Source organism: Meles meles, chromosome X (genome assembly GCF_922984935.1).
Source record: "Meles meles chromosome X, mMelMel3.1 paternal haplotype, whole genome shotgun sequence".
Taxonomy (NCBI): domain Eukaryota; kingdom Metazoa; phylum Chordata; class Mammalia; order Carnivora; family Mustelidae; genus Meles; species Meles meles.
The window spans coordinates 131,324,524-131,433,540 of NC_060087.1; the positions used below are offsets into that span (position 1 = coordinate 131,324,524).

Consider the following 109,017-nt stretch of genomic DNA (forward strand, 5'->3'; position numbering starts at 1 on the left):
CACCTCTCAGGGATCCCTCCTGTCTCCCCTCCACAGCCCCTGCCTGCCTGCCTGTCTCAGGGACAAGTAATCCCCAGGTCAGTGCCCTGCTCTCAGTCCATGAGAGGACGAGTGGGGTAGGGCGCTGGGGCAGGGGCCTGCCTGGGGCCTGTCACCTCTGACCAGCCCCTGGCTGCAGGAGGGGGCACTCCGCCAGCCTGGCGCAGCGTCTCCCCCAGCCCCCCGCGCCTGTGCCACGAGCTCTCCGCGAAGCTCTCTCTGGCATGCCCTCGGGCCTTGGTGGCTTCTCAGTTCCTCCTGAAGTTCCCCAGCAGCTGCTCTGGCTAGCAGGGGCAAGCCGTGTGCCCGGTCTCCCTTAAGGTCTGGTCTGGATCTGGACACACACCTGTTGCGTCTTGGAGCCAGGAGAGAACCACTGGGGAGCGGAGAGGACTTCCCCAAGATCTTTACCCCGGGTTCAACGGCAGGAAACATGGAGCGCAGGGAGCAGAGAGGGCGAGGAAAGTGGCCTCAGGGCTCGGCTGGGGGGAGAGGGGCCTCCTAGGCCCCGCGGGCAGAGAAGGTAGACCCTTCCATGGGCTTCGGGTCTTCGCCCCTCTTGTCACCATCGTCAGCCTTCAGGGGTCGGCTTCCCATTTTACAGAGACAGAAGCTGAGGCCCGAATCGCTGGGCAGAGTATGCACAAGGGCGCACAGCCCTAGAGGGCAAGGCACCTGGGTTTCCTGCGCAGATGGGGGAGGTCCCATCCCACCTGCGAGGCGAGGCCCCGGCGCAGGGGAGATGGGCACGACAAAGGAGGCTGGGTGTGATGCGACTTTTTACCATTGGCTCATCGCTCTCCTGCGAAAGATCTGTTCTAGCTTCCTGCCCAGAACTCCTGCTTTCTACCATTTGTGTCGATCTGGACAGCAGGAGAAAAGTTGTTTGTAGGCTTCTGGGTTAATAAGGGCAGTGCGGTTACAGGGAAGAAAATGAGAATGTTCTAGTGCTTAGGGGATGGGGCTAAGGGGGGGACATGGGGTGTCAGCATTCGGCAACCTGTGCCATATGGTCCAGCCCCCCCCCCCCGCCCCCAGGCTCTCTGGCCAGGAAGGGGAGGCCTTAGTCGGGGCTGTACTTGTGCCTGGTCAGTGTGAAGCCGTTTTGGCCTTTAGCCTTGCAGGCCATCAGAGAAGACGGACAAACAGGAAAACAGAGCCAGCTGGGCCCGGAGCCTGGCCAGAGGAGACGTGCAGGCCGCTGCCTTGGGCTGGGCTATGCGGACCTCGGCTGAGGAGGGCCAGGATTTGTGGCAAGAGCAGGAGAGACAGGAAAGAGGGCTCCTGGGACAGGGCAGAAAGGCTGGGCTGGAGGGGCTGGGGTGCTGGGCGCTGAGGAGAGGAAGGAGCAAGAGCCCAGCCCCTGGAGGGGAAGCCCCAGCCTCAGAGGGACGCGAGCGGGTCAAGTACGCCTTTGTGGGCATGTGGCTGTTGCGTGCATGCGTGTGTGTGAGAGAGAGACACAGAGACACAGAGACAGAGAGACAGAGACCTGAAGCTTCCCCCTCCCCCTAAGACAGGTGGCTGCAGGTGGGGTTGGAGGAAGAGGGTGGGGAGGAAGCCGGCTCACTTGGGGCACAGAAGCCCCGACTTGAACCCACCCCACCCCCTCCCTTCCTGTCCTTCATCTCCGGAGGCCCTAATTGAGGACAGGCGGGTACCTCGTGGGCCCAGGAGGAGCCCACGCTCCTGAGCTGTCACCCGTCTTCACCGGGGCCCAAGAGAGACAGAGAGAACCTGGCGGGAGGAAGGAGTCAAGCTGTGCCTTGAAAAAGCGGGGTGCCCTTCAGTCAGCCCCGCCCATCTCTGGCCTCGGTTTCCCCACTGATAAAATGGAGCTGCCGAGCTAACTGACCTCCCAGTCCTGCTGGACCTGATCTTCCGAAGGAGGTGGGCCCTGTGGGCGCAGGCGCAGGTCGGGGTCGGGGGGAGGGCTAGAGCCCACTTGATGGTCACAGCCAGACCAAGCTGGGGACCCACCTAGGAAGGCTCAGGCCCTTAGGAGTGGGGGGAAAGGAATCCTGGGGACAGACCTGGGAGGGCCGGGACAGGAAGGGCAGCCCAGGAGGCCAGGGGCCTACTTCCCGGTGCCACAGGCAGGAGGCCAGGAGAGGCACGTGGGGGAGGGGAGGGAGAGGAAGTCCCCTCCTGGGCAGGTCACTCCCAGGGGCCGGGCCGGGGCGGGGCAGGAGATGGAGAGCAGATCTGAGCTCCTGGGCCACCTTCGCGCCGGCCACTGCCCAGCTGCCCGGAGCCCAGAGAGCCCAGCCAGGTAAGGGGCTTCGAGGGGTCCCAGGGACAAGCTGGCCTCTCCCGCCCAGCCCCTGCCCTCCTACGGCTGCCTCTCCCGGACTCCCTCAGGGTGTGTGGCGGGGAGGGGTGTCTGTATGGCTGTCTCAGATCCTGTGGGGCTGCCAGGGTGGGTCCTAGGAGGCGGGTCCTGGGATGGATGCGTTCCCCCCCTCTGCAGGTTCCTTTCTACCTCAGCCGGCTCGGTACGGGGAGGGGCACAGTGGGCCCGGGGGTCTGTGGCTGACTCAGTGTGGCCAGACGTCACCAACCTGGATCTGACTAGCGCTGTACCCCCACGTCCCCACTGCTGGAACACGCGCACACACACGCACACAGGTACCCTGTCACCTGACCCTTCTCTGGGCCCCTGTCTAGAGACAGGACGCAGCTGACCCCTCTGACGGGAGGCTGAGCTCTGACCATGTTTCCTCCAGGCGATCGAGACACCTGCCCTGGCCCCAGCATGCCCACGGCGTCCACCGCCTCTGGTAATGGGCCCGCACCCATCCCCCACCCGCCCCTCCATCCGCATGAGCCAGGCAGGTTGAGCAGGGTTGGATGAAGCAGAGAAGCCCCTACTTTCTGGGACCCCCTCCCCACTCCTCTCCAGGCTGTCGGTGTGTGGGCAGGGGAGGGCACGGCCCTACGTGCTCCCTGGGGGCTGGGGCTGCCCTTCCCTCCCTACCGCATGAGGCGGGAATGGCATCTGCTGGGAGTCGGGAAGTGGGAGGCCGGAGGGAAGCAGAAGGCCCAGGCTGATGGCCGCTCGAGCCCCTGGCTCTGCCTGGCCAGCCGGCATGTCCAGCACACCCCCTAACTCGGCCCTCTTCCTCCACCCCTTGCCCAGCTATGCCCTGGACCCTGTCTGCCCCCGTTCCACCTGGCAACGGCAGCGAGGGGCTGCTGGACACGCGGAACCTGCTGCTCGCCCAGGCGGAGCTTGCCCTGCTCTCCACGGTCTTCGTGGCTGTGGCCCTGAGCAACGGCTTGGTGCTGGGGGTCCTAGCGCGCCGGGGCCGGCGCGGTCGCTGGGCACCCATGCATGTCTTCATCGGCCACTTGTGCCTGGCCGACCTGGCCGTGGCTCTGTTCCAAGTACTGCCCCAGCTGGTATGGGACGCCACGGACCGCTTCCGTGGGCCCGACGTCCTGTGCCGGGCCGTCAAGTACCTGCAGATGGTGGGCATGTACGCCTCCTCCTACATGCTCCTGGCCATGACGCTGGACCGCCACCGTGCCATCTGCCGCCCCATGCTGGCCTACCGCCACGGAGGTGGAACTCACTGGAACCGGCCGGTGCTGGTGGCCTGGGCCTTCTCGCTCATTCTCAGCCTGCCGCAGCTGTTCATCTTTGCCCAGCGTGACGTGGGGAATGGCAGCGGGGTCCATGACTGCTGGGCCCACTTTGTGGAGCCCTGGGGCCTCCGAGCCTATGTCACCTGGATCGCTCTGATGGTGTTCGTGGCCCCGGCCCTGGGCATCGCCGCCTGCCAGGTGCTCATCTTCCGGGAGATCCATGCGAGCCTGCTGCCGGGGCCAGCAGAGAGGGCCGGGGGTTGCCGGGGAGGGCACAGGACAGCCAGTCCCAGCGAGGGGGCCCGGGTGTCCGCGGCCATGGCCAAGACCGTGCGGATGACGCTGGTGATTGTGATCGTGTACGTGCTGTGCTGGGCGCCTTTCTTCCTCGTGCAGCTGTGGGCGGCGTGGGACCCGCAGGCGCCCGTGGAAGGTGGGTGTGGCCACGGCTAGGACTGTGGGGGACGGCTCAGGCCTGGCCGCAGAGGCACCCACGCCCCCACGGACACTGCGGGCCTTGGGCTCGGGAGCACCCGCCGGCTCACGCGGATCGCTCTTCCCCAGCGAGCAGGCGGGGTCGCCGCACCTCCGCCCCGGCACGCTCAGTCCCAGCCCGGACTCTCCCACCCCCCCACAGAGGCCCCCTTCGTGCTGCTGATGTTGCTGGCCAGCCTGAACAGCTGCACCAACCCCTGGATCTACGCCTTCTTCAGCAGCAGCGTCTCCTCGGAGCTGCGGAGCCTGCTCTGCGGGGCCCGCAGTCGGGCCCCACCCAGCCCGGGGCCCCAGGAGGAGTCCTGCGCCACGGCCAGCTCCTTCCTGGCCAAGGACACTTCCTCCTGAGAAGTCAGGGGGCGCCTTCCTTCTAGAGGCTCTGTGGAACCCCGCTGCCCACCTGGGGCTGGCCCTGGGTACGCGGGCCACAGCAGCGGGGGGGGGGGGGGGGGGTGTCCAGCCCAGCAGGGGGCCGCCCCTGAGATGGAGGTCCCAGCCCCCCCCCCCGCAGGAAGGAAAGGGGGCGGGGCCGGAGGACCTTCCTCTCCCCCCACCGCTCCCTCAGCCCTCCCCTCTCACTTCTCCCTAATAAAGTTCCAGCTCTTTTCGCACCGGTGACTCTCCTCGGATCAGGGAAATGTTGGCTGTGGGGCAGCACGGAAAGACATTTTCAGGCTCCCCCGCTGCACACCGGACCTGGCGTGCGGGTCACCCCGCGATACCATGCCCTGGCCAGGACAAGTCTGTGCTGAGAGGCCCCCGGTGGAAGCTGCTGCAGCTGCCCAAGCTGCCGCCTTTGCTGAGCGCTGCCACCCCTCACCCCCCCCCCCCCGCCCCCCTGCCCCCCGCCGGCGCCGAGACAGAGAACCGGCCGCATGGGGAGTCAGCGCACAGGCCTTTATGAACAGCAGCCGCCGCCCGCCAGCCCCCACCGGCACCGCACTCTCGGTGAGGCAGACGCAGGCCGGGGCGCCCACCGCCCCGCTCGGGGACAAGCCCTCACCGAAAAGGCACGGAGGGGCCCGCCCCCAGCCTCCTCCCTCCTTGGCCTCCTCAGGGGCCCAAGCCCGGGGTGGAGCAGGCGGGGCGGCCTCCGGGCAGCTGCACCCTCCTCTGCCGGAGCCCAGAAGAAGCTGGCAGCACCTCAGTGCTTAAGGGGCGAGTCCGGGCTCTGGGGACAGGATGCCGAGGGGGATGCCAGGACCCCGGAGCCCCGGGAGATGCCTTTGTTTCTGCCGAGGCGGCCACAGGCTGGAGGCTTCAGGCTGCAGGGCCCGGGGCCAGGGGAGCAGGTGGACGCCGGCCCGAGGCCTTGGCGGGCGGAGGTCTTTCCCAAGAGTTCCTTAAACACGGAGTCCATGGTCTGGGCCACGGCCTGAAGGGGAGAAGAGAGAGGGAGGGCGTCTGCTGAGGGCCTCCCCCAACCTAGCCAGCTCCTTCTCCCACCCCCCATCAGGGGCTCGGCCCCCCAATCCAGGAGTGGTGGCGCCTTCCTCCCTCTGCCGCCCAAGCGTCCACCCTCTCCCTTGGCCCCAAAGCTGCCTCCCCTCCCTCCCAGTCTGGTTTCCGTCTTGCCACTCTTGCTGTGACTGTCACAGGCTCCTCTGGGGACAGCAATAGATCCCCCCTTCTTACACCTACTCTGGCCACGGCTGCGATCACAGCCCCGCCTTGGCCCCAAGGACCGCCAGCGTGCTGGAGCCTCTCAGGTCAGTGTCCCCCTGCAACCCACCCTGCCCTGCCTGCCGCCTGCCTCCCTTCTCCCTCCTCCCCCTCCCCCTCCTACCGCCAGACTCCTGCTTCCCTGGCATGAGAGTCCATGTGGCCTAGGTCACCCCTGGTCCCCCGACTCCTAGGCCTGGCCACTGGGCCACAGCCAGCACGCCGCGTGCTCTTGGGCTATTTCATCCAGTTCCCACTATCCCGAGGGCTTCCGCTCACTGGGAGCCCGAAAGCACACGTCCCAGGCTGCCCCCCGGCTGGGGCCATATCCAGCACCCATTCTCTCCCCGGCCAGCTACCCGCTCCATCTGTCCATATCCTCAACCTGTCCCTTTTGTCCTCCTAGGCCACGACTGCTCACCTACCCTGGCTCCAGATGCCATGCCTGCCTGGGACTCCCGCTTGCCACTTCCTGCTCAAGAACTGAGCGAGAAGTCCAACTGCATGAGCCCCCGTGTCCCCTCCACGCTGCTTCTGTGATCATCCTTCCCTCTGGGCTCACACCCCTGCCCGCCTGTCCCTCCCCGGGCTGGGCCCAGCCAGCTGGTCTGAGGCCAGGAAGGGCAGACTTGAACCTCGGGAAGAAAGGCTTTGGTTCCTAAGGAGGAGATAGAGACTCCCCCCAGAAAGGTACCCCCCGACCCCCACTGTCTGTCCCCCCCACCCCCCACTCTCACCTTGTCTACCTCCACGCATCGCTCCGGACAGGTAGGGACCAAACAGTGCCGTCTGTGCCCAGAGGGACCCCCGGGGGCGCCCAGTGGGGCCTCGGGCGGGGTGCATGGCTCCGGCCTGCAGGGTACAGACAGGGCGTGGCCAAGGGAGGAGGAACAGCGAGGCTGGCCCAGCGGGTCCATTCTGTCCCTTGGTGTCCCTCACGGACAACTGTCCCCCAGCTGAGACCCTCTCCACGTGGCCAAAGCCAGACCCCAGCCCCTTCTGACTCGGCCCCACACCTTTGCCAGGCACAGGCTTGGCTCCCCAGCAGCAGTGCTCAGGCCGAGGTGGGTGAGTGGGGCCGCCAAAATGCGCCTTCCCGAGGAACCATCCTTCCCTCGCTCACCGATGCGCGAACTCCATGGCCAGGAGGACCTCTGGACTGCTCACCGGCTCCCCTGCAGCCTGCAGCCCCTGGGCCACCGCGTGCTTCTCTGCACTAGGGTCAGAGAGACGGCCCGCAGAAAGTGCTCATTCCCGGGGCAGGCTCTGGGGACCGGCGGGCTCTCCGGGCTGGCCCGAAGTGGTCTGGGCTGCCCCAGGCCTAGGGAAGCTGGGACTCACTCACCCCCCGGGCAGCATGATGTATTTGTGCGGGATGAGTCCCCGGGCGCCCGCACACTCGCCCCGCCACCAGTCGCCCGAGGCCCGCTCGTGCAGCCGCAGCACGTCCCCGCGCTGAAAGCTTAGCTCCTGGGCTGTGCGGCCCGTGTAAGCAAAGCAGGCCACGGCCTCCACGACCCCCTCCAGGTCTGCGGAGAAAAGGGGGTTGGAGCTGGGAGGCGGAGGGCACGACCAGGGCAGTCAGGGATGGGCACCTCCTCCTCCCCCCTCCTCACCGTCCTCCTGGGCCGCGGTCCCGGCTTCCAGCTCCGGCTCATTCTCCCCAGCTAGGCCCTCCAGCTGGGCATCCCTGAGGTCAGAGCGAGGCATCTGCATGGATGAGGGGGCTCCCCTCTGCGGCACCACCCCCCAGGCTCCGCGCACGGAGAGCATACCCCAGACAGCTGGAGGAGGGCGGGGCCATGCACTTCTCGTAGATGGGGCCCGGCAGTGCGGCGAGGGGCGGGAAAACCCGCGACGGCTGCACGATGAGGGTCTGCACCAGCTGGTTCACGCGGCCCTGCAAGGCTACTGGGTCCTGCCCGGCGGGCACGGGCAGCAGCGTCGGCCCGAAGCACACGGCCAGGTTGTAGGGGTCCATCATGTTCTCGTCGCTGTACTGCGCCAGGCTGGGGGCACACGCGGGTCACAGGCAGCGAGCGCCCCGCCGGCTGTGCTCCGTGCCCCCCACGGCCCTCCTTGTCCCCCAGAGCACACTCACTGGTTGAGGAAGGTGAAGAGGTAGCGCAGGACGACCAGCACCGGCGCGGGCAGCTGGGTCAGGAGGCGGCCCACGTGCTCCGCCCGCTCGGCCACGGCCTCCAGCTCTGCCGCCCAGGCCGCCCCCGGGGGAGAGAAGCGCGGGAGTGAGGCCCTGGCCACAGGGCAGTGCCCCCCGCCCCGCCCCCCGCCAGGACGCCTCATGCCTGGGCCTCACCTGCTGAGGCCAGCAGCTCTCCGAACAGGTCCGGAGGGAAGAGCGGGGGGTTCAGGCTCCGGAAGTAGAGTTTCAGGACCCCCGCCACCGCGTCCAGGTCGTGGGGTGTGCAGCCTTCCACCAGTGGGTCCTCCCCTGGGGTGATGCAGGGCGCAGGAGGCCGATGGCACCAGCTCCGGCTGTCACCCCTCCGCCCGCCCCTACCCCGTCCGGCCGGTCCCCTACCTCTCTCGAAAGCGTCACGGATCTCTGAGACCCGGGGCTGGGCACCTGACACCCGGAAGATGCCCTCGTGCTGCAGCCCTGGGGGAGGAGGAGAGCCGGTGGGTGCCGGCCAGGTCCCCTCCCCAGCACCTGGGGGGTCGGGTGCTGGGCGGGCAGCAGGGAGGCCCGGGTCTTGCTTACCATTCAGGTTGATGAAGCGGACACAGCTCTCCACCACCAGGGGCACGGGCTGGCCTGAGCTCTGGGGACAGAGAGGGGGCTCACTTCACGGTCCCTCCTTGTCACTGGCTCCCTTGTGTCTTCTCTGAATAAGCCACGACGGTTCCTGGCAATGCGGCCTGCCGTGCGGTGTGTGAGACTCGCCCCACCAACCTCGAGTCCACTGACACTACCTAACCCTTCAGTGAGCGCCCGCGGCGGAGCACGTCGGAGCACGTCGCACGGACGCCCCCCTGCTTCCTCTTTTCAGGCCCTTCTCGCTTCGCCGCCTAGGACCCCCAGGGGCACGCCAGCCAGAGCGGGCTTTCTGGGCTTCCTCCTCACGCGCTCCTGCCTGAGCCTTTCTGTCCAGGCCTGGGTTGTTTTTTTAAATTTGGTTTTAAATGTTTTATTTACTTGTTGGTGAAAGAGAGAGGGAGGGAGAGAGAGCGCGTGCACGCACGAGCGGGAGGCCGGGAGAGGGAGAAGCAGGCTGCTCGCCAAGGGCCCCGATCCCGGGACCCCGAGACCGTGACCCAGTCTCAGCACTTCATCCACGGAGCCCCACGGGCGCCCCTCGGGAGACGCCTGGTGCTAAGTGAAGGATGTTCCCTGCACTCGGGGCAGGCCTGACAGAGGTCTGTGTGGGAGGGGTCAGTCGACCAGTTGTCGACAATGGAGGCCACTGGGGTCTTGGACAGCCGGGCTAGAGGGAAGCCAAAAGGCAGGGCGGGGCCTGCACTTGGCTGGAGCGTGAGCCGGAGCCATTACCTGGATAAACTTCTCCATGTCCCCCCCGAAGAGCTTCTGGTTATACTGGGAGCTGGGGCGGGGGCGGCGGCTCTTCTGCTGTTTTCTCTGCGTGTACTGGGCCCTGTACGGATGGCAGCTGGCTCTGAGGACAGGGGTACGGAGAACAGGATGCCCCGCCCCCGCCGGAGCCCAGCCGAGCAGGGCCCTGGAGCCCACGAGTCGGTCTGGAACCCACTGGGCCGCAGAACGATGAGCAGCCGAGCTGGGCCCCAAGGAGAGGGTACGTGGGGACATGGCAGCTTGGTCCCTGCAGAAGCCACCCCTGAGAACACAGGGCCCGTGCGCAGCGGGAACTCACCAAGACACGTCCTGCTCGTCCTTGTCACCTGGGGGTAGAAAACAGTGGTGCGCTTTGCAGGTCCCAAAGAAAGGCTGGCAGAGAGGAATGGGGGCTGGGTGGGGGCAGGTAGGAGAGCTGAGGGCGGGAGCCGCTCAGGGCCCAGGGGGCGGGGAGGAAGCAGCTCAGGGCCAGAAGGGGGGCCCACCTCGCTGAATGGCCTCCTGTAGCTTCTCATGCTTGGCCTGCAGCTTGGCGAGGACGCTTCGCCCGCTCAGGTACTCCTGCAGTTTCTGGGGAGCCCGAAGAAGAGTCCGAAGTTGGAATCCCAGCTCTGGGCCCTCCCTGCGCCCCGCCCCTGCCCCCCCCCAGCTGCCCCCTCCCTACCGAGATGTAGAAGGTCTCAGTCTCCTGCTGCTGGCCCCGCCTGCGGCCGGCCTGCCGTGCCCCCGCATCCGAGCTGGTGGACTTGAGGGACTCGGTGGAGGGGCTGGCTTGGAGAGAGTCGAGCGCGTCCCCGTCTTCCGCTGCCGCCGCCTCCAGCAGGACCTGCAGTGTGGCCTTCAGAGTCTTGCTCACCTGGGGCACAAGTGAGGGACAGAATCCAAGTCAGAAGGAAGGGGGAGCGGAGGCCATGGCCACCTGGCTCCGTGTCTCCAGGTCCCAGTCCCCACCCTGAGCCGAGGCATTCCTACCTCCTCCGTCTCGATGGTCTGTCGGTCCAGGCGGCTCTGGATATTCTGGGCTCTGGGCAGAATCTCGTCCCGCAGCTCCATCTCCAGCCGGATCTCAGCTACCTGTGCAGGGCGGTGTGCGGGGCAGCACTGAGGGCTGAGCCTGGGGCCACGAAGCTCAGGCGTGGCGGTGGGCTGGGCAGTGGGCACCGAGGCCTCTGGGCCTGAGGACAGCATGTGCGTTTCCGCTGCTGCAGCAGCTGCTGTCCAGGACCCCTGGTCCTTGACACGTAACATACCCAGTTCTCCCCGAGAGGAACGGGCTCGTCCACGCCCGCGCGCACCAGCGTACAGACACTCACGGCAGCGCTACTCCTAACGGCCCCAAGACAGAAGCCAGCCCAATGCCTATCAGATGAGGGGGTGCGGGGGGATGGGGGAGAGGGTGGGGAGTGACTGCTTCCGGGGTCCAGGGTTTCTTTTGGGGGTGACCGTGTTTGGCAATGAGAGAGTGGTGATGGTTGCGTAACCAGGCAAAGATTCTAAACCCGTGGAATTCTATGCTTTAAATGGGCGGATTGTATGGTACGTGATTCACACCTCAATAAAGCAGCTGATCATTTTTTAAAAATGTGGTCAGGAGGGCTGGGGTGTGAGACAGAAGAGGGAGAGCCTAGCTAGAAAAACGCCTCATTTTGATCAGACAGAAATAGGTTCCCTGTAGCAAAATGTGAGCCTTCGAGCCGCTTGCCCTGTGGGCAGAGTGAGGGGTGGGGGGAGACTGGCTTTAGGAAGTGAGGAAGAGGAATGCCTGTCCTTCAAACATTAACCACTTTGACCCTGACACTGACATCAAGTTCAAGCGGAGAGCTAAGACTTTGCTGATCACGCCCCGCTCTGTCCTCCGCAAGCCCCACCGGAAAGGGGCGCAGGAAGGCCTAGGTCGCGGGGATGCCGGAGGGTGGGGTGCAGCGAGGCCGGCAGTGCAGATGCCATAGAAGTGAAACATTTGCACACTTGTGTTCACAGCAGCCGAAAGCAGGAAGCAGCCCAAGTGCCCACCAAGGGATGAATGGAGAAGCAAATGCACTCTGTCCGTACAAGGCCATGATTTTCAGCCTTAGAATGGAAGAAGAGCCTGTCACAGGCTGCGACATCAGGAGCCTTGAGGACACGAGGCCGAGCACCATTAACAAATTATAAGAGACAAATACAGTATGAGTCCACTTGCAAGAGTGAGCTAGACTCAGAGACAGAGAGTAGGATGGGGGACCCTGGGGGGCTGTGCGGAGGGGGAGCACGTGTCTCCCGCGGACAGAGTTTCAGTTTGGGAAGATGTGACATGTGCTTAACGTCACGGAACATCACACTTAAAAATGGTTAAAATGGGGACATCCGACTGGCTCAGTCAGTAGAGCGTGCAACTCTTCGTCTCGGGGTCTGAGTTCAAGCCCCACACTGGCTACAAAATTTTTAAAAAATCCTTACATGAAATGGCAAATCTCATGTATGTTTGACCAGAATTGTAAAAAAAAGAAAAGTCTCTCCAAGATCTAGGAGACATTAACATTAGAAGACCCTCCCCCCAGACCCATACGGTTAGCAGAAAAGCAGAGATTCGGCTCTGGAAAGGATAATCAGAGGGATTCTGGACCTAGGGACACTAGTCACAGCTAAAGAAGGGGACAAAACTTCCTACCGATGAGAAAGGAGCAAGCAGCCGCTGCCATCTGGAGCCACCCAGATGGACATAAGGAGTGTCACAGAGCATCAGCATCAGACAAGGTCACTCTGTGACCACAAGGGCTGGCGACAAAAACAAGAACACCTTATATTCACATCTGAGCAGAGACAAAAACAAGAATTTTGTCCAAGCCACGAAAAATGCAAACCTCCCTCTGTTCAGGCTAATAGGAATGTCTGCTGCTTTAGCCTCCCTTCACCCCCCACCCCCTGCCTTCTAGATAAGATTCCTGAAGACATCCAATCAGAGTTGCCCCGGCTTCACGACAGTATCTAGGCCAGAGCCAAGTCCCTCCCCCAAATCCCACTAGTCCTTCCTAGCACCCTCTTACCAGGATGCCCCAAGCTCCCCACCATGTGGGTCTCCCTCAAAGCAATGCTCTGAGTCCCTGATGGAAAGACCCCCCACCCTGTTGACGAGCTCTGCTCATGCACATCCACTATCTCATCTAATCTACCTGTTAGCCCCTCCTCTTAAATATGACCTCATGAGGGGCGCCTGGGTGGCTCAGTCATTAAGCATCTGCTTTTGGCTCAGGTCATGATCCCAGGGTCCTGGGATTGAGGCCCACTTCAGGCTCCCTGCTTGGCAGGAAGCCTGCTTCTCCCTCTCCTGCTCCCCCTGCTTGTGTTCCCTCTCTCTCTGTCAAATAAATAAATAAAATCTTACTAAAAAACATGACCTCATGACCGAGAATTGCCAGCCATTTGAGGGAAGTTCTAAAATGAAAGAGAAAGATGAAAGTGAGCTCTTTTCTAACTGCAAGAAAGCAGAGAAAATGCAGAGAGCCGAGAAAAAATCAAGAAAACAAAAATGAACATTTCAGAATGATTTCAGAAAATATGATGTCCACAAAACAAGGAGAAGGGGTTATTTTAAATAGGAATTTGGAAAACAGAATAGAACTCTTTGAAACAAAAACTACGAAAGCAAATTAACAAAAAAATTTCAACAAGGGATTGAAAGAGATGGTTGAAGAAAACTCTAAGACAGCAGAACTAAAAGACATAGAGGTGGAAAAAGAGGAAAGAGAAAGGATAAGAAAATTAGAGACTCAACCCACAAGGTCCAACATCCAATTACAGGAATTCCTGAAAGTGAGAGAAAAGAAAATTGGGGGGGGGGGGGGAGGAAACGATCAAAGGAATAATATAAGCCCCAAACGTAAGGCCACAGTACTCTAAACCCACAGTGCCCACTGATGGTCCAGTCCCGTGCAGGAAAAAGGATCCTTAAGGATCAGACTGCGTCGTCGGTGGGAAGTCCAGCGATGCCTTTCACAGTCAAAGAGAAACTGATTGTCAACTCCAGATTCTATATCCAGCTAAACCAGCAACCAATTTCAAGGGTAGAATACGGGCATTTTCAGACAAGCGAAGTCCCAGACTGCCTGGGAGGGGAGGGGGAGGGGGGAAAGGACCCGGTGGCAGGGCAGCGTGCGAGGCCCGACGGCTGTGGAAGGAAGTTCAATGAGAACACAGCGAGGCAAGCACCAGAAACTGCAGCTAGAAGATGAGCGGGAAGCGGCTGTTCCTGGGGAATTGGGAACAGAAAGGGTGAGTCAGAGAGAACTGCCATGGGCCATTGTAAGCCTTGAGCAACATTTGACTTTTTCAACTACGACTCAGATCAGAATACAGATTAAAAAGCCAAAAGCTCGCGTGCCTGGGTGGCTCAGTGGGTTAAGTCTCTGCCTTCAGCTCAGGTCATGGTCCCAGGGTGCTGGGATCAAGCCCCGCATCGGGCTCTCTGCTCAGCGGGGAGCCTGCTTCCTCCTGTCTCTCTGCCTGCCTCTCTGTCTGCTTGTGACCTCTCTCTGTGTCAAATAAGTAAATAGAATTTTTTAAAAAAAAGCTAATAGCTCCGTGTAATCCCTGTCATTCGCCCATTTGGACAAACTGGGGAAAACAGCAGCTCAGGGACAAGTGAAGACGCTACACCGCACGGCTCGTGTGGTTTATTCGCCTTCAGCTTGGCGTTATGAAGTGTCCAAAACATGCAGAGCATCTGGGCAAAGACTACGCGGACAGCTAGATGCCCACAGACTACCTGGAGTCCAGCCGGCGATATTTTTGCTGTGTGTGCCGTGGTGGGGAGGCGTGCGTTTCTTGGCTGAGGCTTCAAACGCACGCAGCAAAACTTCCAGAGAGCTCGTTTGCCTTGTGGCCATTGAATGAGGGTCTGAGAAATAAGCCGTGTCCGGCAGTTCCGACTCCTTAGCAAAGTGGGGTTCGTTTGCCTCAAGCACTTTACAGTGAAGACCAGAGAACACAAAGCCCTTCGCATCCCTGCCTGGGGGACGGTGACCCTCACCTCGTCTCCCTCGTGGGGGTGGTAGTCAAAACGCTGTGGGGGACAGAAGGCGACCGCATGCACCTCCAGCACCTTGGCCTTGTCCCCTGAAGGGTCTAGGGCCTCCACGGCCTCTTCCAGGCTGCCCAGGCCCTGCATGTGGGAGACTTGGGCGCGGCTCTCGGCCGCCACATAACTCCGGAGCAGCTGCGCCAGGGCTACGTGGAAGCCTGTGTCGCAGCACTGGGGAGGAAGCAAGACCGCGGCTCGGGCGGGTCCGCCGGGCTTGGGCCCCCGTCCCCCCGCCCCCTACCCCCCCAGTACTCACATCCATGAGGTCCACGACGTCATGTAGGTAGTAGTTGCTGACAGCAGCGTTGACACTCGCCAGGCTGAGCAGGTACTCGTTGCGCGCCTTGGTGCACTTGAGTCTGTGCTCCAAGAACTTGGCCTGCCGCTGCTCAAGACCACGCAGGTGCGGCAGGGTCACCGACTCGGCCGGCCGGCCGGCCCCCACCTCAAGCCTTCCGCGGAATCTCCACCTCCATCCCCCGCCACGCGGATATCTGCACCGGGATGTCCCCCAGGCCCCCCAAGGCACGTGGCCCAGAAATCTCCACGTCCTCCGTTGCCCCTCTCTGCCCCACCCTGCCACGCAGAAACCCTCCCATCTCGGGCCGGCAACCCCCGTTGTGCCTCAGCTCCTCTGGGCTCGGCGCCTCCCCGGCCTCTCAGGGACCACGTCAAGCTCTCCGTGCGCACTGCCCGGTCACCCATCCTATGTGTCTTCTCACCTCTGCGAGACCTGGCAGCACTAGGTGAGGCGGGGTGGCTGCGGCGAAGGCTTCCCGCCTTGGCAGCCCCAAATCTCCCTTCACTGCAGCCGGGTGGGGCGGAGGCGGGAGCTCAGGAAGGACGGGTCTCCCGCCCCCACCCCAACCGCATCTACCAGTCCCGAGTACGGAGCCCTTGAAGACAGCAGAGCGGCCTAGGCCCGGCCTTACCAGACGGCTGTGACTCTCCTCTCCCCGGCCCTGCGTTCTCCCTCCGCACACCACCTCCCAGCAGGCCCCAGCCAGGGCCAGGGATTCCAGGGACAAAGCCTTGAACCAGAGCCTTCGAAGACAGACAGGGGCCCTCCAGGCCCACCTTTTCCACCAGCCGCCCTCCCTTCTTGAGGGAGCTCTTGCGGAGGGGCCCTGCGTCGGTGGCCGCGGCGGGGGCGCCAGTGTTGCTCCGGCCCGCCCGCTTTTCCTCCTGCCGCTCAGCTTCCCGGAGCTTCGCCTCGGCGTTCATGCTCTCCGTGTGGTACACCTGGTACGTCTTCTTGGCCTGCAGGGAGGGCCGGGGCCGGGCTGCCCTGCTGAAGGCCACGGCCACAGCCAGCCCTCTCCCCCCTCCTCCTCCTGGCCCGTGGGGGATTCAGGTCCGATAGCTACCCGATGCCACCCTGTGCCCAGGAACGGGACAAGGGGCCGTGCCTGCAGTCCCCCAAAGCCAGGACCCTGCTGGGCCCCCGACCCTCTGCCTTGAGCCCCGCCTGGAGGCCCCCGGGGCCACCGTCGGGCCTGGGCTCACCGTCTGCAGCTCCGACACCACCTCCAGCAGCTCCTCCTGCAGCTGCTGCTCCAGATCCTTGCTCTGAGGGTGCAGGGGCCGAGCGTGAGGGTCCTCGGAGCTCCGCCGGACACCCCACCCCGCCCCGGGCCGCTCCTGCCCCCCGCCGAGCCTGGGGCCACCCGCACCCTCCGGGCCCAGGGCAAAGGCCTCACCTTTTTGACCAGGCGCCCCACGTCCTCGGCGATGTGACTCAGGCGCTGGGCCAGGGGCCCGGCCAGCGCCTCGCCCAGGGCGGCGCTCTCCCGGCTCTGCTGCCGCGTCTGCTGCAGCAACACGGCCCAGCAGTGCAAGGGCGACAAGAGCGACGGCTCCTTCCTGGGGCAGAGGGGCGCTCAGACCGGGCGCGGGGCGTCGGGCTCGGCCGCGGCCCCTCCTGCCCCGCGTGGACCTACCGGAAGCTCTGCTGCTCCCGGCTGCTGCCCCCAAGGCGGCCACCGCGTCCGGAGAAGCGCTCGGCCAGCTTGTCCAAGCCCCGGGAGTACTCCAGCTCCACCTCGGCGCGCCGCCGCACGAACTCGGCCAGCTCCTGCAGCAGCTCCCGCCGCAGCTCGCCCTGCAGCTCCAGGCAGCGCAGCTGCTCGCCCAGCTGCCAGCGCATCTCTGCCGGGGGGACCGCGGCTCAGGCCGGGGCATGGGGGGGATGGGGACGACGCCCCAAGACCCCGGGGTGGGGGGGAGGAGGCTGGGCCCCCGGGGAAAGGGACCTCTGGGCCAAGGCTAAGGGGAAGCGGCCAGGCCCACACGGCTGAAGATCGGGAAGGCTGCTCTGGGGAGAGAGGGAGCCTGGGCGCCCCAGGAAGGGCAGGGGTCCTTCGGGATGGTGGGAACACAGAGTGGCCCAGCCCCACCTCGTCCTGGCCCTAGCCAGGTGCCTTTCAGTTGGGCTTCCCATCGCTCCCTGGTGCTTGGAAAGCCCCTGAGTTGTTTGCCCAGATACTTCCTGCCTTCCGGGTGCCCAGGACCCCAGGAGGAGTAGCCTCTGCTGAAACACCGAGACACACGGGTCTGCGTAGGGGCGAGGCTGCCGCGGCATTCTGCGGAAGCTGCAGTGAACTTGTGGCCTTAGTGGCCAGGAACCCTGCCCTTGGCCCCCCCAGGGGGAAAGGGCGGCCCTACCGGAAGGGCCAGTGGCCAGAGCAAGCCGGCTGGAGCTGACAAGGGAAGGGGCTGAGGCAGCTGGCCTGTTTTCCGCCCCCTGGTTCCCACTCGCCATCACCCACCCACAGGGCACCCGCACCCACACCTCCCGGCAGGGAGCCACACCCCGGGCCCTCACGCCGCTGGCTTTTGACACCTTATCGCTGACTTGATTTGGCAACACTGCTTTCCCCACGAAAGCAAAGAACCGCCTGGATGACAAGCTTAAGCAACCTGCTACAAACGTTTTTGCCACCCCCCCCCCCAACGCAGGGTGCCCAGGTGGGCACCAGGGAGCCCCGCTGATAACACTGGGCTTCTGGCCGGCGGGTGGCCCGCTTTCCCTTCTCCACCAACACACCCAGGGAGGGACAGCAGTGGATGTCTCCCGGCCGTAGACTGTCTACGCCGGGCACGTGCGAGATCAGGACATATAGAGGCAAAGACGGTTGACCAAGTGCTTGCCCTCATGATGCTGGGATGGGAATGGGGGTACGGATCGCAAGGGGACAGGGTTATCTGGGTGGCTCAGTCAGGTAAGCGTCGGACTTCAACAGCTCGGGTCCCGATCTCAGGGAATCTGTGCTCAGCGGGGAACCTGCTTGTCCCTCGCCCTCTGCTCCTCGCCCCACTCACGCTCTCTCTAGCTCCCAAATAAATAAACAATACTAAAAAAGAAAACGAATCACAAGCGGGCAGGTATAGACTAGAACATCCAAGAGCAAGGGGCTGGGGAGGCGAACAGCAAGGTGATGTCCGAGCTGGAGGTGGGGCAGGAGGGGCTCTCCTCGGAGCCAGTGGTCTGGAGGTGAAGGAAGCCACCATTTGGGAAGAGTGTTTGGGCCAAGAAAACGGTGACGGCTGTTGGAGCCAGCGTGGCGGCAGGGGAAAAAGCGGAGACACGTGAGAGGCCCGTGGTGAGGGAAGGCCGTTGGGCTGGCCCCAAGGGAGAGAGAAGCCACAGCACCCAAGCCAGGTGGGGAGGTCAGACAGAGGTCAGGCGACAGACAGACAGTGCCTGGCCCAGTGGGCACCTTCTGAACCAGTCCAGGCAGAAGATAGTGAGGGCTCAGACCAGGGAGCGGGCCTGGGAGGCGGTGAAGAGGGGCAGAACCCAGGGTCCACTGGAAGAACCCCACTGTGAACAGCTCCGTGATGGGACCGTTGGCACTTCTGTCCTGCCGGTGACTTCCGGGGGGCTGTGGGCATGGGGCAGCCCCCAGGGGCGGTGCGTGCCCAGCGTCCTCATCACTTCCTCCGATCTCCCTCTGGAGAATGTGCCCTTCCTATTCTCGGCCCCTGGATCCCTCTCCCAGATGCGGTGCAAGCAAGGTCCTGCAGCCCCGCGCCCCCTCCCCCCCAGCACGGGCCCTGCGATGGGCCCGGCGCCCCGGTCATTGCGCCCGTTGCTGGAATTACTAAACAGGAGCGCTCTCCTTCCAGCGCAGGGTCAAGCTGGGCAAAACGAAGCCAGAGGTGGGGGGTGCTTCCTGACACTGAGACCAGCGGGGAGCGGGGTAGAGCCGGGTGAGACAGAGTCTCCTTGTACCATCTGAGGCCGGGCTCGGAGGCCGGCGCTCGGCTCCACGGGCCAGGAGGAGGGGGCTGCACGGCGCTCGCAATCTGGATGTTCTTCGGCCAATCAGGGTAACATTTTGGGCCTAAAAGCACATCTCATTTCATCCTAAGAAACAGAGATGTCCCAGCTCGCTTCACCCTCCTCTGCTCTTTGCTCTGCCCTCGCTGCCAGCTTTCCCCGGAGCCCAGCCGCAACTGAACACAGCTGAGCAGGACAGCCGTGCGTCGACGGGAGCCCGGACCTGCCCCGCGCCGTGGCTGGGGTCTAGAAGATCTCTGACTGGGGCTTGGCCCCCAGCCTCCGGGCTGTCACTTCCCAGCTCCCAGATCTCAGCTCGAACATGCTCATTGCCAAGCCTTCCCTGACCTCCCCACAAACCAGGTCTGGCCCTCCTCCCGCCCCCTTTCTGGACCGCTGTGCTTTTCCCTTTACAGCGGTTGCCTCATATTCGAACGTGATTGTGGTATGGGTTGTTCGCCGTGTGTCTCCCCCACAGGACCTGCGGGGCCCCCAAGGGCAGCGGCAGGTTTTCTTGCCCGGCACCATGTTCCCGGGGCCTGGGACAGAAGACACGCATGTGAAACATCTGTCCAAAGGAAGGACGGGGTCCACAAACGCTGGTGTCGCCGAGCCGGGGCCTGGGCCCCACCAACACTTCCTGCGAGCAAGGCCTACGGTCTCACTTCTGCTGATAAATAAAGCGAAAGAGAAGATGGCCACCGAAACCACGATTACGCTGACCTTTCAGAATTTAGGGTGTCAAGACAGCGATCTGGGGTTTGTTTCGTGTGGCGACAAGTTCTGCGGGGGGAGGAAGTAGAAGGTTAAAGCCCTGGAGACCCCGAGCAGGCAAGGAAGAGGCTGTAAGGACAGCATGAGTTAACGGGTCTGTATTTGCTGACTGAACAGCTTCAGAAGTCCTTCAGCTTCCTGACATTCGGGGGAAGCAGGATGGGGGTCATTATCTCCACCTGAGAAATGAGGAAGGCACGGCTTGTCTCACCCTGCATAAAGTCACTTCAAGCTGGTTTGGCCATCAGGCCACCTTTCCCAGACGGGAGGTGCGGGGGGAAGGACTCAGGCATACTTTTTGGTGTAAATTGTTTACTTTGGATAATTATGGTAGAACCTGCATCTCAGGGCGCCGATCAGTTGGTTAAGGGTCTGCCTTTGGCTCAGGTCATGGTCTCGGGGTCGTAGGATTGAGCCCCGCATCTGGCTCCCTGCTTGGTGACCTGCTTCTCCCTCTCCCAGTCCCCCTGCTTGTGTTCCCTCTCTTGTCCCTCCCTCTCTCTCTCTCTGCCAAATAAATAAATAAATAAAATCTTAAAAAAAAAAAAAGAACCTGCATCTCTGGGTGGGAAGGAACTTCAAGGATCATTTCCTTCTCCCTCCCAAGGGTTTTTATTGCCGTGTGACTGTGTGCAAGGCACTTCTCCCCAAGTTTCAGTTTCCTTCACCGGTAAAACGGGTCAATTAAGAGTGATATATGGGGTCACACATCTGAAGACTCGGGGAAACATCATGGTCCCAGCTGCTGGCACTTGGGCCGCCCTGGGTGAGACAGGCAGAAGGGGTCCACTAAGAATCTGAAAGCTGATTTGCACGTGATTTGCACAAGTGTTTTTCAGAACCCAAGGAGGTTCGACCCTCAGAAGGCATCCAAGCTGGCCCTGCCAAAGCTCTACGGCTGAAACCCACCAGGCTGGCGTGACCCAGAGACAGCGGCCCCAGCTCGGAGCCCAAGAGAGGGCCCAGGAACTGCTTCCAGGCACCTTAGGCACGCACACTCCCCTACCTGGACCTCCTCGGCAAAACAAAGGTGCTCCATTTCATTCTGGCTAGAATGCCAGTTTCTGGGGGGTCCCCAGGGCCCCCTTCCCTCACTCGGGCTCTTGGGGTAGGTGCAGGGAGAACCAAGGAGGGCTGAGCAACCAAAGGAGGGGAGGGAGGACGCAAGGGGAAACAGTCCGCAGCTGAGACCGGAGGGGCTCGGAGAAGCGGGCAAAAGGCTCGGGGGTCGGGGGTCGGCTCGGGCTCCCTCCCTCAAGCCCCTCCGGAGGCCGCTGGGAGTGGGGTGGAGGAGGGGAGGAGCAGCGGGGCGGTGGGCCAGCGGCGGGCCTTTTCCGGCTCCCTCACGACCTCGGGGGCGGGTGGGGGGTGGGGAGCTCGGCAGGCACCCGGGGCCGGGAGCGCCCAACGCCCTCTCACCTTTCACTTGCGCCTCGTACTCGGCCTGCAGCCCCCGCTCCCGGCGCAGCTTCCCGTGCGCGGCCATGGCTTCCGGGCGGCCGCGCCGTCGAGCCCCACTGCTCCCACGCGGCCGCGAGCGGGCCGGGCGCGGGGACCTGGGGTTCTGCAGCCCGCACCCCCGCCGGCCCCGCCCCGCCCCGCCCCGCCCCCAGCGCGGCTGGGGGGGGGAGGGGCGGGCCCCAGCCTGGCACGGCCCGCGAGGGCTTTCCGGAGGGGGTCCCCCCGGGGGCCGGACCCCGCCGCCCCCTCGTGCTGGGCGCTCGGCACACACCCGGGCTGCCTGTGCCCAGCGCTCAGCGGCCAAGCTGCCAGGGCCCCTGTGAGAGCCTCGAGGTGGCCCTCAAGCTGGCACCCTCCGGCTGCGTTGTCCCACCACCAGCACCCCCCCGCATAAGGTTGTCGGGTCTCCACTGCCAAACAGCATGGCAGTGACACAACAGCTGCTCCGGGCCCTGGACCCCTGGGTCGTAGGCTTCCCCCTAGACCCCCAGGACATCACACAACCCACACATCCCCAGTCACAGCCCGGAGAGATAAGCACAAGGAGACTGGAGAGCCCGGTGGGAAGTTCCCGGGGAAGGGCAGGTTGGGGGTGCTGAAGGAAAGTCAGCACCAGAGATCAGAACCTCTGCCGTTGCCCCCTCAGGCCCCCTCCTTGCAGGGAGAGCAGGGTTTGGCTGAGGCTCCCCTTCTGCTCAACCCCATAGGGAGGAACCAGCCTCATTTCCCCATAGGTAGCACCACTTCCTGCCACTTCCTGCCACTTCCTGCTGCCGGAAGAGACTCTTCTGCCTTCTCTCCACTGCCGCTTGCCCCTGCCCTTAGGCTTGGGGCTGGGGGTTCAGCCTTCCTCTTCCCCTCAGTGTAAGGTCTTAACAAGCCTGGGGACAAATCTTGGGGCCTCCCTTATCCAGGAGTGCTGGATCTCCCTCCACCAGCCTCTACCAACCCGGAGCCAAAAGGCAATGGATTTTCTCCGTTGAGCTGGGAAGGCAAGCTGCACGCCGCCACTGACGGACCAGGACAGACGGCCGTCCGAGGTCGGGTGGGTGGGAAATCCCTGGGGTATAGATGATGGGAGAAGGGTGAGGCCGTTAGGCTCCAGAATTGTGCCCAGGGAGCCGAGGAAGGCCTGTAGGCAGTAGTGCGAGGGGTCCAGGCAGGCATGTGTGTGCATGGATGTCAAAGTCAGGCTCAGTGCAAACGTGGGCACATGTGATCTCCACCTGCAGCTGCGGGGTGGGGCGGGGTGGGGTGGAGGAGGCTGCGCAGTTCTCTTGCCCAGAAGGGGAGAACGTACCTCCTCAGTTCCCTGCTCACCCACCCCTACTCCTGCCCAGGACCAAGGCCCTTCTCTAAGACACCACGTGCCCACAGGGCGTGGGAGCTGGCCAGACACCAGCAGGCCCAGGACCTGGGCTTCCAAGGCCACTGCCGGAGTCCTCCAGCAAGGCGGGCAAGCCTTCTGCCCCTTCCCGAAGCACACGCGGGCACTCCTGACCCCAAACCCCATGTGTCAGGAACCCGTGCACTGCACCAGCCAACGCAACACACCTTGCCCTACCCTTCACCTGAGCACTCCTGGCCTCAGCCCCTACTTTCAAATGCTCTTCTCTATCCTTCTCTGGCTCCAGAAACACTCACGTGATGCCCCATTAGGCCACTGCTTTAAAACTTGGCATCATAAGCCCTGGCTTTTAAGATGCTTGTTTGGCCTTTGAGGCCCTAGTGCTTGCTCTATCCTCAGCTCCATTACTCCCCTTCAAAGAATCCAAAAGCCCATTATCCCGCAGAAGATGAGGACCAGATGTGTGCGACCTTGTTCAAGGTGTTAAGGAGTGGAGTATACAGGGGGCCGGGGAGGGGTGACCTCAGGGCTGATAGGGGTCAGGCGCTGTGCGGAGGATGGACTAGAGGGAGATGAGATCAATGTTACCGCTGTCTATGTCAGAGCGAGAGGAGATGAGAGCATGAATTGGGCAGTGAAGGTCCCATATGAAGATGCTGTGAGGCCCTTATTTTCCTCCAAGTCAGGTTTCCAGAAGAAACTTAAGAATGGGGACTGTGCGGGGAGGGGGGGGGGGGATCTGAGTGGCTCAGTGGGTTAAGCCTCTGCCTTCCGCTCACTTCATGATGGGGGGGGGGTCCTGGGATCCAGCCCCTGCTTCGGGCTCCCTGCTCAGCAAGAAGCCTGCTTCTCCTTCTCCCTCTGCCCCTCCTCCTGCTTGTGCTCTCTCGCTCTCTCAAATAAATAAAACCTTAAAAAAAAAGAAAAGAAAAAAGAATGGGGGCTTCCGGGGTCAAGGTTGTGCACCCAGTCGGTGTACAGGTTCATCCCTTGGGGAGACGTGCCCGGAGCCCACTCCCAGCCACAGAGCAACAAGGTTAGGGCGGGCCTGCTTCCCCACCGTCAGCTTTCCCGCCCCAGCTCCGCTCTGCAAGCTCTGCACAGAGGCGGCCCCTCCCAGAGGCGGGTGCCGCAGCGACCGGGGAAGTGCTGGGCCCCAAGGGACGCTCGAGCCTGCGGCTTCCCCTCTCCCCTCCCCGCCGCGGCCCCCGCCTCCGCCCAGGAAACCCAACCGCCTGGAAGAGGCCCAGCGTCAACGGGCCGCAAGGGACCTTGGGCACAGAGGGCAGAGGGCGAGCCGGGACCCTGGGGGCCGGCCGAGGGCGGAAGGAGGGCGCGGCACACGGCGCCGTGGGAGCCTCCGCGGGCTCCCTCCGCCCAGTGCTGGGGCGCGGCTGAGGCAGCGCGCATGCGCGCCCCTCCCGGGAAAGCCCGCCCCGCCGCCGCCAGACCAGTCAGAGCCTGGGAAAGAAGGCGGCTGCGGCTGACGAAGAGGGGGAAGGCCTGACGCCGGGCGTAGGGGGCGGGGCAAGGCGCCACCTCCCGCCCCCAGAGCGCGCCGGCGAGTGGGCGGGCTGGCGCAGGCGCAGCTTTGCAGCCTCGCCCTCTGCTGTCTGGGCTTCCCCGGCTGCCTGGTGGTCACGTGGCCGGCGCCGGCCCCAGAGAAAACGGACCCCTGGGCCCGGAGTTCGCGAATTACTCAGCCTAGCAGGGGAGCCCTGCACCGTTTGCCGCGGCAGGCGCATAAAGTACAGTGACGGCTCTGCAGTGCTGAGCTCCGCTGGGAGGTGGGCAACCCAGGCAGAGCCTCCCCAGGAACTAACAGCAGCAAGTGATCGTGCTGCAGCCAGAGGGCGGGGCAGGAACAAAGGCACGGGAGCGAATCTTAGGGCTGGCGTAGAACCATGGGAAACGGAGGGCTTACAGAAATACACCCGGAAATACAGAGCGCAAACTGCTGCTTGCCAGAGGGGGGCAGGATGGGCGACAGGCAACATGGTTGAGGAGGAAGGGGAGATACAGGCTCGCGGTTATGGAATGAGCAGGTCAGCACAGGGAAGATGGTCAGTGGTATTGTTAATAGCACTGTATGGTGACAGATGGCAGCTACGCTTGTGCTGAGCGCTGCATAACCCATAGAGATGTTGATCACCATTTTGTGTACCTGAAATTATTGTGAATTTTTGTCAACTATGCTCCAATAAAAAAAAAGAGGGCTTATATTCTGCATGAAATGACATTATGCATCTGTCAAAAAACGGAATCCACAACACAGAGGGAAATGTAAACCCTGGACTATAGTTAATAATGTATCTATAGGGGCGCCTGGGTGGCTAAAGCCTCTGCCTTCAGCTCAGGTCATGATCCCAGGATCCTGGGATGGAGCTCCGCATTGGGCTCTCTGCTTAGCTGCGAGCCTGCTTCCTCCTCTCTCTCTCTGCCTGCCTCTCTGCCTACTTGTGATCTCTGTCAAATAAATAAATCTTTAAAAAAAAATAATAATGTATCTGTATTTGGGCACCTGGGCGTTCAGTTGTTTTTTTTTTTTTTTTAAATTAATTTATTTATTTATTTGACAGAGAGAGATCACAAGTAGACAGAGAGGCAGGCAGAGAGAGAGAGAGGGAAGCAGGCTCGCTGCTGAGCAGAGAGACCGATGCTGGACTCGATCCCAGGACCCTGAGATCATGACCTGAGCCGAAGGCAGCGGCTTAACCCACTGAGCCACCCAGGCGCCCCTGGGCGTTCAGTTGTTAAGGGCATCTCCTTTTGGCTCAGGTCATGATCCCAGGGTCCTGGGATGGAACCCCACATAGGGCTCCCTGCTCAACAGGAAGCCTGCTTCTCCCTCCCCCACTCCCCCTGCTTGTGTTCCCTCTCACTGTCTCTGTCAAATAAATAAATAAATAAAATCTTTAAAATACTGTATCCTTATTGGCTCAACAATTTTAACAAACGCAACATTTCACACAAAACGTTAATAGGCGAAAACTGTGACTGCAGAGGGAGGTACACGGAAACCACTATCTGCCCAGTTCTGTAAACCTAAAACTGTCCAAAAAATACAGTCTATTTCCAAATGAAGGCTGAGGTTAGGGAGCAGATTCCATGGTTATTACAGTGGCTGAACACACAAGATTTCCTGGCCTCTCGCATGGCGGGGGAGGGAGGAGTCAAGGACAATCAGTTGCCACAGTTGCCAGGGCCTGAGCATTGGGGTAGCTGGCTGGGCCATTACCACACAGGACACAACAGATAAGCCCCGAGCACAGCCGGCTCTTACGCCATCAGTAGCTCGGCAAGGCAGCCACAGAGCAGGGCTCAGAAGGGGGATCATTTGCTCCCTGGCTGGGACTGGCTTCCAGAACTCCAGAATCTCCCTCCTCTGGGCCCAAAGGTGCCGAAAGCCATCAGACTCGGGAGCCCCACCTCTAAATCCTGACAAAGCTCTTGCCTTCTGTGTGGGCTTGGCAGGACATGTGGTGCCAAAAGGCTTGAGGCCTACATCCGTGGGGACACACAGGGTCTGGAGAGAGGCGGCCGCCCACCAGCCCCACCAATGCCCACACTCGCACACACAAACTCCCCAAGGCCGCTGGGTGAAGTTTATTGTGAAACCTCGAGGGGCGGCGAGGACAGGTCGGGCAGGTCAGGGTGGGGAGAGGAGCAAGTGCAGGCTCTAGGAGGCCGAGTCAGAGGCCTCTGAGCTGTCCTTGACGTCGGTGCTCTCTGTGGTCTCGCTGACCTCGCTGAGATCCTTGCTGTCCCCACCGCTATCCTCAGCAGCCAGGCCCTTCTCCTCACGACAGGCCTCTCCCGAGCTTGGAAGTGAGTTGCCCCGGCTTTCCACCTTGTTCTCGATGGAGCCCAGCACCACATGCCTGCCCTTCTCCTTCAGCTCCAGGTGCCGCCTCAGCTGCCACCAGGAGCCCAGGGAGACGCAGGAGGAAGGAGACGGGGCCTAAGTCTCCAGACTATGTGGGTCCCTGCCTGCCACCCGAGCTGGGGATGAGGGAAGCCTGCACCTGTCACTTGCTGGGGGCCACGGGCCAGGGTCGGGCCCTGACTTTGTCCTCCGCCCAGCTGTGTCTCACCCCTGAACCCTGGGGGCCCTAGTTCTCAGCACGTGCCAGGGCCTCGTCCCTCCCCTTGGCCATCACGCCTCTGGCCACAGAAGGCCTCCTACTGCCTCAGGCACTCCCAGAGGGACACTCTGCCGGCCTGGCCCCCAGGGACGCTCACCTCGTCCGCCATCTGGGTGAGGTCCCGCTTCATCGCATATGCGTCTTCCCCATCCGCGTAGTACTTGGGCTCCACTTCGCTGATCCTGGAAGTGCGAAGTGCAGAAAAGAACGACCCAAGTCAGAGGGCAAATTCTCCTCAGGCTTCTGACCTCCTCCGCTAGCAGAGCAGCGTATCTGTTTTCCCTGAAGGACCCTTCTGGAGACGGCAAGCCCCGTTTCCCTGTGCGCTCTCCAGGAGTCAAGCAGTAAGTAGCCCCCAGTGTTTTTATGCCTCTGGGGGCTGCCCCTGTCCTGTGTCCCTAACCTGATTTGCAAGGATCTGTTTCTGTGGGCCGTTATATCGGGCTGAAGCCCTGAACTGAGACATCTCCTCTCTCCACGCCTCTCCATGCCCTGTTGCCTATCCCTGACGGAGCATAGGCAGGCTGACTTGTGTGTCCAGCAATGGGAAATGAGGAGGACGGGTGCTGGGCCTCTGTTCCTGATAGTCACTGCCAGGCCCTGTGACCCCCGCTCTGAGCAGCTTAGGCACCTGCACGGGCAGGGGGTATATGTACAGACCCGATACCCTTGCCACTGGCTGGAAGGGGTGCTGGACTGCATGGCCTAGGAGGGCCCGGCAGCCCTGAGACCCCAGAATTGTTGGCCACTGGAAACATGTACGTCCAGATCAAAGATCCCTCCCCGAGGGCCCTGTTCATCTCCCACTGAACTGAGGCTAAAGCTGTCTCTGTGGGCCCTCCATCCCCACACCTCACCGTCAAGCAGCTTTCACCACCATGTACTGGTCACGCCACTTCCCTGCCAGGCTTTCCCTGTCCTGTGCCAGGCACGCAGAGACTCTCACGTCCCCAAGTGGGCTTGCCCTCATCCACCAGGACAGCCCAGAACTCGAGATCCCTCCATGGTTCTTGCCAAAGGCCCTACCGGCCTGGACATGCTATGGTCTCTGCAGCATGACATTCTCCTTTCTCCTGGGCCTCCTGCATGCTTCCAGGTGCCAGATGCCCTCGAACCCTGCTTCTGCTCATGTCCCGGGCCCTCACCTCTCCCAAGAAGCCTGTGTGCCCTTCACCCAGCCTAGCCAGTGTCAAGCGACGCAGCAAGAGCCACACCAAACGCGTCCTGAGCGGACTGCAGCGGCAGCGGCCGTCGCCACAGACACCGGAGGAGACCTCCTGGGAACACGGGGAGTCCACGGCCCAGTCCCCGTCTCAGCCGACTGCAGGTCTTCCCTCCAGCCACCCACACCCCCCCCCCCGAAGGCAGGTCTGATGCCTGGACGAGCCAGACCTGGTCCTGAGCTACTTACTGAAAGTTGAGAGTGTTGGAATAGAGGTGCAAGGCGGCCCGGTTACTGCAGGGGAACAAGGCACTGCTGAGCTGCACAGACTTGGCCAGACAGGGACAGCGCGCCCAGGTCCAGCCCCTCCTCCCAGCACCCCCCGCCCCACTAATACCACTTCCCAGATCTTCTCCAAAAGCCAGGACACCCCAGGACCCCCATCAGCATAGAATCTTCTCCCCCACCCTCCCCCCTGCCTCAGACCTCCTCCCCACCCTCCCTCAGCCCTCACCCTCCTCCCCTCCCCTGCCCTTCCCTCCGCCCTGGCTTCCACCTCTTTCTGACGTGCAGGGATACGTATTTGGCATTGAAGTTCTCGATCATGGCTCGCGAGGCCTGGTCCATCAGCTTCTGAGCCAGGCCGAGGCGCCGGTGGGAACGCTTCACAGCCTGGCGGGAGGAAGGTGGGACCTTGAGGGCCGCCCCAACCAAGCCCACCTCCACCCCTGCCAGGACCTGGGTGGGTCCTACGCACCAGCGAGGTGATATGTCCATGGGGAACATCATCCGGATCCTCCTCCCTAAAGCGAGGAGAAAGGAGAGGCTGGAGAGGAGCCTGGTGCCGAAGCGGTCACCAGCCCACGTCCACGGTGCAGGCAAAGAGCAGGAGCACAGAACTCCTCTGGCGGCTCCGAAGTTCCCCCAGACCTGCGGTGGGGCAGAGCTGGGCTCTCAAAACCCCATGCCGCAGACAAAACACAAGCGCACTGTCAAAGGAGCCCGATGGAAATGCTGAGTGTGCTGTGAGGAACCGAGCCATCGGGGAAGACCTTTCAGCGCCGTGACTTAAGTGAAAGGAGCCCATGTGAAGAGGCCCCACACCATACGATTCCAAAGACATGACATTCTAGAAAAGGCAGAACTACAGAGACAGTAAGTAAGTGTGGCAGTGGTTGGCGTGGGGAAGGGGGGAGGAGAAAGGGAACAACAGGGAAGACTTTCAGGCCGCTGAAACTACGGATTCTAGACCAGCAGATACACGTTACTGCACGTGTGTCCAAACCCACAGAAGGTACACGATGAAGTGGGAACCCTATTGTAAACCGTGAACTTTAATAATGTGGTCATACTGCTTCGTCAACTGTCACTAATGTACTCCAAGGTGTCAGTGATAGAAAAAACTTGGGGTCAAAGGGCAGGTGGTGTATGGGAAGTCAATACTTTCCAGTAATTTTGGAAACCCAACATGGAACTAAAAACCAGGAGATTAATTCATTAAAACAAGAAAAACCACTACAGGGCAGCATCTAGGAGACACACGTGGTGTTGGTGCCCCGCCCCACCCCCAATCCACTGCCGACTCTGGTGACTCACATTTTGGCCAGGACGTACCCCACTATCTTCCCGTTCTCATCCTCAGCGATGTAAGAGAGCTGGGTGACAGGGAGAAGAAAAAAGTTAGAGAATAACTTCCTGTCCGAGGTGGAGGAACCCTTGGCAGGCACTTGGTCCCACTGCCGGCCTGTCACTGTGCTCATGACAGACACCGACTCAGTGGCGAGTTCAGTGACAGCTCCTGACCTCTAGGTCCAGTGGCTTGGTTTCCTTCCACACACCCCACTGCTGCTCCTCCCACTTGGATGTCCCTTGGCCTGGTTTTGTCCCCCACCCCGAAACTCCGCTGCTGCGCACCTGGGGCCAGGAGAGGCCGTGGTAGAAGTAGTATTTCATCTGGTAGTTCTCGGGCAGGCACAGGAGATTGCAGTGCTGCATGTTCATGAGGTCCTCCGGCTGCGGGAGGGCAGGCGGTAGAACGCGGTCAGGCCAGGGGCTGTGGTGCCTAAGCAGGCCTCAGCCACGTTAGAACCCTGCTCTCTGTCTGTCTGTCCCCCGACCCCCACCCCCGCGGGGCTGGGCGGGCGCTGGGACTATCTGTCTTTGCACACGCCTGGCGCACAGCCGCCGCAGAAATCATCCGTCCCAGGAATGGATCTGAGCGCCAGGCTGTTTCGGGACATCAGGCAACTGAGCCCCGACATTCCTGTTCAGGCGGGTCCAGCCCCACGGGGACGGTGGCCTTCACCTGTCCATGCCCCGAGGCCGCAGGCGCGTGGAGCCACCCGCCCGGGGCTCGGCCGGGCCCCTCGGGAGCATGCGCACGCGGCCAGCGGGCCGCGCACCCACGCGGCGCGGACAGCCTCCCGCCCCGGCCCCTCACCCTCGCATTGCGGATGTTCATAACGGCGGCGGGGCACGCGGTTCCCAGCGAGTCGTAAACGCGCAGTCAGCTGCCGCCGCGCTCCAAAGCGAAGCCGGGGCGGCCGGGCCGGGGCTGGGGCTGGGGCTGGGGCTGGGGCCGTGGCTGGAGCTGGGTCTCGGGGATCGCGGGGGCGGTGGCGGAAGGGGCGGCGCGCGCCTGGCCCGGCCGCCAGCCGGAAGTGCGCGCCGCCGAACCCGCCCTCGCGGCTGCGGGGCCAATGCTTGTGGTGGGGGCCAGTGCGGGGGTGGGGCCTGTCCGGGAGGCGGGACAGGGTGCGGGGCGAACCAATGGCCGGGCGAGCCCCGGCGCGGGGCGGGCCCGTCAGGGGGCTCTTGGGGCGGCCCAGCGCGCGGGGCAGGCCCGGGTTCGGTCCGCTCCCGCGGGTCCACTCGTGCCGGTTCCGCGCCACCCTCCTTCCGCGATCCCACACACGCACGCACACAGGTAGTGCAGCACGCTCGGTTTTATTTCGCGCCTTAGCGGGTGGGGGGCACGGCGGGAGGGGAGCCAGAACCGGGACCCGGGGCCGGGGCCACGGGGAGGCGGCTCAGCAGGGCGCCCAGCATCTCCTCGCACATGGCGAGGCACCTCGGCACATGGAAGCAGCCTGCGGGGAGAGGCAGGACAGCAGGTTCAGAGGCCTAGGGGCAGCCGACTGCCCCATAGCCCCTGCGGCCCCCGCCCTGTCTGTCCCCCACTCACCTTTGAAAGGACCCCCTTTGATGGTGAGAGCGACCTTCCCCTCTTGGTTCAAGTAGCCAAACCATTCCCCGTACTCAGGATCCCGAAACTGGAGTAACGAGACAGGGACAGGGCCTCCAGGAGTCTCCCAAGTGCCACAAGGCCAAGTAAAGGGGCGCTCACCGCTACCGCGGGGTCACAGCCAAGGCTAGCCCCAGGTAACGTGAACCGCGTCCAGGACAAAGATGAAGACGGGGGGGGGGGGGGGGGGGGGGGCGGGGCGGAGGGGGCTTTTTCTCTTTCTGCCTGGGGATGGGAGTGCGCAGCCAGACCACCCGCTGGGGAGGGGCCACAGGCTGAGACTTGAAACACTACAGAGAGGGACTAAGCAGCACCCTGTTCGGGGACGACGAGAAAAATTTACAGCTTGATAGATGCACAGATGTAGTTACCCGGATGCATACATTGTTATATCTCAGTGACCGGAACACTTGGATAGGCTTTACTGTGTATAAATTGTACTTTAAGAAAATTGATTTAAAAAAAAAACAAAAAACAAAGCAAAACTGCGGTGCCTGGGTGGCTCAGTAGGTTAAGCCTCTGCCTTCAGCTCGGGTCATGATCTCAGGGTCCTGGGATGGAGTCCTGCATGGGGCTCTCTGGCAGGGAGCCTGCTTCCTCCTCTCTCTCTGCCTGCCTCTCTGCCTACTTGTGATCTCTGTCTGTCAAATAAATAAATAAATCTTAAAAAAACTGATTTTAGGGGCGCCTGGGTAGCTCAGTCATTAAGCATCTGCCTTCAGCTCAGGTCATGATCCCAGGGTCCTGGGATGGAGTCCCGCATCGGGCTCTCTGCTCAGTGGGGAGTCTGCTTCCCCCTCTCCCACTTCCCCCCCGCTTCTGTTCTCTCACTTTCTGTCAAATAAATTAATAAAAATCTTAAAAAAATAAAGTCTTTAAAAAAAGGAAAAGGAAATTGATTTAAAGGAACAAGGAGAATTCTGATAGAGTTGGGGACCTTCATGTAACTTTGTAGTTGCTTCCTGGAGGGGGCTTCTGCTACAGATTCTCTCTCCCTTCCTCTCCCTCTGCCCCTCCCCCCTGGTTGTGCACGGGCGCGTGCACACGAATTCTAAAATCTTTTTTTTTTAATTTCCCTTTCTCACCATAGTGATAGTACCTCCTCAGTATTATACTCCTTTAAGGAGAATCTTTTGATGCGGGACTCCATCATAGGACCCCGATATCATGACCTGAGCCGAAGGCAGAGGCTTAACCCACTGAGCCACCCAGGCGCCCCTGGAGAATCTTTTTTTTTAAGATTTTATGTATTCATTTGACAGAGAGTGACAGAGGGAACACACGCAGGGGGAGAGGGAGAATCAGGCTTCCCGCTGAGCAGGAAGCCTGATTTGGGGCTCGATCCCAGGACCCTGAGATCATGACCTGAGCCAAAGGCAGACGCTTAATCGACTGAGCCACCCAGGTGCCCCTAAAATCTTTCTTAAAAAATAAAATGTATTCTTGGGGCGCCTGGGTGGCTCAGTCGATTAAGCGTCTGCCTTCGACTTGGGTCATGATCTCAGGGGTCCTGTTCAGCCGGGAGTCTGCTTCTCCCTCTGCCCTTCCCCTCACTCCTGCTCTCTCTCACACCCGTGCTCTCTCAAATAAATTATCTTTAAAAAAAAATCTTTGGGGTGCCTGGGTGGCTCAGTGGGTTAAGCCTCTGCCTTCGGCTCAGGTCATATCTCAGGGTTCTGGGATCGAGCCCCGCATTGGGCTCTCCAGTCAGTGGGGAGCATGCTTCCCCCTCTCTCTCTGCAGGTCTCCTGATTTCCTGTTTTGTTTTGTTTTGTTTTGTTTTTTTAAGATTTTATTTATTTATTTGAGAGAGAGCATGAGTGAGGAGAAGGTCAGAGGGAGAAGCAGACTCCCCATGGAGCTAGGAGCCCGATGCAGGACTTGATCCGGGAACTCCAGGATCATGACCTGAGCTGAAGGCAGTCGTCCAACCAACTGAGCCACCCAGGCGTCCCTGATTTCCTGTGTTTAACACGCAGAAATGAACACTGGATCCCAGTTAGAGGTTAGTGCCAAGAAAGGTATAATTTTCTCCCAAGTTCCAAAGGGCACAGACCCCAGGAGACCACGTGCAGAACCTCCCGTGCCGGGATGGACCAGTGGAGTGGGTCACCGCTTTAGAAACACGCAGGGAATCCTCAGGCATCACCAGGCGCCCCCGAGCGGCACCTAGCACAGCACTCTGTTCCTAGTGCTCGGCCCTCTGGTGGACCCCTGGCTGCCTTCTGACCTCACAGCTCATTCTTGGCCCGCCCAAAGCCCCAGGACCCAGTAATGCCTAAATCCCACGAGGTACCTCCTCTGTGCAGAGCAACCCCTTCTGCGTTTGCTCCCTCCCGCTTGCCCCCTGCCAGGCCCCTGACCCACCCTGCCTCTTCCCACAGCCTAAGAAAGCCTGAGAGGGACAGCTGCCGACTCTTCCCTCGCCCCCACGCAGAACCCAAGAGCACTAGGGACCCGGAAGCCGCACTCACCTGGCGGAAGGTGTACTCAGCCACCTGGTAGAAGAGATGCAGCAAGGCCGGGTCCCCGCTGTCACTGTAGCCCATGAGGAAGGCGATCATGGCTTCACTGTGTGGCCACCAGAGCTTCATGGCCCACTCCAACTGGGAGCAGAGCAGCAACAGTTGTCTGCGAGCCCTGGGACGCACCCCGTGCCGCCCCTCTCAGCCCACCCTTCTGATCGCGGCCCAGACGCCACCGGGCCCCAGCACTTGGGGCTTCATCACGGGCTGGATGTCCCTGAGGGTCTGAATGGCCCCTCGGCACGGGGCCAGCTTCCTGACCGGGATGCACCCCCTAACAACCCCTTCCCAAGGGCCAGGGTGGGGTGGCCTCCCTTTCTAACCCTGGAACCGAAACCCTGTCTGCCTTGTCAGCCTGTCTAAGGCCCGCTGGACACCAGCTCGTGCTGCTGGCAGGGTCGGTCACCCTCTGCAGATCTCAGTGGGGTCAAAACCCAAGCAGAGGCGGCGGGCGTAAGGGTGCAAACCTGCTCCCGCTACCGACACCTGAGAGTCGCCCAGAGCGCCTTTCAAAGATGAAGGGCACGTGTATCTCGGAACTGGCATCGTCCGCACTCGCTGACGGGAGGGTGAGGGCCACTGGCAGAGAGGAGTTTCCCACCAGGGTCACACTGGGCGAGTTCATCACCCTGAGACCCAGGTCCCCCACCCCCCCCACGACATGAGTGATGACAGCACCCGTCTCCCAGGGAAGAAAGCCTTGAAGAGCCTGGTACCATGTGGCCCTGCGCACACCCCCACCTGGGTGGGGCAGAGGCCGTCAGCATCCTGGAAGTAGAAGAGGCCTCCGTGGTCAGGGTCCCAGCCAGAGCGGAAGGGCAGCAGCAGGAACTTGTTGATAACATGGGCTCGGAGCTTGGGGTCACCCTTCCTGACGGCATGACGGAGCAGGAACCAGCCAGCTTCCAGTGCATGGCCTGGTGAGCGCTCCGGGTTAAGACAGGCCGTGGACTCCCCCGCCCCCCAAGGCAGGTGCCTCCCTTCCTCCCCCGCTAACTGTGGGAGCTGCTCTGAGCTCTTGCCACAGCTTCTCTCCTGCAGAAAGCTTGCCCTCCCAGTCTGTCCCAGACTCGGTCTCCTGCTGCTGGCACCCCAGCCTGGGAGGCCTGTCCCGGCTTCTCTGCCCCATCCTCAGCAGCAGCTGGAGCGGGGAGGGCGGAAGGCAGCCCCCCCGGGCACTCCCCGCATCTGAGACACAGAACCGAGGACTGAGCAGTCCCTTCCTCCTGGGCCACCCCCTGCCTGCTCTACTCACCTGGGTTCTGGTGCCTCCCCAGGCAGCCAGAAAGTTCCTCACCGTCCTCGGACACATTCTCCAGCACAGCCTGTCCATCCCTCTGCCCAGGAGGGAGGGAGGAACACGGAAGGTAAATCTGCCTTCAGCTCCTGCCCACCCAACTGGAAAGGTGCGCCCACTTGCCCTCCCCTCTGTCATCTGTGGTCCTGGGCAGGCCCCGGTCAGAGGGGGCATTTGAGAAGGGACCCAAGGGCCTGAATGGGTTCTGACCCTTGTCTGGGCCCCCAAGGTGGGAAGGGCGACACACTGAGCGGGGGCTGAGTTTAGGTTGGCCGGGATGCCTACAGAGGCCCGGAAGAACTTGGGTCTGGCTGGGTCTCCTGCTCTTGAACACGCCAGAGCCGCCGGCCCCTTCCCTCCTGCCCTTGGTCCCGCTGGGCTCTCCCGGGCCCTCCGCCTTTCCCAGGGGTGTGGGCTTCTGGGCCCCAGCCGAGCTCCCCGCCCCCACCCCCACCGGGTCTCCCCACCCATACAGGGGGCCACCAAGGCCCAGCCGGGGGTGTGCCTGTGTAGGCGAAGGAGGTGCCCCAGGGCCTGGGGAGTGGGGGGTCACCCTGCTCCCCGGCTCCCAGGGCCCATCCGGCAGGTGAGGGTCAGCCTCCTGTCCCCTGGGCCTCCTCCCCGGCCCCCCCACCTGGACGTGCCGCAGAATCCTCTGGACACACCAGTCCCCCAGCTCCGCGTAGGTGCCCGCCAGCTCCTCGTCCGCCTCGCCGAGCTGGTCCACGAGGTTGAGCAGCATCATGGGCACCGCCATGGACTCGGAGGCCGGGGCCCCGGGGAGGTGCGGACGGCCCAGCCCCGACGGGTCCTCCCGCACCCAGCACGCGATCTGCTCCATCATCTCCGCCGCTTCCTTCTGGGTGGGGAGGAAGGGAGGCGAGGGGAGGCCCGGGCCGAGGCGGCATCCCGTGCGGTCTGACCGGGGGTGGGAGAGCCTCGTCCTCCCGCCCGCTCCTAGGACCCCTTCACCGAGGGCCTGCTCTGGGCCGCAGGCCTGGGTTGGGGGCTGGGGGCCCGTGTAGATCTGCCCCACCCTGCCTCGGGGCGGGGGCGGGGTGTCTCCCAGCTTGTGGGTGCGGCCGCTCCCGGGCAGTGAGGTCCGGTCTGAGAGCCCAAGGGACTCCAGGGAGGAGGGAGAGCTCCCTTTCGGCGGGGGCAGGTGTGGACTGGTCTCTCTGTGCTCTGTGCATGAACTCAGAGGACAAGATTCCAGGGAGGGGGGACCCCTCATAGTACAGCCCAGTGAGGGGGCCGCTGTCAGCAGCCCTGCCCGTGGGGGCCCAGAGGAAGGACCTGCTGTTGGCAACAGACCCCGTGCACATGCGGAGCCCAGGGAGGAGGCTTGCACACGAACGGGAAGGCATCAGGCGGCCGTGAGGCAGCCTTCCTCCCGCATACCTGGTAACGCGCTTCCCCGGTCACCCGCCACAGCTCGTTCATGGCCATGGTGTAGAAACACTCGCTGAAGATGGTCCGCTGCACCTTGACCGGGCGGCCGTCCCGCGTCAGCACAAAGGCACACTTCTTTCCAGGAGGCGCCACTCGGGCATAACGCAGCAAAAATTCGCCACCTGGTGGTTGGGAAGTTGCTTGAGCTGAGGTGAGGTTGCCCCCAGGCCCTTCACTGCTTCTGGACCCCCTAGAACTGCAGGAAGCTTGGACGCGCCTCTGGGGAGATGGGGACAGGGAGGGGGCACCTGCTTTGGCGGAATCCAGAAGTTCAGGGCTGCGGAAACGCTCAAGTTTTCGGTACAGGCGACAATACATCCACACCTGCAGGGCAGTGAAGGGAATACGGCTCAAGCGGGCAGCAGCGCAGGGGTTCGCAGGGCTGGGAGGAGAAGTCGTCCTCAGGTGCCCCTGCCATGGGAGGAGGGGTGTGGAGGTGCCCAGCCTGGTGCGTGCAGATTGTGGACAGGCCAAGCCAACTCCAGCGGCCGCCTCTGGGAGCGCTTCCTGCCGGGGCACATGCCCTACCTGCCTCCCCTGCAGCCAAACATACTTGAGGTCATCGTACACCTGCCCATCTCGACCAAGGCACGTGAAGAAACCCCTGTGGGATGCACAGTGTTAGCAAAGCGGGGAAGGGGCCTTGCAACCACCGGGTCTGCTGCTCTGCGGGGCTCAGCAGATCTGAGTCAGCTGAGAGTGAGATGGGGGCTCAGGACGGGCAAAGACACCCCCCACCCCGGGGCACCAGAAGGGCGAGGCGCACCCATGCTCCTGGTCATGAGAGTGCTCCGTCCAGAAAGCCACCACGCGGTCCAGTTCCTGCTCCACACGCTCTTTCCAGGTCTGCATAGCCTCTCGCTCCTTTTCCATGTCCTGGGGGAACCGGCGACTTGAAGATGCAGCTTTCCCACAGGCCTCCCCATCTTCCCAGGCCCCAAACTCCTCAACAGGCTCCTCTGTGCCCTCAGGTCATCCCACGCTCCAGGGGACCCCAGGGCTGCCTGAGCCGTCTCCCCTGGGCGCCCAGGCTTCGGAACCCAGACCTCAGGGTTCCCCACACCCCTGCGAGGGGCTGTCCTCTGGCTCCGGACCGGCCCCAGAACTGACCCCACCGTCCTGGGAATCCTCCAGAACAACACCTTCCCCACTACGGCCCCTCCACTGGCCTGCCACACTTGGAGACTCCCGCTCATCCTTCCTGCTCCTCCGCGAAGCCAGACAGAGCTGGTCGTAGTCCCGTGACTGTCACTCAGCTGACCCTGCCGCGCCCCACCCGCCCCCTCCTCCGGGAAGTTCCGCGGAGTCTGGGGGCGGGGCTTGGCGGTCGTACGGCTCCGCCCCCGTGCTCCGGCACCGCCCCCACGCTCGCGGGCCAAGCCCCTTGGGCCGTGCAGAGCTGGGCTGAGCGCAGCAGCAACCGCCGGCTGGGCGAACCCCGGTTCGAGAGCCTCCTGATGGGAAGTGCTGGGTGAACTGGCAGGGCAGTCTGGGGCGGGGAGCACGGGGCTGGCTCCGGCACACCCGCTCCTCCCAGCCACCTCTTCCCACCGTTGAACCGAGTTGGGGGGAAGAGTCCTGCGGGAGGGGCGTGGGCAGGGCAGGGCGGCTGAGGGTGATGTCCCCAGCTCATGCTTAGTGGAGGCGCCGGCTTGGGGTCCGACTGGACTCGTACGCACCCCGCTCACAGATGCTTGTCATTGTTTATGGTATATCCCTTCACGTCCAGCCTCTGCCCTGCTTTCCTTGCACTCTCTCCCCGTCGTGCCTAGCCAAGGACAAGTCTTTGGTATGTGGAAGTTTCTAAGGTTCCTGTGGGTGAGCACCCCAGTGGCCTTGGGTCCAGTGGATGGGGCCTCGGCCAGTCTGAAGACAGAGAGCTGGCACCACTCCTCCCCCCCCCCCACAGGCCTCTCCCCAGGAGGCCGCAGAGCGCCGTGCTCCGATGTGAAACAGCACCGAACATGCTCTACTGGCGTGGCCCTGAGAGCCCCGCGGGCCACTTTGGGGCAGGTGAGCGGAGGGACGGTGGAGGGGAGTGTCCCAGAGCCATCTGACACGTGCCTGGCCAATCGGCACAGGCCCCACCCCTCTGGGGCCAGTCCCACGCAGACCTTGTGCACCTGCCGCCGGGCATCCTCCCACGCCCGGCCATTGCTCCTGCTGCTCCAACTTGCAGGGCACGTGCCTGCCTCCCCCCTTACCCCCTGACCCCACAACAGACCACTGGGCTCCAGATGATATCAGAACAGGTGCCATGGGGAAGACAGAGCCATGGTTCCCGGTATCGAGAGCCACAGGACAGGTCCCATCGTGAGGCACTGTGAGCCCAGTGGAGTGAGCACCAGGGAGAGGCTTGCCCTGGGAGGCTGCCCAGGAGAGGTGGCCGAAAGCCAGCACCGCGTGGCTCCACACACCCGAAGGGCAGAGATGGCATGACCGGATGAGACGGTACGAGGCCATCTCCCCGCGCCCCTGGCCCCAGCACCCAGCAGCAGCTCTGCTCCCCCCGCTGTCCCAGTCTGTTCGGTGCAACTTCGCTCCTTTTCTTTCTGAAGCCTGACTCGCGAGAACAGGGAGCCCGCACTGAGAGTCCCTCCCGCGGTCACAGGAACCACCTGTGGGCGATACGCTCCGGGGGACCTGAGCTCTTGTCCAAGGCGGCAGTGGCTGGTGACCTGCCGGTCCTTTGTCCCAGTCGCCTGTCCTCTGGGTGGGGAAAGGAGAGCAGGTGATCTGGTCTCCACATAGGGAACCGACAGCAACTGCCCAGGAAGCCCCGTGGCCTCTACTCCAAACCATGGCTGCTGTGGGACGTTTCGTGGGAAACCGGGTCCTGGCCCAGCTCAGTCCCCAGGGCTGCGGGCCTCAGCGGAGCCGTGAATTTGCAAGTGAACCCTGCTCACTGCCTTTAGAGCAAGAGGCTCCCAAGGGCTCTGTGAGCCGCGGGGCGGGGGGAGTAGGTGGTGGCGTCAAAGCTCCTGCCTCTTCCCTGGGAGTCCCGGACACAGTAAACCGACAGGTGGTTATTTCAAAAAAAGTCTTTTAATTGTTCAAAATAGCACAAAACGACATCGCACTATGGTAATATTGAGTCACAGGGGTTACTCTACAATAGATGAACGGCATACTGTTCTCAGAAACGAGAGAAATCAAAGGGCGCTCAGGAAGAGGGACAGGGGAAACAACAGGGCCAGGCGAGTGGGCTCCAAGGTGACCGACTAAACGTGACATTTTCCACAGCGAAGTATACTATAATACAACAAACCAGAGGCCCCAGAAGGTGTGGGCCAGTGGCAGGGGTCTGCAGAGGCCGGGCCCTCACCGCAGCTCATCTCCAGGCCAGAGATGGGGGGATCTGAAAAGACAGGCCGCTCGCTTTAAATCCTTCCGCACGACCTGCTGCTAAACCTTGCTCAGTGCCTAAAGCTCGGGTGTGGGGCAGAAAGTGGTCTCCCAAGCCACCTAAGAGCCCTCGCCGCCCCCCTGCCCCAGTCTGGCCCTGGGCCTGCAGATTCACAGAACGGGTGACCGGTGCCTCTCCCGGGAGCCCCCACACAGCTACTCTCCCAGACCAAGCTGCCCTGGTCCCCTCACCCCATCCCTTCTGACACGGCCCTGCCCGGAGAAGGTGGCCGCAGGAAGCGGCGGCGGAGGGTGGCAGATACTCTAAGCCCGTTTGCCAAGGAGGGAGCCTGTGGGGCGGGGGTGTGGGGGTGTGTCGTTGGGGGTGGGCTGGGGGGGGCGGGGGACGTTGAGAGCACTGTGAACACAGGACCTGCTCCTCTGCAGAAACCTGACTTTAGGCTCCAACAGAGACTCTCCAGCTCGATCACCCACAGGAGTGAGGTTTGACAGCTCAGCCCTCCTCTATCCCAGGGGCCTGGGGACAAATAAAGGGGCAGACAGCAGGGGCCGGCAAGAGGAAATCGGGCCAGGCAGCCAAAGCCAGGCCCGCAGGGGAGATTCCACGCCTCTCTTGTGCCAGCTGCCCCCAGCTTTTCTTCCAGAAAGATCCCTGCCAAGGCTTTAGCCAAGGAGAAAAAAGTAAAAGTTAAAAAAAAAAAAAAAAAGATACACAATCTGTACACAGCTAACAACAACAACAAAAAAAGGGACAAAACCCCACACGCTAAGGCTAAAATTACAATAAAAATGTCAACTTCATCAATTCCAACTTAAAAAAAAATACAACAAATGCAGCAGTTGGTGGTGTGGCCCCTAGCCCCGACCCAGGGGCCAAAGCCAGGCTCGGTGGGGGCTACTGTATGCCCCGCTGGGAGCCAGATTTGCACGAACACTGCTCCGGCCACCACGGGCTCATTCTTCCCCCTCTCTCTTTCTTCTTACTTCTAGCTCTCTAATTGGGAAAGAAGAGGGACGGGACAAGGAGTCGGAGTACGAAGGCCGTTGAGACGGGTGGGACAAAGCTGAAGCCCAGGCCCGTGCAGCGGTGGGATATGCAAAAAGAACCCGGGGGCATCTAGCGTCCTCTTGGAGCAGAGGCGGGGGAGGGGAGCTTGGGGGCGGGGGCGGGGGCCGGGGCCGCTTTTCTTCTGCTTCCATGCTACAGCCCCTCCCGCCCTTGGCTGCCCCCTCGGAACCAAGGCGACCAGCTGCCGGAGGCGCGTGCGTCCCGGTCTCCACGGCGCATCTGCTTCGTCCAAAGCCTCTGTCTAGCTCCCTCGATGGCCTTGGCACTCGGGGCTTGCTCAGCTCCCGGGGGGAGGGCACTGGTGGGAAGAAGGGGGAGGAGGGCGCGCGTCTCACTTGCTCACTGCTCTTCCAGATCCGCGTTCTGCTTCCTCCCACAGCAACGGTACAATGTGCTTTCTTGCGATTATTTTAAAAACAGAGAGGGAGAGAGAATGAGTGGCGGCCAGTGGCTCCTGAGGGTGAAGTGTGAGCGCCGGGTGGGGAGGACAGGGGGGCCCTGGCAGGTGGCGTTCCTGAAGCAGAAGGGGGGGGGTCCGGCGAAGGGTCCAGGTGCAGGGGAGCTGCCTCTCACTGACCATCTGCTTTAGATTTCTTTGGAGCGGATTTCCTTGGAAGGAGACAAGCAAAAGGAAAGAGAGCATCGGCACGGGTCCCGACGAAGCTGGGAAACCGCGCGGCGGGGCCTCCCCACGGACCTCCGGCTGGAGCCTCATACGCGCTCCCACCCCGTGCGCAGCCCCTCGAGGCTTTGGAAGGGACGAGCCACACTGTTTCTACTGCTGCTTCCTCCCAGTAACTATCTACCCCCAGCCTTAGAAAGTTCCAGAAAGGGGCTTCCTGCTTACATTTCCGGAGAGGACATGGGCCGCTTGCTGGCTGGCTTGGCGCCAGAGCTGTCTTTACTGGTTTCTGGAAGGAAAAACGGGAGTGGTAAGCAGCTTGGCGAGGTGGGCTGGCTGGCCGACTTCAGCTGCAGTGGCCCACAGGCCAGGAGGCCGAGAGCGGAGGGGACAGGGACACCCTGCCCAGAGCCTACAGAAGCCTGCCGAGCGAAGGCGTCTCCTGTGGGCGCCACCTCCTCCCACGGCCGCCCGGGCCCGGCTGCGAGGCCCTCACCGTTCTCCCTGGTCGGCCTCATGGGAACCAGAGTGAAGCCCGACAAAGCACACTGGGGCGTCCGTTCTCCACCCGGGCCCCCTGGACTCGGGCCTTCCCCTGTCCCTCCTACTTGAAGTTCTCATGGTCCCCCGTCTCACCTCAAACACCCTTGGCCGGCTTTCCCCGAACACACAGATGAGGCGAGGTGCCCCCCCCCACCCTGAAACCCCTCCGTAGCGCCTGCCCTAGGTCATCTCCCCCAACCGTGAGGCTCTGAAGTCCAGCCTGGAGCCGGGTCGCCCCACCTCACGTGATGCTGGCCCAGGAGCCTCCCGCACGACACCCACCTTGCAACCACCTCACTTGGGTGGCCGGGCCGTAGCCCTTCTCGTTGCGGGCGGCGATGCGGAAGATGATGGCGGGCTTGGTGGTGTAGTCGATGTGGGCGTTGGAGAGGCTGGACGACTGCACCAGGCAGGACGGGCTGGGCCCGCAGTACACCCGCATGAAGGCCAGCTGGGCCGGCGTGGAACTCTTGGGCTCGCCACCGGCCTGCGAGCTCTGGATGGCCAGGTACACCGAGTACTCGATGATCTTGCCGGAGGTCACAGACGGCGGCTCCCAGGTCAGGTGCGCACCATCTGGACTCTAGAACCAAGGGGCCAGAGGTCAAGCCGTGCTGTCTGTGGCCTCTGTGACTCTCTCACTTGGCCTCTCCGGGGACAGAGAAGTGGGAACGCTTTGTGGCTCCCCAAACCGACTGGTTGTACCTCAGCCCTCTTCCTGACACAACCGAGCTCTGGGGACACGGTCTCGCCAGCCCTGGCCCTGGGGGCAGCCTGACCGAATGGCGAAGGAACACGAACGGGGGCTCAGAGCCCCGCCCCCTTCACCTGCTCTGCCACCGACTGTGGGACTTGGCCCTGAGCCTCGTGGTGCCTCAGTACGCTCATCAGATCCCAGACCTCCTCAGGACGTCGAAGGATTGGATAAAAAAAACACGTTGAACGTGGCAGGTAAGAGACCCTCAGCAAACACTAGCTGCCACGTTAGAGAGAAGGAGAACGAAGACGGAGAGGGAAGGAACTGACCCTCGTCACCCCAGAAACTGCCGACAGGACAGAAGCCGCAGCCCAGAAGGGAGCGCCCGGCGGACGGGCTTGGGCTAGGCCTGCTGTATTCCAGCTGGGCACAGGGTCACCCCACGCAAGACTCACTTTGCTGATTTTAATGGCACAGGGGGCCCCCGGGAACCCAGGCAGACACGTCTTAAAGGCCGAGATCTCGCTGAAGGGTCCCCGGCCGCAGGCATTGATCCCGGCCACGCGGAACTTGTAGGCTGTGCCTGGCTGCAGCTCCTGCTTCTTCAGCTGGTTGTAGTCGGGGACGGTGCCCGAGTCGTCCTGGGGACAGAGGCCGGGCAGACAGGATGAGGGAGAGAGAAAAAGGTGACCTAAGCCCCATCACCGAGAGGGCAGCTCTGGGGCTGGGCTCGAGGGCCAGCAGCACCCTCCCGCCCTGGGGACAGGCCAGGACGGCAGCAGTGGGGACAGGGGGCTGTCTGACAATAGGCTTTGTGGCGGCTCCAAGGGCCCCGGGAGAAAGAGGCATGTGGAGAGGACGCCACACGTGGCTGTCCTCGGGCTAGCCCCAAAGTGGATGGATGGTGCCCTGGGGAGCTTCAGAAGGCGCCGTGAGCCCCAACACCTGCCTCAAGGCCAGCGCCCGCCCGAGGGCACCGGCTCCCGGGAACACTTACGTCAGAAGGGATAGCGTCATCTGGTGGCAGGAAATAGTGCGTCACCATTACATTGGTGCCCTTAATGACCCCCACATCGAACCACTGGTTCTCCTTCTTCACAGGCGCCTTGCTGGGCGGGGGCGGCAAGTCCGGCTTCTGAAAGACGGGAAGGAGAGCTGAAACCCTCGGCGTTCGGGCCCCGGACGCGGCACCCCTCGAAACCCCGCCACACCAGACTCACCACACCCAGGGACTCGATGCCGTTGGCCACTTCAGTCAGGGTGGCCGCGGCCTGCAGCTTGGCGGGGCTGGCCACCACCACCGGCTGCGGAGCCACAAATGTGTTGGACGGAGCCAGGCCTGTGAGGGAGAGACACAGCCGTCGGGGGGGGGGGGCGGCGGCGGCCCGGAGAGCCGGTCCCCTTGGGCCGTGTCTGCGGGGAAGGGCCCCGGCGCTCGGCCCCCGCCCCCCACCGGCGCGGCGCCCTCGCACTCACTCTCGGTGGCCGTGGGGGGCAGCAGGGCCACGGTGCTGGGCACGGCCGCGGCCAGCTCGTTGAGGCAGTTGCCCTCGATGGCCGGGTCGTTGAGGCTGTCGGCGGGGGCCAAGGCCTCGGTGGGGAGGTGCTGCTGCGCCTGCGCCTGCGCCTCCTGCAGCTGCTGCTGCTGCACGAGCGCCGCCAGCTCCTGCTGCGTCAGCACGATCGGGATGGCGGCCGCCTGGCCCTCCTGGCCCTCGGCCGACAGGTGGCCTAGCTCCGCCTGCGTCACAGCTGCCGCCGCCTCGGACGTGTCCATGGGCTCCCCGGTGCCTGCTCCAGGGGGGCGAGGGTGGGGGGCGGGGGCGGGGACGCCACTCAAGAGGAGCAACGGCCCAGTGGCCCAGCCCCGCGCCCCCGCCGCCCACCCTGTCCCCGCCAACTCGGGCCACCCCGGCAGGGAGCCAGTGCCCTCTTCTCAGGCTGCCCGCCCCCTCCCAGCGCTGCGGCCCCCTGGTCAGGGCGGTCCGCAGGGAGGCTGCAGAGGCCCTCCCCCGCCCTTGCTCCTCCCAAGGGGCCCACCTTCCCCTCAGGGCTCATGGCCGGCCTGGACAGAAATGGCCGCGGTCGGCGCGCAGACGCCCTCCCGCCAGCACCTACCCATGACGGCCTGCTGTGCCGCCTGGAGCACTGCCTGGATGGCCAGGGCCTGGGCCTCCTCCGTGGCTGCGGCCTGGGCAGCCGCTTCAGCGGCAGCAGTGACCGCCAGCTCCTCGGGGGTGAGCCCCGTCACCATGAGGGTGGTGGTGCCCGCCTGGGCCTCGGCCATCAGCTCTTGCGGGAGGGACAACTGGTCTACGTCAGACTGTGTGGGCGGGGGCGGCTGGACCACCACCGTGGCCACCACGGCTGAGCTGGCAGACTCCTGGCCCGGAGACGGGTCCCCTGTACTGCTCAGATCCACGGCGGCCTGGAGCTCAGGGGTCTGGGAGGCTGACAGGACCTCGGCGGACTCCCCCATCAGGGGTGTGGAGGCGGGCTGCAGGAGGTGCCGTGGCGGCAGCTGCTGGCGAGGCCCTGGCGAGGCCTGGAGTTCCTCTGGGGGCTGCAGGATGTCAACAGCAGAGAAGGGCATGTCAGAAGTTTCTGTGTTGGCTATGGTCACTGTTATCGTGGCCGGAATGGGGACTTCGGTGGTCAGAGCCCCTGGGGTAGCCTCAGTCACTGATGAGATCTTCTAGAAAGGGAAAGAAGCCCCCATCAGAGGGGAGAAGGGAGTGGCCAGAGCCGGGCAGCCTTCATCTTTCCCTGGAGACCTGGATTTTCCCTGTCCGCGGCCAGCCTCACCCCACCTGATTAGGAGCGCAGCAGGTGACCGAGCCATGGTGGGGGGCGCACAAGACAGGAAACCCTTGGGACCCTCTGGCTGATTTTCACCCACGCTCAGAGAGGCATCCCGGTCTAGCCAAAGGGACACTCTGGCTCCTTCCGTGTCACTCTCACAGGTTATAGCCAAATGACAAGCCACGGGAAACAGCTACAGAAATCACAGCGTCTCCAAGACGCCGGGGCCTGGGGGACCCCTGCCTCCTGCCCGAGGATGCCCCAGGCAGCACTCTTCCCGTCAGGGAGAGGAACTCCGGAAAAGGGACGAGGAGCGGTCCAGTGCGTGGGGCAAGGGCGACACCTGGTGTCCGAGCCTGGAACCGCACAGGCTGGAAGTGCAGTGGGCAGCAGGGGCGTGGCACGGGGTACCTCCGGGGGTTCTTACCGGCACCGAGGGGCCTGGGACGGGCGTGGACTGTGTCACAGTGGTCACAGCCCGTGTGAGAGTGGAGGACACGGTCGTCGTAACGGCACCGGAGCTGGTGATATTCACATTGTCACCCTGGGTGCTCTCCGCCTCTCCCTGGTCACTGGCGGCTGGCGGGGGATCTGGAAGGGAGGGAGCAAGCAGAGATAAGTGTGACAAGCACTAGGCCAGCAGGAGCCCCAACGCCTCTAGCCGGCTCTGCCCCCAGGAGACACAGTCTCTTGCAGTACCCCATCCCCTGCTAGGCCACCGAGCCCCAAGACATCTAACTACCGGCTTCTGGCCGGGCGGCTCGTCTCGTTACCGCTCGCCTCAGCCGCTGAGTCCTGGGCTCTGGGAGACAACGCACGCCAGGTGGGCGTCTTTACTCGCCTTGGTTCGAGCTCATGTTGGAGGTGACGGTGGTGGCCGTGTGCGTGGTGCCCGTCTCGTGCGTCTCACAGGGCGGGTTGGAGCAGACCCTCTGCGTCGGGAACGGAGCCAGCAGCGCAGCCGCCGGGGGCAGCGACGGTGGCCGGGGCTCCCACCTCCACGCCGGACTCCAGGGTCCTGCGGGAGGGAACGGCATCGGGCAGCAGGGCGCCCACGGCGACTGACATGGTGGTGCCAGTCGAAGTGGTCTGGTGCGTCTCGCAGGGGCGGCCGGCAGGGGGCGGCTGCTGCCCGGCCTCGGGCTGGCCCGCACCCCCACCGGAGGTGGCGGTGGTGGGTGTGTGCGTGGTGCCCGTCTCGTGGGTCTCGCAGGGCGGGTTGGAGCAGACCCGCTGGGCGCTGCCTGCGTTCGAGGTAGTGGCGGTGGTGGTGGTGCCCGTCTCGTGGGTCTCGCAGGGCGGGTTGGAGCAGACTTGGGTCACGGCGGCCGAGGGGCACAGCAGCGCCTCCAGGGCCGGCACAGTCACGGTGGCGCCTGGCGAGCTCTCATACGCGGGCGTGGGGGTCCCCCGGGCCTCGCCGGGCTCCCCAGCCCCCATGGCGGAGCGGACCGTGGTGGGCGTGTTGGTCGTATGGGTGTGGTGGGCCTCCAGCTGGCGGCTGGCGGACACCAGCGGACTCGGGCCAGCCACGGCACTGTCCTTGCCTCCGAGGATGCTGGCTCGGACCTGGCCGCTCACAGGGGCCAGCTGCACGAAAGCTGAGCACGGGGCCGCGCCGGTGGCCATCACAGTCGTGGTGGCGCTGGTCACGCTGGTCTGGCGGGTTTGGCACGAGGGCTTGACGGACACCTGGGCTCCTTCCGACGCCCCAGCAGCCACGCCAACCCGGAGCACGGCGGGCGCGGCGCTGGCCACGCAGACACGCCGCACGTCCCGCTGCTGGCCGGCGCCGATGCTGGCCACGGCGGTGGTGGCGGTGCTGGTGGTGCCCGTCTCGTGCGTCTCGCAGGGCGGGTTGGAGCAGCCGTGTAGCCCGGCCATGTTGGACGTCGCGGTGGTGGCCGTGTTGGTGGTGCCCGTCTCGTGCGTCTCGCAGGGCGGGTTGGAGCAGACGCGGACCACGCTGCCGTTCTGCGGCCCGACCGTCGAGGTCACAAGGGAAGCGGCCGCCTCCTGTCTGTCACAGACGAACTGCACGTGGGCGGGCTGAGGCTGCCCCCCGAGGTTAGCGACGACAGTGGTGGTGGCCGTGTTGGTGGTGCCCGTCTCGTGCGTCTCGCAGGGCGGGTTCGAGCACACCAGGGTCACCGTGCCTGGCTGTACCTCTCCCTGGCCCGAGTCGGCGATGGTGACCGTGGCCGTGGGTTGCTCTGTAGTAGGTGAGGCTAGAATGGACACGGGCAGGTCGTGCACAGGCTGAGCCTCGACACCACTGGGTGCCGTGATGAGAGTCACCTGGGTCGGCTGGGAGACAGGCTGGGGGAGAGAACGGATGGAAGGATTACTTCTGCAACTTCCCATCTGTCCCCTTTGCCATCCTACAGCGTCACCCGTGCTAGCGGGGACCACCGGCTCAGGTTCTAAAGCAACAGCGCCAGGAAATATCTGGGACCTGTTTTCCCTCTGAGCTCCAGACACCGAGTGGCTCAGGGACCAGGCTAGAGGCACGGCTTTGCCTCCAAGACCATGGGGACTGGGAAGGGGCTGCGGGGGGGTTGCGTCAGCGGCTAGAGCCAGCCCTCCGTCGCGGAGGGAGCCTCGCTGACCCTGTACCACACAAAGGCCAGTGACAGACGCTTTGCCACTGGCATGAATTCAGCTTAAAACGTATGAAGAAAAAAAATACTATGCGCGCAAAAAGAGAAACTACTGAGTCGTCTACGTCGTAAGAGAAAACGTGTGCCCCACATTCAAAACCTAAAACTGCTTAAGACCTAACACGCTGACACGACAGTCGTAGTGACCAAGAGTCGCAGCGGTACAACAGGGTAAGCGCCCCTGCCCCTCCCCCAGGCCATGCAGGTGAGGAAAAGAGGGCCTGGACCTCAAGAAGCGGGGCAGAAGCCTCGGGCTGTGGCTCATCCGTGCGCGTGCGAACGCGGAGCCCGGGACCTGTGCCCCCCCCCGCCGCGCTCTCCCAGCCGCCCTACCTGCATGGTGATGGTGGGGGTGCTGAGCCCGCCGGCCGCCGTCAGCGTGGTCTGAGCCGCCGACACGGTGATGGCAGTCGGGTTGATCACTTGGCTGGAGAGCGTGGCGATGGTGCCCAAGGTGGTGATGGGTGTGGCCAGGGAGGCGCTGGTACTGTGGCCTCCGGCTCCGGCAAGGCTGGTAGAAACGGTGCCCGTCACTGTGCCGAGGGTTGTGACGCCTGGAGGGGGAAGGGGCAGGGGTGGGGTGAGGCTTTTCCCTCCGGCAGACACGGGGACAGGAGCACACCCCAGGGGAGCAGAAGGCTGGGAGCGGGCTCTTCTCCCAACGGAGGGGCAGGCCCGGCACTCAGGCTACACACCTGTGGTACCCTTCACAACCAACGTGGTGACAGCTGGCTTGACAGCAGAGACAGTGACAGGAGTGACCAGGCGGACACCCCCCATGGGCACGGTGCGGAGGATGGTGCCCGGCTGTCCAGGGGCCCCCTTCAGCACCACCTGCAATGCCGGAAGAGAGCGCCCCCATGTCACTCCAAGATGGCCCACACCCTGTGCTGCCCCCTCCCAGGCCCCTCAGGAGGACACGTGTGGCCTGCAGGGATCCTGGGCTGGATGCTGGGGCAAGCGGAGGGCCAGGCACCCCTCACCTGAGTCACTCCTTGCTGCCCGTGCCCAGTGGCGATCTTGGGGACAGCGGTGATGATTTTGGCCGGTGCTCCAGTTCCTGAAGTCATCACTTTGGTGGTGATGATGGTGATGGGGGACTTGATGCCAGGACTGCTGGTGACGCCTGGGCAGGAGAGGGGTGGTCTGGCCTCAGGGGCCCCTCGCCCATGTCCCTCGTGCTCTCCTGCAAGCAGTGCGTCCCACCCACCACCCCTTGATCCAAACCCAGTGCCAATTATAGCCACGCCCCTGCCACCTCCCTCCAAACGTGAAGCAAGAGACAGGGAAAGGAAGAGAGGAGAAAAGCAGAACAACACCAAGAGCGCACCACCGCCCGCACCCCCCCCACTCGTGCAGCCTTGCCCTCCTGACGTGGTTCCTCATCTGGGGCTCGGGAGAGGCCCCCACCTGTGGCGCCAGCCTGCGTGATAATGGCCGACATGGGGATGGTCTTGATGATGGTGGTCGTGCCAGGCTTGGTGGTGCTCGGGGACACGCTGCTGATGCCCAGGATGGTGGGCTTAGTCCCCGCCCCGCTGGCCTGTGTGGTAGTGATGATGGTGGTGGGCTTGCCATCTGCTGAGGTCACCAGCTTCAGGATGGTCCCGGCCGGCAGCGGCCCTTTGGTCTGCAAGAGCAAGACAAGTATATGGCACCGTCTCCAGGACGGGCCATTCTGCACTGGCAGCCCGAGGGGCTCAGGGAGGGTTCCGAGGACAGGGAGAGGTGGCACCAAGCCGCGGGACGGTGTGAGCCGCGTGCTGGTGTGAGCTGCAGAGCGTGAAGAGATCTTCCCTAGACAGGGACAGGAGTTCTTCTTGCGGCCCAGAGCCACCCCGTGTCAGTCTGGGGCCCAGAGCTACGCCGAGTCGGAGTCTGGGGCCCAGAGCCACCCCGTGTCAGAGCCTGCGGCCCAGAGACACCCTGCGTCACAGCCCAGGGCCCAAAGCTACCCCGTGTCAGAGTCTGGGGCCCAGAGCTACCCTGTCAGAGCCCGAGGCCCAGAGCCACCCCGCGTCAGAGCCTGAGGCCCACGAGCGCACCTGGATGATCTGAGTCACTGGGCCCGTAGATGCCTGGCCCGTGACTGCCGAGGTCTGAACCGGTTTGGTCTGAACCACTGACATCACTTTGCCCAGGTTGGAAATCTGAAAGGGAAAGGACGGGGCAAGGAGTGATCTGGAAGCCCAGCAAAGGCACAGCCTGGCTTGGGCCACTCCCGTCACCGGCAGCAGGGTGACGCCCGTCACTCACCAGAGCGCTGCCTCCCGGGACGGAGATGGGGCTCTTCACCAGGGTGATGGTCTTGGTGACTCCACCCACCACTGTGGTCACCACCTGGGCTTGCTGGGCCACTGTCACGGTCCCCGACTTGTGGACCGTGATGATGGGGCGGGTGGATGTGTTGGCAGCGGAGGAGACCGACGTGCCCACCTGGGCGGCTGCGGTCTTCAGCATCCGGGTGGCAGGGTTGCTCACCTTGAAGGGGCGGAGACGGGCCGTGAGCAGGACAGAGAGGCCGCGTCCCCGCCCAGTGGCCCAGCAGGGCCTGCCGCTCCCTCCCCGCCCGCACCCACCCACCCGCAGAACGGCTCAACGTGGTTTCCCTTTCCTTGAGTCAATCAAGGGAGGACACTGACCGCGCACGCCTAGCCTACGGCTGTCATGGTCCCTGGGGAACGGCTTGTTCCACAGCCCACGGCAAGCAGCGAGGAGGGGCCGACAGCCCCACAGTTCGCTCCCAAAGCCCAGGAGGGGCGACCACTGTCTCACCCCAGTGCCCAGAGGCCCTACCCCAAGGCTGCCGGCTCCGAGCCGGGCCCGAGGCACACTCACCATGACCGGCGAGGAGGCCACCTTTACGGTTGCTGGGAGGGTGGTGGTGCCAGGTGTCACGGCCACGGTCTTGACGATGGTGGTGCCTGCCGGGACGCTCAGCACTGTGGGCGCCGAGGAAGGAGGGATCTTCTGTGTGGCGGCGGCGGCGGCTGCCAGCGCGGCCATGCCGCTCATCTGGGGGCTGCTGCCGATCACCTGCAGGGGGCACGGGGTGCATGAGCCCGGGGTGGGGGGGGGGGTGGGGGACAGCGGAGACCTCAGCAGGATCCAGCTCAGCCCAGCCTAGGGAGCCTCCCCCCGGGGCCCAGCGTTCCTCCCGGCAGCCCCCCTCGGCTCCAGCTTGGCCTCCCCCCACCGGCCAGGGGCGGCAACCCAGCAGGACGCGTCTGCCAGAAGCTCTAGATCTTTTCTGAAGACCTCGGAGTCAGACACGGCTCCCTCCTACTGGCCCGGGCTCAGACCCTAGCTGGCTAGATCCTCCCCTCGGGCTTCTGAACAAGGAAGTTCACATCCAAGATGCCCTTGTGGGAACCAGATGCACGCGGAGGGAGATCTTTTCGAGGCATTAGCTCATAAATCTTGATGAACTCCGCAATGACAGGAGGCCTCCTCAGTGCTCCGCAGCCAAGAAAAGCCCTGTCAGTGCCATCGATCACCAGGCCGTCCCGCCCTCTCCAGTGGCTCCTCACCGTCCCCTGGGCACTTTGCGTTGGCACGACCATTCGCACGCCTGCGGGAAGGGAGGTCACGGTGACGGGGGCTTTCCCAGCCTGGCTGGCAGGTCGCATGGTGACCAACGGGGTTCCTGTTGTCGCCTGAGGACCGGTGACTTTGAGGACAGCAGGCACACCTGGTGAGGGAAGCAGGGGCCTCTGCTGCGTCCCGTGTACAAACGCGAAGTGCTTCCGTGACCCGTTTGTGCATCAGGTCTGGTCCTCCCAGACCCGTTCAGGCACGGTGTCCGCAGGTGTGGCCAAGCCGGTGCTCGTGACCATCGGGCATGTGGTCCTCGGCAGCCCTCAGGGCAGCTCACCATGTCCCTGTGCGCTAGACCCCGCCCTCAGGCCCAGTGCCGGCCCCCAGCTCACCTGGAGTCCTGGCTGCGGCGGGCACGGAGATGGAGCCGCCAGGCACCGTCGGCAAGACCTGGATGGTGGTGGTGGTCGGGGGCGCGCTGGCAGCCTGGGGCAGGAGCGTGATGCCTACTTGGGTCAGCGGCTGCACGGCAGGTGCGGCTGCTGCGGGGGCAGGGCTCTTGGGAGGGTTGGCAGGCACCGACGGGGCCGGATTGGGTGTGGGGGAGGTGGCGGTAGCAGCCGTGGCAGGAATGTCATATTTCTGGAGCTGCAGAAGGTAACTGTCGGCTGTCGCCACTGCCCCCCAGCTCACCTCCAGCGAGTTCGTGTTGGCTCGTACCAGCTGTACCCGGGCCGGGGGCGGTGGCTTTTCTGGGAGAGAGCAGAGCCGGTGAGAAGGGGCCGCAACATAAGCTCCTACCGCAGGCTCAGCTGCACGGCGGTGGCCTGTGGCCCCGACCCAGATGCCTTACCTGTCTCCAGGTACCAGAGGTCCTTACAGCAGACCTGGTTGTTCCAGGCCTTTCGGTAGCCGTCACGTCCACTCCATATGTACAGGCGGGTGTTGATGGCCACGGCACAGTGGCCAGCTCGGGCCCGAGGGATATTGTCCTCCAGCGTGTCCATCAGGATGGTCTCCCAGGCCATGGTATCTGGGGGGGGGCGGGAGGGGAGGTCAGCAAAGGGACCGGGGATAAAGGGACCCATAACCCCCAGTGGCCCTTTGGCCTTTCGCTGTCAGGGATGGGGAATTAAAAACCAGGAAGTTATCAAAGATTACTAAATTAAAAACAAACAAATGGAAAATAACTCAGTATGGCAAAAGGCCCGTGGAAGATGAAATTAGAAAGCACAAACTACAAACTGGCGGGACTGTCTGAAACGCACAGCCAAAGGTTTCACTTCTCGCACGTGGAACAGTACAAGAGCCTACAGAGAGAGACGGGCAAAGAGGACCGCGAGCTACGGAGAAGGCGGCAGGAGGCGCTACGGAGAAATACATACCCTCCCGGAAAACAAGAGAAACGCAAACTGAAACCACAAGGCGCCTGGCAGTTTGGCTCCCGCGCCTACTGCAGCCAGGGCTGGGGGGGCGGGGGCGGCCGTCACCTCTCAGACTCGCCAGAGAGAGGGCGCAGGCACCGCCGGGGGCACCTACGTGGCTGCGGCCTCTGCGGGTCGGCTTGGCAACGGCCTTCGGCAGCGACTCTACCTCTGGGTGTTTACCCTTCAAATGCACTTGCACGTGGGTGAGAACAGTGCAAGGATACTCACGGAGCCGCGTCTGTGCAAGTTTCAACACCTGGATAGCAACTCAAAAGAATGAGGCCGCTCGGCGTGCGGGGATGGGAGGGGACGGTCTCCGAGACCGAGTGCACCGAAAGGGCCGGGCTTGGCGCAGCACCGCGGGGAGCAGGCTGCCATCGTGTGTGTTTAGAAAGGAGCCCGCCGACGATGCTCGTATAGGCAGAGGAGTCCCTGCGGGGTGGGTGACAAGCCACCAACGTGGCTGCCTCCACAGAAGGGGAGGCGGGAGGGAGGCTCCCGTCACGCTTTTGTACTTTCGGAGGCCCGGCCGTGTGCAGGAGAAGAGCCTACTCAAAACCTGAAAGCGGGGGCACCCCTCCGAGCGCTCTGGCCAGTGGCTACTTCTCGTGGATTCTAGAGGCCCGGCCTTAGAAGCAGCTTCACTCCCTGCACAGCCCGCACAGCTCTCGGGGCTGAGGAGGGCCGGCCTCCCGCAGCCCTCCGCAGGCCACGCCGAGCCCGGGGAGGCCATACCCAGGTTGAGGCAAGCCAGTGTGTTGGTACACTTCCACTCCTTCTCGTGTGTGGCCACTTTGACGTCATCCATGACGAGAGGCACCCAGCCACCAAACACGTACATTCTGGGACGAGGGAGGGAAGAGTAGGAGAGGGTTGTGGAGGAGATGCCAAGCTAGAGGCCACCTCTTCCATCCAGAAAGTTCTAAACACACTTGGTCCTCCAGCTCTCCCCAGGAGAGGCCCCCGGGACGCGTGGACGCTCTTGATGCGGCCCTCTCCGTGGTGGCTCAGCCCTCACAAGAACTGGGTCACCTCTGCCGCGCGGCACTGCTACCCGGCGCATTTAGAGCTCACTGCCGTCCCCATCGCTCTCATAGGCGCTTTGGGACCTTGGCGTTGACAGACGCCCTGCTGCTCGTGGAGAGGACCTAGGACGGTCTGCGCCCCTCTACCCCGAGTCTGTTTTGCTCTCCCGGGGTCGTCATGTAAAGACGGGGCTGCGGCAGGCCAGGCCAGCCCAGCCAGAAAGAGGCCTCCCGGGGCCTCAGGAAGTGCAGGAACAGAACGGAGAGCCCCGTGGGGGCGGGGCGGGCCGGGCGGGAAGACGGCGGCCACTCACTTGTTTCCGATGGTCGTGGCTGAGTGCAGGCTCCGAGGGAGAGGGGCCACCCCGCTGAGACTGGGCTTGTTCCATGTCAGTGTGTCTGCGCAGAGCAAGGGACAAGGGACAGTTACTACACGAGGTCGGACGCGGGCCCTCGGCCCCGCAGGACCTTCCCTGGATGCAGGGAAGGCTCTGGAAGGTGGGTGCCCACCGAGCGCAAGAACTCCGTGCCTGGCCTCCCCGCGGCCCCCAAGAGGCCTCTGGTCACCGGGCTCCGGCATTTCCCACACTCGGTTCGCTACCCTGGCAGGCGCTGCTCTCGGGGCTCTCGTACGAGCCAAAGGTGCACCCCCAAAGGCACCGCATTTGCCACCCTGCTCACCCCAAAACATGTGTCCGCCCCCCGCCCCCAGCGCTGCCAGCAACTTCACTCCGTGGAAACGGTTTCCTTTGAGAGCCAGCACTGGCCTCCAGGACTGCGCGCCCTCGCAGAGTGCCCTCAGCTTTCCTCAGGCCAAAAGCTGACCTCCCTTCAACCACTCGCGACCCCGAGCGAGCCCCACCCTGGCTACGGGCCTCTCTCAACACCCCGTGTGACCGCGAGAGACCATGGAGCGTCATTCCCGTGACAGGCTGATCCCTGACAAACTGCCAGGGATGGACGCTGCCAAGGCCTCACCCCCCAGCCCCGGCTCCCAGCCTGCCCCTCCGAGGACGGAGGGCTGAGTGGTGCGCTCACTCCGTCTCTGCGCACCGCGCCCCCGAGCCCAGTGCACTCCGAGCCTGCCCCCCTGCAGTTTACCGATGTCCAGGGTCCAGAGGTCCCCCAGTCTGCAGCCACTCATCCCTCCGTAGATCACCAGCTTAGACTTCTTATTGTCCTTCTCAGTGTAGACCACAGCAGTGTGTGACTCCCGGGGGGGAGGCAGGACACCATACGTGATGGGGATGTCCCAGGCCACCACGCCGGAGCCCGGCCGCAGTTCCAGGATGTACAAGTCGTTCAGGTACCTGGAGAAGGAAAGGCAGTCATGACCCCATGCGCCAGCGGCCTCACCAACTTCCAAGGGCAAACAGCAGACTCCCTGGGAGACAAAGGGGGCTAGGTCCAATGAACTCCAAGTTCTCCTCCCCTCGGCCCGAAGAAGTGACTACCAGAAACGCCCAAGGATGACTGTGAGTCCGAGAGGAGCCATGGGATGGTGCGCGCCGAGCTGCCTCGCCCACGAAGCTGGCCGTTGTACTAGGGCCTCCTGCGGTCAAAGCAGGAGCCCATCTGGGACCACCTCAGCCTTCAGAAAGGCACTTGGTCACCGGCCTTGAAAAATGCCATCACTAAGTCTGCAGGCAGCAAAGGCCAGGAAGGCAAGCACCAGCTCTAACGTGGTGGGAGCAGGCACCAGCCGAGAGCGAGGCAGGTCTCTACGGCCTGGCCTGGCCCTCCTGCTCTCCCACCTCCACCTGGTTCGAGACCGCGGAGGCAGGAAGGCCCTACCGGGCATGGAGCGTGACCCTCTCATTTCACAGAGGAAAGGGACGAGGCACGGCCACCCTCAGGACTCCACACGGAAGACGACGAAGTCTCACCTCGGAATGTTGTTCTTGGGGTCCTCGCTGTCGTTGGCCAGGCCCCCGAACAGGTAGCACTTGTTGCCCACAAGGGAGAAGCTGTGCCCGAGCCGAGGACATGGGGGCGGCCCGTTTTTGGGCGTCTTTGCTTTGAGTCTCTTCCATTCCCATCGGCTTGCCTGCAAGATCAAGACTTGGGGGTCGAACCCAGGAGGTGCTGGTCCTCATCAGGACCCCAGGCCATTTATTGTGGAGGGGGGAGGCGGTGGGGGAGCAGAGAGGGAGGCCCGGGGCCGCCACAAGCAGGCGAGCAGGTGCGGGCCGCTACCTGGAGCTCGTAGAGGTCGTTGCTGTACTTCCCGTACTCCACCATCCCGCCGAACACCAGCAGGCGCGTCCCGTCGCACACGAAGCCGTAGGCCGCGCACCCGGGGGGAATGTCCCCTCTCACGGCTGGGATGAACCACTGGTTAGTCGCTGGGCAACGAAAGGAAGCAGGAGTCAGAACACCTCAGGAAGCCGTCGGAACCAGAACCCCCACTCCTCTTACTCCCCAAATCCAGCAGCCTGCGAAACGTGCTCTAAGAAAGGGGGGCCCCCCCTCCAAACAGCCCGCCATCGCCCGGCTGCTCATCAAGGTCGTCTTCGTAAGCAGGAAGTCACTAACCAAGATAATTCATGAGCTTCTGGGAATGTGGCCACTGACTTCCTTCCCCTACTGCTCAGGGGGTCCAGTATTGGAACCAAAGGCCCGACACCTGAAGCACCCCCTCAGGGGCCCTGTGCGCCTCTTCCTGGGGGCGCAGGGCTACACCTGTACGCCGCCGGAAGCGTGACTGCGACTGCGGCCCGCCGGGGCCCTCCCTCCCTGCAGGCGCTGGCAGCCGGAGGCGAGCGGGGAGGGAGGCCCATCGAGGCAGCCCCGCCCGCCAGCTGAGAAGGGGGGCCAAGAATCAATCTCCGCTGGGGTCTCCTGGGGGACGGGCCATGCCACCCACGTTTCCCCTCATGTCACACCCGTACCAATCTCGAACATTCCTGAAAGCCAGAAGTGGTGGCTGCAAAAGCTTCCCCCAGATCCACACCTCTAAGTGGGAGTGAGGACGCCCCCACCTCAGAAGGGGGTGAAGAAGAAGCCCGCCCCACCCCCACTTCGGGCTCGCACCCCGGGGTTCAGCTCCCGTGCGCCTGCCATGCCAGGGCCTCCCAGAAAAAGAAGGCACACATCCTCCGCGCAATTTTGAGGGATCCTTTCCATTCCACGTTACATAAAGGACCGTCCCTAAACGACATGCCACACTCACTCCAAACACCTCCAACCGGGCGCCAGACGCCAATCTCGTTCTCTGCCCCTCGACTGCTTTCGGTCAACCGTGAGCGGCCACGCCCGAGCATGACGGGGGAGGCCCTGGAGGCTGAGCGGGCGTTAGGATTGTCCCCGGGGAGGGCCCCAGCTGCCCGACTGCTTCTCAGCCTTTCTGGGAGGGCACGTACTTGGGTCACTGACACATCTCCCCTGCACGCTAGGTGACAAGTCCCACGTCCACGTCTAAAAGCACAAGGTGCCTCCACAGTCACGGCCTTTCCTGGGGCGGAAGGGCCCCGTGGCTCCCGCCTCCCCACCTGCCACAGGTTGATCTAGAACAGGCTGTGATCCTGCCCCGCCCCAGCAACCCCTCCTCCACGGTTCAGCAGAGTCACCTGGACTCCAGGAGGCCCAGCACCAAAGCCTCCCCCGCCTTCCCGGCAGAGGGGCCGGCGCAGGCCCCAGCTCACTGCCTCACTGTCACGTCCACTGTGAGAAACAGCCCGAAAACGGCAGCAGCCTTCGACCACCGTGCGCACACTGCAAGACACGGAGTTCCCTCCCAGCCACGCAGGGAAAAGCCGGAAGAAGACCTGGAAGCTGCCCCTGCCAAGCCCCTTCAGTGGATAAAGGAACAGACCCAGGAGGGGAAGTGACTTACCTGAGGTCAACAGAGCAAAAAAGAGACCCAGGCAAGGAAGGACCTTGTTGCTGACTCCAAAGCCATCACCAGATACCCAGCCAAGGGCCCCACGTGCCCGGAGCCATGGGCCGCCCTCTCTCACCTGAGCACCCTTGGGGCTGCCGTATGTGGCTACAGGGCCATCACAGGGCCACTAGTCGGGGCTGTGACATAGCCGTACGATCATCTAATCAGGGGCCCAGCTGGCCAGGCTGGAAGGGACGGGTGCTGTCTCAAGAGCTCACCACCGCCAGCTCCTTTAAGAGGAGCTGATCCTGTTCTAGAACAAGAGCTGCAGCCCTGTCCCGCCCGTGCCACGGCACAGTGCCGCCTCCCGCACTCACATTATCTCCAGCTCATCGAGCGGGGCACCTCGAGACCCAGCCTCCGGGTCCCACATTCTCCATCTGCCGCAGCCCGTCAGTGCGCTCGGCTGGGAGGGGGCTGGGAGGACAGGAGGCCACCTGCACACGGGACCCTCCGGGGGACAACCAGAAACATGACACCATCTTCTCCCTCCCCAGCAAGCCCAAAAGTGCAGATTCGGGGTCTCATCAGCGGCCACAGCCCTGTCCCCATGCGCTGCCTCCCATCAACCCCTACGCGTCACCCCGGGAGACTGGGCCACACGGCTGGGCACACGCAGTCCACTGGTGGCGTCAGCTCCGCTCTGTCACGCCACGGCGCTTCCCACGTGGCGGACGCGGTGCCAAGCCGGGGGTGGGGGGCACAGACACGCCCGCCCTTGCCCGCGAACCCCCAGTTGAGCGGGGAAGTTGCTGGGCCCTCGGCTCCCGGCGGCGACGGCAGCGCGGCAGAGGGGGCTTCTCAGAAAAGGCAAACCCGGAGCCAGGCCTCAAAGGGCGAACAGGATTTCCTGACAATGAAACTAACGGGCCGATCAGGAAGTGACCGCACGAGGCGAGTTAGAAGACAGACAGTCTCAGGCCGGGGAGGAACGGATTTCAGAGGGGCCGAACTTAGGGCCAGAGGTCGGGAAGGTGTTTCAAGGTGGTGGCCTGTGCCCGTTAACCGAAGGAAGAGACAGCCCAACTGTCTCCACGAATATCTGTACCCCAAGTGCCCCTGCCACCAGCTGGCAGGGTGACCCTAGACCTGTCACTTCCCCTCTTGGACCCCAGTTTCCTCATGTGCAAAAACAAGGAAGTTCTACTAGATGTCTTTCAAGGCTCCTTGCGGCTGTTCAACAGTCGCCAGACGGTAAAGAACCACTGAGGCAGTGCCCGCTTCGGCAGCACGTACACTAAGAACCACTGAGGCCGACCAGCCACACCCTCCCCTCATGGGACACACCCCACCGTCAGGACTGGCTCTTTTCCATAATCCGCTTGGCTACACTGAGATAACATTTCCTAGCGCCTCGGACAGAAGCAGCTACCTCAAGACCTCCCAAAGGTCAGTCAAGTGTCCCGCAGCCGCTGTGATAGTTGTCGCCAAAGAGGAAGGACACACACCCTTGGAGCATCACCTCCAGATCCCTGAGCTAACCAAGACGGCAAAGTGCTCACACGTGACCTGGATGCGCCCCCTGGGGCCGTTTATCTTGGCAAGAGGGAATGCTTGCAGCCCCGGCAGCCCGGTGAGCTCTCGCTCCAGAAGGTCTCTCAGCCCAGAGAAGGGAAAGCGCAAGAGAAGAGGCGTAAGGACGGTCTGCTCTGCCCTGACGTGAAACAGAACTGCGGGCGGCAGAAAGGCAACAGCCCGCAGGCACCTGCACCTGTGGCCCCAGTGGCGGAAGGGGGGCCGCACAGAGCCCCATCTCTGCCGAGGAGAAGGCAAGAGCCCCGCAGCTACGAGAACCACGAGCAGACTCTGGCGCCGGTCGGACCCTGGGCAGATGTGTGTGGGGAGTGCGGAGCCGCTGTGCTAGCGGCTCTCCTGCGGGAGCGGATGGCGCCTTTTCCTAACCGCTACCCTGGAGGAGCCTGGGGCTGCGGCCCTTCGGACGGCTGGCCACCCTCTACTACGGGACACAGCCTTGCAGACGGGGAACGAACAGACGCCAAAGTGGCCAGTTCGTTTTCATAAAGCGGCACATATGCAGAAAGCCTTGGCAGCAGCGGACTTCGGAGCTGATGGTAATTAGGCCCCTGCCCTACTTTCTAAAACTGTAGCTCCCTGTTAAGGAGCCGGCTCCAAGCCTTATGAGAATAAAGTCAGTCCAAGCAGTTTAGAAGGTTCTGCTCCGGCCAGCGGCCTCTCTAAAAACAGCCCTGTCTCTCAGCCCTGCCTTACTGAGCTAACGGCTGCCACCGCGGCTGTCGCAGCTGGCACAGGGCGCTGCCAAGCAGCCTGGCCTCACTGGAGGCAACAGGTGCTGAGCCCTGCAACCCAAAGGGGCACTAGCAACCCACCAGCCTTTGCAAGCCAACTTGGTCGGGGCAGCACCGTGCAGGGAGCACAGAAAGTCGCCCTCTCTGCCTCAGGGGAGGGAGACGGCAGCACCCAAGCCTCACGGCGCTAACGTCCTTCTCCCTTGGGTGCCAGCTCCCCATCCCAGAGCAACCTCAGAGCTGGGAAGCCGTGCCCAGAGTCCAGGACCTGGTACTGCCAGAACCCTGGGAAAGAACGGGCCTGGAGCGAACGGGCCTGGAGCGAACGGACCGTGGGCGATGGAGGTGGGGAGGGGGCAGGCTGTGAAACAGCCCCGGGCTGACCAGACCCGAACACATCCCCCTGCTGCAGAGGGGGGCTTGCAGCCCGCCCCTGCCTTCTCCCCCTGGGTGTCTTGGTCTCTCAGCGCCCCCCCCAAGCAGGGCGCATGCCTGGCCCCTCCCTCCCAGCGAGGCGAGGGGCCCTGGGCCACTGTCCCTTCAACAAGCGGCAACAGGGTGTGCAAAGCTGGCCAAAGACGCCACCGTGGGCAAAGAGGCCTCTGGAGGATGTGACCCAGTCCCAGAGCCTGCGCCGTCGCAGGGCGAGGGCCGCACGCAGCTACGGTGTCGGCGGGGCTCGGACTCCTCTCAGTCCGCGGCTCTGGCGCCAGGGCTTTGGGACAGGGATGCACATGGGTGGGCAGGACAGGCGAGGGCCCATCTAGCTCACTGGGGATCTCTGGATTTCACCTCGTACCCTGCAGGGCGCTCGGGGAGGACAGGCAGCGGCGGAAGAGGCGAGCACTACAGACGTGCGCGGCCAAAGGGGGAGCTGGCCTCCCCACCCCGTCTGCGAGCGCCCAAGACTCCCGCACAAGCTCGGGGGCGTTCACCCCAGCGGGGGGCACACCCCCCCGCCGGGATTAGGGCCCTCAACTCGGTCCCTAATCCATAATCGAGAAGCTTGTCATTTCCCCCGAACAAGCGTCAACGGAGAAGAGCTGAGCAGGCGCAGGAGGCGGGAGGGAGGGGGTGGGACTGTGCCTGCGCCAAAGGGACGCAGCCGCCCGCCCGGCGGGGTAACGGTGTGTGCCTCAAGTCCGTGCCGGCGACGCCCCCGCCCCCTCACGCACCGGACTGGAGAATTTCTCCCGGATAATGAAAAGCACTCCTCAAAGAGGAGCGCCCACGGGGAGGGGCAGGGCAAAGCCGGGGAAAGAGGAGGGAAAAGCAGAGGAGCCGGGCGGAGCAAAGGGTCGCAGCTCGGAGGAGAGCGCCGAGCAGTGCGGAGGGAGAGGGACGAAAGGGAGGAGGGAGAGCAGGCAGGAGGAGAGGGGAAGAGAAAGCGGGGGGGGGGGGGGGGGGGAGGGAGGGGGGAGGAGAAGGAAGGAGGGAAGAAGAAGGAGAGGGAGGGGATGGAGGGAGGGCGGGAGGGAAAGATCCCAGGACCCAGCGGGCTTTGCACTCACCCGTGTTGTACACGTGCAGTTCGTCCACTATCCCCTCGTTGCCGCCGCCAAACACCACGATGAGTTCCTTGATGGCCACGGCTCGGTGGCCGTGGCGGGGCCGGGGCACTGGACCCGACCAGCCCACCACTCGCTTCCAGCGGGGCTGCAGAAGCACCGCTGGCGAGTTGGCGGGCGACACGGCCGAAGCCATAGTTCCGGGAAAAGCCGTAGTGGGAAAAAGTCACCAAACGAGAAGGGAGACCCCCAATTCCTCTCACACACACCCCCTTTCGTCTAAGGTAGCTCTCACGGAGAAGCGGTTTCTCACACAGCGGTGGACGGCTCCATGGAGGCCGCCATCTTAACTACCCTCCTTCCCTCCGGCTCTTCCTCTTCTTCCAGCTCACCCCGTCTCTTCAAGAGCCTCCCGAAACTTTCGAGCGCCTAGCCCCGAGAAGCTGGAGGCCGCCAAGACCCGCCGCCCTGACTACTCGCTCGGACTCTCCCGCTTACAAGCTCGGGCGGGAGGCCCTGGGAGCCGCCATCTTGAGCCGCCTCTCTCTCCTCCCTTCCTCAGTCGTAGCCCTCCCCCGCCGGAAATGGCGGAGCCCCGGCCCGGTTCCCACACCCCCCAAGTCCCCTGCACTGGCCGGCTTCCGGGGCGGGTGGAAAGGAGCCACAAGCACCGCGGTTGTCTCTGCCCCGCCGGCGCTCACACCACAATTGTGGGAGCCGCCATCTTGAGACCGTCCCGCTTCCCCGCCCAGCGCTTAGTGCAGCCGCCGCTCCCGAAACAGCCTCGACACTCGTAAGGGACAGAGGCGCGCCGGAGTCCGGTGGAACGAACTCGAATTCTCGAGGGCTGCTCGGAGACTCGCGCTGTACTGCTCGTGAGGTCTCGAACCTCTCCCCCGAGTCCGCCTCTGCTGCTCAGACTGCGCCTGCCGCCCTGGGAGCCGCCATCTTGAGACTAACTCCCCCTTCCCCCCTATTCTCTTCCTCCTGGGTCAGTTCTTCCACTGCAAACCAAACGCAAGGCAGTGTCCGATCCTCGCTTCCGTCCTTATTACTCCTTCCCACAGGAGCCGCTCCAAAGAGCCAGAGTTAGGCCCCGAAGTGGCAGCTGTACGGCAGGAGAAGCGGTAACGGCAGGGCGCTCATGCCTCCTCCCTGGGAGCCGCCATCTTGTGTGAAGAAGTAACAACTAAACATGGCGGCAGCGGCGGTCGGGCGAGGGGGCGGAGTCGGGCTACGTCATCGTCTCCCCCCACCACCGCCGCCCCCGCCCTCGCACTGCTTCTCCGTGAGCCGAAGCCTCTTAAAGGATCCCTGCGCTGCCCCGCGGCGAGGGTCCAAGTCCGCCGCGCGTTGAGCTTGGGCTCAGGACGCTCTCGGGTCAGGCGCAAGCGCGCCCAGCCCAGCGGCCCAGCCCCCCCATTGCGCCCTCACGCCTCCGCCCTGGGAGCCGCCATCTTGCCACTTCCCCTCGCCCGGCCGTCCACGGGCGTCAATAGCGAGTTTCAGCACAAAACAAAGATGGCGGCTGAGGCATCTGGTGAATGCCCGGATGAGAATGCCTCGAACGAGCTGGGCCCCGCCCCCTTGGGAACCGTCCCCCAGGTCGCAGAAGGAACACACGCCCGAGGAGTTGCTTTTAACTACCAGTGGGGACAAGGCATAGATTGCCGAGGGAGGCTGAAGGCAGACATTAGAATTGCGCTTCGGGCCCGACAGCGGACATATTCCCACTCCCCACACCCAGCGACCGCGGGAGAAGCGGCGCGAGACGCGCTGGGCGTGGGGGGCGGGGGAGGCGGGGCCAGTGGGCGGTGACGCGCCGGCTCCCAGGCTCGCCGGCCCCGCCCCCGGGAGCCGGCGCCACCGCCCGCACTCCAACGAAAGGAGCCGGGCCGCGCGCCCGGGGCCGCTCCCCGCCCTCTTCCCGCCGGCCGCAGGGCGGGCAGCCAGGCCGGCGGTACCCACGCCGAGCGGGAGGGCGCGGGAGAGCTCGGCGTCGCTCCGCGTCACCTCGCGTCACCCTGCCCCGCCTGCTTCCCAGAGACCCGCGCCCCGCCCCTCCGCGCAGGCGCAGTGCCGCTTTTCGGGTCCGCCCTTTCCCGAGATTTGAATTTCCCCCAGCAAAGATAGAGAGGCAAGTACCCGGATGGTGATCGCTGGCCTTTTCCCGCCAATACTGTAAGTTCTCGGAGCAACCTTGAGAGGTGGGTACTGGCGTGGACCCCGTGTGCCAGATCTTGCAGGAGGCCGCTCAGGCACTGCACCATCATCCGCACTGTCAGACTCGGGCTGTACAACATGCTTTTTGCACTTTCAGCTTTGTTCTATCTTTATTTTCACCCACCGGTAGTCGAAATTTGGCCTTTCCCGCAATTACAAATGTAGGCTACAGAGCACAGAGTGTTAACCTGGTGACTTTGTCACCAGTGGCAGTGACAGATCGTTTAGCTTCTGTCATAGTTACCCTGTAATTAACTCAAGTACAAGACTCACCACTTGGAAGTTACTGTAGGTATAATCGGCCCATAGATTCTGTAATTTCATTTACTAGTCAAGTAGCACAGGTATTCACGAATCACACCTTTTCCAAAAATATTTTATACCATCTTTCGACATTAAGTTTATGTTGTAACTGTTTTTACACATTTGGAAGCATTTCTTTGAGCTTCGCCAGAGGGACCTGTGACAGCCAAAGGACAAAAGCCCTCCCCTATAAATGACTGTGCCACCAACTGCCCTAAATGACATTGGGCATTCACCTCACCTCTACGGCTGCAAGTCCCTCCCCTGTAAACTAAGGAAGGCGAGCCGCTGGTTTCCAAGGGCCTTGCCTGAATTCAGCAATTCTTTCCCTAGAGTTCAGGAATCACTGCAGTTGCTCCAGGCTTTTTGGGGATCTAGGTGGCCCAGATTGGCCTCAGCTGCCGGGGCTGTCCCCGTGTTAGAGCCCTCACGCTGGCATCCCCTCATCTGTAGAAAGGCAGCAAGGGTGGTCAGGATAGTGAGAGACACAACAAGCAGTTGGCATACAGCAAAGAAGCCACCACTGTGACGGCGGATACTGGCTCCTGGGTAAATGCATACGGCCCCACGGAGCAGGAGAGTAAGGAACATGTGCTAACCCCTTAGCCAGGATATCGTCCTGCTTTGCAGGACGTCTCCCAAAAGAGCCCAGAACCTCAGGCCAATGCTGTTGAGCTCTAGCCTTCGTGTGCCGGGTGCTGGGGGAGTCTGTGTCGCGTAGCAAGGATTATGGCAGCTCAGGCATGCGGAGGAGCTCAGCCATAAAGTACCCAGCCTGGTCTTGGGGGACCGGGGAAGGTGGTTTGATGGCATGTCACTTTAAGCTTGCACAAGGGCGCAGATGGACTCTGCCCAGCAGCCGGAGAGAGGAGCCACTTTCCGTGCCCGTCCCGGACCTCCTCCTCTATCAAGTTGACAGTATTTGACTGCTGTCTCCGGCTCTCACCCCTGCCGGCTGGCAGACAGGAGGTTCCAAAGGCCTGGCACTTCGTGCCACAGAGCCAGGCCCCAGACGGGTGCAGGTAAGGTGTCCCGGTTGGAGTCAGGAACTGGATGGGGGGGGGGCAAGTTGAAAGTGTTAGCGGGGGGCACCTGGATGGCTCAGTGGGTTAAGCCTCCGCCTTCCGCTCTGGTCATGATCCCAGCCCTGGGATCGAATCCCGCATCGGGCTCTCTTCTCAGCGGGGAGCCTGCTTCCCTTCCTCTCTCTCTGCCTGCCTCTCTGCCTACTTGTGATCTCTGTCTGTCAAGTAAATAAGTAAATCTTTAAAATAAAAAAAAAAGAAAGTGTTAGCGGACCCGAGGCAGGGGGTAATGAGGACTGCAGACGCTCATTCTAGCTGGAGGACAGGCTGGGCCTAGGCAGTTTTTCACGTGTTAAGCAGGGACTGGCACCATTCGGGCCAGGGGGCTCGAGGAGGATGCTGGGGGCCGTTGTGGGCAGAGCACACCAGCAGCGGCCAGCCTGGAAGTGGGGACCCCGGGGCGGGGGCAGCTCCCTGGACCGGGACCTGGAAGCTCGCTAGAGAAGGGGTCGGGGCAGGCGTGTGGCAGTGCTTATGGTCACTGAGGAGATGCCGAGTCCCTGGCGGGAATGCTGGGCCTCGTGGGCCTCCTTAGCAAAGGACCCCCAAGGCAGGATGGGAGCGGGAAAGCTCGGTGGGAGGCCCCGCACCCGCTCGCCAGAGAGAACGGCTGGATGCCGGGCCGGCTGAGAAGTGACTGGTGGCGCGCCAGCGGAAGCACGAGGAGGCGGAGGACAGGCGCCGGCCGGGCGCTTGGACTGGGCAGGACTGGAATTGGGCAGGTGCTCACGGAGCCCCAAGGCGAGGGAGAGCGACCGGCGGACCCCGCCACGCCCTTTCCAGGCCTGAATGCCGGAGGGGAGGTGGGCACTGTACAGCCTCCGAAGCGAGCGCTGCTCCGGCGTCCTCAGGGAGGAGAACTGACGTAAGGCGGGCGCGGGCTCCTCGCTCCTCGGCTGGGGCACTGGCCGCCACCCGCCGGCCACGCGTGCAAACCGACGCCCGGACCGGTTAAGGCCTGAGGTCACACACATGGTAGGTGGGGGGGCCCCGAGTCATCCCCACCTGCCACCCTCTGGGCCTTTGGGTCCCCTTCAGAGTGCGGAACCTTTTCTCTCCGCGACGGTGACAGATTTCTTAGCTACTAGGCGGGCTCGCGCCACAGCTGGTCCCAACGCCGGTGACAGTCCTTGATAAGGGCGCACTGGCTTCCCGCCACCCGCTTCCGTGGCTGCGGGACAGGGCGGTTTAATCGTGCGCGAGGAAAGAAGGCGACTCTGGACGGTGTGGCACTTCAGGGGAGGGCGGGAGGGCCAGCCGAGGTAGCAGGCGGAGAAGCAGAGGGTTAGGGGTTTCCTCCCCTCCCCGCCGCGCCCCTCCGTCCTCTCCCCGCTGCGCCCCTCCTTCTGCCCCCTCCTCTCCTCCCCCTCGAGCACTGTCCATCCCTTGCTTTGGATTCCAGAACTCGCCACAGCTATAACGGTCTCTAGTTCAGCTGGGCGTTTGGTTAAGGGGGCTCGGGGCTGACTGGAAACGTCAGCATTGACCGGACCGCTGAGGTGGGAAAGCCCTTTCCGAATTGTGAGCACAAGCCTTGGGAAGGTCTAAGTCTCTAAGTGCAGTGGATCCAAGAGGACCAGAGCAAGGAGCAGGCTGTTCCGACCGCCCAGGGGAGAGAAGAACCGCGTGGGGTCAGGAGAGAAAGGCGCGGAACCCCTAGGGGAGAGAGCATTCTAGCGGCTTCCAGAAACCGCAGATAAGAAGGTGAACACACTGGGTATCGCTTCGCTTTCATTTCTGTTTTCTTCTAATGAAAACTGTTGGTGGACCCTGAGGCAGGGAGTTGGGAAGCTGGAGGCTCTCTTTTGGGTGCTTTTCTTTGTAACCCCACTGTTTTTGTGAGCACAGGGGAAGAGGCGCAACAGTCTTCCACTCCCACCAGCCGCTCAGCCCGACCACTGCCTTTCTCTGGCTTGTGTCCGCAGCTCTGGGGCAAGGTCGCGGCATCTGCGTCAGAAATCACGGGGACTTCTGCCTGCTGAGGAAGCTGGCTCCGCTGGGAGGCCGAGGCACGTTTTAGCAAAGCAGTTTATCTTAATTCTGAACGGACAGTGGAGGCCGCCCTGAGGCCTCCCTGGGGCTCCACATGAAGCCCGAGTCCAGGCAGGCCCTCTTCCATGTGGCTGTGGCCAGCTGCTTCTGCACAGCCACCGTCTACACGGGCGTGTTCGACGGCATCTTCGTCCAGTTGGGCCATGAACACTATGCCGAAGCCCCTGTGGCCGGCCTCCCCGCCTTCCTGGCCATGCCCTTCAACTCACTCATTAACGTGGCCTACGTCCTGTTGGGGCTGTACTGGCTGCATAGGAAGGCCAGGGCCCCGGGGCGCCCCATGGAGGCGCGGAGGGCTCGCTACCTGAAGGATGTCTTCGCCGGCATGGCCCTGGTCTACGGCCCGGTTCAGTGGCTGCGGATCGCGACGCAGGTGCGCCCCGCCGCCGTGCTGGACCAGTGGCTCACCTTGCCCATCTTCGCATGGCCCGTCGCCTGGTGTCTCTACCTAGACAGGGGTTGGGAGCCCTGGTTGTTCCTTGCCATCGAGGGTCTGTCCCTGGGCAGTTACGGCCTCACCCTGCTGCACTCCTGTGGGTTCGAGGTCGCGCTGGGCGTCCACATCGCAGCTGCTGTGGCCCAGGCCCTGCGCGCTCACAGGCGCCACGGCACTGCCTCCTCGGGGACCTACTTGGCTCTGGGCGTGCTCTCCTGCACCGGCTTTGTGGTCCTCAAGCTGTGCGACCATCAGCTCGCGCAGTGGCGTCTCTTCCAGCGGCTCACGGGCCACTTCTGGTCCAAGGTCTGTGACGTGCTCCAGTTCCATTTCGCATTCTTGTTTCTGACAAACTTGAACACTTGCCAAAGCCCTCCTAAGGGGAAGATACATTAAAGTTTGCCCGGAAAAAAAACTTAGAAAAAGAAGAGGAAGAAATGGAACAGGTGGCTGGCTCAGTCAGAAGAACCCTTGACTCTTGATCTCGGGGTCCTGAGTTCGAGCCCCATGTGAGGGGCAGAGATGACTTAAATAAATCAAAGAAAACTTAAGGAAAACTAAAGTGTGGTATGAAGCTGCTTGCAGTCACCCTGTCCCTCCCCCTGCCGCCCACTCGCCCGCCACTCTTATCCGTGTGCAATTTCCTATGATAAGATAGGAGGGTCACACGGAAGAGCATCCCTTCACTCGAAGTTACGGAGATTTACAGGCAAAACGTTACATGGTCTGCGACTTACTTTCGCAGAGATAAAGCGGATGGCACAGTGCAGGGGATGGAGGGGGTCATTGTACTCGTCTTGTAACTCCTCTGTAGTGCGAAATTTTTTCAGAATGAAAGGATGGGGGCAAACGACGCCAGGAAATCCGTCACTGTCACGGTGGAGAGAAATGGTTACCCCCCTGTCGGGCCAGGCAGCGGGCGTGCCAGTGAGTGTCCCCAGGGGCGAGTGGGTTCAGGGAGACCAAGTCACATCACACACAGGCTGGGCAGGCTAATGGGGAAATCGAAAGCCAAGGTCACGTGGCAGAAGCCACATCATCTCAGGTCCTTTGTGGAACAAGGCACGGTGTATCTACATGAAGGAAACACAAACATCAAAAGGTGAACTCTCAACAGAGGGCCCCTGGGTGGCTCAGTCATTAAGTGTCTGCCTTCGGCTCAGGTTGTGATCCCAGGGTCCTGGGACCGAGCCCCACATGGGGCTCCCTGCTCGGTGGGGAGCCCGCTTCTCCCTCTCCCCCCCGCCTGCCGCTCCCCCTGCTTATGCATGCGCACGCTCTCTCTCTCTCTTTCAGATGGGTAAATCTTAAAAAAAATAAAAATGAATTCTCAACAGAACGTAGCCCTGGGAGCCAGGGGGTAGCTTAGATGTCCTTCGCGGCAAGGCTTACTGAAGGGTCCTGTGGAGGTTTCCGTCGGAGAGACCCAGCGCCTGGGCTCGGCCAGCCCTGCCTCCCTCTGGGCAGTGCGCCCCCCACCCGCTCGTAACATCCGCTGTCATCGGAAGGACATCTGTGCTTCAGAGACAAAGAGGACACCGTCTCTGCCCACGTGCGCCTGCTCGGTGTCCCCCAATGCCCCTCCCTGGGGCCTGTGGGTTGGCACGGGGACCATTGCGGTGACTGCTGAGATGCTTTTGAAACTGGGCCTGAAGCAAGCCACCGCCCGGAGAACCCGCTGACCGACCTCTACCCCTCCCGCAAGGCCTGGGCAAATGGCGTTTCCTGGCCCAGGGGCGGGGGCCCAGAGGCTGCGCACGCCGGCAGGTGAAGAGCAGGGTGGCCCTTCCTTGGGGAAACAGCTTTGTCCCGTCACGGCGTCCCTAGGGAGGCCAGCGGGAGGGAGGGGAAGATGTGCTTCCTTGATGGCCCAGGTAGGGGTGGGGGTGGGAGGGCAGGGGCAGAGGGGACCAAGCTCTTAGAGGGGCTGCGTTCTTCACCGAGTAGCTGAGGGCCCCCCGCCACTGCCGCCCACGTTTGCTGTTTGCCTCGTGGCTAGACACATCCTTCATTTGATTTCATCCCGTTTCGATAAACAAGCCTGAGAGCCTTCTGGGTCGGCACAGGAACAGGCGGCCCGGATTCGGGCAACTCGGGACAGTTTCATGGAGAACTGGCCCCTCCGCGCTGGGGGTGGGGGCTGCAGGCGGGGCCAGGGAGACACGGGCCCGGGCAGAGACTTCTGGAAGCCCAAGCGCTTCTGGGCTGCATGTCTCCCCTCCAAGGCCGTCAGATAAAATGTAGCACCACAGCGATGTTTTAGTCCCGGCCTGTCCCAAATACCGCAGGAGACAGGCTTGTACTAAAACATCGTTGCACTGTTTATCTTAAATTCAGATGTAACCGGGTGTCCTGACTTTGTATTCGCTCCATCAGCTGACCCAACCAAAGCTGGAAGCTTCTCTCCGTGCCCCCATCTTCCCAAAGTGTGGCCAGCATCAGCGGCTTCCTGCATCCCCTCCAGCCGCGGTGAGCCCCGGGTTCTGGGTCCTGGGCCCGGTGTCTCAGACCGCCTGGGCCCAGCACCGTGGGAGCCTCTGGAGGAAGAAGGCGGCCGCGTCACCCCTCCTGGTCTCCACCCGCATCCCCCACCCTCTCTGTCTGCTCCGTTTCTCCATCTAACCGCTGCCGAGTAGTCAGTGGTTACCAGAGCAGCCCTCTGCCTGCTCTCGGCCTAAACGGGTTAGAGGTCCCCAAAGCTGAGAGACGTCTCCGAAACCGTCTGCCCCAACCCCCTCATTTCACAGAAAGGAAACTCTAGAAGTCCGACTTGGCCGACCGTCGCATCAGAAACCCAGCCTCCCACCCCCTGCCCAAAGTCCTACCCATCCCTGGTGTCTCAGCCTCTCTTCCTTGTGCTCCCATAACCACAACCTAGGGATGTGCCCCCCGTGAAGACAGTTGGGGCTCCTTGGATTGGGACCGCGGGAGTGGGGGTCGGTGGACACGCCGCGGCCATGTATTGTCCTTGGCGGGGCCGGGCCGGGCTCCTTCACCCCGTGCACGCGCCACGCCCCGGTGAGGGGTTAGCGCGCTTCTTCTCTTTGTGCCAACCTGAGGGGGGCAACGCGTGATTGCACCGTGAGTTTGCCTCCTGCTCCCACGTGCCCCGCTGGAGCTCCTGCCCTCGCTGGAGGTTTGGGTTTGTTCTTCCTCATTCTCGACTTGTCTTTTATCTTCTTAGTTTGTAGGAACTCTGTTTTCTAGCATAAACACTAACTGGCCACCTGGCATACAGATGATGAATACGTTTTCTCAGTCTATCGTTTGTCTCTTGACTTTGTGGACATCTTACAGTGCCGTGGCTGAAGGTTGGCGCGGTCCCGGGTGTCTCTGTGTCTGTCTTTCTCTACATCGCTTTTGGGTTTCTGGTCTCGTGTTGTCCAATCCTAACATCTCCGGTCGCTGCTTCAGATCTTTTTGGCTCTGAAACTCTCATTGTGAAATTGCTAAGAATAGGGGCACCTGTCTGGCTCCGTCGGTGGAGCGTGCGGCTCCTGATCTCAGTCAGGGTTGTGAGTTCGAGCCCTCTGTTGGGCATAGAGATCACTTTAAAAAATTATTTAAAACAGCAATTACAAAAATAGTTAAAATTTATGTTTAGCAATAAAACGGTTCAGCTGTTATTGTCAACACGATGGTTTACCAAACCGGAGTCAGCGGGTGCTCTCGGTGGCACGTCGACTTGAGGAGAGGAGAACAACTGTGTGAGAAGCTTCGTCACAGCCTGCGAGGGCAGAAGCGCCGCCAGCAGGTAAAGCACTTGTCCCTCTCACGTCCGGAGATCTCTGGAAGCTGCGGTCTTTGGATGAGCAGAACCCAGGTGGTTCGAGTCCTCTGGTGTGACTGGAGAGCCCCCCCACCTTCCCCTTCCAAGTGGAGGCTTGGGTCCCGGGTCCTTTGGACAATCCCCATGCCCGTTGCAAAGACAAGCAGCCTTCCTGCCAGCTGCCCGCTTGAGCCCCCGCCACCTTTCTGCCCCGCAAGTTGGCGGCCGCTGGGCCACACGGCTGCGTGCCGGGAGGCATTGCCTGCAGCGGGCGTGGGGCTCACTGACGCCGGGGCCTGGCCCCCGTGGGTCTGGTGAGCCGCCCGGGCCTGCCTGCTGTTTGCAGCCTGGGCCAGGGTGGCGGAACAGCTCCTTCCAACCACGGGCATGTTTTTCTAGTCTTTTCTTCCACTTCCTGCCCTTCGCTTTGATCTTTGCCCTCTGTTTCTCTTCGGAATCGCTGACTTCTGGTTTTACTTCTGTCTCTTTTCTCTCGGCCCCGCCTGACTTCCACTGGGGCCTCTGCCGGGGTGTGTGCGCGGTCCCCGTCTCGGCCGGCTCAGGGCTCTTCCTCTGAAAGACACGAAACCTGGCGGATGAAACGGGAGCCTCATCCCTGCCTTCCTGCCCCAGAGGTAACCCCCACCCAGGCTTGGGGACACCCTGTTCCCCCACCTGCTCATCCCTTTCCTCGGGGGAGAGTATGCACTAGCGACAGTCGCGACTGTCTCACGTGTGTTGTGACTTTCTATAAACGCCACGGAGGGGCCAGGCCATTCTCCCACAGGCTGCGGAACTGGATCGGTGGGAGGTTCCCCCGGGTCTCCTGGGGTGCCCAGTGACGTAATCCCTCCCTGGGTGCTGTGTCCATGCCTCCCTTCTGAGTATCTGGCTGTGCACAAGTCCCCAGATCCGTCACCAAGAGGTCGCCGGAACCATCGCCCGCCAGAGTCGCCATGGCTCCCTGTCGCCCCCGGCGCTCAGGGCTGGCGGAGGACGGACTGCGGCCCATGCAACGGGGGTGAACGAGAATTTCATTTCCTCCTTGGTTGCCTCTCCTGACCTAAAGTAGAGGTTGAGCAAATTAAACACGGATGCCGTTGGAGCCAGCCGTGCCACTTCTGGGTGTCCCCCCAAAAGAAGTGAAAGCAGGGGTTTGGAGAGATGTGCACCCACGTTTGTAGCACCATGAGTCCCAGGAGCAGCCCCGAGGGCCCCAAGGGCTCACGGAGGGATGAACGGAGAAGCCACACGGGGTCCCTCCGCGCAGCGGCACGTTCTTCCGTCCAGAAGGCGGGAGCTCGGGTGCCGGCCGCGACCCTGGTGAGGCCGGGAGCCCGTCCGCAGAGCGAGGGACGCCGGCCGCGGAAGGGCCGGTGCTGCCGGAGCCCGATCCGACCCGGTGCCCGGAGCAGTGGGGCACAGAGAGACGGGGCGCGGGTCGGCGGGCGCCGGTGTCCAACGGGGGCTGAGCATCAGTCCGGGAAGATGGGAAGGTTCCGGGGAAGGATGGTGGGGACGACCGCGCTGCAAGACGTAGCAATGCGCTTCGTGCCCCCGACCTGTGTGCTTGCACGTGGCTAGGAGGGCACATTGCATGGGCTCTGTATGTAAGCACATTTTTTTTTTTTTAGGGAGAGAAAGCAGTGGGTTGGGGGGAGGAGGAGGGACAGAGGAAAAGGGAGGGAGGGAATTTCAAGCAGGCTTCATGCCCAGCATGCCCAGCATGCCCACGTTGGGGCTCCATCCCAGGACCCTGAGATCATGACCTGGGTAGAAATCAAGAGTCAGCTGCTCAACTGACTGAGCTCCCCCGGGACCTCCCAACCACATTTTTTTAAAAAAGACTTTATTTGTTTATTTGACAGACAGATCTCAAGTAGGCAGAGAGGCAGGCAGAGGGAGAGGAGGAAGCAGGGTCCCCACGGAGCAGAGAGCCCGATGCGGGGCTCGATCCCAGGACCCTGGGATCATGACCTGAGCCAAAGGCAGAGGCTTTAACCCACTGAGCCACCCAGGCGCCTGCCCTAACCACACTTTTAAAAATCAGTGTTGATCTTGGCCACTGGCTAGTTGGGGTTAGGGTTAGAACTTTCTGAAAGTTCTCTGGGCCTCACTTGCCTCTCTTGTTCTGGGGCTGGGGCGTGGGGCCGAGCTGTTCAGCGGGCGTCTGCGCAGGTAAGTGCCCTCCGCACCTGGCAAGAGCTCAGGGCTTGCCGTCTAGGAGAGCGAGTTCAGAGAAGCTGAATGACCTTCGAGTTCCTGTTGCTGCTCCTTTGTTGTTTGTAACTGGAGCCCTTGTCTCCAGGACTCGGGATCCAAACATGGTTTGGAAAACACACTTTTCAGTTGAGACAGAAGTCACATCCCATACCGTTCCCTGCGTGGTGGGTTTTCGTCTACTCACAGGGTGGAACGACCATCACCACTGTCTCCTTCCAGAAGGTCGTCATCATCCGCAGAGAAAGCCTGGACCCGTTAGCCGTCGCTCCTCGTTCCCTCTTCCCCCGGCCCCCGACAGCCACTCATCTCCTCTCGGCCCCCATGGATTGACCTGGTGCGGACATCCGGTGCAAATGTCTTTTGTGTCTGGCTCCTTTCGCTCAGCGTGTGTGCGAGGCTCATTCCTTTTGTGATGCGTCAGTAATGACTTGTCCATTCCTCCGTCAGCACGCTCCCGCTCTTGGCTCTTTCGAAGAATGCTGCTGCGGACGTTTCTGTATCCGTTCTCCCTTCTCTTGTTGCTGTTGTTTCCTTACGGCCATTCTGGTGGGTGGAACGCTTTGAATAGACATTCGTGATTTTCAAAAGCCTCCGGTCAGAACTGTGATAGCTCGCTCACTGGGACGGCGTGGAGGCCGGCAGTGGACGAGGGAGGCCCCCAGAACCAGCTTCACCAGGGGGAACCCCGCCCTTGTCCGGTGAGCGGTTCGGAAATATCTGACATGGGAAACTCTTCCTCTCTGCCATTTGGATGGGCTTTTTTTTTCTTTAAAGATTTTATTTAGGGGCGCCTGGGTGGCTCAGCGGGTTAAAGCCTCTGCCTTCAGCTCAGGCCATGATCCCAGGGTCCTGGGATCGAGCCCCGCATCGGGCTCTCTGCTCTGCGGGGAGCCTGCTTCCTCCTCTCTCTCTCTCTGCCTGCCTCTCTGCCTACTTGTAATCTCTGTCTGTCAAATAAATAAATCTTTAAAAAAAAAAGATTTTATTTATTTATTTGACAGACAGAGATCACAAGAGAGGCAGGCAGAGAGAGAGGAAGGGAAGCAGGCTCTCCGCTGAGCAGAGAGCCCGATGTGGGACTTGATCCCAGGACCCTGAGATCATGACCTGAGCTGAAGGCAGAGGCTTAACCCGCTGAGACACCCAGGCGCCCCATCAGATGGGCTTTTCCCCCCAGATGATTGTTACTTGTATCGTACAACCCCAGCAGGTCAGGGTTGCTGAGCCTGCGACACCCACAAGGGACTGAGCCAGACCCACCGCAGATAACACATGTCACCTCTGAGGGGACTTCAGACAGGGACACTGTCAGAAATTGTCATAGCGTATCAAAACTGCGATGTTCAGGCATATGCTGGCCACCAGACACACCTAAATAAGGTCACACGTGAAAGAATGAGAGAAAAGACACACTTCGGCACCTGCTATCTGGCTATCTTTGGGACCAAAGAAGAACATTTTGGGAACAATGTGAAAATCGTTTCGAGACGCATAAAGCAAAACCGGGCAGGACTGCAGGGCAAGATGGACGAATCCAGCGGCCGCGAAGGAGGTTTCCACGGGTTTCCTTGACGGTATGTCAGTCAAACAGAAAATAGTTTGGCGCCGTTGCCGGAAACGTGAACAAGCCCGTGACTCCAGGTGCTCAGACGGGCCGGTGCCCCCCGTGCCCGCCCCCATGCCCGTAAGTGGCATCAAAAGCCACTGATGGCCTCGTAGCCACCAGCAAGAAGCAAGTACGTTTGCGGCCCCCGCTGCCAGAGCGCGCGCTTGGAGGCCAGCGCGGCTAGGTCCAAAGCAGTAACACAAGGGCTACACACGGCAGAGTTGTACAAATCACAGTGAGAACTGGTTTTTTAAGATTATTTATTTATTTGACAGAGGTCACAAGTAGGCTGAGGCAGGCAGAGGGAGAGGGTGAAGCAGGCTCCCTACTGAGCAGAGAGCCCGACGCGGGGCTCGATCCCAGGACCCTGAGACGTGACCTGAGCCGAAGGCAGAGGCTTAACCCACTGAGCCACCCAGGCGCCCCCATAGAATTTTAAAATACAACTACATGAATCAAAAATAACTACATGATAACAGCGGTGGGTGATGGGACTTCAAGTGAGCCTTACAGCAGGGGAAGGCGACATAAATTCTTTTTATGAGCCTATTAAGACTCGAACTTTCCACACATGTACACTGGAGGCCCCAGCAAACCATTCCCCGACGGTAAACACTACTGTGACCTCTAGCACCACAGATGGGTTTTTCATGTTCTAGAACTTCCCATAAATGGAAACATATGACATGGCACGTGTACATTCCGTCCTAGCGCTAAGCGTCACTCCATAGTACTGAGTCACGGAAACTAAAGGGACCCCAGGAAAACCTGCTCTTTCTTTTTCTCCTGTTCCTGCTTCTGTTCTTGCTAGGAGCTACAGCCCCACCTCATACATGCCTTCTTGAACAGAAAGGGTACATCCTCCTTGTGAAGGTCAAGGATTTCATGATTTCTGGAGCCTTCCAGGGTCGTCAGGAACATTTTCCAAGCGCACTGACTGACCCAGAGCCCTGGCTCCAGGGCGTAGCTGATGATGCAGTCAAATGCTCTACCACTGAGCTATACCCCCGGCGTAGCTGATGAGGGAGGACAGCTACACATCCCTCTTTTTTTCCTGCTCTACTGCGGACACACACACCAGACCACATCCTCAGTAAAAGCCCCAGATGAGACTCAGTCCCTTTTCCGTTCGGTCCCGGACACTGAGGTGTCTCATAGGTCTTCAGTAAACTCAGCTCTCACTTTCTCTTGGCTCACGTTTGATCTCTATCCCACAAGCCAAGAACCCTCTCACTGGTCCTCTGGGACCCCCCACCCCCGGGTCCTCAGACCCCCCCAGCCCGCATTAGTGTGGATACCGGACCGTTTTGTGGATTTGTTCACTTTGTTGATGGGCATTTGTATCATTTCCAGTTGCTACGGACACTCATGCACAAGTTTTTGCGGGGATGTATGCATTCCTTCCTTTTTAGTATAACTTAGAAATGGAATTGCTTACTTAGGGTAGGTAAAGTTCAAGTTCATAAGAAACTGCCCAACAGCAGACAGTCTCTGCTCTGCTGTCCTGCCCTCCGCTCCTTGTGGCGTGTTCAATAAGCTTCCAGCTCCTAGAAAGAGAAAGAGGGAAAGAAAGAAAGAAAGAAAGAAAGAAAGAAAGAAAGAAAGAAAGAGAAAGAACAGACAAGACAAAAATAGGGAACAGTTATCCATAGTGTCCATAGTAGCTGTCCCATTTTGCACGGCCCCTGGCTTCATGCCCTCCTCAACACTTGGTACCACTGGTCCTTTCAGTGGAATAATTCTGGGGGGTGCGTGTGCGTGTGTGTGTTACTGTCTTCTGCTTCTCTCTTGCATTTCCCCTTGACTAATGAGGTTGAGCATCTCTTCCTCTCCGTCTGCCCTAGTAGGGAGAGCCAGAGGCAAGGGCGGCAGAGAAGGAGAAGACGGGTCGGGCAGAGGAGCGCCCAGCAGGGAGAAGCTCTGGGGACCCTCCGGACCGGGCTCCTCACTCTTGATCTGCGGTAACCGGAGGTGAGGTGCCTTCTGCGTCTGCAGCTTCCTGGCTTCGCTGGTGCCACGGTGAGCCGCGGGTCGCAGGGTTTTAAGGCGCACTCCCACCGTGAGAGCTAGGAGAGCCGGGAAGTTGCCATTGCCAAAACTGACCCCAGAAGAAAGAGAAGCGTTGAGCAGAGAAGAAAATGGGGAGAGACAGCAGACAGCCACCCCTGCGACAGCCTCAGGCCTTTCAGAAACAGGTAGTTCTAGTGCATTAGAGAAAATAAAGAAAAGCTTCCAAATGCATTTTACGAGACGGGAAGAACGTTCTCTCCTCCCAGGCTCATCCCAAGAGCCCAGGCTAACCGAATGAATGAAACTGGTTTCCAGGGTTGACAAAGATAACACCACCCCACACACACACACCACAGAGGAAACTGCAGACCCTTATCGCTGGTAAATATTGACCCGCATTTTGAAAATAAAAATATTAGTTAATATAACCCAAAAGCAAGTTAAGAAATGAATGAGACCGGCCTGGCTGGGACTGCGGGATTCCCGATCTGACAGAGGAGACAGATTTAATAAACACACACACACACACACACACACACGCGCGCGCGTGCATGCGCGTGCAAATATATAGTCAGAAAGTGTGGCATTGTGTCGTGGGTACGAGTCAAGGGACACCTCCAGGCAGAAAAAAACCAGCACTTGGCCTGCCATACACCTTTGCTTTAACTGGGAGACTTCTGTCCACTCCGTAGCGTGGCCTTGAGCAGGTCACCTAACCTCTCTGAACCTTCCCCCTTTCACCCCTAGAGTAGGAATAGTATCTGTGGCTTCACTGTATTAAACTCTGCCCACGGAACCTATCGTCTGCAGGAGGACACTTTGGAGAGTGATGAGGGCACTGTGCAAGCAGGCGAGAGTGGGAGTTCATTCCAAGAGCACAGAGATGAATCAATTAGGAATCATGTTGCCATTGTTGGTGATATTAATGTGTCAAAGGAGAAAAACATGACATCAGTAGATGTCAAAAAGGTATTTGGAGTAATTCCACTTCTGGGTGTCGACTCCAACGCACGGAAACAGGGCCTGGAACAGACGCTAACACAGCAGCGCGCAGAGCAACGTGACTCACAGCCGCTGGAGGGGGGCCGCCCAGGCACCGTCTCCCGATGAACGGGGGAACACGTGGGAGAGCCTACGACGGAATGTTATTCAGTCTTAAAGGGGAATAAAATTCTGTTTTTAAAGATTTTATTTTGGGGGAACCTGGGTGGCCCCATCAGTAAAGGGTCCAGCTCTTGGTTTTGGCTCTGGCCGTGACCTCAGGGTTCTGGGATCAAGCCTCACGTCAGGCTCCGCCCTCAGCTGAGTCGGCCTGAGACTCTTTCCTCCTCCCTCTGCCCTCCCCAAATAAATAAATAAATCTTAAAAGAGAGAGATTTTATTTTTAAATAATCTCTATTCTCAACATGAGGCTCAAACTCACAACCCGGTGATGGAGAGTCATGGCCCTACTGACTAAGCCAGCCAGGGGCCCCCAAAAAGGAATAAAATTCTCATAACTTTCAACACTGATGAACTTCAAAAACATCCTGAGTGAGATAAGCCAAGATAGAAAAAGGGCACACGGTGTGTACGATTCCATTCTGTGAGATGCCTGCAGTAAGGCTAACTCAGACAGACAGAAAGTAGCATGGGGGGGCCGGGGGGGCTGGGGAGGGGACTGGGGAGCGAGTGTCTAATCGGGGCAGATTTCAGTTCGGGAGGATGGAAACATTCAGGGACAATGTGAGCGATCTGAGCTTAAACGGCACGAACTGGACTGTTAAAAATGGTTGAAATAGGGGCGCCTGGGTGGCTCAGTGGGCTAAAGCCTCTGCCTTTGGCTCAGGTCATGATCTCAGGGTCCTGGCATTGAGCCCCGCATCGGGCTCTCCACTCAGCGGGAAGCCTGCTTCTCCCTCTCCCACTCCCCCTGCTGTGTTCCCTCTCTCGCTGTGTCTCTCTCTGTCAAATAAATAAATAAGATTTTTTTTTAAAAGAAAAAGAAATACGCATCCGCAGCCAAAAGGCAGTGTTCTGCCTAATGGCGAAAGCCGGGAGCATTTTCATTAGGCCAGAACAAGACGGCATCCTCAAGATCGCTGCTATTATTCGACACCGAAACAGAGAAACACGAGGAGTGTATGTTGGAAAGGACAAAGCCAAGTTCTCATTATTTGCAAATCAGATGACTGTACGGCGGAAAATTCTGAGAGAATCAACTGCGAGAGAAATTCGCGGAGGGCCCTGTTCTGTACCCATTTCCGGCAGCCACGCGGCCAACGAGAGAAACTAACCGACGCACAAGGGAGCTGTGGTCGTCACTCTACCAAGCGTCGCTGGGTGACATGCCAGTCGGTGCCCCTCTCGGTGACAGCCCCACGCCCCACGGAGAGGGTTCCTGCCCCTGCGGCGGCTCTGACTGTGGCGGCAGGGGACACACGGCGGCCGCGAGCCCGGCGGGCAGCCCCCCTCGGTCCGGGAAGCGTCCTGCGGTTTCATCTGCCGGAATCGTCTTGCCAGCCTGGATTCTAGTCTCTTCCCTGGGCCCGACTCGAGACCGGGCCCCACCGGCTCTTCAGGCTTGTCTGACTTGGCCCCGGCTCGGAGCCGCGCGGGCCTGCGGGAGCGGACACACGCGCTGGTTCTGCCTGCACGAGCCACCGCCCTGCTTCCGTGACACCCAGTCACGGTGACAGGCCAAGCCCGTCGCTTCTTAGGACTCCCGTGGTCGCTCTCCTTCTGGTCCGTGACGTCCAGGGTGTTCATCTGCAAGCAGGAGCCTTGCGCGCCATTCCCAGCAGCCCTGCACGAGCACTTCTGCACACCCCTCGGCCTCGCCCGCGCCACCTCCAGGGGCTGGCGGCCCTCCCGCGGGCGATCCTTGAGACCGGAGCCTGCGAGACAGGCCACTTGAAGGCCACGAGCTCCTGGCGTGGCCCAATGGCGGCTGCTGATGGCTCTGGCCGCCCCGTGCTGGGAGCCGGGCCACTGAGTCCCGCAGAGGACCAGCCCCCCACCCGCTCCCCTCAAATGCCAAGCCAGGGGCGCTCCGCTACAGCAGGGCTGCTGGGAGGGCCATTGCCACTCCCTTGTGCCCCTCTGCAAGCTCCAAGGACAGGTGGTTCCCCAGAACACGGCAGCTTTTGACCTCGGGATGGGAGCTACTCAGCCGGGACCTGAAACCGTGGACAGTCACCCGCCTCCGGCGGCGGAGGACTCACGCGCCTTCCCCCACCCATGGTTCTTGTCTAGGAAGAGGAAGTTACAAATCACTTGATTGTTTATTTCAGGAACTTCCCCCAAATCCATTTATCCACACATTAAATTACTTGAGTAGCCTTCGTCGGGGTAACAGCTCCGGCCAGAGGACACTAGTTGGCTCCGAGGCCCGTGCCTGCAAGCGTCGCCCCCCAGCCTTCCACAGCTGCGCTCGGTCCCTGTCGCCGTCACTGAACGTCCCGCCGAACCCGCCAAAGCCCATGCGCCCTGGGCCTCACACTCCCAGGAAGCTGGGTTTGGCCTGACCCGTAGCGGAGCGGCCGCCACCGCGGGCGCAGGGGTCTGTCGTGTGTGACGTGAAACCGAAGTCCCTTCCTAACCCCAAGTCCAAGCATGCGGGGGTGGGGGGGTGGGGGGCAGGCGTGGTTTCCTGTCGCCGGGAGGAGCAGGTGCGGGACAGGAATCCCTTCCCGCGCCGTCATCAGCCTGGGTCAGAGCAGAGTAAACGAGCACCGGGAACGTCCCCGTTCCTGGAAGGCAGGACCGTGACCGGCACTTGGCCGAGCCCCGTCTCAGCTCTTCTGAGTCACGGCCCCGGGCCACGGCTGCAGGTCCGACGGGATGACGTCGCGGCCCCGGCCTCCAAGGCTCTGCGTGTTTCTGCCAGTTTCCTCGGCCGGGGCCGTGTTCTTCCTCATTGCCCGGAGTCCAGTGGACTCGGCTTTGCTTGATCACCAGGTTTTCCCGGTGGCCACTTCAGGGAGCCCGGAACAAGAGCTACAATCGGACGGTGGGCTGGGGACCCCCTCATTACCTCTGATGGGGCTGGCGGCTCTGGTGGAAAGAGATGGTACGCGTCCTTAAAGCAGGTGGTGTTCGGTTCCCAGGTTAGTTAGCCAAAGATGCGGAAGAGTGCCCAAAGCCAGCTGGCCACACTGGCAGGGCCACACCGGCCCCCCTAGGCCCCATGTGCCCCAGCTGGACGGGGCCTCCGAGTGTGGGAAGAGTTCGTGTCTTCCAACACCCGACGCTTCCTGGGCTCCCACCTTGCGTGACCACCTTCGTGGAAGGCAACATCACTTTATTGAACACGACTGTGGATTGTGCCTGTCACATGGCCGGGCCTCTGGCCCTTTAGAGGCTGGGTCTGTGCCTGGCTACCCCACCCCAGATGCGATTTTTGTCCTGTTCCGTTTTCCTGCTTCTGTTTGAGACAGTTCGCGAGAGCTCTCTTTTTCAAAGAATGTCGTTCAGTTCATCGAGGATTTCAAAGGTCTCGGCATAAAGTTACATGTAGTACGTAGTATTTTTAAATTAAATTTCAGACTCAAGCCAAACTTTATTTAAAAGGCTGTTTTAAAACTTCCCACTGAAGGGGTGCCTGGTTGGCTTCGTGGGTGGGACCACACAGCTTTTCATCTTGAGGTTCTGAGTTTGAGCCCCATGTTGGATGTGGAGCCTCCTTAGAGAAAAAGTAAATAGAATAGGGGTGCCCGGGTGGCTCAGCGGGTTAGGCCTCCGCCTTTGGCTCAGGGGCTCAGGTCATAATCCCAGGGTCCTGGGATCCAGCCCCGCATCGGGCTCTCTGCTCAGCGGGGAGCCTGTTTCCTCCTTGCTCTGCCTGCCTCTCTGCCTACTTGTGGTCTCTCTCTGTCAAATAAATAAATAAAATCTTAAAAAAAAGTAAATAGTATATTTTTCAAAATTTCCAGTTGGAGTGTACAGGGAGGAAGCGCTGTTTTTTCCTGGTTCATCCTAATTTCTTAGCACTGCACTCAGTAATCTGTCTGATTTCCATTTCTTGGAACTGGTGAACAATTTCTCTGTAGCCCACAGCATGGTATTTTTCCAAATGTTTTGTATGTGCTTGAAAAGTGTGTATCCTCCGTTTGCTGGGCACAGTTCTCTGTGTATCAGATTAATGTTGGTCTTTTGCATCAAACATTTAAACGTTAAAAGATAAATTCATAACAGAAAACACAACTGGCCTTTCTTTTAAGATTGTATTTATTTGCTTGACACACAGAGAGAGATACACAAGCAGGCAGAGAGGCAGGCAGAGGGAGAGGGGGAAGCAGGCTCCCTGCTGAGCAGAGAGCCCGATGCGGGGCTTGATCCCAGAATCCCAGGATCGTGACCTGAGCCGAAGGCAGAGGTTTAACCCACTGAGCCACCCAGGCGCCCCCACAAGTGACCTTTCAAAATGATCTCGAACTGGGGATAGCCAGAAGCCTTGAAGTCAAAGATTAGTACATTTTTGCATGGAAACTATCACAAACCAAGTCAAAGACACATCACACACCAGGGTAGGAGATTCACAACACGTGTGTGCACAGATCAAGGTTATGATCAGGAATACGGAAGGAACACTCTGTAGCAATACGAAAAACTTGTGGAAATCTGACCACAGATATGACTAGATTGGGCACAGAAGGGAACTTTGGGGCACCTGGGGAGCTCGGTCAGTTGAGGATCTGACTCTTGCTTTAGGCTCAGGTGGTGATCTCAGGGTCGTGAGGTCAAGGCCCGCACTGGGCTCTGAGCTCAGCGTGGAAGCTGCTGGAGATGCTTCTTCTGCCTTTCCCCACTCTGCTCACAAGAGCTCTCTCTGGCTTTGTCTTTCTCAAATAATTAAATAAGTCTTGTTCTTTTTCTTAAAGGAAGGAACTTCAAAGTCCAGTAAAGACAATAAAGGAGTGTCTAACCTCACTCCTACTGAAGGAAAAGCAAATAAAAAGCAAATTCTGCTTTTTCACTGATTAGATTTACAAAGGTGAAACTTTTGCCCAAACCCAGCAAAACGACCTAGTCATCCGGCTTCTAGAAGTCTCTGCAAAAATACACATGCAGGGATTCCAGATCGTTTGTGGTAGTAGAGGGAACGATGGAGCTGCCCCCGTGCCCCGGAGTTCCAGCTGAAGCTCCGTAGAGCGTCCTCGTACTGTGTGGACTGGGCAGTTTTGGCGAAGAGCGAAAACAAGGTTCATCTGCACGGAGCCCGGAAGGGGAGGACGGTGAGTGCAGCCTGAGTCATGGGAGGTGACGGCGGAGGTTCGTGGGGCCGCTCTTGCCCGGGGAGAGCCCAGGCTGGGACAGCGAGAAAGGGTTCTTCTTGTTCCGTACGGTTTGGATGTCTTTGTAATGAGCAGGTATTTTTAAAAAGGCAAAGTTTGTTTAAAAAAAAAAAAAGGACTCTTAAAAAATGTTCTGGCTAGGGAGGGGAAAAAGGCCCCATGGTGGCCGGGAAGGGACTCGCTCTGATCCCAGGTTGGCTTGACTCCCAGCCTGCTCGCTGGTTGCCTTAGAAACGAGCTAGACGTGGTAGCCATGAAGGCAGTGACTCAGCAGAAAACCCAACCCGAGAGGGAGGTCTCCGTTCACCGGTTCGCCCGCTGACTTTCGTTCTCTTCTAGAAAAACAACTTCTGGTGCCCCATTTGCAATCTGGTGAGGGAACACAGGAGGAAGGCGGCTGAAGTCGCCCCTCTCTGCCCGTTGCCGGTGACAACCAGGCTCTCCGCCCGCCTCTCCTCCAACGCTACTTAGTGCGCAGCGGGGACCCGGGGCCCTTCGCTCCAGACCCTCCCGCTGACAGCCTGAAGCTTCCTCCGCGTTGCCACAGCAACCGGTGGCTCAGAGACCGGGAGCAGGCTCCTGGGGATCTTGAGAAAAAAATGAAACCAAACCGGAACAACCCAGCCGCCACCGGTGGTGGAACTGGGTAGGGTTCGTGGAGCGACCGAGAAGGGCTGAGGGCGCGGGGCTGGGCGGGCCGCGGCCCGTTGCCGGTGCGCGGATGCGTCCTGACGACGGAGGGTAAACCCGTGGCAGAGTTTACCATCTCGCCCTTACGCATCTCTTCCTTCTTTGTGAAGCCACCGCGCTGCGCCCACACTGACAGAACCGAGGGCCGCGAAGCTGGGCTCCGGAAGGGCAGGACAGGAGGCCAGAGCGTGGGGCAGGGGCGGGTGCGCTCCGAAGGACGGCGGGGATGGCGGCGGCCGGCCCGGGCCCCGGGCGGGCAGGGGGGACGGCCCAAGGCGAAGGGGAGAGGACAGGATGTGCCGGTTCTGGTTCCTCGAGCCGAAGCAATACTTGAAGAGACGATGCCTCGGAAACGCGGCCCAGCGCAGCGACCCTGTGCCCGGTGACCCACCGCCGGCGTCCGACGGACAGACCGAGAGCTCACAGGACAGTGCCCGTGCGGCTTGAAAGAGAAAGATGGCAACATGGAGGGCTGTACCCAGAAGAGTGACCTTTAAAAATGAAGGCAAAAAAGGAAAAAGGAGGAGGAGGAGGAGAAAGCGGCGGCAAAGTCAATACATTTCCGGCCAAGGCTGGGGCCACTCGAAGCTGGCCTGCGCGTACTGTGACAAATAGAGCAGGTGCTTCTTCAAGCTGAGGGAAACGATCCTACCCGTGAAAAGGGGCTCAGCATTATCGGTCGTTAAGGCTGTGGACATCGAAAGTGCGGCAAGATGGCACTTCTCACCTTGCCGATGGCCGCCTCAGACGGATGCATAGTAGCGAGTTGACGAGAACATGGAGAAATTGGAACTCTTGTCCGCGGCTGGGGGGGATGAATTCTACCGTGAGAAAGTTGTCCAGGGGCGCCTGGGTGGCTCAGTGGGTTGGGCCTCGGCCTTTGACCTGGGTCATGGTCTCGGGGTCCTGGGATCGAGCCCTGCATGGTGCTCTCTGCTCGGCAGGGAGCCTGCTTCCCCCCCTCTCTGCCTGCCGCTCTGCCTACTTGTCATCTCTCTCTCTGTCATATAAATAAATAGAATAAAAAAAAGAAAGTTGTCCAGCGTCCTAGCGTATTCGCCCCTGCCCTCTTAACAAACACATGAAGGAAATGCACGTTTCCCGAACCGAGAGCACTAGGAAGGGAACATGTGAGTGAGTGCATGTGAAAATAACAGCAGCGATGCCTTTGGGGGATTTAAAATATATGAAAAGAACAGTGTCAAAGGCAAGAGGGGATAAATGCAGGGATGCATGAGGGTAAAGATGAAAAAATGAGAAAGGGGGGCGCCTGGGTGAGGCTTCTGCCTTCGGCTCAGGTCATGATCCCAGGATCCTGGGATCGAGCCCCACATCGGGCTCTCCGCTCTGTGGGGAGCCTGCTTCCCCCTCTCCCTCTGCTGCTCCTCTTGCTTGTGCCCTCTGCCTCTGTCAAATAAATAAATAAAATCTTAAAAAAATAACAAAAAGGAGAAAGGAGGGAACAAGATGGAGAAAGCAGAACGGTGTGTGCGCGTGCACGTGCGTGCGTGGACTTGGGGGGCATTACTAGTTCAAGGGCACAGAGCTCATGCTGGTAGGATGGAAAAGCTCCAGCGTCCAGAGAGTGGGGATTGCTACACCACACTGAAGATGTAATGCACAGAACTGTATATGAATAGTCCCGGTGATAGGTATTGTCATGTAAATTTGGCAGCGTGTGTGTGTGTGTGTGTGTGTGCGCCCGCGTGTGCGCGCGTGCGTGCACACACACATTGGTAAATACATTAGAATGTTAATGGATAAACAATGATTGCCAGGCTGGATAAAAGCGGGGAAAAGGGGCGCCTGGGTGGCTCAGTGCGTTAAGCCTCTGCCTTTGGCTTAGGCCCTGATCTCAGCGTCCTGGAATCGAGCCCCGCATCAGGCTCTCTGCTGGGCAAGGAGCCTGCTTCCCCCCGTCTCTCCACGTGCCTCTCTGCCTACTTGTGATCTCTCTCTCTGTCAAATAAATAAATAAAGTCTTTAAAAATAAAGTGGGGGAAAAACTCCAGGAAGATGCTGCTTAAAAGAGACATTATGTTTTTTACAAAATTTATTTACGGGAGAGAGAGCCACAGCACCAGCAGGGGACTGGCAGATGGAGACGCAGACTCCCTGCTGCACAGCGAGCCTGAAGCGGGACCGATCTGAGCCAAAGGCGACACTTAGCTGAGCCACCCAGGTGCCTTGAGACATGGTATTTTTTTTTGAAGATTTTATTTATTTATTTGTCAGAGAGAGAAAGAGAGTGTGAGAGCATGCACAAGCAGGCAGAGTGGCAGAGGGAGAAGCAGGCTCCCCACTGAGCAAGGAGCCCCATGTGGGACTCGATCCCAGGACCCTAGGATCATAACCTGAGCCAAAGGCAGCGTCCCAACCCACTGAGCTACTCAGGTGTCCCGAGACATTGTATTTTTTAAAAACAACTTTACTGAACTAGAACTGATACAAAAGGACCTGCACTGTGAAGGTTTTATCTGTGAAACCATCATCCCCGAAGTTTCCTCGTGGCCCCGGCAGCCCCTCCCGCGGGCGCCACCGAGCAGAGGTGAGTCCACACTGCCCAGAACCCGGAGCTGACGCCTGCGCACGGCTCGTTCAGCCGCGGGGGCGCCTCCCGGCTTCTTGCACCGCCGTCTTCGGTTGTGTGAACGCGCACTTTGCTTGTGCGGTCGCCTGATGTCCATCTGGGTTGTTGCCACCGGCCCCTGTCGTGGGTAGGGGTGTCGCGAGCATCTGTGTCCCAGTCTGTGTGTGGACGCATGAATGAAGTTCCCCTGCGGAAAGACTGCAAGCGGAACGGTCGCACTGGCGCGATGACATTGTAAGGCACCATCAGACCGTTTTCCAAAGCAGCCGAACCATCTTACAGTCCCACCAGCTGTGTGTGTGCAAGAGCAAGGCCGATCAGGAAAGCCCCGCGCGCTCACTGGCCGCGGAGATGAACACTTACTCCGAGGTCCCAGTAACAAAGCTACTGCCACATGGGTGCGGTGGGTGCGGCGTGGGTGCGGCGGGTGCGGCGTGGGTGTGGTGTGGCTGCGGCAGGACCCAGGCTAGACAGACACCGAGTCCCCGCTTTCGTTCAGGGCGGAAAGACAGTCGTTTTACGGCCTGCGGTGGGGTAAACGGGCTGTCTGCTTGGGGGGAAAAGACCCCGTGATGTCCGCACACCAACAAAACCAAACATCAACCTCAATGTGAGAGAGAAAGCAATGGGGCATCTTGGGGTCAAAGGAGACTGTCCTCCTGACCTTGGATGGGCACGACGCTCTTCAGCGGAGAACGGAAAGAGTCATAAGCTGGACTTCCCTGAAACCACGAACCACTCACCAAAAAGCTTCATCAGGAGAGTGAAAAGGTGGACTCGTGTCGTCCAGGACGTCTGTCCTGCCGCCCACTGAGGTTCGGCACCGCTTGTCCCTAGGGGGACGCGCCCCCGAGCCGGGGACACAGTGCTCGAGCGCGGTGAAGATGGGGAAATGCGGGTGCCCGGTGCGACCGGCCTGCATGGACACCAGCCCAGGCGGGACAGCCCCCGGCTCGCCAGGAGGCCGGGAGGCCGCGGTGGGCTCTAGTCACACGGGGGGACAGTCCACGGGAACGCAAAGCAATGAGGCCCCTCTGCGGGCCGCGCGGAGGAGCCGGCGACTCCAGCCTGTGGGGGGCGGGGGGGGGCTCTTCCGGGTGAGGGATCTTTCTAGAACGACGGAAGTGTCTTTGTACTGCTTTTAAACGAGCCCGTGAGCTCTTCGGCACTCCTGTCACCCAAAGTTGGGCTGTCATTCCTGTGCCCCGGGAGTACAGACTGGCCTTAGCCACTGGCTTCTCCTGACGACAGTGCCCAGAGGCCAGGCCAGTGAAGGCAGCGCTGCCTGCCCCGGGGCTCTGTCAAGACAGTCCGCCTTAACTGAGGCAGGCCGAGAACGACGGCCATCATATGATCCCCCCATATGAGGAATTTGAGGGGCAGGGAGGGAGAAAATGAAACCAGATGGGACCGGGGAGGGAGACAAACCATAAGAGCCTCTTTTTAAAAAAATTTGTTACTTGTTAAATTACTTTTCGGTGTTCCAGATTTCATTGTTTATGCAGCACAGCCCGCACTCCGTGCGGTCCGCGCCCCCCGAACACCCACCGCCGGGCTCCCCCATCCCCCCACCCCCTCCTCTCCCAAACCCTCAGTTCCTCGGAGTCCACAGTCTGTCGTGCTTCGTCTCCCCCTCCGAGTTCCCCCACTCCCTTCTCCGTAAGAGACTCTTCATCTCACAGGCGAACTGCCGGTTGCTGGGGGGTGGGAGGGACCAGGCGGTTGGGGGATGGACGCCGGGGCCACGGATTCCCACACCTGCACCCCTGGGGTTAACAATACATTGTGTGTTAATAAAAAAAAGAAAAAGATGCTCCGCCTTAGCAGCCAGCTCCCTCGCTGGGAAGAAGCCACATGGTTACGTTCGGGTGTCTTCGCCCCAGCAGGGCCCGCGGCTGACAGCGGGCGCAGGGGCCTCGGACAGTGCCGGCTCCCAGTCCTCACACCGCTCCCGCCGGCGCGGGGGGTGGGGTGGGGGGGTGGGGGGGTGGGGGGTGGGGCGGGGGGCAGAGCAGACGAGGCGACCCCGGACTGCAGGTTCTGGGGCAAAAGGGAGGTCACTGTCTCAGCCCCGAAATTTTGGGGTGGTTCAGGGCAGACATCAAAGTCTAAGCTGCGCCTGCCACGTGGCTGGATACATACGTGAAAAGCCACTGAGCCGTGCACGCGCAGGTGGTGTACCTTTCTGCTTGCCGCTTGTCCCTCCCTAATGACGTCTATTAACAATGCCCAGCTTCTGAGGGTCTGGCTCTGAGGCGTCTGGTGACCGGGCAGCCCAGGTTCCATGTTCTCACAGGCTTGTGTGTCCGTGAGACACAGCCGAGGACACGTCCGGGGACAGCTGGAGTATGGGTAGGGATGTCATTAGGGAATGGCCGATACACAGATGGTGTTTCGAGCCCCGAGGATGAGTGAGGTCAGCACAGGGGTGAGTGGAGGCTGCAAAAGGGGCCCGGGCTGCTCCCTCGGGGACTCCCACCTTCTACAGGTTGTGCAAAGGAGACAGACAGGGCAGTGCTTCAGAGGTCGCAAGAGGAGGGCGGTCAGAAGGGGCCATAGGATAAAGTGAGAAAGGAGCCCCTGGGTTTGGCACCACGATCATTAGTGTCCTTGACACAGCGCTTGGGTGCAGAGTGACGGGGTGGGGCAGACCGGAAGGGCGCCAGTACTCAGAAAACTATCAAGTACTCATGAAAGAAATTCAGGAGGACACAAAGAAATGGAAAAACGTTCCATGCTCATGGACTAGAAGAACAAATATTGTGAAAATGTCTATGCTACCTAGAGCAATCTCCATGTTTAATGCAATCCCTATCAAAGCACCATCCATTTTTTTCAAAGAAATGGAACAAATAATCCTAAAACTTATATGGAACCAGAAAAGACCTCGAATAGCCAGAGGAATGTTGAAAAAGAAAGCCAGAGTTGGTGGCATCACAATTCCGGACTTCAAGCTCTACTACAAAGCCGTGATCACCATAACAGCATGGTACTGGCACAGAAACAGACGCATAGATCCGTGGAACAGAAGAGAGAGCCCAGAAATAGACCCTCAACTCTATGGTCAACTAATCTTCGACAAAGCAGGAAAGAATGACCAGTGGAAAAAAGACAGCCTCTTCAATAAATGGTGCTGGGAAAATTGGACAGCCACATGCAGAAGAATGAAACCGGACCCTTTTCTTACATCACACACAAAAATAGACTCCAAATGGATGAAAGACCTCAATGTGAGACAGGAAGCCATAAAAATCCTTGAGGAGAACACGGGCAGCAACCTCTTCGACCTCAGCCACAGCAATGTCTTCCTACAAACATCGCCAAAGGCAACAAAAGCAAGGACAAAAATGAACTATTGGGACTTCATCAAGATTGAAAGCTCTTGCACAGCAAAGGAAACAGTCGACAAACCCAAAGGACACCTGACAGAATGGGATAAGATATTTGCAAACGGCATATCAGATAAAGGGCTAGTATCCAAAATCTATAAGGAACTTAGCAAACTCAACACCCAAAGAACAAACAATCCAATCAAGAAATGGGCAGAGGACATGAACAGACATTTCTGCAAAGAAGACATCCAGATGGCCAACAGACACATGAAAAAGTGCTCCACGTCACTCGGCATCAGGGAAATACAAATCAAAACCACAATGAGATATCACCTCACACCAGTCAGAATGGCTAAAATGAACCAGTCAGGAAACGACAGATGCTGGCGAGGATGCGCAGAAAGGGGCACCCTCCTACACTGTTGGTGGGGATGCAAGCTGGTGCAACCACTCTGGAAAACAGCATGGAGTTTCCTCAGACAGTTGAAAATAGAGCTACCTATGACCCAGCAATCGCACTACTGGGTATTTACCCCAAAGATACAAATGTAGTGATCCAAAGGGGCATGTGTACCCCAGTGTTCATAGCAGCAACGTCCACAATAGCCAAACTATGGACAGAACCTAGATGTCCATCAACAGATGAATGGATAAAGATGTGGTGTATATACACAATGGAATACTATGCAGCCATCAAAAGAAACGAAATCTTGCCATTTGCAACGATGTGGATGGAACTAGAGGGTATTATGCCGAGCAAAATAAGTCAATCAGAGAAAGACAATTATCACATGATCTCCCTGACATGAGGAATTTGAGAGGCAACGTCAGGGGTTTTAGGGGGTAGGGAAGAAAAAAATGAAACAAGATGGGATCAGGAGGGAGACAAACCATAAGAGACTCTTAATTTCACAAAACAAACTGAGGGTTGCCGGGGGGAGGAGTGTAGGGAGAGGGGGGTAGGGTTATGGACACTGGGGAGGGTACGTGCTATGGTGAGTGCTGTGAAGTGTGTAAACCTGACGATTCACAGACCTGCACCCCTGGGGCTAATACTATATGTTAATAAAAAATTAAAAATTAAAAAAAGAAGGGGTCCAAGACAGGTGCCTGGGGGTGCTCAGTGGGTGAAGCATCTGCCTTTAGCTCAGGTCATGATCTCGGGGACCTGGGGCGGAGTCCCACATCAGGTTCTCTGCTCAGTGGGGAGCCCGCTTCTCCCCCTCCCTAACTCTTCCCGTTCATTTGTGCTCTCTCTCTCTCTCATCAATCAATCAATCAATCAATCAATCAATCAATCTTTTTAAAAAAAGGAGTTGAAGAGGCTATGGGGAGATGTAAGGAAATAGACAACTATTTTGAGAAGTTTGGCTACAAAGAGGAACAGGGGCACGAGGGTGGCTCAGTTGGTTAAGCACTCAACTTTTAAAAACTATCTTATTTATTTGAGAGAGAATGAGAGAGAGAGAGAGCGAGTGGGAGCACGCATGGGGGTGGGGAGGACAGAAGGACAGGTAGACTCCCCACTGATTGCAGAGCCCGACACAGGGCTTGACACCAGGACCCTGAGATCACAACCTGAGCCAAAGACAGACACTTAACTGACTGAGCCACCCAGGTGCCTCCAGCATCCGACTCTTGATTTCCATTCAGGTCATGATCTCAGGGTTGTGAGATTGAGCCCCGTGTTGGGCAGCATGCTGGCTGTGGAGCCTCCTTGAGATTCTCTCCCTCTGCCCCTTCCCCTGCTCACTCCTTAAAAAAATAAAATGAAATAGGGGCACCTGGGTGGCTCAGTGGGTTAAGCCGCTGCCTTTAGCTCAGGTCATGATCTCAGGATCCTGGGATCGAGTCCCACATCGGGTTCTCTGCTCGGCGGAGAGCCTGCTTCCCTTCCTCTCTCTCTGCCTGCCTCTCTTGTGATTTCTCTCTGTCAAATAAATAAATAAAATCTTTAAAAAAAATAAAAAAAAATAAAATGAAATAAACTAAAGAGGAACAAAGAACTGGAGTTGTGATTGGAGAGAGGTGTTGGGTCGAGAATGGACGCTACTGAGACACCCATCACCACCTGTGATGGTGCAGGAGAAAGATGGGGTGACCTTGGGAGTGAAGAACTCCTCAGAAGAGAGGAGGAACTTGTGACTCTGGCCATGGCAGAGTCACAAACAACTAGAATGCAGGCAAAATACTGAAAACAACAGGCAGTGCCAGACTGTGATCAGAAGGAAACCAAATGCAGCGACCCCAGTGAGCAGCCTGGACTTCTGCCTTAAGGCTCTTTCAGATCATGGTGCAGGAAGGGGTCTCCTGAGTTGAACCTGTGGTCTCCGTTGTTAGCCCTAACAAGCCAATAGTGGAGAGAAAAAAAAAAGATCAGAAACATCTGATTAATCCAGAAGAAGTCAGGAATGGAGGAGAAAAGGAACAAAGAACAGAAAACAAATAGCAAGAGGGTAGACTTAAACCCAACCATTAAATGTAAAGGGATTAAACAGACCAATTAAAAGGCAGAGATTATCAGAATGATTAAAAAAGAAAGAACAAACCACGTGCTGTCTACAGGTGCACTTTAAATAAAGACTCAGGCAAGTTCAAAGAACAGAACAGAAAAAAAGTTGTATCGAGAAATCAATTAAGCACAAGGAAGTGGGAGTGACTACACCCGACAAAGCAGATATCAAAAGAAGGAACATTACCAGAGATGAAGAGGAGTATTTCCTGATAATAAAAGGGCCAGTTTATCAAGAACACTTAACAGTGCAGGAGGCCTGGGTGGCTCAGTCAGTTAAACGTCTGACTTCAGCTCAGGTCATGATCTCAGTGTCCAGGGATGGAGCCCTGCGTTGGGCTTCCCCACCCAGTGGGAAGCCTGCTTGTCCCTCCGGCCCTCCCCCTGCTTGTGCTTTCGCTCCCTCTCTCTCAAATAAATAAAATCGTTCAAATGGAAAGAGCACATAACACTCCTAAATGTGAATGCAGCCAACGGAACTTCGAAATTAGATGCAGCAAAATCTGACAGAACCCAAATCTACAAATCTACAGTTACATTTGGAGACTTAGCTACTGTTCTCTCCGTTGGTCAGAGCGAACTGGGAGAGAAAATGAGTTAGGATACTGAAGACTTGGACACCACTTGCAACCACCTTGAGCTAATTGACATTTATAGAACACAGCACCCAACTGTAGAACGTACGTGCTCTTCAAATAAACATGGAACGTTCACCGAGCTAAACCATAAACCAAGTCTCAATAATTTTAAGACATGAAATCAGACAGAGTAAATTCTTTGTACTACAATGTAATTAAAAACACCTAAAAAGTGATAGGCAAGGGCGCCTGGGTGGCTCAGTGGGTTAAGCCACTGCCTTCGGCTCAGGTCATGATCTCAGGGTCCTGGGATCGAGTCCCGTGTCGGGCTCTCTGCTTGGCAGGGAGCCTGCTTCTCTCTCTCTCTCTCTGCCTGCCTCTCTGCCTACTTGTGATCTCTCTATGTCAATAAATAAATAAAATCTTAAAAAAAAGTGATAGGCAAAATCCCCAAATAATTGGAAATTAAATCTACGTCCAAGGGGCGCCTGGGTGGCCCAGTGGGTTGAGCGTCTGCCTTCAGCTCAGGTCATGTTCTCGGGGTCCTGGGATCGGGCCCCACATCGGACTCTCTGCTCAGCAGGGAGACTGCTTCCCCCCCACCCTGCCTGACTCTCTGCCTGCTTGTGATATCTCTCTCTGTGTCAAATAAATAAATAAAATCTTAAAAAAATTCTACTTCCAAGGAAGTCATTGGTTAAAGAAGTAATCACAAGGGAAATTAGAGAACATTATGAACTCAATGATAATGACAACAGAACATATCGAAATGCACAGAATGTTCTCAAAGGGAATTTATAGCTTTAAATGCTTATGTGAGAAAAAGATTTATTTGTTTACTTTTCTATTTGAAGTCATGCTCCACTGACCGAGCCAGCCAGGTGCCCTGAGAAAAACGTCTAAAAGAAATGATTTAAGGTTACACTTTAAGAAGCTGGAAAGGATGAGTAAATTAAGCCCCAAATAAGTTTTATTACTCCAAAATAAGTACAAGAAAGGAAATTATAAAAGAGTGGAAATCATCAATAGAAAATGGAGAAAAGGAGAAAAATTGAGCCGAAAACTTGCTTCTTTAGAATGACCAAACAAAATTGATAAGCTTCTATCCATGCTGATCAAGCAACAAAGACAAGACACAAAACACCAATGCAAGGAATGAGAGAGGCCGTCAGTGCAGACCCTATAAAGGGTGGGTAAAAGGGTATTACCAGCTCTATGTCAACTTAGATACAACAGGCAAATTCCTTGAAAGACACAAATTACTGAAACAGACACAGGAAGAAACAAAATCTGAATGGCCCAGTTTTCTGAGGGAATTTAATATTAAGATTTTATTTTTATGTAATCTCTAGCCCTGACATGGGGGGGCACACACGACCAACGGAGCCGGCCAGGTATCCCTTAAGGAATTGAACTTGTGAGCTTCCCACAAGGGAAGCTCCAGGTGGAGATGGCTTCACTGGTGAACAGTGAGGGACACCAAGCACTCCCCAGCCCTTTCAGGACGCAGGAGAAGGGAAGGCTTTCCAGCTGGTTTTATGCGGGCCCCGGTACCAAAACCAGAGACATGTTACCAAAAAACTGCAGGTCCATGTCCCTCAGGAACACACAGGCCAAAATTCCCGAGATACTGGCAGTGGTGAAAGACAGAATGACAGACATTTCGCACCCAGGTCTGAGAACAAGGCAATGACGGCCGTCTTCACCACCTCCACACAACATGGGTTCGAGGCCCTAACCAGTGCAGTTGGCAAGAAAAAGAAGGGAAAGGCATACAGATTGGAGAAGAGGCGAGAAGTACCTTTATTTCTGGAAGAAATGACTGCGTAAGGAGACTATTCCAAGATGTTTACCCCCCAAATGACTAGAGTTTGGTCCATTCCTTGATTTTGGTACCAAAAGATGAAACAACCTGCTGGAGCGACTAACTGAATTTAAGCAAACCTACATAACGCGGAACACAACTCAGCTGCGGGGATCGAGCCTCACATCAGGCTCCCTCTCCCTCCCGCGGTTAGCGAGAAGACGAAAGGAAGGGGCGCCAGGTGGCTCCGTGGCTCGCCTGTTGGACTCCTGGTTTGGGCTCAGCTTGTGATCTCCGGGCTGGCAGACGGAGCCTCGAGATGGGCCCACGCGCCGGGCATGGAGCCTGCTTGGGATTGTATCTCTTCCTCTCCTTCTGCCCCCCCACCCCAAAGGAAAGAAAATGGAATTAAGGTACCGTCTACAATAGCACCAAACCCCACAAAAAGCCACCGGCAGCAGCAGCGGGAACAAGGGCCCGGAGGACTTGTCCGGGGCGGGGCAGTGTGGTGGGTCTGACGCTGGGCTGGGCAGGCTAGGAACCCCGAGGTGAAAAGCATCGGAAAGACTCGAGCCTCTCAGGGCGACAGACTCCGTGAAGACAGCCAGAGATTGACACGTGAGCTTTTATTCCTCCCGGCCGGCTCGCACTTGAGCGGCGCCTGGCTCCGCGGGGCATGTAGTGTGACTGGTGACCGCAGCCGCAAGTCCGGGCCGCTTTCCGAGACGCCCAATGCCATGAGACCGGACCCGTTCTTCGGAACGGGAGTCCCATCTTCCTCCCTCTCTGCCTCGCTTCCAACTCCCCACCTGCCTGGGGCCTCCCGTTGTCGGGGGAACTCGAGGTTGGGGCCTAGCCCTGAGTGAGACCCAGCCAGCGGGCTCTGGAGCCTGGGCTGGCTTGGCACCCGTCGGTGGGGGTCCCCCGGGGGGGGCGGCCTGGCCGGCAGGCCATCACATTAGGCTTCGCCCCCGGATTCCCGGGGCAGCTCGCAGACATGGGCCCGATGAGAGGGGAACCCCAGAACGGGCATGCCTGACTTTTCCAAGTTACAAACGGCTGGGAGGGCCCCGAGACCCATAGGCTCTGTTCTACGGAGAGGCCCCTTTTCCCTGGGGCTTCAGCCAAGTCCAGAGAGAAGGGCTAAGGGCTGCCCCGCCCAGCTCCTAGGGGAGCCAGCTCCCTGCTCCTCGCTACCGGACCGGCGCTCCCCCACTCTGCTCCTCCCGGCCCGAGCAGCCAACAGCCCGGGCACAGGCATTCCTCCCATGCCCCCCCGCACCCCTCCTGCGAGAACGGCTTTCCTGGCCCCCAAACGCCTGAAGGCAGGCCTCGGAGAGGCCCCGCCCTCCCGATGGCGTCTAGCAGCGGGCTGGGGTGGCTCGGAGCCCGGCCCGGGGGGGCCCCCCGCCCCGGAGCAGCTCTCTGCCCGAGGAGGCCCCCACCGCACCCCACCCGCGGGCTGCTGAGGACTCGAGAGCATGAGAACTTCCGACTATGAGAACTTCGACTTCCAGGTTTGGGTTATCTGCCAGGTGAGCAGATCAGCTCTGAAACTCATCACTCTCTTCGGGCCCCGGCCTGTCTTGGGGTCCCACACCTGAGCCTGCGGAAGGAAGGGAAGGACCCAGTGAGCACACAGGGGCGATGCCCCAGCTGCCAGGAGGCGGGGCCCAGGGCCGGGCCTCACTCTCAGCCCGGGGCATTCTGTGCAAGCAGGGGTTCCTGTTCCTGAGCACTTCTTCAAAGGGCACCTGGAAGGGAAAGTACCTGCCAGAGCTTCGCATATTCTGGAAGCAATTGGAGGGGGGCCGGCACCCCTAGGCTAAGGGAAGGTGTTGCTGTGAGGAGGTGAGGGAGCTCCCACAAGGCCTTGTCCAGGACATGAGTTCCCCAAGTGGGGGGGTGGGGGGGCGGTGGCAGGCCGGGCTTCTAGTCCTCATGAGGGCGGGCCTCACTGCCCTGGAGCCATCCCACACCCTCAGGGAACAGATGCGGTGCTGCTCGGTCAGGAGAAAGCGGGCCAGGCGGCCCTCCCTGGAGGCGGCCACCCAGCTGCAGGGCACACACAGGGGCAGGGTACCTGGGAGGGAGCCGGATGACAGCAGCTGCAGGCTGTCCAGGACCCCGTCCTCGTACAAGGCCAGCTTCCGCACCATCTTCTGTCGGGCCGGGTTGATGATGATCTGCGGCGGCTGCGAGGCCACCGAGCTGCTCTGGAGCGATCCTGGGGCCGAGAGAGCACCGTCTCAGCTCGGGGCCGGGGTGGTGGGGGGCACGGGCCCTGGGAGCTCCTCAGTGGCGCTGCTGGCCTCGCAGGTCTTCCCAGCCCCCAGCTCAGCTCCCGGCCCCTCTGGGACAGAAGTCCTCTGTGCCAGGTCTGCAGGAAAGGCCTGGAAGGGGCCGCACTATTGCCCCGGCTCCCGGCTAGGCCAAGAACCCGGCCCTGAACAAAGCCTTCCTTGTTTCCGGCTTTCAGGAAGTGAGCTCCTGGCCTCTTGTCACCCACCTGGAGGTCAAGGCCTGGAGCTTGCTGAGGACAGACTGGGGGTGGGGTGTGGGAACTGTCACCAAGAGAGGCCCCTGGTCCCTCTTCCCAACACCTGTCCCCAGCTACCTTCCATAGCTGTCAGCTGCGGCCCTGGGCCACTCCCCCAGCTCGACTCCTGGGTGATGCCCCCTCGAGTCCAGCTGGCCTTCCCCGGGGGTGCCGTGGCCCCTTGTCCCGCGCTGCCTGGCCAGGCCGGGTCTGGGGGGCAGCTCCGGCTCAGGCGCCAGGAATGCAAGGCGGCAGACAGGCCGGACACACTCTCGTCACTCTCCACGGGCTGGTTGGGGCCCTTCTGGAGCCACTCTGGGGCCTGGGCTGGTGCTCCCGAGGGGAGCGCCTGTGGCTCCGGGGGGCCGGCCCCACACGGGGCACTGCCGGGCTGGGAAATGTAGGAGTTCTCCTGCGGGGAAGAGGGGCCGCGGCCGGCAGACTCGGGCTCTGGGGCGGCTCCTGCCAGGGCCGCCTGCAGCTTCTCTAGACTCTCGTACACCTGTGGGGGGAGAGGGGGCTCTCAGGGCGGGACAGAGGCCGGCCCCAGCGTGCTGCCGTCCTACCACAGGGCAGCTCTGGGCCACCCGGGGGCTGCGGGGCTTTTTATCCACGTCGCAAAGACTGCCAAGAAGTCACTGGCCACTAACGCAAAGGACTGAGGATGGTTTTTGTCCGTCTTCTTATGGCCCTACTGCCCTCAGACGGGGGTTCCCAGTTGCCCCAGCATCGGAGGGAAGAAGCTCCCTCTGCTCCTCTCCATCTCCCAGGTGGGGTCTGGCGGGGGGCTCCAGCCACCCCGAGCAGAACTGAAGAGCATGCTGAAAACGTCTGGAGACTCTGTCCCCAGGAAGCAGTGTGGCAGGTGCCATGGGCAGCAGCTGGAACATGGGGTTTCTGACGGCCACCCCTGCCACGGGCAGCCGGTCTCAATGGCTTTCCCTCCCTACCCCACCTCCTCCCAGGGCTACCTGGGTCATGGGGGGTCTCCTCTTGGCCCGGCGGTGCAGGCAGCAGCAAGCCAGCTGGCCCAGGGCCAGCCCCAGCTCAGGTGGGCATGGGCCAGGCCTGGGGTCCAGGTGCTTCTTACAGATCTGGGCGGCAATGGGGGCAGCCCAGGCATCTGTGGCCAGACCCGCTTGCAGTGTGGTCTGGGCGCTTTTCAGAGTCACCCCGGCCTCCTCAGCCTCTTCTTCAACGAGGTCCTTCTGTGGGACAGATCCTGTGAGCTCAGCCATCCCTGGGCGGGCATGCCTCCAGCTCCCTTCCCCAGGCTCTCATCACCGATTCCTGTGGTCTTTCCTGAGATGGATGAAGCACCCACCGTGTGCCCAGCTTTGCCCCAGGCCCTTGGGAGACAGCGGCAGGGCGCCCCGGGCCCGCCTTCGGAGAGCTGACTTCCCGGTGCAGCAGAGACCCCAACGGGCCTCTAAGGCAACGGGAAAGCCCAACAGACTGGCCACGGGGCTTCTGACTGGGGCCTGAACAAGTAGTTACTTGGGAGCTGGGATCTGAAGGCACAAACCAGCCAGAGGTCAGAGCCAAAGAGGAAAGGGAGCACCCCGCAGAGAGGTACCCAAGGGTGCAAACGGGACTGGAGGCCATGTTGGCTTTTGAGATGGGAAGGACCAGCTCAAAACCAGGAGGAAGCACCTGGGTCAGGGGGTGGCCTTTCAGGCAGACGAAAAGGCTCAAACCAAGGCCCTGGGGCAGGCAGCGGGGAGCTGGCTGAGTTTGGGGGACAGAGAGAAGGCTGGTGATGGCAGGACCTGGGGAGCGGTGGCCACATTTAGGGACTGGGCCTTCACCCCAAGCACAGTGGGAAAGCAGACGGGCTGCCACGATCTCGCTTTGCTTTTGAGACATCGCTTGGGCCACGGCATGGAGAACAAATGGGAAGAACAAATGGGAAGGGTGCAAAGAGGCCCGAAGAAGGACCCCCAAGGGACCCCGCACGCCGCCCTGGGGCAGCTACAACGTGGAGAGCGGCCCGAGTCGGCTCGGCTCTACACACGGGATACGCAGAAGGACGCAGAAGGTGAAGGAAGGACGGCCGCCGGCTGGCTCTCCGATTCTAGCCCAGACCCCCCCGAGACACGCTCCCGGACACACGCAGCCCCGAGCCGGGAAGGGGAGCAGCAGGCGGGCGCGGGTGTGGACCGTAAGGAGCCCGCGCTGCCCGCCGCGCTCCCGGCACGCGCCCGGGGTCTGTTCGCACGTGGCCGAGCCGGCCCAGTGTGGAGCACCGGCGGGCTGGGACTAGAACCCGTGCCATCTCGGCCCACAGAGAGGCAGACAGAAGCGCCGGGGGGGTGGGGCAGCCCCATTTCCCCCCACAGCCTCTTCCAGGGCCTTGTGCTCTGTGCGCCACTGCAGTTTCTGGCCCCGGAGCCTTGGGACGGCCCTGCCGGGACGCCCCCTTCTCCGCTCCCAGCCCAGGTGGGGTCCGGAAAGGCCCCAGCGTCTGCAGCAGACAGACAGGTTTTTCCGCAGCAAGGTCAAGGGAAGCTGCTTGGAGCCCTGCCTACTTTCACAGATGAGTCAGCAGTAGCCGAGGCTGGCTTCTGTGGGGCACTGATTCCAGATCATTCCACCCTCCAGGGCTGCACCTGTTGGTTATCAGGAGTAGCGCTTCCCTGCCTCCCTCCCTGCCTCTCTCCCACCCCCCTCCCGGCCTGCCTGCCTGCCTGCCTGCCTGCCTCTCTCTCCCCTCTGCCTCCCTCCCTGCTTCTCTCCCTCCTCCCGTCCCCCCTCACGCTGCCTGCCTGCTTCGCTCTCCCCTCCGCCTCCCTGTCTCTCTCCCCGCTCCCACCCCCCTCCCTGCCTGCCTCCCTCTCCGTCCCTGCCCCCACTCAGGACGCTCACCAGATACTTGGTCCGGGCACCGTGCGTCCTCACGGCCCTCTGGCCAGCCAGGGTCTCCAGCACTACCTGGGGACGCAGGACAGAGGGTGTGGCAGTGGCTTCCGGGGCCGCAGCAGGGAGGGCCCCCTGCGGTGGGGCTTGTGGGCTGGATGGGGCGGCCAGGCCCAAAGAGGCCACCGAGGCTGACGGGCACAGCCCTCGGACGGGCAGATGAGGACAAGCGGTTTGGAGGGCCCACGTGAGGAAAAGGATTGCAAAACTGCACACAGGAAACGAGATGCAGGCAGTACCCCCACGGGGCGGGGGGGCCGTGTCAGGGACAGAGAGGCCCCGGAGCCAAGGCTCCTGTCAGCTTCCTGCGGGGTTGGCCTCCAGTCCCCTACGGAATGATCCGGGCCCTCCCGTCTTTGCGTGGCCGAGGAAAGGGGCCAGGCGCTCACCACGCCGAAGCTGAAGGTATCCGTGTCCACGGCCAGCCTCCCCGTCTTGACATAGTCCTCGGGCAGGTAAGCCAGGGTGCCACGCACGGTCCGCGTCCGGGCCACTGTGCTGCTCTGGCCCGGACTGGCCCCCGCGAAACGGCTGAGGCGGGCCAGGCCGAAGTCTCCCAGTTTGGGCATCAGTCTCTCATCCAGGAGGACGTTGGAACTTGGGGAGGGAAGGAGCAGGGTCAGGTCGGCCCCGGCCAGCTCTGCAGCCCATGCTTGCCGGGCCGCCCGCCAGCACCGGACTCGGGGTGGCCCAGCCACCGGGGGGGGGGGCTCCCTCACACGGCTCAGTCCCTGCTCGCCGGGGGGTGGGGCGCCCATCCTTGACCTCTGCTTCCACACCTGTCCCGCCGCAGGCACTCGGTGACCCAGGACCCCAGCCCCGACATCCCAGGCCTCGAGCGGGAGAGGGCGGGCCTGCTCGCATGGGGGACACCCAGAGCAGGGCTCCTTGGGACTCAGAGGGCAAGGGCCTCTGCTGCCTGCTGGCAGAAGGTTTGGGAACATCATTCCCTTGCCACAGCCTCCATCCTCACAGCGCGCAGAGGCCCCAAGGGCCTGGCTTTGTCCCCTCCTCACCTCTTGATGTCCCCATGGATGAGACTGGGGCTGTCCCGATGTAAGAACTGAATGGCGCGTGCTGTGCCCAGAAGGATGTCCAGTCGCTGAGGCCAGGAGAGCGGGGGGCAGGCCTGGGTCAAGGAAGCAGAGGGCACAGGAGAGGCCGGAAGGCTCCGTGACCCCGACTCTCCTTCCGCCCGTCACTGTGGGTTCTACACAAGCCGCTTCATTCCCTGGGTCTCAGTTTCCTCTTCTGGGAAACGAGGAGTAAAGTCTGCACGAGCCGCTTCTCCAGGAGGCAGGCCCCGAGCTACTGCGCTGCTCTGCAAGCGCGAGCACCGTGCTTCCCGGAGGCACCGGGACTCGGGGCGCTCCTCCTCCTCCTGGGGCGACCGGGATGGTGTCGGAGGCATTCTCCCCGGCTCCCCCCCCCCCCCCGCACAGCACGCTTGTCCCAAGAGCCGAAGTGCCCTGCGTGCCGCCACCGCCGGCCCTCGTGGCTTGCGGGCATGTGGCCAGAGGAAGGTCAGCTGCAGGTCCAGATGGCGCAGCTCACTGGCCACTGCCCCCTGTCCTCGAGGGCCACGCTGACAAGACCTCCCCAGCTACTCTGCTCGCAAAAGGAAGGGGCGTGAATCGGGGCCCTGAGTCTATAACCCCCTTGTCAGAGGTAGCACGACCCAGGCTCCCAGGCCCGCGGGAACGGCCCGGGGGACGGCCCGGGAAGGGTGCCAGGCGAAACGGGCGGCCCACCTCGGGTCCAAGCCTGGGCCCGGCCCCCTGCCCGCTGGCAGGATCAGGTCACAGGGCCCGAGAGCCCAGGCCACGCACCCCGCTTCAGCCAGGTGCTGAGAGTGCTGTGGGCCCAGGGAAGGGGGTCGGGCCGCGGACGGCTACCTGGTAGTGGAGGCGGTCTTCCAGGGAGCCGTTGGGCAAGAAGCCGTAGACGAGGCAGTAGAAGCCGCTCTGAGCACAGTAACCAGCAAAGTCCACGATGTTGGGGTGACGGAACCTGCTTGGAAAAGCAGGACCTGAGCACTCTGGCCCCCTGCCTCCGCCACACTTTCCAGCAGGTTGTGGAGGGTGGGCCGGGCCTGGTGGGCTCTGGGGCCTTGACCCGGTTCTCCCTCTGCCCCTAGCCAGGAGGGGCGCCCCGACTCACCGGGACAGCTGCTCCACTTCGGTCAGGAAGCTCTGCTCCACTGTGACCCACTCCAGGTCTGCCCCCTGCAGCCCCCAAGGAAAACGAGGGCGGAGAGGCAGCATGAAGCTCCTGGAGCCGAGGCCCGACGGCCACTCTCACCGCCACCTGTCCGGGGCCCAGAACCACCAAGGGGCTGGAGACCTTGAACCGGGCAGTCGAGGGCTGCAGGAGGTACATGGGAAGCAGGGCAGAAGAACCAGAAAGCAAGGGTCTGTGGATGACCTGCCAGGGCCTTCGCGGGGAAGGGCCACCCACCTCCTTTAGCCTCTTCACCGCGTACAGCGTGTTCCTCATCACCGCCCGGTACACACACCCGAAGCCACCCTCTCCGATCTTCAGCTCTTCTGAGAAGTTGTGGGTACCCTGGGAGATCTCACTGAGGGGCCAGCGAAACGGAGAGGCCTGGGCTCCCTGCAGGGGGGACACTGGGCTCTCCAGGTCAGGCTGTGGGCAGAGATCCTGGATCAGGTGAGGTCCTCTTCTTCCCTGCCGCCTGAAAGTCTCAAGCGCCCCCCCAGCCCCGCCGCCTCCTGGCTGGCCCTGCTGGGCTGGCTGGGGTGCCCTGGTGTACCACAGGCTACACTGTTTTGCTCCTCGTCTTGAATCTTTCCCTGGGGGCAGGACCCACCTACCTTGGTGGAGGAAGGGGCTGGGTATGGTGGTGGTGGTTGCTGGCCGGCCGCAGGGCTTGGGACAGGACCGAGCTCAGCCCCAGAATGGGTCTGCGAGCCTGGAAAAGCTTCATAAAGTTACCAGTGAGAGGCAGGCAGAGAGCATGGTCAAGGTGGCCCTTTCCAAAGGTCCGTCAAGCCCGACACCCAGGCCCTCTTACCTGGGGAGAGGACTGTGGAAGCTGACGTCGGCAACTTCCGGGGGTGGGGGACCTCGGCCTCACAGGGCGCAGGGGGGCTGCTGGGCCTCAGGGTGCTGGTGCTGGGGGGCAGGAGAGGGGCAGGAGGGTGCCCTGGGGCGCAGGGGAAGAGAAGGGCGGTTAGGGCCAGGCGGGGGTGGGGGGTGGGGGTGCGGGAGGGAGGGGCCCCGTGGCAGGCTCCGGCCCCATCCCGGGATTCCCCGGGGCCCCCGCGCTCACAGGCCGTGATGATGTCCCGAGCACGGAGCAACTGCAGGTGCGTGAGGATGCTCACGAGGTCGGCCACGCGGGCGTTGCGGTTGATCCAGGGCCACAGGACACTGGCCGTGCGCTGTCCGGAGCGCTCGCACAGCCGCAGCTCCGTCTGGTCGCGCACGATCAGGGCGGCTGCGGGCCGGGAGGCGTCAGGTCTGGGCGCCCGGGGGCCGCGCGCCCCTCCCCCGCCCCAGCGTCCGCCCGCCCGCCGCCACCCACCAAACTGGCACCAGTCGGCGGGCTCCAGGGCGTCCATCACTTTGTAGAAGCGACACATGACCCAGGGCGGCACCTCGTACAAGAAGTGCTGGGCGCCGGGGGCCGCGGGGTCCCCCGGCCCCGGCCCACCGGCCATGGCCGCCGCCGCCGCCGCCGGGCCAGGGCCTCTCCGGGCCTCTCGGGGCCTCTGGAGGCCGCGGCGGGCGCGGGCCTTGGCCGGCCGGGTCCGCGGACACTGACTCACTTCCCCTTTAAGCCGGCCTCGTGCAGCGCCCCGCGAGGCGGAAGGGGCGGGGTCCGGGGTCGCCGCCATCTTGCCCGTCGCGGCCGCCGCGGCTACAGCCGTCCCCCCGCCCCCGCGACCCTCGGCCGCACGGGGGCGCCGCGCGCGGTCTCTCCCCGCGAAGGCCGCGCCCCTCAGTCCGGCTGGGCCGCGAGGCGGGCTCCTGGGAAGAGGGGCCCCCTGAGCGGGGCTCTGAGGGGTGGAGGAGCGCGGTTCCGAGCACTGGGGCAAAGGGCATGGCAAGGGCCGGGACGTTCCAGAAAGGGCTAGAGCCGGGTCTGGCGGGCGCCCTGGGCGGTCTCCTTATGAACTCTCGGGCTTCTTTCGGGAGGCGGCGGGCAGCGTCAGAGATCCCGGGCAGGGCAGGGTCAGACGTGGGTCACGGCCGCGTCCTGTCCGTGTTGGCTGGCCCTGAGGCTGGGCGCAGGGAGAACCATCTGGAAGCTGGTACGGCGGGCTGCCCCTGCTCAGAGCCCTGCTGGCCGCCGCCTCCGGCCCCCGCATGGCATCTTTCCCACCTCAGGCCCCTGCTCCAGAAAGCGTTGGCGCTTTGCGGTGTTTGCAACTTTTCCTTCTTTGGTGTCTTCTTCCCACGAGCGCATAAAACGGGTTTACGTCTCTTAAAGACAGGCCTTCGGCCTCTGCTCTGCTTCCTCCCTCTCGCGCCGTGCTTCCGGCTCCCTGGGCACTCCGGCCCGCGCTGGCGCTCCTCCATCCCCACAGCCCCTATTTCCTGGCCATTTCCCGGAGAGTCTCTGGAGTCCATTCTTCCCCCAGGCCCACTGCTCCCACGACTCCCTCCTCCTCCCCCGAGGGCCCGTGGGGAAGACCCCGCCGAGCAGCAACAGGGCCTTGGTCTTCTGTTTGTCCAGTCGGACGAGCGCTTGCATGGCAACAGGTCTCCTTCCCTCCCCACCGGCCCCCTCCATCCTGGCCCCAGGGGGCGCCTCTTCAGGAAGGTTGCCCTCTCAAGATGGGCCTCCATGGGAGCCTCTCTCCCCCGAAGCCAGAGTCATGGCCAGTCCCACCCTGGCCCCCAGCGGCTTCGCGCGGGGACGGCCTTGACGGAGACCGCGGACTGGGGCTCGGGCAGGGAGCACGCACGCGCGCCCGCAGCTCCAGCGGGGCCGCGCCTCTGTCCTCCTCGCTCCCTGCTGGACAGCGGCTCCCCGGACGGGCCTGGCACGCGACACATGCCCAATACACACGGGTCGAATGCCAACCCTTTGTTTTAACCTTCAAAGCCAGGACATTCGAGTGCACCTTCTAGCGGCTGTGCCCGCATTTATTTTCCTGTGAAGCTCGCCTCTGAGCGGTTGTTCCCTTCCACCTGCTGAGAACAGCTGTGGCCGGGCAGGCAGCTGCTGAGTGCCAGGTTGGCAAAAGGTCTGCAAACCCCACAGTGATCACAGCGCCCCCTCTGGACAGGGGGCCCGGTCAGCAGAGGCCACGGGAAGGTGTCAGAGCTTGGGGACAGACAGCCAAAAGCACATGGACAGAGGGGGCATCCTGCCACGGCCTTCCGGAGCGGGGCACCTGTGCGGCTGTGCAGGATGGCTGTGGCGCGCTGGCCTCCAGACCTGGGGCTCGGCGGCCTGGCCCGTGCCAGGTCCTTCCCAGCCTGCCACCCCGGAGCTCCCCATCACACGCTGCAGCAGTGTGCCTATGAATGTAGCCTTGGAACCCAAGGGGAGGCAGTGTACGGAGCAGGCTGGTCCCTCCTCCCAAGGCAGTCCTGAGAGCGGCTGGCTGTTTGTGTTCAGGGACAGCCAGACGGAATCAGGAAACACAGCAGCATGCTGTCCTGTGAGCTGTCTGATAATGAAAGCCCAGACCTTGAGTCACTTTCACAGAGAGATTTATCGAGAATGCTAACAGCACAGGATACAGTACTTCCCAACAAAAGGTGCAAACGCGTCACTTAGAAAGGCATGCTGAGTATTCTTTGCTTTCACACGTATTAAAAACCTTACAAAAATAAAATAAAACTGCGTGCTGCCCATCTTTTCAAATAGTAAAAGAACCTTATGAAAAAAATCACTTGATTTTACAACAAAAGACACAAACGGACATTTTTATGTAAATTTATAAGGCAAACTCTTTATATAATAAATAGGTTACAGGGATTCAGTGGGGTGTTTTTGAAACGTATACAGGTACATTCAGACAGGTTTACTGAAATGGTACAAATTTCCTTAATAAATTGCCTTTTGTTTTTAAATATATCAGTGCTTTCAGTCATTTGGCTATACACAAAGAACCTTTTTTTGAACACTACAAAAAAGCAATCAATATTTGTTTTTAAAACGACCTACTTATTTTCTAAAGTAATTGTCCCAAAACACAAAAACCGAAGGTGAATGTGATGGAGGGCTTTGGAGACATCTCTAGCCAAGTCTGCCCTAGGCTGCTCCCTGTCCCACACACACCTCTCTCCCACCCTCACCAGGCTTCCGAGCTAGAGCTCCTCTGTCTAGGGTGGCCAGTGTCGCTGTGACTCAGGAGGGGCAGCCACCCTGCCTGGTTCTTCCTGATACTAAACCCATGTGCAAATAGTCATGACAGTCAGCATTGTCTTCGCCTTTGGGGGGGGGGGCTGGGTGCTAAGGGAGCACACATCTGTCCCTGTTCCGTGAGCCCAAAACAAGGTCTGGTGGGGGTAATGGCTTTTCTCAGAAGGATCTGCTCTGGCCAGGGGAAGGGAAGTGGGGTTTCTCATGTCCAAATTTTGCTGGGGATCAGATGACAGCAAAGAGAGCACCCCCCCCCACCATCGTCACGTCACCCAGGATGGCGAAGAATCTAGAGGTCACGTTAGTGTTGTGTACTCTGGGACTGGGTGGGATGCGATGGGGGGGGGGGGTGTCCTGAATGGTAACGCCCACCACCTGGCCCGTCCAGGAGGAGCTGCATCAGGTGGAGAGTGGCTCATCGGTCCTGTCAACATACACCTGGCCCGTGGCCACAGCGGAGGTCTCCAGGGAGATGGCCACCAGTATCCTGAGCTCTGCTCCTCAGGCCTGCCCTACGCCTCTCCCACTGAGGCAAGGTCGGCTCTGTCACATCCGTCCTGTCTCCCTTCGAAGGAACATCAGCCTTGTCTGTCCTTAAAAATAATGATGATGCTAATAATCTCAGGGGTTGGGGGAAAGGCAACAGAATCCACGGGGTGGAACAAAACCTGGCTTCGCTCTGACTTTGTAAACGGCAACACAGCAGCTGTTCGGTCCGTCGGCTTAGGCTTAACCACTTCGGGTGGCATCTGGCTGCTCTGGGCCGGGGTCACCTCTTCGGATCTCCCCTCCTGGGGAAAAAGGACAGCCCCTCTCATCTTGGTCACCATCCCCTCCCTCCAAATTCTTTTGTTTGTAAAGAAAAGGTGTCTAGAAGCATTTGTCTCTGGAACAATTACTTTAAACATGGTTACAATACAGACTTCAGTTCAAACACAGAAGAGATTTACTTAGCAAATTTCCTTTCACCCACCAAAATTACACAAATATAAGCCTCAACACCACAGTTAAGAGGACCAGTAGAGAGAACCTCATGTTTGGAACACAAAAGGAGAAATCAAAACCAAACCAAACGCAAACAGAAAGGCCCAGAAGAAACGATGGAAGCATGAGGGAGGAGAGGAGAGCCAACACAGCACACGGTACAGTGTCCGGGCACACGGGAGCCCGCGCGAGGAGAGGGCTCGGCACACATTGAGTAACAGTCCTGGCGATATTTGGTCAAATATTCAGCAACTACTGACTCTGGAGCGGCCGCTATTGATTGAAGCAGTGACAAATCGAACGGAAAAGGAGGCCTCGGTAGCAAGGGAAGGAGCAGGCTTCAAGTTCTGCAAGCCTTTCGCACTCCACCGTCCAGCTCCCCAGAAACACTCAACTGGGTGGGCCCTGCTCCGTCCGGGCGGGCAGGAGGTCACCGGGCGAGGCTAAGTTGGGCGCTGGTTTCGGGTCTCAGTCAGAAAGCGCGCCCGCGGACACATGCGGACACCCACCTGCTAGTGGCGAGCAGCAGCAGCAAGGGCCTCCTCGCCTCCTCCGCCCCCATCCCGGGCTGGGCGGGCAAGGACACGGCGACCCACTGCTAATACTGAGCGCAGGCGGGAGCGGACCCCAGACTGGGCCCAGAGGCTGCCCCAGCGCGGGTCCTCCGAGGGGCACGCGGGTAGCCTGGCCACCCGAACGGCTTACGAGTGTTTCTCTTTTGGTTCAGGCCTCAGAAGAAGTAATGACGCGGGGAGGGAAGCTTTTGGCCCTGGTGATTATAATGCTCTCTGCTTTGGAAGAACGAGTTTCTGGGTGGTGGTGGTGGTTTTTTTGGTGTTTTTTAGTTGCGTAGAAAAACGGTCAAAAAGAGCTGTTGCGGCTGGACTCTAGCAGTATTGCTCGTTAAGAATTACAAAAGCAAATGCAGTTACTCGGAGGATCGGGGAAAGAGAAAGGGTGTTTCTGGAGTCTTTGCTACCTCCTAGAGGGGACCCAGGGGACTCTTGTATGTGGTTATGAGGTCCCTGGTGTCTACCCGGTGCAACTCACACATTCAGAGATGTGATGGGCCTCCCATCTGCCCTCCAGCCTCAGCGCAGTGGAAGCCCTACTGGCGGGGAGGCCTGCCGAGCCGGCCGTCCGTGCGAGACGGCTCTGCCTGCGCCCCTGGCGGGGCTCGGGGTGGGTCAGGCCAGCCCCTCCCCGGTGCACTCCAGCTGCCCCACGCGGAGGTCGCAAGGGGCCAGGTGGTACC

General features: G+C 60.9%; 7 protein-coding genes across 20 annotated transcripts; 2 read left to right on the forward strand and 5 right to left on the reverse strand.

Annotated features, from left to right (window-relative positions):
* Nucleotides 1–1,343: 1,343 nt before the first annotated feature.
* AVPR2 (arginine vasopressin receptor 2) lies at nucleotides 1,344–4,649 on the forward strand. 4 transcript variants are annotated; one of them, XM_045995558.1, is made up of 5 exons: nucleotides 1,963–2,311; nucleotides 2,510–2,667; nucleotides 2,766–2,819; nucleotides 3,179–4,060; nucleotides 4,265–4,649. In XM_045995558.1, exons 1-5 carry the CDS (start codon nucleotides 2,232–2,234, stop codon nucleotides 4,468–4,470), a joined length of 1,380 nt encoding a protein of 459 aa, XP_045851514.1. In that variant the 5' UTR covers nucleotides 1,963–2,231; the 3' UTR covers nucleotides 4,471–4,649. The 4 variants fall into 4 exon arrangements, with proteins under 4 accessions (XP_045851516.1, XP_045851514.1, XP_045851513.1 ...); XM_045995560.1 differs by lacking the exons at nucleotides 1,963–2,311; nucleotides 2,510–2,667 and adding an exon at nucleotides 1,344–1,929; XM_045995557.1 differs by having other exon boundaries at nucleotides 1,963–2,667.
* Nucleotides 4,650–5,006: 357 nt separating this feature from the next.
* ARHGAP4 (Rho GTPase activating protein 4) lies at nucleotides 5,007–21,574 on the reverse strand. The gene is made up of 22 exons (XM_045995837.1): nucleotides 20,872–21,574; nucleotides 16,337–16,544; nucleotides 16,097–16,259; nucleotides 15,903–15,965; nucleotides 15,474–15,656; nucleotides 14,653–14,781; nucleotides 14,346–14,567; nucleotides 10,310–10,411; nucleotides 10,002–10,193; nucleotides 9,823–9,907; nucleotides 9,636–9,663; nucleotides 9,296–9,398; nucleotides 8,507–8,567; nucleotides 8,327–8,404; nucleotides 8,102–8,236; nucleotides 7,886–7,991; nucleotides 7,560–7,793; nucleotides 7,401–7,474; nucleotides 7,130–7,313; nucleotides 6,908–7,000; nucleotides 6,522–6,636; nucleotides 5,007–5,497 (listed from the first exon to the last, which is right to left on the reverse strand). The coding sequence occupies exons 1-22, from the start codon at nucleotides 20,936–20,938 to the stop codon at nucleotides 5,267–5,269; spliced, it is 2,856 nt and encodes a 951-aa protein (XP_045851793.1). The 5' UTR covers nucleotides 20,939–21,574; the 3' UTR covers nucleotides 5,007–5,266.
* A 4,278-nt stretch (nucleotides 21,575–25,852) lies between these two features.
* Nucleotides 25,853–30,222, reverse strand: NAA10 (N-alpha-acetyltransferase 10, NatA catalytic subunit). Of its 4 annotated transcripts, none has more exons than XM_045995719.1 (8): nucleotides 30,009–30,222; nucleotides 29,483–29,630; nucleotides 29,183–29,223; nucleotides 28,326–28,371; nucleotides 28,125–28,240; nucleotides 27,818–27,862; nucleotides 26,504–26,588; nucleotides 25,853–26,177 (listed from the first exon to the last, which is right to left on the reverse strand). In XM_045995719.1, exons 1-8 carry the CDS (start codon nucleotides 30,014–30,016, stop codon nucleotides 25,941–25,943), a joined length of 726 nt encoding a protein of 241 aa, XP_045851675.1. In that variant the 5' UTR covers nucleotides 30,017–30,222; the 3' UTR covers nucleotides 25,853–25,940. The 4 variants fall into 4 exon arrangements, with proteins under 4 accessions (XP_045851675.1, XP_045851677.1, XP_045851674.1 ...); XM_045995721.1 differs by having other exon boundaries at nucleotides 29,483–29,581; nucleotides 30,009–30,217; XM_045995718.1 differs by having other exon boundaries at nucleotides 29,165–29,223; nucleotides 30,009–30,217.
* Nucleotides 30,223–30,495: 273 nt separating this feature from the next.
* Nucleotides 30,496–37,396, reverse strand: LOC123935185 (renin binding protein). 2 transcript variants are annotated; one of them, XM_045995716.1, is made up of 11 exons: nucleotides 37,256–37,396; nucleotides 36,853–36,962; nucleotides 36,615–36,690; nucleotides 36,335–36,410; nucleotides 36,036–36,208; nucleotides 35,269–35,493; nucleotides 34,593–34,674; nucleotides 34,079–34,254; nucleotides 33,287–33,418; nucleotides 30,753–30,840; nucleotides 30,496–30,657 (listed from the first exon to the last, which is right to left on the reverse strand). In XM_045995716.1, exons 1-11 carry the CDS (start codon nucleotides 37,280–37,282, stop codon nucleotides 30,527–30,529), a joined length of 1,296 nt encoding a protein of 431 aa, XP_045851672.1. In that variant the 5' UTR covers nucleotides 37,283–37,396; the 3' UTR covers nucleotides 30,496–30,526. The 2 variants fall into 2 exon arrangements, with proteins under 2 accessions (XP_045851672.1, XP_045851673.1); XM_045995717.1 differs by having other exon boundaries at nucleotides 37,197–37,266.
* A 1,716-nt stretch (nucleotides 37,397–39,112) lies between these two features.
* Nucleotides 39,113–62,638, reverse strand: HCFC1 (host cell factor C1). Its single transcript, XM_045996485.1, is given in 27 exon segments — nucleotides 39,113–41,130; nucleotides 41,369–41,432; nucleotides 41,969–42,269; nucleotides 42,839–43,024; nucleotides 43,381–43,518; nucleotides 43,604–43,722; nucleotides 43,860–44,174; nucleotides 44,502–44,946; nucleotides 45,613–45,776; nucleotides 46,027–46,168; nucleotides 46,170–47,504; nucleotides 48,179–48,399; nucleotides 48,541–48,679; nucleotides 48,829–48,971; nucleotides 49,256–49,475; nucleotides 49,891–49,995; nucleotides 50,102–50,326; nucleotides 50,684–50,881; nucleotides 51,376–51,536; nucleotides 51,775–52,134; nucleotides 52,236–52,415; nucleotides 53,545–53,651; nucleotides 54,149–54,233; nucleotides 54,936–55,144; nucleotides 55,721–55,881; nucleotides 56,031–56,179; nucleotides 61,496–62,638. Coding segments are annotated over 27 exon segments (6,105 nt in total). The 5' UTR covers nucleotides 61,689–62,638; the 3' UTR covers nucleotides 39,113–41,090.
* Nucleotides 62,639–63,506: 868 nt separating this feature from the next.
* TMEM187 (transmembrane protein 187) lies at nucleotides 63,507–69,948 on the forward strand. 4 transcript variants are annotated; one of them, XR_006816920.1, is made up of 3 exons: nucleotides 63,711–65,040; nucleotides 66,952–68,693; nucleotides 69,929–69,948. XR_006816920.1 is itself a non-coding variant. In XM_045996486.1 (2 exons), the coding sequence occupies exon 2, from the start codon at nucleotides 67,190–67,192 to the stop codon at nucleotides 67,985–67,987; it is 798 nt and encodes a 265-aa protein (XP_045852442.1). In that variant the 5' UTR covers nucleotides 63,507–63,699; nucleotides 66,952–67,189; the 3' UTR covers nucleotides 67,988–68,822. The 4 variants fall into 4 exon arrangements, 2 of the variants coding, with proteins under 2 accessions (XP_045852442.1, XP_045852443.1); XR_006816919.1 differs by lacking the exon at nucleotides 69,929–69,948 and adding an exon at nucleotides 68,929–69,240; XM_045996486.1 differs by lacking the exons at nucleotides 63,711–65,040; nucleotides 69,929–69,948 and adding an exon at nucleotides 63,507–63,699 and having other exon boundaries at nucleotides 66,952–68,822.
* Nucleotides 69,949–95,591: 25,643 nt separating this feature from the next.
* On the reverse strand, nucleotides 95,592–104,433 carry IRAK1 (interleukin 1 receptor associated kinase 1). Of its 4 annotated transcripts, none has more exons than XM_045996194.1 (14): nucleotides 103,983–104,314; nucleotides 103,728–103,895; nucleotides 103,470–103,601; nucleotides 103,270–103,367; nucleotides 102,893–103,081; nucleotides 102,596–102,660; nucleotides 102,331–102,445; nucleotides 101,452–101,564; nucleotides 100,825–101,032; nucleotides 100,385–100,450; nucleotides 98,491–98,727; nucleotides 97,598–98,021; nucleotides 97,064–97,207; nucleotides 95,592–96,586 (listed from the first exon to the last, which is right to left on the reverse strand). In XM_045996194.1, exons 1-14 carry the CDS (start codon nucleotides 104,293–104,295, stop codon nucleotides 96,525–96,527), a joined length of 2,334 nt encoding a protein of 777 aa, XP_045852150.1. In that variant the 5' UTR covers nucleotides 104,296–104,314; the 3' UTR covers nucleotides 95,592–96,524. The 4 variants fall into 4 exon arrangements, with proteins under 4 accessions (XP_045852150.1, XP_045852149.1, XP_045852148.1 ...); XM_045996193.1 differs by having other exon boundaries at nucleotides 103,270–103,376; nucleotides 103,983–104,312; XM_045996192.1 differs by having other exon boundaries at nucleotides 101,452–101,537; nucleotides 103,270–103,376; nucleotides 103,728–104,433.
* Nucleotides 104,434–109,017: the final 4,584 nt, after the last annotated feature.

What these genes read in the sequence shown, in the direction of transcription:
- TMEM187 (XM_045996486.1), top strand. Translation starts at nt 67,190, where the DNA reads ATGAAGCCCGAGTCCAGGCAGGCCCTCTTCCATGTGGCTGTGGCCAGC.
- LOC123935185 (XM_045995716.1), bottom strand. Translation starts at nt 37,282, where the DNA reads ATGAGCGGGAGTCTCCAAGTGTGGCAG. An exon ending in GGATTCTGCGGCACGTCCAG is followed by an intron (nt 34,675 to 35,268) that starts GTGGGGGGGCCG and finishes CCTCCTGGGCAG; the next exon opens with AGGGATGGACAGGCTGTGCT. An exon ending in ACGGCCTCTGCCCCACCCAG is followed by an intron (nt 33,419 to 34,078) that starts GTGGGGGTGTGC and finishes CTCTGCTCCCAG; the next exon opens with TTGGAGTGGGCCATGAAGCT.
- IRAK1 (XM_045996191.1), bottom strand. Translation starts at nt 104,295, where the DNA reads ATGGCGGCGACCCCGGACCCCGCCCCTTCCGCCTCGCGGGGCGCTGCA. An exon ending in TTCCACAGTCCTCTCCCCAG is followed by an intron (nt 103,377 to 103,469) that starts GTAAGAGGGCCT and finishes AACTTTATGAAG; the next exon opens with CTTTTCCAGGCTCGCAGACC. An exon ending in GCAGCTGACAGCTATGGAAG is followed by an intron (nt 97,208 to 97,597) that starts GTAGCTGGGGAC and finishes TCTCGGCCCCAG; the next exon opens with GATCGCTCCAGAGCAGCTCG.
- ARHGAP4 (XM_045995837.1), bottom strand. Translation starts at nt 20,938, where the DNA reads ATGGCCGCGCACGGGAAGCTGCGCCGGGAGCGGGGGCTGCAGGCCGAG. An exon ending in ACCCCCACGAGGGAGACGAG is followed by an intron (nt 10,412 to 14,345) that starts GTGAGGGTCACC and finishes CGCCCTGCACAG; the next exon opens with GTAGCTGAGATCCGGCTGGA. An exon ending in ACAGGAGGCCATTCAGCGAG is followed by an intron (nt 9,664 to 9,822) that starts GTGGGCCCCCCT and finishes TTCTACCCCCAG; the next exon opens with GTGACAAGGACGAGCAGGAC.
- AVPR2 (XM_045995557.1), top strand. Translation starts at nt 2,427, where the DNA reads ATGGCTGTCTCAGATCCTGTGGGGCTGCCAGGGTGGGTCCTAGGAGGC. An exon ending in GCGCACACACACGCACACAG is followed by an intron (nt 2,668 to 2,765) that starts GTACCCTGTCAC and finishes TGTTTCCTCCAG; the next exon opens with GCGATCGAGACACCTGCCCT. An exon ending in CACGGCGTCCACCGCCTCTG is followed by an intron (nt 2,820 to 3,178) that starts GTAATGGGCCCG and finishes CCCCTTGCCCAG; the next exon opens with CTATGCCCTGGACCCTGTCT.
- NAA10 (XM_045995718.1), bottom strand. An exon ending in ATGGACATATCACCTCGCTG is followed by an intron (nt 28,241 to 28,325) that starts GTGCGTAGGACC and finishes TCCTCCCGCCAG; the next exon opens with GCTGTGAAGCGTTCCCACCG. An exon ending in TCCCTGCACGTCAGAAAGAG is followed by an intron (nt 27,863 to 28,124) that starts GTGGAAGCCAGG and finishes GTTCCCCTGCAG; the next exon opens with TAACCGGGCCGCCTTGCACC.